Here is a 144,179-nt window from a genome sequence, read left to right on the forward strand (position 1 = left end):
TATGTTTGTGGGTTTTTAATGTATGAAACTAATATTGTACACCAGGGTTCCTCAAATCTTACCCTGGAGGTCCAATGCACTACAGAGTTTAGCTCCAACCCTGATTAAACCCACACAGCAAAATCCCCAGATCACCGAAGGAGAAAACCAAAAGTTTTAAGCAACCATTATAGTGGTCAGTGTTTGCATTAGTTGGGCTCTTGACCCTTAAAGTCCCCCTGAAATCAAAACTAAGGTGTTTTGGCTTTTAGTATGAACATATTAGCCTTAAGATTATCTATAAGCTAGTGTGCTTCAAAGCAATGAGAAAATTCGCTTTTACAAGAAATGTGCATTCAAAACTTACAGTCTTGTCACTTCCGCCAATATGAATCAAGGATTTTGATGATATCACCGCGCACTTCAGTATCTGATCAAACGTTCTGTCCAATCAAATGCGCTCAAGAGTCCGTAGTGTCCCGCCCCCTACAGAGACGCGGACTCGCGGAGGAGATCATATGCGCTCATATGCGCGGTCGGACTCGGCATGTATTAAACTACACAGCCTCAGCATGATTATGATCACTATTTCGTTTTAGCAAGAGTTTCATATTGAATCTGTCGGGTAATTTATTAGTCTGTGGCTGTCATAAGCTTACAAATGCGGCTTTACCGAGCTCAATGGCTCTGGCCCGAGCAGATATTAATAGAATGCAATTGGCTGTTCAAAATAAGTGGGCGGGGCTTAGCGATATGTTTTTGTTTCAGTTAAAAGAACGTCACCACATAGAAGAACGCTGCGTGTTTCAAGGCACTTCAGTGGACCTGTTTAATATTAGATTTTGTTTGGCTGCTGTATTTGAGTTAAAACAGCCAGACATAAGCTCATGTCATCAGGTGATGATTATGTTTTAACATGTTCATTGTTTGACGTGAATCACTTAATCACATGTCTAATTTCTTTGTTTGTTGTCTATTTTTTTTTGCTTATTGTAATAGCCTTGGCAATCCACAGAAGATCCAGTGCTTCTTATACATTTTTGGAAAGACTTTTTTTTACAACCTGTTACAAATAAATAAAAGTATTTCTTGTCGGCACACATTGACATCAAGAACCAGCCCATGAATCTCAACAATGGTGACAAACGGCATATTCAGAAAAACAGATCAACTCTGAACTCTCATCATTTATTCATGCCGCAATGCATGATGGGAGTCATGGATGAGTTCTGATTGGCTACAACACGCTTTTTGATGGTCACCGTTGTTGTGATTCTCACGCTGATTCTCATGTCTGTGTGTCTAAAATTATAATAAACTCTTTTTTTCATCATCTGTCTGATTATGCTAAAACTGATTGCTCTTTTGTTCACAGTTTCTTGTAGTCCGTAAGGAATTCTTATGTCAAAGTCACTATATGATGATCATGTCAAGCACAGTCAATGCCACCTGTTGACTTCTGCTCTTGGATTGTCTGGCTGTTATAACTCAGTAATTACAGCCTAACAAGTAGTGATGTCCGGTTCGCGAACGAATCGTTCTATTTAACCGGATCTTCTTAGTGAACCGGTTGAACCAGTTCACCAAATCGAACTGAATCGTTTGAAACGGTTCGCGTCTCTAGTAAGCACTAATCCACAAATTACTTAAAGGTTTTTACTTTTTAACGTGCCCGACACTCCCTCTGATTCAAAATAAATCAATTTCCCGAGTTATTCAGTTACTCAAACAGTGTTTGAACGGCTGTGAAAAGAGCTGATGATGCGCATGAGCAGAGCAGCTGCCAGAGCGGTTGTCGTTCTCGACTCAAGAAGCGGTTGCAGCGGTTGTCGGATCACCAGTACACTGAACGAGAACCGGTTTCTTTCGGATCACCAGTACACTGAACGAGAACCGGTTTCTTTCGGATCACCAGTACACTGAACGAGAACCGGTTTCTTTCGGACGCGTCCGATTTGAGAATCGATGAGCTGATACTGTGCGCATGCGTGTCATTTTTCAAGCGGATGAAATGAAGCACGTTAGTCAAGTTGGTCTATTTTGTTAAACGTTTTGTTAAAAGTTTACTTAAGGATTCTGTTAGGTTATTGGCTAAAAGGGTTATGATCTTGGTCAGGGAAGTGCCGTGGTACCATAATAAATGAGATATTTGATTAAAAGAAAACATGTGATTTATGAATTAGCTGCACTGTAATAAAAGATAATGATGACATGCAAAAATTGTGTTTGTATTAAATAAACAATGTTTTAATTAAACTATACACAACTATAATTTGAACCATGTTCAAACAAAAATTATTATAATTTTTTTTTATTATTTAACTTTTAAACGGTGGTATAATGATAAAAATGACGTAATCAAACTACTGCACAAGCAAACCAAGCGGCACGTTTCAGTCACTCTGTGTGAGTTCTCCAATCTCATTCTCGACTCAAGAAGCGGTTGCAGCGGTTGTCGGATCACCAGTACACTGAACGAGAACCGGTTTCTTTCGGATCACCAGTACACTGAACGAGAACCGGTTTCTTTCGGACGCGTCCGATTCGAGAATCGATGAGCTGATACTGTGCGCATGCGTGACTCGTGCAGCTGCCAAACAAACAAGCTCCAGCTATGACTGACTCCATCTAAACTGAACTAGTTCTTTTTTTTACCACTGTCTCTGTGCTAATGCTATGAGCAGTTAACTGAGGACTTGAATGAGGGGGTCTGGTGAAACATATGTTTATAACAAATAAGTCTTTATGGATTGTGCATGTTCAGTAAGCTGATCATGTTTCTGATTAGAATTAATTTATCTTATAATTCATTAAATCAAGACTTGTAAAACTTACTCATATGATCACTGCATGTAACTGTATATGGGTGCGGGACGATAGTAATTACGTTAATGACGTCATTACGTCATAGCGTAAAAGAACTGGTGAACCGGTTTTTTGAACCGGTTCTTTGAAACGAACTGTCCGAAAGAACCGGTTCGCGGAAAAGAACCGAACTTCCCATCACTACTAACAAGCCCTAATATTGAAGACTTAAGGGGTCAAGAGCCCAACTAATGCAAACATTGACCACTATAATGGTTGCTTAAAAATGTTGGTTTTCTCCTTTGGTGATTCTGCTTATTAACATCAGGTGTCTTCAATAATGATCAATAATCACTTCGTTAATCACCTAATTATCTCGTTAACTTCAACACGCTTCAGTGTCTATATGTGTCTATACTCAGAGTGTTAAATTAACACTGGGGATTTTGCTGTGTGGGTTTGATCAGGATTGGAGCTAAACTCTGTAGTGCATTGGACCTCCAGGGTAAGATTTGAGGAACCCTGGTGTACAATATTAGTTTCATACATTAAAAACCCACAAACATACCTTTTCTGTCATCGCTGAAGGACGGTTGTTCCTGAGGCGATTCCTGAGGTGATTCAAAATGGCCGCGAAGGTAGTGCTTGGCTCGTCGAGTAGGGGGAGTGGCTTACTCTCTTAACTGTCACTTGATTGGATAAAATCAGTAACCCAATGTTGGGTTACACAAAAACAACCTAGGTAAATAAAACAACCCAACATGTTGGGTCAAAGATTTAACCCAACAAGTTGGGTTAAAATAACCCAACGCTGGGTTTGTCCATATTTGACCCAGCGTTGGGTTACCAAAATAACCCAATTTGGGTTATTTTAACCCAGCGTTTTTTTTTTTGTTTGTTTGTTTTTTTTGAGTGTAGGGCTTGGCTCGTCGAGTAGGAGGAGTGGCTTACTCTCTTAACTGTCACTTGATTGGATAAAATCAGTAACCCAATGTTGGGTTACACAAAAACAACCCAACACTGAGCAAAACAACCCAACTAAATGACCCAACAGGCTTAATCCAGCAGTTGGGTAAAAAAACAACCCTTAAGTAATTCTCTTTGATTATTGTTTATTTTCTTTATTATTAAATATTTCAGGTTTGTTTTCAACCAGCAACGTAGTTTTTTTTTTTGTCAATAGTCTAGGTAAATAAAACAACCCAACGTGTTAACAAGTTGGGTTAAAATAACCCATCGCTGGGTTTGTCCATATTTGACCCAGCGTTGGGTTACCAAAATAACCCAATTTGGGTTATTTTAACCCAGCATTTTTTTTGATTGAGATGGTGGCAGTCTGCAAAGCTACATCTGATGACAATAAAATCTTTTTGTAGGGCCTATGTTGTCTCCTTTGTGTTAGTAAAAGGAGTGATATTACCATTAAAGGAGAGAATATAAATATAGCATTTCAAGAGTAGAACAGTCTTTTTATTAGGAAGGTTAAAAGGAATTATGTTATATCCAACATGTTATATTTACACCATTTCATCAAAGGGAGTTCGTCAAGTTCCATAACTTCAAAATGTATGACTCAGTGTGACTGGGCAATTCAACAGCTCTCAAATGAACTGAGTTACATCTAACAGCATAACAATACATAAATTACACAGTTCCATCAAATGGAGTTCAACTAATTTCATAACTTCAAAAGATGCTCAACTTATAACTTTTGTCACAAAAAAACCCACAAAAGCATATAAAACAAAAATGCACAAAACTCTGTCAGTACAACGTTAATTCATCAGATCCCAGATGAGCTGATATGAGGAAGCCTGCATGTTGTTACATCTCTGTCTACAAGCTAAATGCTCTGGGACCTTCTGCTAGCCACCCACTTCCGGACATATTTTGTGGGGTCCCAAGAGGTAAGAGGGGGTCCAACCATTTTAATGAACATTAGAGCAGAGACATTTTCAATTTTCAGTTTTGAACGTAATGGTGTGACAATTGAATTCATTTCTGAAAAACCTCTCTCACATTCTGCACTGCTTACAACAATTGTTTCGACTGCGTTTTTCAGATTCAGGAGGGGCTTGTGCACTGATGCACTGGCATTCTCCTTATAATCCCTGTAACCTTGCCTAACACCAGAGAATCCTATTTTCAAAAGATCACACCGTTCTCTCACTTCATTTTCCCCATACATTAAAGGTAGAGGGCTTGGCCATGTGTTTTTATCCAACACACTGATTTTATGAAAGAGGGATTCCTCTTCATTTGTGACCATCCTTGTTTGCATGCTTTGGCATAGTGCTTCATAGAACATTGTGGGATCTACTACTTTTTGCCTGCTGTCACTTTGTAGTGTTATGCCATTAAAAGCACCCTGCTGCACAGCAACACATGCAGTTTTGTAGAATGAACCATTGTCTGGGTTCCTGCTCATGGCATTAAAAACATCTACCTGCCTCTTGATCATATTCACTGATTCAGAGAGTGTAATGTCTCTGGCCTGCAGAGCCTCAGAGAGGTCTTTAAGCTCTTCAAGAGCATCCATCATTAGACCAAGGTTCTGCACAAAAGCAGTTGAACTCAACTTTGCTGCTAGCCCATCATACATGCACCTTTCACTTGAATTTCAACTCATATCTTTACTTGCAGCTGTGAGGTGATTGTATAGTGCAGCATACATTGTCCAGACAGCTTTTACTGTTCTGAAAGATGAGGCCACCCACCTTATCCCTAGAACTCTACCGATTCTTCTCAAGCATACACCTAATTCAGAGACTACAGCATCAAGCTCTCTTAAGTTTTTTGGTGACTGGTTATACAAACAGTATAACTTGTCAAGGAAAGCTGTGAAATGGTTGGCCTCTGTACATTGTTTTAGTGCATCTGATACAGACAACTCCAGTCTATGGTTTAGACAATGTCTAGACAAACATACTTTTCAGTTTTGAGTACACTCCATTTTTTTCCCTACCATTACAGCTGCTCCATCTGAGCAGAATCCCAGCAGGCATTCTTTAAGAAAAGCATCATCAAGACCATGTTTCTGCAGGCAGTTGATTAGCATACTACTGATTCCATCTGCAGTTGTACTCTCTAGCTCAATAAGATCTAAGAAGAAGGTCAGTGGTTCTGAGCTATTAACTGATGTTCTGAGGTACACAATTAAGCAAGACTTCTTGCTTACCGAAGTGCTTTCATCCACAATTACAGTCGAGTCGCTCTGATGCTTGCCAATAATGCTTGCTTCATCTCTTTGACTATAAAATGCACAAGGTCTGTAAATGTGACATTTGAGTGAAGAACCCGGCCAACATTGACACCATTTACTTTCTGAAGGTCTAGTAATCCTGGATAATCCGAGTAAGGCCGGTTATTTTTTGCAACATAATATGCTGTTCGAAATACATTGTAGGTTGAAGCTAAAATCTCACTTTGTGTTTTCAGAAAGCTTGATTCTAGAGCTTTCTCGCCTTGTTTTTTCCAAATGTCTTCTGTGTGACTGTGTGACAAACTGTGTCAATAATTTTTTTTTTTCACTTGTGTCACCATTTGGGCCTATCTTACAGTTTTGCCATTCAGTAGAAAATATGTACCTGTGTTTCCCAATTCTCATTGCCCCAAGTGACCCTGCTTCATAACATGTTTTACATCCCAGCTTTGTATTTTTCATTGTGAGAAATGGATATGTCTTGGTGAAGTACTCACATTGATTGGTGTTCCAGCAGTCTGGCAAGTCCTCCCTAACTCTTCCTACACTGCTCCCTTCTCCTGCTCCTCTCTCCTGTCCAATGTCTGGCGCTTCTTTTTCCTGTTCAACATTCTCTTCTCTCTCCTGTCCACTTTTCTCGTCTCCTCCGTCCTGTTCAAACTCCTCTGCTGCTGCTCCATCACCCTCATCACCTGCCCTGTTCTGCTGAACTCTGCATTACGATTAATTAAACAGGTTGAAAATGTGCTGAGGAACAACAAACCAGAATAAGTTTGTCTATTCAGTCTGGCATTTTATATTAAGAAATAAAATTACACCAAATATAAGAAAGGTTAGCATTTGACCTTCATAAAAAAAAGTTTAAATACATTCAATTCAAGTTTATTTGTATAGAGCTTTCACAATACTAAAAGCAGCTTTACAGAAAACTAAAGTTAAAGTCCTAAAACATGATTTTATTATGACAACTTTGATGAAAGCTTTCGATCCACTTCAAATGTTAACTAGTGTATATATAAATAATTTAAATTTTATAAATGTACGTGTATATACATATAAATACACGCAATACATGAACATATTTACACAGAAAAGTTTATGTTGGATGACATTCCTTGAGAGCAACTGACCTGACAGCATTCATTTCTTAATTCATGGTTTCATAACAACGCTGGGGCACATATTAGTCAACTAATGCTTTTCCATCTAACTGCTTGTACCCACGCCATGCAACGCCGTTTTGTTAACTCGGACACTTGGGATCCAAGGTGATTGTCCAAGCTGGAAAGCTGGAAAATCAAACATTTGACAGTCGGCGTACATGCTGGTAATCGGTGAGACTGTGGCAATTAACAACATAACAATAGTTCGCCAAAAATGATTATTTATGCAGAATAAAGTAGACTAAAACTTCACGATCACAATCAAACACAGTGTTCACCGCAGCTCCGTTACCTAAATTCCCAACATGCATTGTGTTGCTGACGTCACGTTCCCAAAAGGTTTTTCCAAGAAGTCGCTAGATTTGTCGCTAGGCGCTTTTTTGAAAAAAAAAAAAAGCCGCTAAGGGGGTCTGAAAAGTCGCTTAATATAGCGACTAAGTCGCCAAGTTGGCAACACTGGATTGAAAGATTCGATATTCGAGAACAGCGCCATCTGGTGTTTATTTAAAACATAGCAGAAGCTCTGTCAGATCCAAGTAGGGATAACTGCAGCCTGGAGCAACGGGCGTGCCGAAAGGTGAGGGTGTGCCTAAAGGTTTCTCATTGGTCTCGCCGAAAAATAGGGGCGTGCCAAAAGGTTTTGTGAAAAGTGCCTACATGGCGCGGGTTATTGACGTCATCACCACGGCAAGTTTAGGTTATAGTTTCGCTATTTTCCTTTCCTTTCTGCTAAATGACAGATTTACAGTTAACAATACCTACACAAGTAAAAAAAAAAAAAAAACTCTGAATTTATTATTTTTTGAATATTTTTTATCTATATAACCTTTAAAATAACAATTAGTAATATTTATAATAAGTAGAAAAATGACACATTCAGGCCAGCATATTTAGTTCATAAATGATCTCAAAATTCATCTTTGTGTACCCTTATTAGTAATAAGGCTATTAAACTAGCTTTTTTTTTTTTTTTACTGAGTTTAGTGAATTATAATATTTTAATAATAACCCCTTTGCAAAGTCATGTAAATGTGTTTTATTTATTATTTATTTATTTTTATTATTAATTTTTATTGTAGTATTCTTTTAATTTGAATTTGTAACTCAAATTTGGTTATATATATCTTGGAATTAATCTAGATTAATCTAGATTAAAATGGCTAATTTGAATTCTGATGAAGGCATTCAGAATATGTGAATAAAACTGAAAAATCTTTTTTTTAGTGTAGTAACATGCTAATCATCTATCTATCTTTAAGCTTTTAAAACTACTATAAAATTCAAACTATTTCAGACTGAAAACCGTCAAACTTAATTAAAACATTAAAACTTTAAAACTTTCTGGTCTGGCTTTCTCAAGCCTACTTAAAGTTGGTCTTGACAAACTTTTTTTTGTTATTTTTAGAATTTATTATATATATATATTTTTGCTTACTCGTTGTATACTTGCTCTTTTATTATTATTGTAAAGCCACTGTGATAAATGTGTAAATGGTTAGGAAACCTGCATTCCCTGTGTTGTGTGTGTTTAATAAACCGAGTAGTTTAGGGCCAATCCGAAACATACCACAGTTTGACAAATGACAGAGTTTTGTTTGTTGTGTTTGGACAAATGGTGCATAAATGTTTGTGATTTGGGTAAAACCAATAAAATTAGCTACAACTGCTTTATTCAGATATTTTAAAGTATTGGTTAGTTATATTAACTATTATGAAAACAGTTTTGTGCACTGTTTTGATGAAAATATGCTTTGTAATTTGTATTAAATGAATGAAAACAATCTGTTTAGGACAAATATAGTGTTCAGATCACTGTGTAAATTGTTTTGAGGACAGTGACCTGAGTTTGGAGAAATGTGTCAAATCGATTGAGAAAAACTAATAATGTAGTAGACATGGAAATCATGACATTACTTACTTTTTTATCTAAGTGGGTTTAACCTATTGTTTCTTTATACAGTACATTAGGCCTATAATTGAAGCCTGAAGATGATAGAAAAAAAGTATTAAATTTAATTCTAAAATGAGTAAATGAGGATGTGTTGTTATAGTTTAAGTCCTATTTCAGCCTCAAGAGGGCGCCATGAGATCAGGACACATTGAGACAAATATATCTTTACCCCCGAAAAAAGCACATTGTAGTTTTTTCTTTACATTGTAGTTAAAAGTGGAAAATCCAGGTTCTTGAGTGCAGGGTTCCTACACCTTTTCCAAAGTAAAATTCAAGCACTTTTCAAGCACTTTCAAAGTGCATTTTCAAGATTTTCCAGCACTGTGGTAAATTACATATTCACATACATGAGTTCTCCATTTCAAAACAGATGTTATTGTGCTATTAAAAAACCACTGTCTGAATTGCATATAACATTGCCTAATATAAATAGCCAACGTACAGTATACAAATGAAATAATTTAAAATATTTAATTAACATAATTTACAGAGTATCTACAGTATTTAAAAAATTAAGTTTAAAGGCTTTTTAAGATCTGAACAAATAAAAGTAATACTGTATGAGTGAAGAAGGGCAAATATGATACTAAACTAAAATTCCAAAGCTTGAAAACTTTCTAAAACTTGAAGGCTTTTCACAAATATATTTCACATTTCAGCCTAAAAGTACTAAAAGGTAGTCAAAAAGAAATATAATTCACATAGAATAACATATATAACATATAGAATAATAAAATTTAACTAGCCCAAATGAAAAAGACCATTTTTTAAACTAAATCAGATAGGAGCCTAAATGTCAATCAAAAATATTTTCAATTCACAAATATCAAGGCATTTTTTTCACTATTTACAGTGTATCTGCAGAATTTTTTAAATATCAATTTAAGGCAATTCATGACCCTTTTTAAAATCAGCACAAGTAAAATGAACACAGTATGAGTGGGTTGGATAATGTACAGTAACATATTAAGCCATTATAATTACATGATTTATAATTCTGATTTTGACAAAAACACTGTACAATGACATTTCAGCCTTTATATTTTTAAATATTGATAAATCAAGTATATAATTTATTATATTTATTGAAAACATAAATATTACTGTCCTAATTGTTTAGATTTTTAGAAAGCATATAAACTTCTTTCACATTTACAGCTCTTATGTGTCTGCTGCATAAAATATTTGTAATAATCTGACTATAAACCCCTGCGTGTGAACCATAGTCTGTATGAGCAGCAAGTGTGGATCACTGCAGACATCTACTGGACAATTCATCAAAATGTTTTTGCCCAGAATAAATTAATCATAAAATGTGTTCATGTAAACCCCAATAGAAATACATTAGTGTTAATTGCTTTATTTTAGTCATTTATTTATTTATTTATTTATTTATTTATTTGTATTAATAATAGCCTGCATAAGTGATTTATTTAAACAGCCCCCTTACAAATCAAAATGTAGGTTGAAACGTATTGCATCGCAGGACTTTTTGGTTTTTAACATTTCTGTTAAGTTAAACCATGGCTTGCAGGTAAAACTTTGAATGTTTGCTGCCATCTCCAGGACTGACACACATGCACAGATATTGCAGGCATTATTAACTATTAATTAGCATTAATTAGCATATATAATATTATATTTCATACAAATCTTACTGTTGAGAATTAACAGAGGTTTCGATGTTAAAGTTTTATGGAAAATTGTGATAATCGTTTGCTTTAGTTGGGCTTTTGACCCTTCACTTTTTAACACTATAGTTTTTTCTAAACTAAACGTTTCTAAAGCATGTTTGTTATTCTGGGCGCTGTTCAAATACAGGTATGTGCCAAAAAATTTGAATATCGAGGGAAACTAAGTTTCAAATAGTGAAACGTGTATGTTATATTAGTTCACTACACACAAAGTGATATATTTTAAGCCTTTGTTTCAATTTTGATGATTATGGATTAAAGACAAAAAAAAATCCAAATCCAGTATTTCACAAAATTAGAATATTTCAATGAGCAATTAAAAAAAGGATCTTAAACACATGTTGGCCTTCTGAAATGTGTTCATGTACTGTATTATGTCCTCAGTACTACTTCCAGCATCAAGGCGGCGTGGCATGGAGGCGATCAGCCTTTGACACAGTTGAGGAGTTATGGAGCCCAGGTTACTTTGATATTGGCCTTCAGCTCGTCTGCATTTCGCGGTCTCTGTTCCCTCATCTTCCTTTGACAATACCCCATAGATTTTCAATGGAGTTTAAGTCAGGGGAGTTTGCCGGCCAATCAAGTGCAGTTATTCCATGGCTATTAAACCAGCTACTGGTAGTTTGGGCTTTGTGGGCAGGTGCCAAATCCTCCTTGAAAATAAAATCATTATCTCCAAAAAGTTTGTTGGCAGCAGGAAGCATGAAGTGCTCTAAAATGTCCTCATAGACAGCTGTGTTGACTGTGGACTTGATAAAAGACAATGGACCCACAGCAGCAGATGATATGCTCCCAAACCATCACTGACTGTGGAAACTGCACACTGGACTTTAAGCAGCTTGACTTTTGTTCCTCTCCGGTCTTCCTCCAGACTCTTGCTTTCCTCTGAAAACAGGACTTGGGACCACTGGGCAACAGACCATGCAGTACTTTTTCTCCTTAGCCCAGCACAGATGTTGTTTTTGGTTCAGAAGTGTCTTGACGCATGAATGCTCCAGCTGTAGCTCATGTCATGCAGACGTCTGTATGGTGGTTCTTGATGCACTGACACCAGCCTCAGTCCAATCCTCATGAAGCGCCCCCAGATTTCTGAACCGCCCTTGCTTGACAATCCTCTCAAGGCTACGGTCATCCCTGTTACTTGTGCACCTTTTTCCCTTCCTCTTAACACTCTGTTAATATACTTCGATACTGCTTCTTTTGCATGCCTTTTGAGACTTTTCCTCCTGATGGAGGGTGTCAATGATGGTATTCTGCACAACCGTCAAGTCAGCCGTCTTCCCCATGACTCTGAAGCCTACTAAGCCAGACTGAGACAATTTAAAGGCTGAGGAAACCTTTGCAGGTGTTTTGCGTTAATTAGCTGACTAGATTGGGACACAGGGAGCCTACAATCTTGAACTTTGTCGTAATATTCAAATTTTATGAAATACAGTTTTTTTTTTAATCTTTAATCCATAATCATTAAAATTGAAACAAATAAAGGCTTGAATTATTTCACTTTGTGTATAGTGAACTAATATAACATACAAGTTTCACTTTTTAAAACAAATTATTGAAATAAATGGACTTTGCCTCGATATTCTTATTTATTTGGCACATACATTTGTCGTATCCTGTAGGGGGAGCAAGTGATACTCTTTGGTGATGAGGAAGAAAAAAATGATACATTAGGAGACTCAAACTCCTCCTTGTCAGGTGACACATGAAAGTGAAACTATTACAGCAGGATCTGTTTTGTCGTATGAGGAAGTAACTTACATTAAGAGAGAAAAACACGGTGAGTACCACAATTTCACAATCATCTTTGATAGACAAAATCAATCCTGACTGGTTTAAAGTGAAGTACAACAATAATCAGATATAGATGTTTTAGATATTTTGAAAGGTGTTGAACCGGGGTAAAGTTGGTTTTATATTCGCACATTCGGACTTCCGCCTTCAATAACTCTTTTAATCTGCAACAAAAAAGGCTAATTTCGGTCAAATATTATTACGGACCATTATGAGCACAAACGCATTTTTCTGTAGAACTTTTTTAAAACAGCGTTTTAAAGAAGCGGGTAAACACGCTTATCTCTATGGAGTGTCATGGCGTCATCGCTTATCTAAGGAACCTTATCTAAGGATGTTAATGTTTCTTTTTTTTGTTGTTTGGGAATTTTTTATTCATAAGCAAAAAAAATTCTAAATCGCTGCCTTCTTTTTCACATTTCTTAATTAAAATTGTTCTTAATTAAACTTCTTTTTTTTGTCTGCTATGACCTTTATGTATCTGTTTAATGTTTGCATAATAATAATAATAATAATAATTTATTATGACTGCTAATTATTCACTCTCCATGATACTAAAGTCATCAGAGAACGAGATATCATAGAGGAAGTTTATTTGGGCAAAAAGTTAAATTTTAAATAGTTGAAACAAATACTTTAAACGTATAAGCGATCATAAATGCAAATGTATTTTGTAAATTTCTAATTAGCATTTGTCAAGTATTAATTCTAACTGTAGTGGTGTGTCAGGACAGGAGTGTTTTATCATCTTGATCTTGTATGTTACAATGATATATTTATTGATATGCACAACAGTAAAAACACCAGTGGCAGGTGTTTTTTTTAGGCGATCTTCGATACTACCGCATTCATACAGCATTTTTTTACTGTAAAATGTTAATTAAAAGTACTTACATCAAATCTATAGAATTTATCTTAATTGTTTGTGAAACCTATTCAGCTGTAGATACACAAACACTAATAAAAATAAATGTATTGCAAAGTTCTTTAATAGAGGGTTTTGTTTTGCATCTAACAAAATGCAGTGTCTATTTAAGTGCAAGTCGATAGTCTTGTTGGCAGAGGTTATTATTTACACTGTAAAAAGTTTGCTGTAAATTTTACAGTAACTTACTGGCAGCTGGATGCCAGTAAGTTACTGTAAAAATGTTTACAGTATTAATACTGTAAGTGCATTTACAGTACTAAAAGGTCTTTACTGTAATTTCATTTACAGTATTTTTACTGTAATTTCATTTACAGTATTTTTACTGTAATTTCATTTACATTATTTTTACTGTAATTTAATTTACAGTGTTTTTACTGTATCTTCAATTACAGTATTTTTACTGTATTTTCAATTACAGTATCAGTACTATAGAGTTTATTTTCATTTATTTTAAACATTTTTTACCTGTAAAAACAATCCAATTAACCTACAGCACTGTAATTCAAGATTTTTACCACCCCAACCCCATAAAAATCACAATAACTCATAAGCATTAGTTCTGATAATATTCTTTTTAATTGTTGAACATTTTCTTTTTAAAAGTACAGAGACTTTGTATCATGGCAAACATACACATACTGAAAAGCAAAAATAAGTAAGTACACTACCAGTCATAAGTTTTTGAACACTAAGATTTTTTTAAAGAATTCTCTTCTGCTTACCAAGCCTGCATTAATTTGATCCAAATTTAATTTATTCCTTTGATCAAAGCTGAATTTTCAGCATCATTACTCGTCTTCAGTATCACATGATCCTTCAGAAATCATTCTAGTATGCTGATAAACATTTAATTTTTAGATTTTTCAGGATTCTTTGATGAATAGAAAGATATTATTTAGCAAGGATGATTTAAATTGATCAAAAGTGATAATAAAGACATTCATAATGTTACAAACTATTTCTGTTTCAGATAAATGCTGTTTATCTGAACTTTCTATTCAAAGAAACCTGAAAAAAAATGTATTTTAGCATTATAATAATTTCAGCAACATCATAATAATAGTTTTTGAGCAGAAAATCAAATTATTAGAATGATTTCTGAAGGATCATGTGACTGCAGTAATGATGCTAAAAATTAAGGTTTGATCACAGCAATAAATTACATTTTAAAATATATTCAAAAAGAAAACAGTTATTTTAAATAATAAAAATGGTTCAAAAGTGTACTGTGTTTGCTGTACTTTGGATCAAATGAATGCAGGCTTAGTGAGCAGAAGAGACCTTCTTTAAAAACATTTAAAATCTTACTGTTCAAAAGCTTTGTCTGGTAGTGTAAATAAAATAAAATCATACAGTAAAAATGTGTTTGTGTTGTGTTAAATTTTAGTAGTTTTGAGTCAAAGTTGACAAGCTCTCTGATGAGAAACAGCAGAATGGGATTCAGGCTGATGCTTGTTGTTTGCACCCTCTTTCCAGAAGTCCATCTGATCTGTGACTGTCAATGCATTTGCTGCCACAAAGGTTGACTGTCTGAACAAACCTGCAAGCACAAGAAAAACAGTGTTTAAAGAATTTGCCTCAACTGTCAAACTTGGTGCTGTATGCATTTAAAAAAAAAATGATATACTACATACGAACGCAGTAGTAAGAAAAAAAACTGAAGAAACTTTTTCTTGAAATTTTTTATAAAGAATTTTATGAATGGGTCAGTAAGTCACTGATTCTAGGTGTTTAAAAAAGGTAAATTCATTCAGTAATGAAACACTGCTGTGTGCAGAGATGCACAACATGGCTTTGTTAAGAACCGTTTTTACTAAATGGAGCAAAAAGACAATACTTTCTTCATGATTTAAATCACTTAATATTACATTCTTGTTTATTGAATTTTGTTGCCCTGACACTCAAAAGTCTGCCACAGACCATGCTAAATGCTAACCAATCTGTTCATATAAACATTCTAAACGTGTGTTTCCTAGAAAGTCTGTGCATATAATAAGCCTACTATGATTAAAAATCTCTAATTGTTGCTTTACAGTAACAATAATCTAAATTGACAGACGGTAAGATTGCTATTATGAATTTAAAGGTTACAGTAAGTTAAAGATACCTGAAGCAGCTGCATTTTGCTGTTTAAATGCTGGTTTAATAGAAATAATTTTAATGTGCATGCAAACTCAATCTTGATGTGACAAGACATGGTAATAAAAAACATTCCCCGGAAATAAATACCTTTCAAATGTGTACTTTAAATACAATATAACTTGCTTAGGATAAAAGCATCTGAAAAATGCATGAATGTAAATGCAATGTAAAACAAAAATGTTTTGGGTTACCTGATTCTGCATGTCTGTAAAATGGACAGCTGGCTGTATGATGATTCTGCCCTTGATGGTCAGCATCCAGTTAGTGCTTGGAGAAATCTCCTGTAACAGACAGTGTCACAACACCCTTTTAGTGTTACTATAGTTTATGATCAGAAAAGACAACTACTGTACAGTAATACAATTTACATTTTTAATAAAATAAACATTTATAATATTTATTAGCAAAACTTGTTATATTAATATATTGCTAGCCCGTTACTCTCTTTAAAAGGTTAACCTGTTCTGCAAGTCAGTGGAGAACAGCAGCCTGTGGCTAATTTAGTAACGTTAACATTAACTTAGTTAAATTGATGAAAGGGGAAGCTCACCTGTTGTTTGCACCGCGACGACGGCAATCACCAGAAAAGACTCTAATACACCTCCGATGCAGACGACATGACCACAAGACCACAAACTTGAAAATAAAACACAAAAGATGCAGTTAACCGCGGTGTTCAGTTTTACCTCAGTGTTTCATGTTAGCGCGCTGTTTATGTCACGTCTGTCACTGAAGGGACCGTCTATAAAGTTACATACGACATTCATACACACATTTCTTACTTAAACATCATTTGAAGAGAATTACCTTGCCAGCTATAAAGAGGCAGCGTTTAAAAGATATTATGCTGCTCTGTGACTAACGTTAAGTTTGTCAACTTCGGCTTACTGACATTATTAGCTTACCAGTTCATGTTATCGTCGATACTATGGCAGTCATTCACAGAAGAAGATCCAAAATACACCTCCGCGCTCCGACGTTACAGACGACATCCAGACCAGAAACTTGAAAATGACAAGCAAAAGAAGGGCTTGAAAATACAGTTTAAAATCTCCACAGAAACAGTGGTGTTGCTTAACGCACTTTACCTCAGTATTTCACCTCAGTTTGCTGTTAAGCTTGAGTAAGGGCTCGTCAGACGAACTAACTTGCATTAAAGGGCAGCCGAATATACAAACGTGTTTCTCAGTTTAAATAAAGTTTATTTCGACTAATATAGGTCACCTTAATTTACTCACCAGTCCATGTTTTCACCGTTATGGCGGCGCCCCGGCCGTCAGTCAGAAAAAAAAAGGCTACCGACATGAAAAACACGATGAATATTGTTAGTTTGCTGTTAACAAGTGAAAACAAATTAAAATTGTTCAGTTTTTCATAAAACAGAAATAATATACTAACCTTTTTGTCGAGTTATTGATGCAACATTTCTCTTTTGTCCTTTTTACCGCCACTTCCTCTCAACAGGAGAAAAAAAAATCTCCCTTGCCATTGGTCAATTTTTCGCGGGCAAGTTCACTACTGTAAACGGATTTACAGTAGTGGAGAATTACAGTAGTGATCATATATTTTCCCATAATCCTTTGCAGTTTACAGTAAAATACTGTATATACATTTTACAGTATTTTACTGTAGATATTACAGTAAAATACTGTTCAAATTACAAAAATCGGTTACAGTGTACACTAACTCTGCTCAATCAAGTCCCACATAAAGCATCAGTTCCAGTGGGGTAGATCAATAAGTCTGTACCTTTTGACACGAATAACCCAAGTTCACAGCTGCCTTTGCCAAACTTTTTTCTCAAACTGATCTACTACAGCTAAGTGGCAGATGTGGAAACATAGTATGATACTAAAGGATCTGAGGATCCTCAAATGCAAACTGTGCAGTAATTTATTAATTTATACATATAATCAATCATTAGTCATTATCCATTTAAATGTTTAATTATTTGATTATTTTTTATAATTTTAAGCATTTTAACTTTTATTAATTTACTTATTGTTCTTATGCTTCTATATTTTATATTTCTTCTTATTTCACTTGCTTAAGCATTTCCATTATTGATTAATGTCCAGTTTTTGTGGGGTAACAGGGAATGTTTATGGAAACTCAAGGTTGACAACAATGACAGCTGAGTAAAAACTAAAGATCTGTGTTGATTTAGCTTATTGTGAACTGGGGAAACAAGTAAAATCATTTTTTAAATGTGTTCTACTATATTTGTGCATTATGTGTCCTGCCTTCACAACCCCACAAAACACAAATACTTGTCAAAGAAAGTCTGTATATTTTGGAGAGTATAAATACAAGACCTAAGGGAACTGCCCAATTTAAAGACTGGGACAAGTGTATTTTTGTCTTGTTTCTGGTCAAAATATCTAAAAGTTCTTCAATTAAGATGCATTTTGCTAGATAGATTGCAAAATGACAAGATATTTAGTATTGTTTTAAGCAAAATGTTTCAACATCTGGAGTAAACAGTTAACACTATGAAGTATTTATCACACTTAAAACCGGAAAAACAGAAGTAAAACAGAGTGAATTAAACAAGAAGACATGGGCTGAAGTATGTTTTGTAGGGTCCAGACAAGATGTTCCAACTTGCTTTGGAGCAGTAAACCTGTGCTTTAAAAACCTATTGAAATAAATCATATGTCATTGTTAAAAACAACACCGTTCTTGTTCATTTGAAGGCAAATAATTGAATAAAAGCAGTTGTAAACTTAAGCAATTAACTATGTTCAGGAGATTACAAGAGATTTTTCCACTTGTACTAGATTATTAATTGTTAATAAAACGGCAAATATTTATTGTTGCTAAAGACAATCTATAGCATTAGAAGACATAATGTGAGTAATATTTGCTGGTACATCTGTAGTTTGCTAAAATGTAGTTGTCTGTTTGCACACAATGAAAAACAATTAGAACTTTTTTTAGATGGTCCCTATCTTGTTTACCACACTACATTCGACATTCAGTGGACAATCGCAAGTAAATATGGCATTAAAACAACACTTATCCCTTTTGATCGATTGTAAAAACAAATGAAATAGGTTGACTATCATGTTGCTGATCAGAATTTGCAAAAATTTACTTTATTGCACATATAATCAGAAAGTTATTGAACTCGGAAATGTGTGAAAAAGTCTGAATGTGCAAATATAAAACCAACTTTACCCCGGTGTTAAAATTAGAAGAGAAACACAGAGTCTGTAAATCATCAGATCAAACCTTTACTTTCATTTTAACACAGTGCTTGTCTTATTTTGTTGTGCTGTTTATGAATAAATTGGATTCTGTGTAAATAATGTCAGGAGGAAATAGTTTTTCATGAGTGCAGGTCATTACTGTGAACTGACTGTTGAGACAGAGCTGGATTTGAGGAAATTAATTGCTGAGATGATTCATAACTCACTCTGTGGATCAACATCTGGATCTGCTTTTAGATGAAACCATGGCCTCCAGAATTAATCTCTCTGATGAACATGAAAGAAAGAAAAAGACTGTCAAGAGGTGAGAAAATGTTTGAAATGTTTCGCATTTTTAATGCTTAGAAACAATAAATGTATACTACAACAGCATTTTCATGTTCAGTCAGATTCAGGAGGTGAGTCAGATTTACTTGAACACATCGATGTGTCTGTGAGGAAAAAACAACTGATGGATCTTTCAAACATTTCTATAATGCATGAATGAAAAAAGCACATGGGGCAGATTCATTTTATTTATATGAAAATAATACTTTAATCTTTTAACTCTCAAGTCACAACAGACTACTCAAGTGAAATATCAACATTAATGGGAGTTTGAAACAGTAAATGTTTCTGTCAGAGCAGTGTGAGATTTTCAGAAACAGTTTGTATTGCTGTTATATTTCAGTCTGTGGCAGAATCAATCTCCTGAACCCAGCTCTGTGTCCATGAAGAGTGACGCGTCAATGGATCATCCAATTGGATTCAGTTTGGGAGAATCATCTGCTGATCTGAGGTGTTGTTTAGTTTACAGTATAAGAAATATATGATATTCATTCATTTACTGATGTGCATTAAATACATTAGTATATTTACAAAAATGTTCAATATTTGTTTAACTACAGTCAAAAACATAAAGGACCAGAATCACAAACAGCAAAGAAGAACTTAGACTCCATTTTCAAGGTTGGTTTTGTGTGTGTCCATCCCAAAACAATAATCCTCTGGATAAAATTATTAAAAAATTATCTGTAAAATCGTCTCTGGAATAGTCACATTTATTCCCTACCCAAAAAAAGTATTAAGAAACTGAGAAATCTGTGAAATTTTCTCTTTAATAGTCATATTTACTTTCTAACATGTAAGATATTAGGTTACTAAAGTAGAGAAGATGAATCCATATGTAACCTGACTGCTGCACAAAGATGAACATCAATCTAGCAAACAGACAATCCAGTCAAACTCCCTCTTTTAACCTCAGTATCTGTAGACGCTGATGTTTGAGCATACAGTGGAAGTTATTAGCAGGTGTGAATAATTCAGTGATGTTTATAAGTATTCATGCTCTAACTCTTGTGTATTGATCCTTTGTTTTACCTTCTCTGAGACTGAATGGATGTTTATTGTTTGAATATTTACTATGATTTCAGGAGATTGAGCACAGAATCGTCTCTGAGTTAAAGAGTTTTAAGAGACTACTGAGTCCAGATTACCCAGAATGCTCTGAAAGAGACCATTCTGATGATGAGGGTCATAACAGAGTCAGAGAGGGGCTTCTGAAGATCACACTGCTCATCCTGAGGAAGATGAAGCAGACAGACCTCGCTAACACACTACAGACCAGTAAGAGCTCTGGATCAGCAGATTATAGCCTGTGTTTTTATGATCAACCTTCTGTCTTCAGTCGCTAATGTTCCTGAATGTCACGACACATCTAACATATCAAACCTAAAAATACATTTCTAAAACATTGCTCTGCCGATAACAACAGTTATTTCCTTTGCTCAGAACTGATGCCTGTGTATCAACAAAAACTCAAATCCAGACTCCAGGACAAATATCAGAGAATCAGTGAAGGAATGTCCAATCATGGAGACTCAACACGTCTGAATGAGATCTACACAGAGCTCTACATCACAGAGGGAGGCAGTGGAGAGGTCAATAATGAACATGAGGTGAGACAGATTGAGACAGTGTCCAGGAGACCAGAGACACAGGAAACACCAATCAACTGCAATGACATCTTTAAACCCTCACCTGGACAAGACAAACCCATCAGGACTGTGCTGACTAAAGGAGTCGCTGGAATTGGAAAAACAGTCTCTGTGCAGAAGTTCATTCTGGACTGGGCTGAAGGAAAAGCCAATCAGGATGTTCATTTCATATTTCCACTTCCTTTCAGGGAGCTGAATCTGATACAGAAAAATCTCAGTCTTGTGGATCTTCTAAACCACCTTCACACAGAAACCAAAGAATTTAAGTCGTCAGATTATGAAGACTACAAAGTCATGTTCATATTTGATGGTCTGGATGAGTGTCGACTACGTCTAGATTTCCAAAACAATCGGAGCTTGTCTGATGTAACAGAATCAGCCTCAGTGGATGTGCTGCTGACCAACCTCATCAAGGGGAATCTACTTCCTTCTGCTCTCCTCTGGATCACCTCTCGACCAGCAGCAGCCAATCAGATCCCTCCTGAGTGTGTCCACCAGGTCACAGAGGTACGAGGATTCAACGACCCTCAGAAGGAGGAATATTTCAGGAAGAGAATAAATGATCAGAGTCTGGCTGATAGAGTCGTCACACACATCCGATCATCAAGAAGTCTGTTCATCATGTGTCACATACCAGTCTTCTGCTGGATTTCAGCCGCTGTTCTAGAGAGGATGATGGGTAAAGCAGAGAGAGCAGAGATTCCCAAGACTCTCACACAAATGTTCACACACTTCCTGATCTTTCAGACCAAACTGAAGACACAGAAGTATGATGGGAAATATGAAATCAATCCTGATCAGGCTAGAAAGACTATTCTGTCTCTAGGAAAACTGGCTTTTGAACAGCTGGAAAAAGGGAACCTGATCTTCTATGAGGAGGACCTGAAAGAGAGCGGCATTGATGTCAGAGAAGTGTCAGTGTACTCAGGAGTTTGTACCCAGATCTTCAGAGAGGAGTTTGGACTGCAGCTGGGGAAGGTGTACAGCTTTGTTCATCTGAGTATTCAGGAGTTTCTTGCTGCTTTATTCAAGCTGCTGTCCTTTTCTGAACAAAACACAGGACTGAGGAATGAGTTCAGGTCACCAATGACCAGTTTACTGAAGAGAGAAGTGGACAAGGCCTTACAGAGTGAGATTGGACACTGGGACCTTTTCCTCCGGTTCCTTCTAGGTCTCTCACTAGAGTCTAATCAGACTCTCTTACAAGGCCTCCTGAGAAAGACAGTAAGCAGCTCTGATATCAATCAGGAAACAGCTGAATACATTAAACAGAAGATCAGAGAGAATCCCTCTCCAGAGAAATCCATCAATCTGTTCCACTGTCTGAATGAACTGAATGATCGCTCACTAGAGCAGGAAGTCCAGACATACCTGAGTGGAGAAAGATTATGTCGTCTCTCTGGAGTGTCTCTGTCTGCTGCTCAGTGGTCGGCTCTGGTGTTTGTGTTGTTGAACTCAGAAGAAGAGCTGGATGAGTTTATACTGAGTAAATATAGTCTATCAGAAGAATGTCTCCTGAGGCTGCTGCCAGTGATCAAAGCATCTAGAAAGGCTGAGTGAGTATTTTACAGTGTCTTTGTTTTATTGACATTGTTTTATACGGTATAGGTTTGTGTTTCTCTGGGTTACTGTATATTTTAAGGTCTTTCTTATTTGACACTCAGCTATCATCATAAAGCGCTCTACTAATGACCTGATGAGTTGAATCAAGTGTTTGATTAGAGAGATTTGTCTAATCTGTGCAAAAAAAAAGTCAAGAATAAATAAATATAAATAAATAAATAAATAATACATAAATAAAATAATATAATAAAGTCAATATGCCTTTAGGAACAGGGTTGTGACTCTCTGATATTATAAATATTGGAATTGGGATCATTACCAATCACTTAAAAGTTACATTCAGATTTCTTGAAAAAAAAAAAAATTATAAGCAGAGGTGGAAAGAGTAATAAAATATGCTACTCAAGTAAAAGTATTGTTACTTCAATGAAATTTTACTTAAGTACAAGTAAAAGTACTGGCCAAAAATTATTTTTATTATTTATTTATTTTTTGCTGGGTGGGGGATTCAAACAAAACAAAAAAACAAGGGGATATAATTCTCAACCTGGTTGTTTTTATTTGAGGAAACAACTTTACAAATTAAAGTGCAATAAAAACAAATTAATAAGATACAATAAAAAAATAACCATATAAAACATTTAGGGAAATTTTTTGGCAAATAATCCCATAAAACTTTAAACATCACAACCACTGAATGTTGCATAAACTGTGAATTCAGTAGAGCAGGGGCTCCCAACCTTTTTTTACTGCCTCCTTCTCCGTTTAATTTTGCAAGGCCCCCCTATGCCAGACATGTCCTCTTATTTATTATTGTCTTATTTATTTATTTATTTATTTACTTCCGCAGTAAAGAGAAAAGTATTTATTTTTAAGTCTTTTTTATTAACCAAAAAATTTGTTTTGCCTTACTATTCTTCTACTGCATGTTATATTAAAAAAAAAACTTAAAATTCAAACAAACTTTAAATTAAAACTTTAAATATACCTTATAACCTTTAAAGAAAACCTCTGCTAAATTCTAACTTTTTAAAATTATATATACAGATTTAAAGCACCTGAATTCCTTACTGAAGACAGTATTTACAACTTCAGAGTACTTTTTCTTAAATAAGTGAACCTGCCTTACCAAACAGGACAGGGAGATGCCAAAAGACCACTAAACCTATCCCTTTGAACTTGACTGACTGAATATCTACTGTTTCCATTAAAAAATTAACATACGAACTCAAACTACAGCAAATACATTATAAATCTGTTGAAACGCATCGATGTGAAGGTTCGACACAGACACAATCATTGAACTGTCAGTGCGCGCCTGATGCTCATAAACACACAGCCTCACTCCTCTTCTATGGGTGAGCATTCATTATAAAACACTCACAGGACAATAATTTGGACAACTAGGCAAAAGTTTTGAGGCAAAAATACGATAGGGATCAAAGCCCAGAGAACGCGCATAGTTTGTGAATCAATAGCGGACTTATGCGTGCAGAATGTACGACTCTGATATACACGAGTGTTATACATTAGGCACGCGCAAGTTTGTTATTACCTTGACATTAGCGCGACGGTTTACTTCATACATGCAGCCGAGAGATGTAACTCTGCAAAACTGGGGTCCGTTCTTCGTACCTCGCTTACTACATCCAGGATCAAATGACACTTCCAAGATCAAATCATCGCGCTAACTATGAGCTGGCTATTCCGGTTCTCCGAACGCACCTGTTGTTGATGATTAGTATAGCTGGATGAAGTTATTTGAGATCACTGGGTGGCTTAAAAGGGGCTACGTATCGATAGTAGAAACATTGATGGGCAACTCTGTGATTGGTCGGCGAACATGACGAAGGAGCGCGCTCAGTATTTTTCTGCAGCAGAGCAAGAACTCTTGATTGAGGGATTTCAGGAGTTTCAGAGTTTAATTAAAACGCAAGGGAAAACTGCAAAGGCTGGAAAAGCAAGGAGAGAGGGCTGGCAAAAAGTAGTGAACAAATTAAATACGTTAATGCTGCCCATGTTACATGTTTTTTCCTTGATATGTTATTTTATTGATTTTTTTATACACTACCGTTCAAAAATTTGGGGTCAGTAAGACTTGTAATAGTCTTTAAAGAAGTCTCTTATGCTCATCAAGACTGCATTTATTTAATTAAAAATACAGAAAAAACAGTAATATTGCAAATTGTTTTTACAAAATAAAATAATGTTTTTGTTTTTTTAATATATTTTAACATACTTTGAAATAGAATTTATTCCTGTGATGAAAAGCTGAATTTTTATCAGCTGTTACTCCAGTCTTAAGTGTCACACGATCCTTCAGGAATCATTCTAATATGCTGATTTATTATTAGAATGATCAATGTTGGATAATATCAACAGTTGTGCTGCCAAATATTTTTTGGAACCTGTCATATATATACACTTTCTTGCGAGATACTTTTCTTTTCCCACGTGAGTCAGTCCGCGTCAGTCGTGCTCTTTAACCAATCAGATGTGACCTCGCCATTTCAACCAATCATAACCCGCCAGGAGCGCAGCCTAAATCCTGTTTACATGAAATAAACCTGCTCCAGGGGAGGTTTAAGCTTGCAGAGCTGTTGCTATGACAGCAAGTCCAGGATGAGCTTCGAAGAACCAAACAATCCAAGATCATGCCAAATCGTCAACAATCAAATCCAGCTAACTTAGTTAGCGAGGTACGAAGAACGGACCCCTGTCCGTCTCCATCTTTCTTGAGTTAGCGCTGCGTTTGTTCTCCCGCTCACCAAGCAATCAGTAGTTTCCGGTGCGCGATCCCTTCCTTCCCTCCACACACATTTTTTTTAAATTAATTTTTTTTGTATTATTTTTTATTTATTTATTTTTATTTAGTAACGGATGATATTTAAAATGTAGTTAATAAGAATATTTAAATGAAAACGTACTTAAGTAAAAATTACAAAATTTTAAAGTTACTTTAAAAAGTAGAAGTACACAAAAAACCTACTCAATAACAGTAACGCGAGTAAATGTAATTCGTTACTTTCCACTTCTGGTTATTAGACAAAATGTTTTTTGGTGAAACTGGGGAAAAAGTGAAAGATTTTTAGTCAATGCCACTCAAGGGACAATAGATGCAAGCATGTAGTCATGTGACATTTTACTTTTTTTTTTTCTCCAGAAAAATATGGTTACTGTTTGGTATGCAGTTTGTTAATAAAGATAACGTCTATTTGAAAATGTGCTTTATCGTTTTCGGACGTGTGAGAGCCATATCGTCAGGGGGCGTTCTGCACTCATCAATCCGCTAGAGAGCGCTCTCACCATGGCCAGATTTTCTGGAATTTACCGATGTCTCTGTAGTGGTTACACATGACATGTAATTCATATTATGTCTATGGTTACACAGGGCTGCCACCTCTCTCGTATTCAGTGTGAGACTCACGCAATTGACACTTTTCACACGCTCTCACGCCACACATCCATTTTCTCACACAGTCAAAAGCACCCTCAGTTAAAACTGTAATAATAAGATATTGGCTAAACAGATTTGGCAAAAGCTCCAGTGCGTATTTGTGTTTGTGCTCTGGACATCGCCAAAAGACAACGTGTTTTCGTAGCGCTGAGCAATGTAGCCAATCACAGACATTTATGTTGATCTAGAACGCCTGTGATTGGCCATTGTGTTCTGAATTCGCTCACCTCTAAATGCCAGATTGCACTTGTGGACTCTCACTGTAAATAAGCGGTTCATTGATAATAAAAGGACTTTTGCGATTAACTGAAGCGACACGTTTTAGTGATTATCAATGAAGGGCTATTGAGCACTCCAAGGCTACGTTTAATCCGTTTAGTATTTGAATAAAAGTTATGTTTTTCGTTCTGCTAACAGCTGTATACCCGGTACAAGAAGCAGAATTTCAGGAGTGATAAATCCCTCATGAATGAAGGATTAATTTTCGAATATGAGAAAAATATAATTTCTCAGAACAGCAGACTACAGAAAAATTTTTGAATTTTCGTGTCAAAATATACATTTTTTTTAAATGCAGTTGCAATTATTTATAATGACTAAATCTAGGAATTCTTTTACTGCACATAACTTTTTACCACAACAAGAAAAGTAAATAGTTTTGCAGCACTGCAGCAGTTATTTTACGTTATTTTATGATAAAAACACAGTATGACATTTTTATAAATATATAAAAAAAATAACAAATAATTTCACAATGCTGAAGTCAGACTAAATTTTAATAAAAAAACTGCTCATGTGAACATGTGTGTAGCACCTTTTTTGTATCATGATTTAAAATGCCGTGTTTAGTTCTAATTTTCAATTTATTATTATTTTTTTAACTGCAAAAACAGTTTCATTGCCAGAAAAAAAAAATATTTATGGCTGGTAAATTCTCTCAAATCACCAAAAGATTTTGTTTGTATCATGAATAAAATGGCAGATATGGCAAAAAGTTTTAGGCCCTGCTTGTAAGTGTAGAAATTACAACAAAAGTATTGTAATTCCCCTACTGTAGAATAAGAGAAAATAACATACTAGTGAAATACTCATTTTTATTTACTTTACAGAATTGTTTTCATTGTTTCATTGTTTTCCAATATTACTGTCGTTGGAATAATACTATAAAATTATTATTATTATTATTATTATTATTATTATTATTCTTTTTTCAAATTATTTTTTATTCTAATTTAGACTGAGACACTATATCACAACTAATAAGAGGATTAAGTCCCCTTTAAACCTCAAGATCAAGTCAATTCACCAGCTTTTTTCTTTGTTTAGTTTTCACACTGAAACTGTATTGGAGCTCTGAATTGTGAACTCTCAAAGTGCACCAGATAGATGAATTTAACTGTAAAATGTACAACATTTTCTTACGGGGGAGCATGCTCCCGGACCCCCCTAAAGACACTGTGGGAATAATCACTCCAAGCTGAACTCAAAAGTTGGCAGCCCTGGGTTACACATGACATGTAATTCGTTGTGAGTAAATCTAAGGGGCAGTCTTTGGTCTCATTAATCTATTATTTGTTCCAGAGAAGAAGATAAGCTGAAAGCTGCCTTTACTCTTTTCTAGCAACTTTTTGATAGCTGTTTTTGTTGTTGTTGTTGTTGTTGTTTATTAAATATTATTACTCAATAAATAAAAAACTATATTTTAAATAATGTATTTAATGATAATTGTTTAGTATTAAGAAGCGTGCCTGTGTTCGTGATGGTGATTTTAGTTAACGTTACATTGTTCCGCCTTTAGATGGCGACAAGAGACTGTTTTATGAGTGAACAGTTAAAAGTGACTTTTGGACTTTTAAACTGAAAATTTAAGCGGAAGTTATGTTTAGCTTCAACAACAGTTTGCCACAGCGAATAAATGGACTGAGCAGCAAAATCACCTTTAACAGAAGAATGGATGTTAATATTTTCTTCAGTAAACTTTTAAACTAATGTCATATGATCGTGAATATGAATAATGAATCAGATGCAGGTCCGTTAATCACTTGCTCAGTCCATCTCTCTCTCTCATAATACTCAAACATGATACAGTGAGGTTTTAATACAGTAATCATAGGCTTTTAATGAAGCAACTCAACTTTCCTTCGTTACTAGTTCTAAACTGACGTTTTGGAATTAGTGAGATTTGTAATATTACTTGCATATCATTGCTCTTTTGTCGATTCTGATTGCTTTCATTTTCCTCATTTGTAAGTCGCTTTGGATGAAAACGTCTGCTAAATGACTAAATGTAAATGTACTGCTGCACAATAAACGGGCTGAATACAAATATTTATGGGAATATTTGGGTCCTATTTGTTGAGTCAAATCTGAATTAATTTAATTTTGAGTCTGAAGTCTATTAAAATGGGACTTGACTCTGAGTCTCTCTCAGTGCCTGGTTTAATAATTGATATCTATGATATGTATTACATCTGTGTTTATCAGCAATTACATTAGACACATGAGTCCAGCACTAATAACTCATCTTTAGTTGTTCTGTTTATTCTCTGCAGTCTTTCCGGCTGTCCTATTACACAGAAAGGTGCTGCTCTGATTTCTGCTCTACTGGAGGATCCACACTGTAAACTGGAGACACTACAGTGAGTCTCATCACATCTCAGTAACTATAAGGTTTGGAGTAAAAAGTAAAAACTCAGATGTGTTTTCTGTAGCAGTGGTTTTGTTTGCTGCCCTTTTCCCCTCAGTTCAAACCCTTTTTAAATAAATAAATAAATAAATAGTAAATAAAAATAATTCAATTGGCATCTTATTAATTGCAATATTTTGATGAAGCCTTTAGTGTTTGTCTTTAATATCACAGCTACAGTGACTGCTAGAATCTAGAAGTGCTTCTTTCATTACTGCACACCAGTATTAGAGTACAATCGGGCCAAAGACACGTGTCTCCTCAGAGTTATCAGACAAATGAATATTGAATGCAACTTCCAAAGGGAAAATATAGAAATATATGAGGTGGAAAGAACAGCTTTTTATGTCACACTCGAGGTAAAAGACTCACCAGTATGGGGCAATAGTTCTACAATATTGATATAAATATTTCAACTAAAGTAATATGTTTTACATTATATCTAAGTTAATTATTGTCTAAAACAACCCCTTCAGCAATGATTGTACCATATTCTGCTTTAAACAAACAATTCACTTTTATTAACTGAGTACACTGTAAAATGGATTTATTAACTCCTTCAGCTCTGCGGCATATTTTGTATTTTTTACTGTCCTAACTCTGGTCAAGATCGCGGTGACTTAAATCGAGATCGGATTGGTCTAGGAGTTTGATCTGTGTCTCTTTGGACAGATCTGATTGGGAGCTTTTCAGACATATGACACAATACGTGAAGACGTAATCACCAGTCAACATAAACGTGTTAAGGCAAGCTTCATTTGAAATATGACTCATCTATGTTTGGTCAGTTTGAGCGATATGAATATGAATATAAATATTACTTCATCATCTTCACGAAGGGGGCATTGTTTATGGGGCAAATTCAGACCTTTTATGTTATGTTATGTTATGTTATGTTATGTAAAATAAATGGGAAAGTGATGGGATGGACAAGAAAGTTTAGGCTATAAGCTTTCAAATGGCGTATATGTCTAGTTCACTTCACAATTTATTAATTCTGTTCAATAACTCTGATGAGGGGGATACAGAGCTGAAGAGGTTAAAAAACAAACAAACAAACAAACAAAAAAAAACTTTCATCTAAAGATTTTTTTCATCTAAAGAAAAATTAAAAGATTGAGATAGATTCTTACACTGCTTGAAGATCGCATAACTTAAAATGGCTTTATACTATCTTAATTAAAAGATTGTTTATATCTTGTCAGTGATATCATATTACTAAATATGATGTTGCATTAAAATATGGTGATTATTTATTTTTTTAACACCAAATACCATCTTTTTTAAATGCTCCAGTTAAAGCTGAAAACATAAACAAGACCTTTGTTTCAAAATATAAGCCTGTAATTTTAATGATTCTCATTTGCTACATAAGTCTGTAATAATTTTAAATGTGTCTGTGCATCTTTAGCCCCATTGTAAACTACCGAGTCCAAATATAATATGATATTACATAATCCAAAATAAAATATAGATAAATAATTACAAAAATACAAATTGACAAATATTTATCAATTTCATGAATAACAGATCTACAAATACTCAGTGGCACCAAGACTTGAATATTTTAATCTGTTTGAAGAGTACTTATTTAAGAGGAAACAGCATTCATAAATGCTACTTTAATAGAGTGATGTCTATTTTCCAAATTTCCCTGCCCTCTCAACCACCTCACAATCTCAAAAACACCAGAGTAATATGTTATACTATAATGTTACTATTCATATTTTAATATTATTGTCTATATAGTACTACACATGGTTTGATGAACGAAAATGATGAACTAGTTCAGTATCAGGAATCATGTGGGTAAAGTGGATTTCAATTAGTTTCTTAGCTTGTGCTTGTTCTGTCAAGTTGAAATCTCCATAGTGCCAATCCTGGTGTATAGAAAAAGTAGTGCTCATACAAACACACAAACAAACACACTCTCACCCTAAAGATTAAACACAATCTCAGAGATCATTCATGTTCTTCACTCTCTGCAGGCTGTATAACTGCAGTATTGGAGAGGAAGGTTGTGCTGCTCTGATTTCAGCTCTGAGATCAAACCCCTCACACCTGAGAGAACTGAGTCTGAGCGATAATAAACCAGGAGACTCAGGAGCGAAGCTGTTGTCTGCTCTACTGGAGGATCCACACTGTAAACTGGAGACACTATGGTGAGTGTTATTATATTATTGAACACAAAAACTGTGTGAAAATACAGCCAAAAAAAGAAAATTCTGTTGTCACTTTACTTATCTTTTAGTCATTTCAAAACAGTACGACTTTCTTCTGTGGAAAATAAAAATAGATATTTATTTTGAGACATGTTTACCAGAATAACAAATAATAGCCCGTACTGGGCAGAGCCTATAGACAGGGCTTACTTCTGTAGGCATAAATTCGACAACCTGCGTGAGAAATACAATTTATTATTTTCTTATGGCCTAAATATTAATTTATTCACTCACAGCTACCCCCATCTTTGGCACATTGCCTGTTTTATTGAGCTGACATATCAAAGTATGTGACCATGGAGAACTCTATAGATCATATATTTAAAACTTTTGTGAGTACATATTGTTGTTACAAAATGTAGTTACATATTTCTTGTTACATGTGTACTTCCAGAAGTGAAAAAAGTGTTGTTACCAATGTCCTGTTACACATTTGTACTTACAAATGCTATTCAGTGAGTTGTTACATGTGTGTAATTATACCAGTATTAGAGCTGTAGATACAATATACCAATGTGTACATACACTGTAGTTACATGCTACGTACACATCTAGTTACACATGTAAGTTCACAGGTATTAGGGACACTTAATATAAAATGGGACCAAATTAGTAACATTTAAAATAAAAAATTTAACTTTTTGATTTTAATTAATTAATTTACTCTATTACTCTTAATTTAGACAAATTATTTATTTAATCCACTTGAAATAATTAGTTAGTATTGCCATAACTTTAATAAGGAAAGAGAGGTATTCGTTTCCAACGTTTATTAACAGCTGCCATGTACATACAATTGGGTGCACCAAGTTTCTGTTAGCAATTTTAATGTTAATGTTGTAGACATTTTAAGATTAAAAATTACATAATCGTTACAAATGACGTAAACGGGAGGAAGGCTTTGGGCGCAGTGTGTCAAATCCCACAAAAAGTCTTTGGAAAACCTCAAATGTTTTGCAGAGTTGTGGTGGAAACTGCAGGTTCGGAGCAAATGTCATTCCCGGAAGCAGGCAACATGCCCTGGCCAAATTTCCAAGATCAGTAAGCACTGGGTTTCCCTCAATGATGATGCCCACTGGTTCACGACAGACATATATCTGCACATGTTCAAATCCTCATGGACGCTGCTCTCCGTTTGTCCCTGTATGAGAATAAACAGAACAATAAGTTGCAACAGAGAACAATCTTCAAAAGGTGTGGTTTAGTAAAAGTTCTGAAAATGCCACTCTTACAGTTTATCATCAGATGATTACGACTCCTGCATTAATGTAAAACAAGGATTTTACTTTTGTCAAACTGCAGTAAAAAAACTTTTTTTTTTAAATCAAGTCCACAAGCAACTGAAAGACAAAAAGGGGACCCTGGTTCCTACACATACATTTGGGTGTTTGTAGGTGTGTTTTTGAACTTTTGACAGAGCCAGACTAGCCATTGCCAACCAATTACAGTATTTGTCTAAGACAAGCTAACCAATCCCCAACTCCAGCGCCGTACTATAACTCAGACAGACATAAGATTGATATCTGAGGAATAAGTGCTTTTCCCAAAAGAGTCAAACTATGCTTTTTAAACATTACTTACATAGTAGTCAGAGATGATTCTTGCCCACTGTTTCCCATGTATTGAATGAGGCATCTCAGAGTCACGTGTCTCTTCTTCACGAGGTACTTGGATCCTATAGTTGGTAGTGAATAAAGGAAAACTGAATATTGCAGGCAATATAACTACAAACATACAATGTCATTATCAGTGTGGTTCTGTAATCTGTACTATACAGAACCACACTGTATTCTTTACTATACATCAGTGGTTCTCAATCCTGGTCCTGGGGGACCCCTGCTCTGCACATTATGCACGTCTCCCTTATTTAACACACCTGACTGAGATCATCACCTCGTCAGTTCAGTTCATGGGTCTCTCTCCTAATGAGCTGATGATCTCAATCAGGTTTGTTATATAAGAGAGACATGCAAAATATGCAGAGCAGGGGGCCCCCAGGACCAGGACTGAGAACCAGTGCTATACTATACTGTAGTATACTATACAATCTATATGAGTACAAGGCAAGGCATGGCTGTGTCCAAAGGTCCCATGATGCAGTCTATAATGTTTTAGATTATCATTCTTTCCTGGTACAACAGCGCTGTATAATTTACAAGGCCATCCCATCTGTCATTAAAAATAGAAAGGGATGCAATTTTTTTTTTTTCCCTTTTTTCCAACTCTCAATAACTGACTTTTGGGTACCTTAATTCCTCTAAATGGACAAACCTTTGAAACATTTACCTCAATTCCACCTTCTAAAGAGCTTACCTACTCCATGAACTGCTCCTTCCAGTAGATCTGATGGTCTCCTAAAAAAGCAACATAAATGAAAGAAGAGTTTAGGAAAATATAAGGATCAAGTTATTGCAATGCAAAATACATATTTAATCTTTTTAATTGAACAAATGGTTTAAGACAATGTAAAATATTTCAAACAAATATATAAAAAGATGAAGTTTAAGAATTTGTGTGATGCATTGCAGAAAGAGGTGCCAAAAAATGTCCCCATCTTTTTCAATCATGCAGGGAACAACTGTGACAACAAACCTAGCAGCTAACGTAACTTTTAACTGACACAACGAGGATGAGAGACCATGTTACTGTTTTGCTAGCTAATTCGGAAAGAGGCAGAACATTTAAGACAAATGATTTGAGACATAATACCGATGCTAACATTATTAGACTCCATAAATAAACAAAATGACGATGATTTTTTAAGTAACCAAACTAAGTAGAAACATAATTTGGCAATGCATCTCATATATACCTATACTACGTTAACGTTAGCAATAGTTGTTAAGATTAATGTTAATTTCAAGACCTTCGGTAAACCCGCATGGCGCCTGCAAAACTGACAAACTTACCGTTACTATCTGCAACCTGCCGACGCTTTTACATGTTAGTGCAATAAATGCATGCTCATTCGGCTAAAACCTAACTTTATGCAATGTAAATAGTTACTTACATGTGTTGCACGTTGTATAAAGCTCTCAAAAACTCCACAGAAATCCGAAACTGGTCCGGTTCAGGTGACAACGAGCAACGATGTTGGTGTTCTGCATGTGGGCCGGTCGTGACGTTATACTTTAGATAATAACACTTAAATAGAGTTTTGTAGAAGCATTTTATTGTGAAGGTCAGTAAAAAACTATTTTTTGATAGGGAATAAGTTACAAAAACAATCACACTTTTTACTTTTGTAAAACTTAAATGAATTCAAAAAGAAAAGGGAATCAATTTATTGGGAGAAATATACTTTTTAAAATAAATTCCTATGAACAACACCCTTGAATGTTTTTTACAGTCCTTTCCAAAAAATTAGCATATTGTGATAAAGTTCATTATTTTCTGTAATGTACTAATGAACATTACACTTTCATATATTTTAGATTCATTACACACATTTGAAAGTAGTTCAAGCCTTTTATTGTTTTAATATTGATGATTTTGGCATACAGCTCATGAAAACCCCAAATTCCTATCTCAAAAAATTAGCATATTTCATCCGACCAATAAAAGAAAATTTTATGTTTTATCAAGGGCAGGGTCAATGCAGCTAGCTATCAGGAGATTTTGGAGCACTTCATGCTTCCATCTGCTGAAAAGCTTTATGGAGATGAAGATTTCATTTTTCAGCTCGACCTGGCACCTGCTCACAGTGACAAAACCACTGGTAAATGGTTTACTGACCATGGTATTACTGTGCTCAACTCTCCTGACCTGAACCCCATGGAGAATCTGTGGGATATTGTGAAGAGAAAGTTGAGAGACGCAAGACCCAACACTCTGGATGAGCTTAAGGCCGCTATCGAAGCATCCTGGGCCTCCATAACACCTCAGCAGTGCCACAGGCTGATTGTATGCTAATTGAAATATGCTAATTTTTTTAGATTTGGGGTTTTCATGAGCTGTATGCCAAAATCATCAATATTAAAACAATAAAAGGTTAGAACTACTTCAGTTATGTTGTAATGAATCTAAAATATATGAAAGTCTAATGTTTATCAGTACATTACAGAAAAGAATGAACTTCATCACAATATGCTAATTTTTTGAAAAGGGCCTGTATTATATTAATATGCTCTTGTCTCAAATAATGCCTTTTACCTTTACTGTTTTGTCTGTTTTCCAAGTTGTTGTTATATAATCAACAAAGAAACAACATTTTACTTGTTTGTAATTTCAGACCGCTGACTCTGCAATATAATATGCGATTCAACAACATTAACAATCGCGAAAAAACTGATGTGAAGAGTCATAATGCACAGCCAGCACCAAATAGACAGAACGGCAAAACTCAAAACTGTACTGTATTATAAGTGTTATCATTCATAATTAAATAAACATAGTCTTTGTGATGACCAGAAGCTGACACAAAGTTTTTAAAAATGTTTGCTATTTTTAGAGTAAAACACCAGTATAAAGCATAGTATCATAGTATCTATTTTGTAAAACTTTTACCCTGCAAGTGCCAATCCGGAAGCCAGAAATACGGAAGTGTGAAAAAGGCTAATTACTTATGTTTAATGCTTATTGGCCTTCTTCTTCTTAAAGTTTATTTGGCGGTTTACAAATCAACTGATAAGTGTTTTACCGCCACCTGCTGGACTGGAGTGGGGAACAAAAGTTTACTCTGATTGGCCGATACAGTAAAACTCCTTTCACCAATCAGAAACCTTTCGGCTCCTATTGCTCCAGGCTGCAGTTACCCCTGTCTCATTTTCTTCTGCGCTGCTTACGCTGGATTAAAGCCACAGTGCATTGTTCTTGATCAGAATTGACCTGATTAACATGAAAAATAACAATTTCACCATAAAATTATTTAAGTAAGTTTCGTGTTTCACAATCACATGCTATAAGGCTAACCAGCATGGGGCAAATGCACATAAATACTTTAGCTAATGTTTTTTTATTATTATTATTATTATTATTTAATACTTTAATACTTGTTCAAAACTATCACTTTAGCTAAGTTATACTATTTTCTGCTTATTTTGTTAAATAAATATAGGCTACTGTCATTTAAATATGTTAAATAAAACATTTTAAAACAGAGACAAAATCTTTTTAAAAAGTGAAGATTCTGAAAGCATTGAAGTAGATCCCATAATAATTTAATCTGGATTTACAGTAGTAACAACAAATGATATGTTTTATATGTTTAATATGTTTTTAAATATGATTGTTTCATTATAAACATGGTGATGATCTCTAAGGTACACATCCAACATAATATATGATATTTACCATCTGAGTCATGTCAACAAATGGAAAAGTCAGTCATCTATTCATTATTTTGTAAATTATTGTGCCTTTAGCCCCAACAGCAGGGCGATTTTTACCCCAAATACCATACTTTTACATATTCTTTTTGTTATTGAAAAACTGTTGCTTTAATTATCTTAAACCAAAATGGAATCATTAAGACGACCTTTGTCTCAAAATATATTCAATAATTTTAGCGATTCTCATTTGCTTCTTAAATCTACAACATAAAAAAAAAAATCAAATATGAGTTTGCACAGAATCAACTACATGAAAACACATCACTGCAGGAAGTTATTGGCCAAACTTAAAATACCTGTTTAAATTATTAAAACTAGAGATATTTATTAACAAGATTATTTTTTTTTTTATCTTGTAAACTACCAATGTGCAGCATGTTATATTCACGTGTGGGGAACACATCCACATCACAGCACCTGAAATGGGTGACCGAGTGAATGATTCGTATTCGTATTCTACACAAGCCACGGTTCAGCTGCACGTGACTGACTGTTTTGAAACTTATATGGTAGTTACATAGCCCCTAGACCTCAGTTATCATGAAAAAAGCCAGGAAATTTCAGTTTTGACAATATGGGACCTTTAAGTGAACTTTTCAAAACCAAAAGAAAATGATAGTTTTGCTATAATGTCACTCTTGTTTTAACTTTTAAACATTTTCACCTAAATAAGTTGAACATCACAATCAGGAATCATGTGGGTAGAGTGCATTTAAATTGATGTTTTAGCTGCTGACAAGTCAAAATCTCTCTAGCGCTGATCCTGCTGTATAGAAAAAGTAGTGCTCATACAAACACACTCTCACTCTAAAGATTAAACACAATCTCAGAGATCATTCATGTTCTTCACTCTCTACAGGCTGAGGGACTGCAGTATTGGAGAGGAAGGCTGTGCTGCTCTGATTTCAGCTCTGAGATCAAACTCCTCACACCTGAGACAACTGGATCTGATCGGTAATAAACCAGGAGACTCAGGACTGAAGATGTCCACTGCTCTACTAAAGGACCCACACTGTAAACTGAAGAAACTATAGTAAGTTATTGAGTCAATTCTTTCATTAATTATCTTCTATTAAAGCAGATCTTAGTGTATTTAATCTTTCTCTTTATTGTACAGTATTTGACAGTGGAAACTCTACAAGCTCCGAACAAGTGAATCAAAACAACACGTCCTGAACAAGACTGTCACCTGGACAAATGCAGACACTGATCCAGCAGTTTCATATCTGAAGGAGTTTTGTTTTTAATTTTCATTCAGCTTAGATTTTTTTTTTCAGTCTCACATGAACATTTTTTTTTATAAATAAGTATATTGGACATACTACCTGTACCATAACATTTTTAGTGTGAAACTACAGTATATTTCAAGCTAATAATTGCATTACTTACACAGTGATTTCACAGTGGGACTTCTATTATATCTAACTGCACTCACAGAAATGTAGAGGATGTCTTGACTGTAAAGTGCACTCTGGTGCAAGATGATGTTTATTTACAGTGAGGTTCAGGTGATCCACAGGTGTGTAGTATTTACAAAGTGCAAAAAAAAAAAGACTGTACGAAAATAAACAAACAAAATATACAGTTATCCACAATAAACACGTTTGATAAAGGGTTTTGACTCGTTCATGGCACTACTGCTGCACGCTCACTTGTCTGGTCTACTGAGAGACAAACTTCACAATAAGAGTCGCCCACAGTAGCGCTCAACTTCACCTCCTCCTCTGACTCAACAATTACACAATTACACAAACAACAGAAAACAGGTCAGACATACAAATATATACATATAAGCAGTTCTCGGGTATGTATGTAGATGTAATATGCTTTATATGGATAGGGAAATGAAGCCTCATGAAGCACTGAGGTTTACTTCTGACTGTTTCAGGAAAAGATCAAGAGGTCCTGCAGACTGCAGCGCGATGACGAAGATGAATCAGGTCCAATACATACTGGACGTTTTTTTTTTGTTTGTTTGTTATTTTTTCCAAGGTACAAAGCACAAAAGTACAAAATTGTCAGCATTATACATGTATATAATACAATAATAAATAAATAAAATGAATACAAAACAATTTTGTTCGTTTCGCTCTCTGGGAATGTAAAGAAAAATACAGTTTTTACTTTGAATTAGTTTTTAACCCCTGGTTTTAAACTAGCATTTACATGAGATAATTTATATATTATTGCTTGAAAAATAGTGTTTAAAAATAGTGCTAGAATGTTTTTAATTAAGGAAATTAAACAGACCTAGGCATTTGAAAGAAATGTCTAATAATTCCAAAAAGAAAGAGAAGCATTGAACATAAAATATTCGAGACATTTATTAGGAAAACCATTTTCTTAACAATTAAGATGCTGCATGTGTTTATAATCAAAGTGTGCGTCTCTCCTCCGACTTTCCCAACAAAAATCCCTCCCCCTCTCAGAAAATACATAAAACTGAAATTACTGAGCTATATGCATTTAAAAGTAGCCTATTAAAATGGTACAGTGGCATTGCTCAGTTCAACGTGTTGGAAATCTGGCATTTTGTCCCGCTTCAGCAATTATTCAACAGTTAATAACGCTCAACATTCAAAAGGTAAATATTATTCAGCCAATAAAGTGTAGGTCTATGTATTTCATAGAAAATTGTGTATATCATATCATAGTTAACATTAGTTAATACACTAATTTAAACAAACAAAAACCTGTTGTAATATATTACCCTGAAAACAATGTTTTGCTCGATCCAGAAAACTAGTTAATAAAACACCACAGAATTAACACACACACAAAAAAAATTTGTTTTGTTTTAAATTCAAGTAAACAAAAACATTTATTCGTTTTGTAGCAGCAGTCCATTGAACAGAAGCCAGCATCTCTTTGTCTGAATAGAATGCTGTGAAGACCCCCTTCTTTCCATTGTCACTGTATCCAAAGGTGTTTTTGAAGATGTATCCACAGCAAGAGCACCTTGAGCTCAAACTCCACTCTGTATTCTTCCCTCACTTCTGGACTGACAGATTTACAGTTAACAAGACCTACACAAGTAAAAAAAAAAAAAAAAAAAAATAAATATATATATATATATATATATATATATATATATATATATATATATATATTTTTTTTTTTTTTTTTTTTTTTTTTTATCTATGTAATATTTAAAATAACAATTAGTAATATTTATAAGTAAAAAAAAATGACAAATTTAGGCCAGCATATTTAGATGTGCATTAACAGCCAAAATTTAAACAAAAATAAAATGTACACATATCGGCAATATTTCCATAATAAATAAATTTTACACCTGTGACATTTTAAGATGACTTTCAGAATAAAAATATATATGACCACATTTTTTTTTTACATTGTTTTATATTAAAGATTATGTTAACCTACTGTGCTTGTATAAGTTCTTTGGTTGTAGTCTTCAACCTTATAGAGCTTGGCAAACTACGTCACTGTGCATTGAATTATGGGTAGTCGCCGCCATGTTTTAGGTAACGTCGTCAGCCGTCAGTATTACAAGATAGTAATATTAAAAAGAAAAAACAATGCACCGATCCAAGGAAAAGCAAAATCTTCTATACCGACAAAAGCTTAATGAAGTGTCAAAGCTGAGGTATTAGGAAAACTAAAAATAATCAACGGCTCGATCCGTACAAGCATAAAGAGTGGTGGACGATCAAAATGAGATCCTGCACTTAACATTCCCAGATGGTGTTTTCCTTCCTTGTTTGTGGTGTTATTTGCCTTTTTACCTACTGCATTGTTACCTCTGTTCTTGATACTTGAAGTGTACAGCACTGTCACATCTTACACCAGTTGTGTTTGCACTATATAGTAGTGGAACTGAACTTTTACATTTTGTCGATTCTTATGTGACTGTGAACTGTACACATATACCTCAGTGTGTTATACACAAATAAAGGGATACAGAAATGTTCGTGTTTTTTCAGTTTATTGCTGCAACGTGGTATGCAATATGCAAAACAGATAATGCATGTTTAATGCTGCGTTCCAGGCAGATTTTAATGCCCGTAAACGGGCGCCGTTCGCAGTTTTGGGCCCTATGACAAAATATGAGGTTGGGCCCCCCCACCACACAAAAGCAGATCTCTGGGGGACCCTAAAAGGCGTGGGCCCTTAGAATTATCCTAACTTACCCCCCCCTTAGCGGCGCCCCTGCCCGTAAATCAGACATCAAACCAGGAGTCAGGCGTTCCAGGCAAGTCGTACCAAACTGTCTGAGCGCATTTATTATTATTATTATTATATTATTATTAATTTGAATGCAACGTTATATTGTCCTAAAGTCTATTTTTCCACCGTGTACAACTTGCATAAACACCGCACCGCATGTGATATCAGAGCTCGCAACTGGGAGTAACTTACATCGATCTAGAACAAGTTCACAGATGGGAAGTCACGGTTTGACTGTCGCTCAAGTGCACTTTCACGGGTAGAAGGTTGAAAAACACGAGTAACGGGTTGCCTGAAACACGGCATAACTGAAGGCTGTAAAGCATTGAGTATATGTGTATATACATGTGTATATTTTACACGCGTTATATCTATATCTACAGTGTATGTATATATTAGTAGTCAACATTTAAAGTGGATCAAAAAAGTAAAAGTTGTCCTAAGACATGATTTTATGTTTTACATTATGTTTACATACATAATATATACTTATAAATACACACAATACATGAACATATTTACACGGAAAAGTTTACGTTGGATGACATTCCTTGAGAGCAACTGATTTGACAGCATTAATTTCTTACTTTATGGTTTCATAACAACGCTGGGGCATATATTAATCTGCTACCCACACAGTGGCGGTTCTAGACAAATTTGACTAGGGGGGCCAAGAAGGGGCCAGTGTTTAACCAGAGGGGCACATTAAAAAATGACAACAAGTGATATTTAAAGATTATAAACTTTATTTTACTTTAAAATCATACAAACATTTTAGGGATGCTCATATTGACCGTTCACTGTTAACCGACAGTAAGTATTTTAACCGATTTTTACTATAAGTTAAACGGTTTAATTTTTTTTTACGTTTGCTGCATGGTGAAAGAAAAAAATAATGTTTACTCACGGGCGCGTGTCGACACGTGCAGTGCGGCTGTTTAGACATATTTTGATGAGTAAGCACCTGCTTTACCTTCTCTTAGTTTGTGTAACTGATGTAGTAGCCTATGTGCTGCACGATAGCAATGGCGATGTTGCGTTATCAGAGAGTGAATCCGTGAATAAATGAATTCAAATTCTGAATTAATTATAGTCTTAAAAGTGCGCGCTCCCCTTACAATCACTGGAAAGCTGTCACTCATACATTACTGTAGTTCATCGCAATCTCTCAAAGTTAATAAAAGGTAATAAAAACACATTTACACAGTACAATTTATCTCTTATATACATCATGTCTACACTTTCTTTGTTTTAATGAGAGAGTTCTCAGAGGTGTAGAATTTCAGCAGAACTGAACCGGCACTTTAAGTGGTGAGTGGATCGTAACATAGCTGCCTCTGATTGGCCACTGCGATAATGACATCAACAGAAATGTCTGTGATTGGCTATTGAACGCTGTGAGAACACGTTTATCCACATATGACCAGTGGATGAAAAGACCCCAACCGCAAATTGAAATGATTTTTGTGATGTGTTTTTGTCGCGGATCTAAGAGTTAACTGACAGCGTCCCAGTCTATCCGTACAGCATGTCGAAATAAGTAAAAACTAGGTACACTGAGGGATAGGCTGGCCTGCTATATATTTTTATGTCCAACGAGAAGAATAACAACGGTACCGTTCTTCGAAGTGCATAGAAAGATTCAGTGTGTTTTAGTTTTGTCATCTTAATTAGGTAGTTATTTAATTTATAAATATTTAGTGTAGGCCTGTTTAAATTATTCTTTTTTTTTTCATTCTGATTTTCTCTGTTCTCAGAAGCGCAGCTGATGCGTGATAATTTGAGTATATGAATGCAGTTTTTGTTGCTGCTCTGTATGCTGCTGTTTGCACGTTAAAATAAAACATTTGCTTGTATTTTTTATGTATCATCACAGATAATCGTGCATTCTATTTTTTATTTTAAACAAGTTTATTATTCTAATTGTATCAGTTAAGGTTAATGTTCGGATAATGAGCAGCAGTCGACGGTCAGGAAAATTAACTGAAATGAGCATCCCTAAAACATTAAATGATAAATACAGTACAGGATACAAATACAGTGTGTCAATTCAATGTGAACAAAACTCCAGGGTACAACAAAGGGTACAACATTCTTGTTTACTGGGACAAAAAAGGACGCTATGTCCCTTCCTCGTTTCATGATAACTATTAGAAGAAGAAGAATAAATTTAGGGGCATGCATTGCCTTTCGTTTTTTGCTTAGATATGATTTTCAGATTTTCTGTGAAGTTTTTGGTAACACTTTACAATAAGATTCGTTGGTCAACATTAGTTAACTACATTAGTTCACATGAACTAATAATGAACTGCACGTATACAGCATTTATTAATCTTTGTTAATGTTAATTTCAACATTTACTAATACTTTATTAAATTCTTGTTAACATTAGTTCATGCACTGTGAACTAACATGAACTAACAATGAACAGCTGTATATTTTTATTAACTAACGTTAACAAAGATTTTACAAAGCCATTTACAAACTTGATTTAATTATCAGTGTGAAAAACAAAAGTAACACGGTTATGTGCAAGAACAACAAGTCACTCACGAAATGAAATTGTTTTGCTTACCTTCGACTCTTGCAACAGGAGAAATAAATCGTAGCTCCTCTATCCAAGAGTAGTTCTAATTGTTGCTGCAGTGTTTGTGTGCGCCGCTCTAATTTACCCATGTAAGTAGAACGATTCGTCGCATTAGTTCCGCTTTTGGCGCTTGTGTGTAAAACCATAGTTAATTAATTTTTTTATTTGGTCAGCACGGGGGGGCCACAGGGGTGGCCAAGGACATGTCTACAGGGGCACGGGCCTCCCTTGGCCTCCGTGTAGAACCGCCACTGTACCCACACCATGCGACGCCGTTTTGTGGACACTTGGGATTCAAGTTGATTTGTCCAAGCTAGAAAGCTGAAAAATCGAACATTTGACAGTCGGCGTACATGCCGGTCGTGAGTGCGATTGTGGCAATTAACAAATAGTGGCTGCGTCCGAAATCGCCTACTCAATGAGTAGGTACTTAATTTCAATAAGTACTTACTTAACGAGCGCTAAAAGAGTACCTACTCAACAGCCAAATCTCGTTGAGTATGGATGCGTTCCGCCATGTTGACGTTATCATGTGACCTATGACATAAAAAGCGCAACATGAAATGATATGAGCGACGGATTTAATTCATCTATCTGTAAACATTTTGATGTTGATGAAATTTGCTTATTTTGGATTGATTGAAGTTTTTATATTTTTAACAATACTAAAATGACTAAAACCCCCAAATTTGTTGTCTTGAATATGTTAATGGGCAAAATTGTGCAAAACTAGCTTAGATCTGATTTGTTTTCCTTTTTCTTGCTGAATTTCTCTGTCCTTTCATCCCTGAAACTTAAAATAATAATAAATAAATAACAAAAACAAATGCAATTTTTAATTCATTGCGATTTTATGAATATTCAAATATATTTAATATTTTTTTCTGTATCAAATCTTGTACTATGTACGCAAACCTTTTATAGTTATGTTTTCTGTCATGATTGTTCTTTGTTAAAGATACTTAAGTCTTTCCCTGAGTTTGTATGGAATTATAAATTCTGCAGTAATAATAATACAAAAATTTGAGCGACAGCGACACCTCATGGCATCAGTAACACGACAACCCTACCTAGTACGCTCTCCTCCATGTTTACAACATCTGCACAAAGGAGACGTCGATCAGTTGCTCAAAGATCTTACCTTTGGAGAAGACTGTTGATTTTACACTCGAAAAATTTAAGTATTACTATTTAGAAATTAAAATAACTTTAGAATGCATTGCTAGCCCACTCCAACACGTACCAACAATAATGATAAATGCTGACTAATAATTAATGATATTTTTAGTTAAACAAGCATAATGTTGTTGTTTTTTTCAATGAAACAATGAATAAATGCATACGCTTATGAAAATGTTATATTTTATTTACTGACAAGGAAACATGAATAAATTAGTAAAATAATAAAAGTAACCATGAACATAAATAAATACACATGGAACAAAGCTTTATTAAACATATTGGTCTTCTAGTCTTTTTGATGAAGAGACCACAGCAACATCTGGTCCAGATGAGACAAAGGGCAGGTGGAGTGATGGAGCGTCTCATTTCCAGGATGCTGCTGTGGATTTCTCCTTTGTCACTGCACACACCAGTCTGCAGACATTTCAGATCATACAAAGATGCACAAATATAATACAAAAACTGTCATTTTAACAGCACAGAGTCATTAGATCTCTGTATTGGAAGTTACAAAATGATCAATCTTTATATTAAGTTTCAGATTTTACTTTTCCCCCAAAAATGCTGCAGTCACCTTTCCTTTCAGGTCCTGCTCCACCACAAAACATCTGCAACAAAGTCACATAAATCAAGAATCAGAAAAGTTCTCTTATAGCTCTGTTTGAAATGAGTTTGAAGTTCAGTTAGGCCTACTATATGTATGTGTTTATTTACATTACTTACATTAATGTAAAGCAGTGACAGTGAATTCTCACATAACGTCCATCACTCACTCAGATGTTTTGTGTTGTGTGTTGCTCTAGTCTAGAACATTTTCCTCTCATTTGTTAAATAGACATTTATTAAACGTCTTTAAAATGTATATGTTTTATGTAAATCCGCTTTTAAAGACGTGCGTGTGCTACCTGAAGCTTAATGTTCGCTACACGTCATAAAACATGTTTTAACAGCGAAATCACAAATATACTATAGCATACTGTATAACATCTTGGCACCTTATGCAAATCAACAGTTTACGATAAAGTAGCTCAACAAATATGATTTTTAAGACAGGGAGCGTGTTTTGGTTGTAATACTCACATTTGTAAACACCCTCGTCGTGGTTCTCAATCACGTTCGATGATGACGTTTTGGCCTCCTGTGGACTCCTGGGATTGAAAAGTATCCATCGATGAAGACTTCAGGATCTGGGCTGAAGCAGTAGGACATCCGGGGATTTCTCGCCTACTCTTTTGTGAATACTGAGGTTTCGGACGTACTTCTTTCTTCACGTACTCTTTTTTTCCTACTATATAGTAGTTAAGTAGGCATATTCGGACGCACTTTAAGTAGACGTACACCCGAATCTCGCGAGAATTAGTGCATTCGCCTACTAATTCTCGCCTACTCTTTTATAAATACTTAGGATTCGGACATACTTATTTGCTCGCCTACTGCTTTTCCCTACTAAATAGTAGAGAAGTAGGCGATTTCGGACGCAGCCAACGTCTACCGCAGCTCCGTTACCTAAATTCCCAACATGCATTGCGTTGCTGACGTCACGTTCCCAGACTCTATAATGATCAACAACAGTAACGTTGAGGGGGTTCAAGATGGCGCTCTTGCAACAAGTGAATGGGTGAGCTCCGCAAACTCGAATAGTTAAAAATAGCTTGTGTTGCTAACCCACTGAATTGATGGTCATGCTCATTGACTGATGTTTCCAAAAATGTTTAATCCGTTGACATTCAAGTAGACACCGTAAGAACTACAACACAAAACAAAAACAAACACTACATAACCCAAATATGAAACATTACATTGCAATTCGAATAATATAAAAATACAAAGTCATTTACCTTATAACCCTTTTTCAGTGAGGTGCAAAAGGTCCAATTGAGTGAGAAGAACGCCACAAGGCGCAAGCTGCGTCCTTCACAAAGCGCACACACCTGCCGACAGCGGAAATGGGATGCGCTTTATGCAATCACTGTTGCGCGTTAAGTTTGTACCAATATAAAAGTCCCTTCAAAGCTACTCCCTTCAAGAGGGTCAATACAATGCAGATTTCAAAACAGATTTTCAATTAGCAATCCTTTACAGCTTGTGGTGCATTTTGAAACCGGCTTTTTTACTTTGTTTAACCTAGAAGAGTATTTAGACAATAACTGCCCTTGAAGTGAACGTGACACAATGGGCAAATCCGAAAAAAGGAAGAACAGGAGTGCGTCTCAGGTGAAAGCTAATCCGGCTAGTGAAGCAAATACTGCAATGCCGCAAGTTTCTGAGTCTTCAAGTTCAGTGACCGAAAATTTACATGATTATGCCAAAATAGACATGGACTCTGACGAATTTATGTTATGTGAGGAGGAATTCCCTGCACGTCCCGACACTCCATGCAAGTCTCCTGCACCCAAACAGCGTAAAACGCAACATTCGGATGTTGCTGACATTCTCTCTCAAATCGGAGCTCTTTCGCAACTAATAAACACTCGGTCAGATTCTTTGGAAAATATGATCGGTGAAAATATAAGAGCGATTACTTCCATGAAGGAGATAATCACTGAAAATACCAGACAAATTACAAATGTGAAGGAAGCTGTCGGATTTATGAGTGCTGAAGTTACCAGTCTGAAGGCCAAGTACGGAGTGGTGGAATCTACGCTGGGCAAAATGGAGCAGAATACCATGGAGCAAGACAGAAGGCTGTCACAGCTGGAAAGTTACTCACGACGGTGGAATCTACGACTGTATGCTATTCCAGAAAGAGAAAGAGAGGATGTGCGTGGAAAGGTAATTGAGGTTTGTCAACATCTCTTACCAGAAGACAAGGACAAACTTTCCAATGCCATTGACACAGTACACCGGCTAGGTCGCAAACAGCCGAATAAGACCAGAGGAATTATTCTGCAGTTTGTTTCCCGTTTCTACCGGGATGCTGTGTGGCGTGCAGCAAAGGAGTCTACATTTCTGCTGGAAAATAACATGAAAATGTCAGAGGACTTGTCTCTTGTGGATAAAGAAAGAAGAAATAAACTATGGCCAGCAGTGGAAAAAGCAAGAAAAGACAACAAACGTGCCTACTTTATTGGAGGTAGGGCCTTTGTTGAAGGAATCGAAATATTCCCTCCAGCATGAAACATTATACTCCAGATAAGCAATTAGAGACTTTTTTGTACTGAGACAGGAGGTTAACAAGAGTCTGTTTAATTAAGAGGTCGGTGGCGTTTTGGGATATTGAAATTTGAATTAAATTATTTTTTGTAAGTTTCATTCTGTTTCTAAATTTAATCTTAAGGAATTTAACGGGTATTATGAGGTAAACTAAATACAAATGAATGCCACCATATTTTTATTTAGACCTTTTTTGACATTTTGATACTTGAAACATTTTATTTTTGTAATGCCTGTTGCTTTAAGGAAAAAAAAAAAGTTGTTTCTTTGGTAATATTGTTGCCTATGGAGGATTGAAGGTCAGTTGGATAATGCTATTACTTTGTTAATTGAACTTGCATTATAGAAAAGTTGATTGTGTTCTGAGGAATTGCTGTTCTGTAATGTAGAGATGTGCACTTTGATTTGCACTACTTCATTTTTGTTGGTTTAGAGTTTGCTGTTCTCATCATTCTGAGTATATTTTTGCTAAACCTATTGCAAATATCTGTTTTATCTGCCTTTATATTAGAGATTTCTCTTTCATGTCACTATCTTTAATTTCTTTTAATACAAGAGGGTTAAGAAACCTTACAAAAAGGGAAGCAATATTTTTATATCTTAAAACATTTAAAACTGACTTTTGTTTTTTGCAAGAATGTCATTCCACCAAAGAGGATTGTAATTTCTGGAGATCTCAATGGGGTTTAGATTTATGGATGGCTCATGGAACAAGTAATTCAGCTGGGGTTTGTATCCTTAAGAATCAGTTTAATGGAAAGATTATACATTCTAATTGTGACCCAAATGGCCGTTATACTTGCCTTGTAATAGAAACTTCAAATGTAATGTGTATTATTGTTCATATTTATGGGTTTAATCAACACAAAGACAACGAAAAACTTATTGATCAAGTGGAAGAACACGTTTTGAATTTACTAACCAAATACCCAAATTCATTTTTAATTTTTGGAGGCGACTTTAATGTTGCTTTGGATGGTATCTTAGACAGATGTCCTCCAAAAGCAGCAGATAATTCAAATCTTTATTTAAAGACGTTCATGGAACGATTTTCTTTAGTTGACAGTTGGAGAGAGACTCATCCTTCTCAAAAATGTTTTACATGGTGCAATAATTCTCTTTCAAAACAGTCTCGAATCGATTTGTGGCTTATCTCTAGAGATTTAAATAATACTAGATCTGACATTATTCCATCACCACTTTCTGATCACAAATGCATCTCTTTATTTATTCCCTTTTCAAATACTGCTAATTTGCAAAGAACTACTTCCTATTGGAAATTAAATGTTACATTGCTTAGTTATAAAGAAGTAAAGGAAAAAATCAATGTTATAATTTGCAGTTATTGGGAAAAAGCAAATAAAGAAAATAATTTTGGTAGTAATTGGGAGTTAGCAAAATATGAAATTGGTAAATTTTTACGAACATTTAGTAGTAAATTGGCGAAAAAGAAAAGAAATTATGAAAATTTTATAATTTATAAAGTTTCAGATCTTTTGTCTAAGTCTGTTTTATCTGATGCTGAAAAGGTTGAACTTACCCATTATCAAAATATGTTAGATGAGTATTATAAACAAAAAGCTGAGGGAGCTTTTGTTAGATCACGGAAAAAACGGTTGGAAGAAGGTGAACAAAATTCTTATTTTTTTAGATTGGAAAAGCAACAAATAAAAAAAAAAAAATTGATTGAAAAGCTTATAATTGATGAAACACTCTGTGAAGACCAGAAAGTTATCGCTAATTTTTGTGCCAAATTTTATAATGATTTGTATACATCTAATTTTCACAAACAACATGCTCTCGATTTTTTTGAATCTTTATCAGACATAAATAAATTGAGTAATGCGGATCAAGCCTTTTGTGAGGCTCCAATTACTTTAAAAGAAGTGGAGGAAGCAATTAAATCATTAAAATTAAACAAATCACCCGGCACAGATGGCCTCACATCAGAATTTTATCATATGTTTAATAAAAAAAATAGCTCCCTTCTTGTTAAATGTTTAAAAGGAAAGTGTAAATAAATCTTTTCTTCCACCCACTTTATGCCAAGGTTTGATTACTTTAATTCCCGAGCCAAATAAAAATCCAAATTTATTAGATAATTACCGTCCTATAACGTTGTTAAACAATGATTACAAAATAATTGCTATAGTATTAGCTCAAAGATTAAAAGGTATATTACATTCTGTCATTGATGAAACGCAATCGGGCTTTATGCAAAATAGACACATATCGAATAATATAAGATTAATATTAGACATTTTGGATTATTCTGACATAATTAATGAAGACAGTTTCATCTTTTTCTTGGATTATTATAAAGCCTTTGACACTTTAGAACATGTTTTTTTATTTCAGGCCCTTAAAGAAATTGGTTTTGGTGATATATTTTGTAATATGGTTAAAATGCCGTATAAAAATGCAAATAGCTCAATTAAATAAAGCTGTGGTACCTCTCCAAGGTTTTTTTTTTAAACTGTGGGGTTAGGCAGGGATGCCCTGTATCTCCTTATTTGTTTTTAATTGCAGTGCAATTTCTCAATTTGTTTATTAAAAAAAACAAAAAAAAGTCTTATTGAAAAAGTCTGTTATACTAAATCCATATAACAAAGGTGGCCTAAATTTTATAGATTTCAATTCTTTAAATTATGCTTTTAAAATAAATTGGCTAAATCAGTATTTGAAAAATCAAAATTCAGTTTGGTATATCTTTCCACAGCAAGCATTTTCCTTTGTTGGAGGTATTACATTTTTGTTGATGTGCAATTATAACATATCCAAAATTCCGGTTAAGCTTTCAAATTTCCATCAACAGGTACTTTTGGCCTGGGCTTTAATATATAAACACAATTTTACCCCCCATAGATTTTTTATTTGGAATAATCAAAATATTTTATATAAAAATAGATCTTTATTTCTTAGTCAGTGGTTTAATAATGGTTTGATTTTGGTGAGTCAGTTATTTAAAAACAGAGGTTTATTAATGACTTATAGAGAATTTATTTCAGAATATAAGATACCGGTTAGTCCAAAGGATTATGCCATTGTTATGGGAGCGATAACTTCAGGAATTATTATGATCTTCAAAAATAGCAATTTCTCCCCTATTAAAAATTCTTCTTTTTCTGACCCATTAGAGACAACTATAGGTAAAATATGTTTTTCTGTTAAAAAAGATAGAAATTACAAAATTAGGTCTCTTTTCATTGAAAAAGTTTCTTCTTTGTCGCCTGTCATTCCTTACTGGAATATTTATTTAGAAATTTGAATTGGAAAAAAATATGGTCTTTACAACAGAGGTTTTTTCTTACTAATAAAGTTAAAGAAGTATCTTTCAAACTAATCAACAAATTTTATTTTACCCTGTTAAACTTTATATGAAGAAGTATAAGGTTAATATTGATACAAAATGTTCATTTTGTCAATTTCATACTGAAACTGTTTTTCATTTATTTTGGACGTGTCAGTATACTGTGCAACTCTGGGAAAATATTGGTTTATTTATTAAGAATAATATCCAGCGAGATGTACCTATTTCTTTAAAAGAAATCATTTTAGGACATTATGACTCTGACTCAACTAAAAGGAATGCTTGTTTTGTTATAAACTTAATTTATTTTCTTTGTAAATTTTATATCCATAAATGTAAGTTTACTAAAAACAAACCACATTTTCTTGATTTTTTGAAAGAATTTAGAATTTATCTAAATACTATTTCGTTGTCACAGAATAAGAAAGCTAGAAGAACTATTTCATTTTGTAATGACTTTGATTTGTATAATGTAATTAACGTTTAGGTGTCTTACCCTCAAGTTTTTATATTTTTGTCCTTTTTTTTTTCTTCTTTTGGTTCTTCCATACTTTATCTTGTATTCTTAACACTGTCATTTCAGTTGACATAATGCATATATTTGTTTCTTTGTATATTATGTGCAAACGATCTGTCAACTCTTTCCTGTATTTTTTCCTGCATTAATAAAAACAAAACAAAAAAAAACAGTAACGTTAAACTAATTACTAAAAGCTTTGAGATATAACACAAAGTAATTCGCATTAGAACAAACTATCGTAATATACATAACTACGTTATATAAAGCATAGATAAACAAATGATGAATTACCACCGCAATCTTCTCTTGCCTAAAGGAAATTAATTGCTGATGAATTAGCATGTTAGATATGTGCCAGTATTTGTTTCATAAATGCAAATTACAAGCTGATTACATTTTTCTTATCAATAGGCTACTGAATGTTTGCCTTTTTTTTTTCTTCTACCTAAAATGGAAAAAAAAAATATTAATTGAAACATTTTAATGTAATGTGTTTCAGGTATGTTGCACAAAACAAGAGTGGTCAGATATTACAAAAATGGTTTTGTGTCATATCAGTGATTTGTTTATTTGTTGTGAAAAAAGTGTGGTGATTCAATAATGTTTGGCAGGCGTTGCATGAATTGTAAATATCTGCTTCTTAATAATAATAATAGTAAATGATGGAAATTATTTGAATTCATCTTGATTTTCTCTGCTTGTGAACCACTAGTCTGTATGAGCAGCATTTGTGGATTAATTCATGATTTATTTAATTATTTTTTACCCCAGAATAAAATAACAAAAGCATGTGTTAAATCACAATTGAAATGCATTAGTGGAGATTACTTTTATTTTGGTATTTTTTATTATTTTTATTATTATTATTATTATTATTATTATTATTTTTTTTTTTTTACATAGCCTACGATTGTGATTAGTTTGAACCTCGTAAATACTGAAGTAAGGTAGACCAGGGGCAATTGTAAAATATATATTATATTTTCCTTAATAACTCACAAACTACTTGAAATACACCAATCATCTTTTGACAAGAAAGAACTATATGACCACTAATTAATAATACAACTGATATATTTTCACTAATAAGGATAAGACTAATATTAAACTAAATGCAAGAAGTCAGAGTTTTGAGGGCAATTGTAACACTGAACAAATAAGTCATATTAACCCACTGTATCTCAAATAAAAGTCTACCTCAAAGTAATCAATTTCCTGCTGTAGTGTTTCATAATGTTACTTAAGACTTTGTTTCATATGGTTCAAGTTATTTTAGTTGTAAGACATTATATGCTTTCAAAGAGCAAGAGTCTATTTAAATTTTTGCAAAAGACTATAGGCAACTATTTTAGTGTTAAATAGATTTTAAATATTTAAAATGAACCAAAAATAGGCTGAAAATGATCTTGTTTGTTATTGTGGACACTGTTCAAATATTCCACTCATATCCTGTAGGAGGAGCAAGTGGTGAGGAAGTCGACAGAGAACCAGAAGTTTTATATGAGAGAGAACTGCCTTTATATATTCAGTTAAATAACACTCAGAGTACATCTGTGAGAGAAATACATTTAGGGGTTATAACTTTAAATAATAAAGAATAAAATTAAATATTAATATTCTCAAACTCCTCCTTGTCAGGTGACACATGAAAGTGAAACTCTTACAGCAGGATCTGTTTGGTGAATGAGGAAGTAAACTACGTTAAGAGAGAAAAACACAGTGAGTAACTCAATTTCACAATCATCTTGAATAGCTAAACTCAATCCTACAACAGTAAGCAGTATCAAATATTTAAAAAGTAGTTTGAATGACATTAGGAGAGAAAACAGAGTCTGTAAATCGTCAGATTGCACCTTTACTTTCATTTTAACACAGCGCACAATGCTCTGGATTTGTTTTGCAGTTTGTGGATAATTTGATTCTGTGTAAATAATGTCAGGGTATTAAATGAGTGCAGGGCTGGGTTCTCCGAAACCACCTTAACGCTACGTCGTTCTTAAGTTGTACCTTAAGAAGTACCTTATCGTTAATATGTGTTTTCCGAAACCTTCTTAGTTAAGTATACCTTCTGTAAGTCATACGTTCGTAAGGTTGGTCTGGAGCGCTCTTAGCTATACCTTACCGCTGCTGGCGGTTCATACCGCTAGTGGGCACCACGCAAAAAGCTTTTTTACATCGCAGTTTAATTACAAATAGAAAATTTTATATGAACATTTAATATAAAATCTGATTTAGTATTAAAATTGCATTTTTTACTTTAAAATTTTACACATAAAATACTTAAGTTGTTATAGCCTACACCCAGTGTCAAGTCAAGTCACCTTTATTTATATAGCGCTTTTAACAATACAGATTGTGTCAAAGCAACTGCACAGTATTTAAACAGCACAATAGTGTGTAAGTAACGCATTATTGTAAACAATCAATTTTCAGTAAAAGGCAGTTCATCAATGAATTCAGTGATATCATCATCCAGTTCAGTTCAAATAGTATACGGTATCGCTGGAAAGTGTCCCCAACTAAGCAAGCCAGAGGCGACAGCGGCAAGGAACCAAAACTCCACAGGTGACAGAAATGGAGAAAAAACCTTGGGAGAAACCAGGCTCAGTCCGGGGACCAGTTCTGGCCAGTGTATGGAAGTGTTTTCATCAATAAAGTTTTCATGGTTATTAGCTTTTTTTAATTACTATCTCGAGGCACATCAGCGGGCGAACCATTTGACAGAAAAGGCTATGAGTCTATATAAAGAAAGATGAGTTTACACAAACTTTATAGCTATGGCAGCGAGACCTTGAGTACTTGTTTTAAATCAAAGACGGCGCCGTGCGTGGAGAGTAATAGTGTGTAATGCATACGCCAAAGTCCAATTTTGCATGCATATGATACGCCAATCCTTCCCATTAACTTCAATGGAGAGAGGATGCATACAAATACCACGCATCATCTTTTATATCATCTATATAAAAGATGATGCGTGGTATTTATACGCATCCTCTCTCCATTGAAGTTAATTGGAAGGATTGGCGTATCATATGCACGCAAAATTGGACTTTGGCTTATGCATTACACGCTATTGCAAAGTCGTGTTATTCGTACGCAAAATGATGAGAATAAGTTGAAACACATACACATGTATTTCTGCATGTACATATTTCATTGAGCCCCGATAAATGCAGTTTGTACTATTTCTAAAACGCTTCTTTATTTAAAAAAAACATTGTTTTCTCAATACTTTACCTATACCGCTGTGAAAGAAAGAGCGCACAATCGATCACCGAGGCATCGATATCCACCTATTCAGCACCTCCACCATGGACAGCACCTGCTAAGGTCGCACTTAAGAAGGTTTACCTTAAGCAATATCCTAAGGTATAGTTTGGAGAACACACGTAGGAAAGGTATAGCTGTAGTTAAGGTGTACCTTTTGAGTCTTCGTAGCACGCTAAGAGACAACGTTATCGGAGAACGCAGCCCAGGTCATTACTGTGAACTGACTGATGAGACAGAGGTGAATTTGAGAAAGTTAATTTAAATATAATCTGTGGACCAACATCTGTATCTGCTTTTAGATGAAACCATGGCCTCCAGAATGAATCTCTCTAAAGAACATGACACACAGATAAAGACCGTCAAGAGGTGAGAAAACTTGACATTTCACATTTTAATGTTCAGTATAAATAATAAATACAATACTACATGAATGAAAAGGACACATTGCTTTTAAGGAAATATGTTAACCTTTTTACAATCAAGTCACAACAGACCCCTCAAATGAAAGATTAACTTTTGAGGAGGTTTTAGAAAATAAAGGTGTTTCTGTCAGAGCATGATGAGATTTTCAGAAACTTTGAGAAACAATTTTGTTTTGCTGTTATTTTAGTCTCTGTCAGAATGAATCTCCTGAACCCAGCTGTGTGTCCATGAAGAGTGACGTGTCAATGGGTCGTCCAATTAATTTCAGTTCGGGAGAATCATCTGCTGATCTCAGGTGTTGTTTAGTTTACAGTATAAAACACATATGAAATTAATTTATTTGCTGATTTGCATTAAATATAACACATATTTACAAAAATTATAAATATTTGTTTAACTACAGTCAAAAACCTGAAGGACCAGAATCACAAACAGCAAAGAAGAACTTAGACTCCATTTTCAAGGTTGGTTTTGTGTGTTTGTCCACCGAAACATAATAACCCTAAAATAAATCTGTAAAATTCTCTCTTCAATAGACACAATTACTTTTCTTCACATTTAAGATAATTTGTAAGGTAAGGTACTATAAAGCAGATCAATGACCACTAAAGTAGAGAAGATGAATCCATATGTAACCTGACTGCTGCACAAAGATGAACATCAATCTAGCAAACAGACAATCCAGTCAAACTCCCTCTTTTAACCTCAGTATCTGTAGACGCTGATGTTTGAGCATACAGTGGAAGTTATTATCAGGTGTGATATAATTCAGTGATGTTTATTAGTATTCATGCCTTTGACTAAACTACAAAAAAAAAAAAAAATCACTCTTGACTCTTGTGTATTGATTTTTTGATTCACATTCTCTGTGACTGAATGGAGGTTTATTGTTTGAATATTTACTATGATTTCAGGAGATTGAGCACAGAATCGTCTCTGAGTTAAAAAGCTTTAAGAGACTACTGAGTCCAGATTACCCAGAATGCTCTGAAAGAGACCATTATGATGATGAGGGTCATAACAGAGTCAGAGAGGGGCTTCTGAAGATCACACTGCTCATCCTGAGGAAGATGAACCAGACAGACCTCGCTAACACACTACAGACCAGTAAGAGCTCTGGATCAGCAGATTATAGTCTGTATTTTTATGATCAACCTTCTGTCTTCAGTCGCTAATGTTCCTGAATGTCACGACACATCTAACATATCAAACCTAAAAATACATTTCTAAAACATTGCTCTGCCGATAACAACAGTTATTTCCTTTGCTCAGAACTGATGCCTGTGTATCAACAAAAACTCAAATCCAGACTCCAGGACAAATATCAGAGAATCAGTGAAGGAATGTCCAATCATGGAGACTCAACACGTCTGAATGAGATCTACACAGAGCTCTACATCACAGAGGGAGGCAGTGGAGAGGTCAATAATGAACATGAGGTGAGACAGATTGAGACAGTGTCCAGGAGACCAGAGACACAGGAAACACCAATCAACTGCAATGACATCTTTAAACCCTCACCTGGACAAGACAAACCCATCAGGACTGTGCTGACTAAAGGAGTCGCTGGAATTGGAAAAACAGTCTCTGTGCAGAAGTTCATTCTGGACTGGGCTGAAGGAAAAACCAATCAGGATGTTCATTTCATATTTCCACTTCCTTTCAGGGAGCTGAATCTGATACAGAAAAATCTCAGTCTTGTGGATCTTCTAAACCACCTTCACACAGAAACCAAAGAATTTAAGTCATCAGATTATGAAGACTACAAAGTCATGTTCATATTTGATGGTCTGGATGAGTGTCGACTACGTCTAGATTTCCAAAACAATCGGAGCTTGTCTGATGTAACAGAATCAGCCTCAGTGGATGTGCTGCTGACCAACCTCATCAAGGGGAATCTACTTCCTTCTGCTCTCCTCTGGATCACCTCTCGACCAGCAGCAGCCAATCAGATCCCTCCTGAGTGTGTCCACCAGGTCACAGAGGTACGAGGATTCAACGACCCTCAGAAGGAGGAATATTTCAGGAAGAGAATAAATGATCAGAGTCTGGCTGATAGAGTCGTCACACACATCCGATCATCAAGAAGTCTGTTCATCATGTGTCACATACCAGTCTTCTGCTGGATTTCAGCCGCTGTTCTAGAGAGGATGATGGGTAAAGCAGAGAGAGCAGAGATTCCCAAGACTCTCACACAAATGTTCACACACTTCCTGATCTTTCAGACCAAACTGAAGACACAGAAGTATGATGGGAAATATGAAATCAATCCTGATCAGGCTAGAAAGACTATTCTGTCTCTAGGAAAACTGGCTTTTGAACAGCTGGAAAAAGGGAACCTGATCTTCTATGAAAAGGACCTGAAAGAGAGCGGCATTGATGTCAGAGAAGTGTCAGTGTACTCAGGAGTTTGCACCCAGATCTTCAGAGAGGAGTTTGGACTGCAGCTGGGGAAGGTGTACAGCTTTGTTCATCTGAGTATTCAGGAGTTTCTTGCTGCTTTATTCAAGCTGCTGTCCTTTTCTGAACAAAACACAGGACTGAGGAATGAGTTCAGGTCACCAATGACCAGTTTACTGAAGAGAGAAGTGGACAAGGCCTTACAGAGTGAGAACGGACACTGGGACCTTTTCCTCCGGTTCCTTCTAGGTCTCTCACTAGAGTCTAATCAGACTCTCTTACAAGGCCTCCTGAGAAAGACAGTAAGCAGCTCTGATATCAATCAGGAAACAGCTGAATACATTAAACAGAAGATCAGAGAGAATCCCTCTCCAGAGAAATCCATCAATCTGTTCCACTGTCTGAATGAACTGAATGATCGCTCACTAGAGCAGGAAGTCCAGACATACCTCAGCAGAAAAGATAGACAAGATGTCTATGGAGCCAATTGTCTCTCTGGAGTCTCTCTGTCTGCTGCTCAGTGGTCGGCTCTGGTGTTTGTGTTGTTGAACTCAGAAGAAGAGCTGGATGAGTTTAAACTGAGTAAATATGATCGATCAGAAGAATGTCTCCTGAGGCTGCTGCCAGTGATCAAAGCATCTAGAAAGGCTGAGTGAGTATTTTACATTGTCTTTGTTTTATTGACATTGTTTTATACGGTATAGGTTTGTGTTTCTCTGTGTTACTGTATATTTTAAGGTCTTTCTTATTTGACACTCAGCTATCATCATAAAGCGCTCTACTAATGACCTGATGAGTTGAATCAAGTGTTTGATTAGAGAGATTTGTCTAATCTGTGCAAAGTCAATATGCCTTTAGGAACAGGGTTGTGACTCTCTGATATTATAAATATTGGAATTGGGATCATTACCAATCACTTAAAAGTTACATTCAGATTTTCTGAAAAAAATTAATAAATAAATAAATTCAATCTAATAATTCATAAGTTATTAGCAGAGGTGGAAAGAGTAATAAAATATGCTACTCAAGTAAAAGTACTGTTACTTCAATGAAATTTTACTTAAGTACAAGTAAAAGTACTGGTCAAATAATCTACTCAAGTAAAAGTAAAAAGTAACTCATTTAAAACTTTACTCTAAGTAAAATTTAGTGAGTAATTTTTTTATTTATTTTTTTGAACAGCAGTGCTGGGTGGGGGATTCTAGTGTTATTCAAAAAAACAAACAAGGGGATATACTTGAGGAAACAACTTTACAAATTAAAGTGCAATAAAAACTAATAAATAAGATACAATAAAAAAATAACCATATAAAACATTTAGGCAAATAATCCCATAAAACTTTAAATATCACACTCTCTTCTATGGGTGAGCATTCATTATAAAACACTCACAGGACAATAATTTGGACAACTAGGCAAATGTTTTGACGCAAAAATACGATAGGGATCAGAGCCCAGAGAACGCGCATAGTTTGTGAATCAATAGCGGACTTATGCGTGCAGAATGTACGACTCTGATATACACGAGTGTTATACATTAGGCACGCGCAAGTTTGTTATTACCTTGACATTAGCGCGACGGTTTGCTTCATACATGCAGCCGAGAGATGTAACTCTGCAAATCTGTCCGTCTCCATCTTTCTTGAGTTAGCGCTGTGTTTGTTCTCCCGCTCACCAAGCAATCAGTAGTTTCCGGTGCGCGATCCCCTCCTTCCCTCCACGCACATTTTTTTTTTATTAATTTTTTTTAATTTTTTTTTATTTATTTATTTTTATTTAGTAACGGATGATATTTAAAATGTAGTTAATAAGAATATTTAAATGAAAACGTACTTAAGTAAAAGTAAAATTACAAAATTTAAAAGTTACTTTAAAAAGTAGAAGTACACAAAAAACCTGCTCAATTACAGTAACGCGAGTAAATGTAATTCGTTACTTTCCATCTCTGGTTATTAGACAAAATGTTTTTTGGTGAAACTGGGGAAAAAGTGAAAGATTTTTAGTCTCAAGGGACTCAAGGGACAATAGATGCAAGCATGTAGTCATGTGACCTTTTACTTTTTTTTTTCTCCAGAAAAATATGGTTACTGTTTGGTATGCAGTTCAGTTTTCATGTTTGAAAATGTGCTTTATCGTTTTCGGACGTGTGAGAGCCATATGGTCAGGGGGCGTTCTGCACTCATCAATCCGCTCGACAGCGCTCTCACCATGGCCAGATTTTCTGGAATTTACCGATGTCTCTGTAGTGGTTACACATGACATGTAATTCATATTATGTCTATGGTTACACAGGGCTGCCACCTCTCACGTATTCAGTGTGAGACTCATGCAATTGACACTTTTCACACGCTCTCACGCCACACATCCATTTTCTCACGCAGTCAAAAGCACCCTCAGTTAAAACTGTAATAATAAGATACTGGCTAAACAGATTTGGCAAAAGCTTCAGTGCGTATTTGTGTTTGTGCTCTGGAAATCGCCAAAAGACAACGTGTTTTCGTAGCGCTGAGCAATGTAGCCAATCACAGACATTTATATTGATCTAGAACCATAGATATATATATACGTAGATATCCCATTGGACCGCTCCAAGCACGTAGATGCGTCCGCCATTTTGTAACGGTCCACTTGACTTCATTCACCATACTGTAGGTTCGCAGACCAACGGCTGTGCAGGACTGTGGCATTTCGAATATTCACTGATTACTATGGTCAGTTACATAGACCTATGGGTGAATGACGTCAAGTAGACCGCAGTGAAATGGAGGACGGCTCACGTATGACGGTTACAGTCGCTAATGAGGCATCTACGTATATATATCTATGTCTAGAACGCCTGTGATTGACCATTGCGTTCTGAATTCACTCACCTCTAAACGGCAGATTGCACTTGTGGACTCTCACTGTAAATAAGCGGTTCATTGATAATAAAAGGACTTTTGCGATTAACTGCAGCGACACGTTTTAGTGATTATCAATGAAGGGCTATTGAGCACTCCAAGGCTACGTATAATCCGTTTAGAATTTGAATAAAAGTTATGTTTTTCGTTCTGCTAACAGCTGTATATCCGGTACAAGAAGCAGAATTTCGGGAGTGATAAATCCCTCATGAATGAAGGATTAATTTTCGAATATGAGAAAAATATAATTTCTCAGAACAGCAGACTACAGAAAAATATTTGAATTTTCGTGTCAAAATATAATTTTTTTAAAATGCAGTTGCAATTATTTATAATGACTAAATCTAGGAATTCTTTTACTTCACATAACTTTTTACCACAACAAGAAAAGTAAATAGTTTTGCAGCACTGCAGCAGTTATTTTACATCATTTTATGATAAAAACAAAGTATGACATTTTTATAAATATATAAAAAAAAAATAACAAATAATTTCACAATGCTGAAGTCAGATCAAATTTTTATTAAAAAAAAAACTGCTCATGTGAACGTGTGTAGCACCTTTTTTGTATCATGATTTAAAATGCAGTGTTTAGTTCTAATTTTCAATTTATTATTATTTTTTTAACTGCAAAAACGGTTTCATTGCCAGAAAAAAAAAATATTTATGGCTGGTAAATTCTCTCAAATCACCAAAAAATGTTGTTTGTATCATGAATAAAATGGCAGATATGCCAAAAAGTTTTAGGCCCTGCTTGTAAGTGTAGAAATTACAAGAAAAGTATTGTAATTCCCCTACTGTAGAATAAGAGAAAATAACATACTGGTGAAATACTCATTTTTATTTACTTTACAGAATTGTTTTCCAATATTACTGTCGATCAATGCTGTATATCAGAAAGCTGCCTTTTACTCTTTTCTAGCAACTTTTTGATAGCTGTTTTTGTTGTTGTTGTTTATTAAATATTAGTACTCAATAAATAAAAATGTAAACTATATTTTAAATGATGTATTTAATAATAATTGTTTAGTATTAAGAAGCGTGCCTGTGTTCGTGATGGTGATTTTAGTTAACGTTACATTGTTCCGCCTTTAGATGGCGACAAGAGACTGTTTTATGAGTGAACAGTTAAAAGTGACTTTGGGACTTTTAAACTGAAAATTTAAGCGGAAGTTATGTTTAGCTTCAACAACAGTTTGCCACAGCGAATAAATGGACTGAGCAGCAAAATCACCTTTAACAGAAGAATGGATGTTAATATTTTCTTCAGTAAACTTTTAAACTAATGTCATATGATCGTGAATATGAATAATGAATCAGATGCAGGTCCGTTAATCACTTGCTCAGTCCATCTCTCTCTCTCATAATACTCAGAGCCATATAAAAAGAGAGTTGCGACACGCTTTGATCTCGCCGCCGCACGGTCACGTGGTTCATGGAGCTCTCAATAGTTCCAAACAGCTCCGCGCTGTCAATGTGTTTCAATGGAGTTAAATAGGATAGACAGCAGTTTTACTATATTTGCAGCAATTTCGAGTAATTATTAACACATAATGTGCATTGATTGTGTATTGATAACTTCTCTGAATACGCTTTACAATCGCATTTTATTCTGGGGAGTGATAAAGAGACATAATATGTTCTCATACTCTTTGGCAGTCAAATGTGACCAAACACCTTAAGTGTAACTTTTATTCAATTAAATAACTGTAATATATATAGATAAGTTCTATTTAGTAAATATTTTGAGGAGGTTTTTTTGTACTTAATATGTGCAATAATGATCCTGACCATTTAAAAGATAACATTTTCTAATATAGTATTTAGATTACAGTTAGTGTAATATTTAAGGTTAAATACATCTGCATGTGTATTTGGACATGATCAAACACTCTTTTTTTATACAGTATGTTTCGATTTAACGATTTAATGTTAAATTAAAAAAAAGTAATTTACTCTTGTTTTATGATATTCAAATATACAACATAAGTGAATATCATAAAAGGCAAGCAAAAATGGCATTTAACATAATAGAAAAGATGAAAATAATGTTTAAAAAAACACAAGGCAACGAATTGCATTCAGCATACATTTTTATCGTGTTTCTTGAATGCAGTCTTTACTGAAACTCATTCAACCTCCTACAGGGAGAGAAAGATTGCAGAAAGACTAAAAACATAAAAATATGACAACTAGTATCTGGTTATGGTCGCTATTACGGTGTTTCTCACGTTATCCAGCTGCATTTACAGTTTAACTGTTTATTTTTTAACGATAAACATTAACTATAACACGCTTCATAAAACACCACTATTGGCCAGTTTTTCGAGAGGTCAACTGATGCGTTAAAATGTAAAGAAATGCAGTAATTTCTTCAATATACTTGCGACTGTGCTTGAGAAGCGCTGAAATGAATGGGCTTCAATGGAGGCGCTATTGGTTGTTTGGAACTATTGACCGCTCCATGACACGCTTTACTTCCGCATTCCTCAGTTCCTATGGAAGCCTATGGGAGTGTCGCAACTCTCTTTTTATATGGCTCTGATAATACTCAAACATGATACAGTGAGGTTTTAATACAGTAATCATAGGCTTTTAATGAAGCAACTCAACTTTCCTTCGTTACTAGTTCTAAACTGACGTTTTGGAATTAGTGAGATTTGTAATATTACTTGCATATCATTGCTCTTTTGTTGATTCTGATTGCTTTCATTTTCCTCATTTGTAAGTCGCTTTGGATGAAAACGTCTGCTAAATGACTAAATGTAAATGTACTGCTGCACAATAAACGGGCTGAATACAAATTAAAATATAGTTCAGGTTTAAGACTCAAGTCATTTTGGGGAATATTTATGGGAATATTTGGGTCCTATTTGTTGAGTCAAATGTGAATTTATTTAATTTTGAGTCTGAAGTCTATTAAAATGGGACTTGACTCTGAGTCTCTCTCAGTTCCTGGTTTAATAATTGATATCTATGATATGTATTACATCTGTGTTTATCAGCAATTACATTAGACACATGAGTCAAGCACTAATAACTCATCTTTAGTTTTTCTGTTTATTCTCTGCAGTCTTTCCAGCTGTCCTATTACACAGAAAGGTGTTGCTCTGATTTCTGCTCTACTGGAGGATCCACACTGTAAACTGGAGAAACTAGAGTGAGTCTCATCACATCTCAGTAACTATAAGGTTTGGAGTAAAAAGTAAAAACTCAGATGTGTTTTCTGTAGCAGTGGTTTTGTTGGCTTCCCTTTCACCCTCAGTTCAAACCCTTTTAAAATAAATGTATAAATAATTAATAAATAAAAATAATTAAATTGGCATCTTATTAATTGCAATATTTTGATGAAGCCTTTAGTGTTTGTCTTTAATATCACAGCTACAGTGACTGCTAGAATCTAGAAGTGCTTCTTTCATTACTGCACACCAGTATTAGAGTACAATCGGGCCAAAGACACGTGTCTCCTCAGAGTTATCAGACAAATGAATATTGAATGCAACTTCCAAAGGGAAAATATAGAAATATATGAGGTGGAAAGAACAGCTTTTTATGTCACACTCGAGGTAAAAGACTCACCAGTATGGGGCAATAGTTCTACAATATTGATATAAATATTTCAACTAAAGTAATATGTTTTACATTATATCTAAGTTAATTATTGTCTAAAACAACCCCTTCAGCAATGATTGTACCATATTCTGCTTTGATCAAATAATTCACTTTTATTAACTGAGTACACTGTAAAATGGATTTATTAACTCCTTCAGCTCTGCGGCATATTTTGTATTTTTTACTGATTTTGTCCTCCCTGAATTCAAAAGAGCACCGACTCACATACATTGGAGTAAATTGATAAAAATGGTCTCATTTCAAAGTAATTTTTTAACATATTCTTTAAACACATGGGTGCAATAATTACTATTTTTTGATTGCATTTTTTCATAATATTTTGATAAACACAAATAAAAGATCAAATTTTATTATTATTTAACTGAGATTAAATTATTATTATTATAATAATAATAATTATTATTATTATTTTTATTATTTTTATTTAACTGAGATTTAATTGAAGGGAGGCAGTTTGTCCTCTAGGGGTCTCCATTCTGCAAGATAAGGCATCCCTGAATTAAAAAGTGTCCTATTCCCACATACATTGGGCTAAATGGTTTAAAATGGTCTCATTTTACACAAAACACCTTAAATTTTAACACATGGGTGGAATAATTCATAGTTATTATTGTATTTGTTGATAAACCATAGTGTCCTAACTCTGGTCAAGATCGCGGTGAGCGCTAGGGGCCGGTGTCCAGTTCATGAGCAGTGTGTCCTCCTCCCTCGTGTTTGGAAAGACTTAAATCGAGATCGGATTGGTCTAGGAGTTTGATCTGTGTCTCTTTGGACAGATCTGATTGGGAGCTTTTCAGACATATGACACAATACGTGATGACGTAATCACCAGTCAACATAAACGTGTTAAGGCAAGCTTCATTTGATAAATGACTCATCTATGTTTGGTCAGTTTGAGCGATATGAATATGAATATAAATATTACTTCATCATCTTCACGAAGGGGGCATTGTTTATGGAGGTAAATTCAAACCTTTTATGTTATGTTATGTTATGTTATGTTATGTTATGTTATGTTATGTTATGTTATGTTATGTTATGTTATGTTATGTTATGTAAAATAAATGGAAAAGTGATGGGAAGGACAAGAAAGTTGAGTTTATAAGCTTTCAAATTGCATATATGTCTAGTTCACTTCTTCACAATTTATTAATTCTGTTCAATAACTCTGATGAGGGGGGATGCAGAGCTGAAGAGGTTAAAAAACAAACGAACAAACAAAAAAACAGGAATTATTTCATCTAAAGAAAAATAAAAAGATTGTGATAGATTCTTACACTGCTTGAAGATCCTATAACTTAAAATGGCTTTATATTATCTTAATTAAAAGATTGTTTATATCTTGTGAGTGATGATATATTACTAAATATGATGTTGCATTAAAATATGGTGATTATTTATTTTTTTAACACCAAATACCATCTTTTTTTAAATGCTCCAGTTAAAGCTGAAAACATAAACAAGACCTTTGTTTCAAAATATAAGCCTGTAATTTTAATGATTCTCATTTGCTACATAAGTCTGTAATAATTTTAAATGTGTCTGTGCATCTTTAGCCCCATTGTAAACTACCACACGAGTCCAAATATAATATGATATAACATAATCCAAAATAAAACATATAGATAAATAATTACAAAAATACAAATTGACAAATATTTATCAATTTCATGAATAACAGATCTACAAATACTCAGTGGCACCAAGACTTGAATATTTTAATCTGTTTGAAGAGTACTTATTTAAGAGGAAACAGCATTCATAAATGCTACTTTAATAGAGTGATGTCTATTTTCCAAATTTCCCTGCCCTCTCAACCACCTCACAATCTCAAAAACACCAGAGTAATATGTTATACTATAATGTTACTATTCATATTTTAATATTATTGTCTTTATAGTACTACACATGGTTTGATGAATGAAAATGATGAACTAGTTCAGTATCAGGAATCATGTGGTAAAGTGCATTTCAATTAGTTTCTTAGCTTGTGCTTGTTCTGTCAAGTTGAAATCTCCATAGTGCCAATCCTGGTGTTTAGAAAAAGTAGTGCTCATACAAACACACAAACAAACACACTCTCACCCTAAAGATTAAACACAATCTCAGAGATCATTCATGTTCTTCACTCTCTACAGGCTGAGTAACTGCAGTATTGGAGAGGAAGGCTGTGCTGCTCTGATTTCAGCTCTGAGATCAAACCCCTCACACCTGAGACAACTGGATCTGAACTATAATAAACCAGGAGACTCAGGAGTGAAGCTGTTGTCTGCTCTACTGGAGGATCCACACTGTAAACTGGAGACATTAAGGTGAGTCTCATCACATATCAGTAACTACAAGATTTGGAGTAAAAAGTAAAAGTAAAAAAATAACAGTTTTCTGTTGAAGTGGTTTTGTTCGCTGCCCTCTCACCCTCAGTTCAAACCATTTTAAAATACATGTAAAAATTAATAAATAATCATTTAATTGGCTTCTTATTAATTGCAATACTTTGCTGGAGCCCTTTTTCAACACCAGCACTTTAGTGTTTGTCTTTAATATCACAGCGACAGTTACCTCGTATTGTTACATAGACAAACTACATTTTGGGGGGTTGAATTCTTTCTTGAAAAACAATTTTTGAAAACCTATTTCTTAATAGTGAACGAATAAAACAGGAAAAACACAAAACTTGTAAATAAAATAAAAATGTTATATATATAATTGAATAACAATAGTCTACATATGAATGGGTGTTCATCAACTGATTGCATGTCGTCAGAGTTTACAGTGTTGACAGCTTCATAAAAAATAGTCTAATGGAAGCGCTGTAGTTTTGCTGTATATAGCTACTAAAAATATGAAAAGCACACAAATAACATTTTAATTTACTTGCATTTTTGACCAAAGATAGTAATTGATTTCATGAATACAGGAGCCTGATTTTTGTTTGAATTGTCAGAATCTATAGTACATAACAAATAAAATAATATGCAAACAAATCACAAACATTTGCAGTCAAGACAGTGAAAAAACAAGTGCTGAATGAAAAACAGATTTGTCCAGGTTCACATTTAATGGTTCACATCGATATTTTATAACTTGAGCCAAAGAAAAATAAATAACTTGCACTAAACAATATTTCTATGAAAACTATTTTATAAAATCTGGCACGAAAGTATATTTTTCTTGTTGAAGAAAGTCAATGAATTTAAATTCTAGATTTGATCTAAACAAAAAGATATAGATTTAATCAAAGCAAGAATTCCCATTTAAGAAATAATATTACAAATGAGTTATAATTACTACAACTGACTTCCAGTCACAGCCTCAGATGAAATCAACTGAAATAAAAGCAGAGGAGGATTAAACAGCTCCACACACAGCATTACCAGCTTCACACATTACTAACCAGGGCTGCGTTTCCCAAAACCAACTTTGGTCACAAGTTCAGTCGTTACCAACAGAGTTCAACAGAAGTTGTGACCATAGTTGGCTAATGATGCTTTTGGGAAACGCACCCCAGTTTGACTTTATTTGTCACACAGAAGTTCACACTGAGAATTAACAGAGGTTTATTTTCATAGTTTTAGTGAATTTCATTTGAAGGTTACCATTTTTTGAATAGTGTTTGCTTTAGTTGGTCACTAGGTCATTGTCTTTATAACATTGTTTTTTAAAGCACATTATCATAACAAAGAAAAATTCAGATATACAGATCTTTGAACATCACGAAACAAGCTACTAAAAAATCACAACACAAATTTGAATTTGAATTTATTTATTGAGGGAAAGCCCCTTGAGATGCTCCATCTCATTTTCGAGGGGGACCCTATAACGCATACATAGAACAATACGAAATACAACACAAGTAAAAAAAAAAAATAAATAAAAATAAAAAACATACAAAAAATTCACAGCTCACTTCCCTATTCACCCACCCATAATCTACAATTATGTCAAAAAAAAGCATGTACATAAAAAATAATATACATTTTAGTACAGTAATGAAAACCTAAATATAAATAAGTAGTTTATCAGAAATATTAATAAAAAACATTTTTGTAAAAAATAAAAATAAAATAAAATAAAATAAAAATAACATATACATAAATATATATATTGCCTATAGACAATTCTCACTCTAAAGTTAAAAACATAAACAGGTTGTTTTCAAGTGAGATATTAAATTAATCCTAAAAAGATGAAAAGATGTAATTGATTTAAGGGAAGAAGGAAGATTGTTCCAATCATATGGAGCTTTATATTGAAAAGACCTTCGACCAACTTCAGTAAGGATTCTGGGAATAAAAAAATGTGGATACTGCATATGACGAAGTGAATAAATAGATGTAGATGAAACTAAAAACTGTTTTAAATAAGAAGGAAAATTTAAATAAATACACTTGAAAAGAAACTGAAGCCAATGATATTGCCTTCGGGATTTAGGTTGAAGCCAACCAAGAGCTTCATACAACATACAATGATGAGTTCTATAAGGACATCTCAAAACAAACCTACATAAAGAATTATGAATAATGTTTAAAGGTTTTAAATTGGTATCAGAAGTATTTTGATAAATAATGTCTGCATAGTCAATAATAGGAAGAATTAATTGGGAGATTAATCTTTTCCTGACTTGAAATGAAAAGCAATTAATTGAGCGATAAAGAGAACCGAGACACCCATATGATTTTTTAGTAATATAGTCAATGTGATGCTTAAAAGACAATTCAGGATCGAGCCAAAGACCAAGATATTTGAATCGATCGACTTTACATAAGAGTGACCCATCTTTAAAAATAATATCTAAGTCAAAAGAGTGAGAACGATGACATCTTCTAGAAAACACCATACTACAGGACTTCTTTTTGTTAAGAATGAGTTTATTTTTATAAAACCAATTCTGTAATGAGTTAAAGTCTAACTGCAAAGAGGACTGAATATATGAAGTATCAGAATGAGAAAAATAAATAACGGTATCATCTGCATAAAGCTGAATAGACGAATGTAAGCAGATTTTGGGAAGGTCGTTAATAAATAAACAAAAAAGCAAAGGACCTAGGGTTGATCCTTGGGGAACACCCTTGTCAACAACCAAGTAATCCGAGTTTAAACCTTGGAATGAAACATATTGTCGTCTATTATGAAGATAAGAATTAAACCAAAGAAGAGAGTTTTGATCAAAACCTATAGAATGTAACTTATCAAGCAGAAGATAATGATCCACCATATCAAATGCTTTAGAAAGATCGATAAAGATAGCACCGGTAGTTTGACATTTATCAGAAGAAGTAAACAAATCACTGGTGAATTTCATTAGAGCTGTAGTGGTAGAGAAATTAGGTCTAAAACCTGACTGAAATGGGGACAAAATATTAAACTGATTAATATAATTAGATATTTGATTGAAAATTAATTTCTCTAAAACCTTTGCTACAGTACAAATAATAGAAATTGGACGGTAATTATTCAAATCAGATGGGTCACCACTTTTGAAAAGAGGAATAGTCTTAGCACATTTCCATATGGAAGTCATTGAACAAGAAGATAAAGATAGATTAAATAAATCAGTCAAAGGATACATTAAGATGTGAGAAGCTAGTTTAACAAATTTAGCTTCCAAACCATCTGGACCAGGCCAACTATATTCTTTTAACCCACGTATTGCTTTTAAAGTATCAGAGGGAGAAATTTTACTGAAAGAAATTAGCTGATTTAAACAGCCACTAGAAGAGAAGGTGTCAGAATATTTAATAGTAGAATGTGTACCTATGGAAGTAAAATAATTATTAAACGCATAAGATATCTGAATAGGATCAGAAATATGTTCATTATTGATCATTATCTCTTTTAAAGAGGTTTTGTTTCTCTTATTTAAAACGTTATTTAAATGGTTCCAGAAATGTCTGGGGTTACGAAAATCTTGAGAAAAACAATCATTATAGTAATTAGATTTTGCATTCCTTGTCTTGGTTTTACACATATTCCTAAGCTGTCTATAAGATTCCCAGTCCTCTGGCAATTTAGTTTTGCGATATATAGTCCAAGCCTTATCCCTTTGCTTGAAAAGATGAATCAAATCTGAGTTAATCCAAGGAAGATGCCTGCCTTTAACTCTTATTGTTTTCAAAGGAGCATGCTTATTGATTACATTGATGACTTCAGAATAAAAGAAGTTCCAGGCGTCATCAACTGAGGGAATTAATTCAAGCCTGTTCCAATTAATAGACACTAAATCATAAATAAAATAGTCATAATTAATATTCTTATATTGTCTAATTGTAATATATTTTGAAGAAAGGCGAGGCATTTTGATTTTCCAAACACAGAATATAGCAGAATGATCACTTAAACAATCTGACATTACACCTGATTTAATAATTCTTTCCGGATTAGTGACCAATATCCAGTCCAACAGAGATGATACATTTGGACTAACTCTGGTGGGCTCATCAATTAACTGAGTAAGATTGATGCTACTAAATAAATGTTTATCATTAGAGGAAGCACGATCCAACCAGTTACAATTAAAATCACCCAAGATAATGAGTTCAGTATGCCTTCCTGAAGAATTAATAACTGACAAAATACATTTTGTGGAATCAGCAGGAGCAGATGGAGGTCTATACAAGCAACCTATAGTTAGCTGTTTGTTATCATGAAAATTAATATTAACAAATAAACATTCAAAATTAACTGGTGATATTAACGGAGTTACACACACAGAATTTAACTGAGCAGCAACATATATAGCAACACCACCTCCTCTTGAAGGTCTATCAATTCTAAATAAAACAAACTTTTCAAGTTGTATATCCTCGTCGCTAATTCGATCATGTAACCAAGTTTCAGATAAAGTAACAATATGAGGTTTATAAAGAGAAACCCAGGCTCTTAAAAGATCAATTTTAGGGAGAAGACTTCTGATATTCAAATGTACAATTTTTAAACCTTTAGGTGAATCTATAGTTCAAAAAATAAATTAAATTAAATAAAGTCATAGAATTGGTTAGGGTAACATATGGGTAAGAGCCGCAAAACAACACAGTCATAAACACAAACAAAAAAACAAAATAGAAAACACAGAATGACCAAAGAAAAAGCTACTACAGGTTAAGTCTGATACAATAATAATATTAAACATAAAAAGGACCTTTTAACTCGATAATATAAACAAATAAGGTGATAAAAAAACTGATAAATTACTAGCAGCGGTTTTCAAAGCAAAGTATACTTAAAGTGCTACTCACAATCAAATCACAAAGGAAATTGATATTCACAGAATCAAAAAAACAACAACAAAAAAACAGCTGCAATTCAGAGACCTACTCACAATCCTCCACTCACGAAATAAAGAATAAATAGTCCGAAAAAAAAATAGTCACTTAAAAAAGAAAAAACGTACTTATAGTCCAACAATCACAGAGTAGAGGATAAGTAGTCATGGAAAAAAAGATCGGCATCCTCGGCTCAACGAAACAGTTTGGGCTTTCCATCCACCATAACTCTTAGAGTTGCAGGTAGGGATGCTCATTTCGGTTAGTTTTCCTGACCGACAACCGCTGCTCGTTATCCGATCATTAACCGTTAACTGATAAAATTTGAATAATGAATTCGTTTAAAATAAAAATAGAATGCACGAGTATCTATGAAGGCAAATCAATGCCATTAATAAACGAGCGCACCACTGATGCTGTCACATACACGAGAGGAAAACAGTTCTATATTTACAGTTTTTATATTTCTTAAATTAGAATTTTTGTTTTGATTAAATCTATATCTTCAGATCAAAACTAGAATTTAACTGACCAACAAGAAAAATATACTCTGTGCCAGGTTTATAGAACAGTTTTTATAGAAATATTGTTATTTTAAGTTTTTTATTTTAAATTTTTTAATTTTCCAAGATATAGATGTGAACCATTACCCTAAATTTTTTTAATTGGGTGAATGATTTTTTTTTTGTGTGTATTCCGTCATACATTAAAGGCATAATTCGATACGGCAAAGTCAAAAATATTAGAAAAGATTTTTAGAATTCATTTTGAAGAACACTTGCTAAGTTTCCATCAGGTTTTTGATGTTTTGTTATCGACAAAGAAAATATGCGTAAAAACAAAAAACATTATTTTTCTGATTAACTTTTATATATTTCTTATATATATTTTTCTATATAATTATTAAATTAACAAAATGAAATAAACTGTGCAACAAGTAGCAGCCTATATGCAGAATTTAGTTTCATTTTTGTGATGCGCTCACAGTGGCATCCTGTTTGTTTCCGTCATTTAAAAAAAGTGTTGTTTTTATTGTGAATATAGCCTACACAAATATAATAAATATTTAGAATAGTTTTGAAAAATGTCTTACTCTTAAAACACCACAGAAGGAGTAGCCTATTGCTGAGTAAAGTTGTTTCCACATTTATAAGGGAGGAATAAATCAAGTGATGGTGTCGGCGCCTCTGGCAGTTAAGCATTAGGCTACTAACTGGACAACGCAGTCTGTTCATTGACAATAAAATACAGCCAATACAGGTAAATAATTACTAAAATACAAATTGACAAATCTTTTTCCTGTTCATGAATAACAGATTTGCAAGTACTCAGTGGCACCAAGACTTGAATATTTTAATCAGTTTGAAGAGTATTTATATAAGAGAGAACATCATTCATAAATACTACTTTCTCTAATTCAGTGTGAGAAAAAAAATACAGTGATGTTCATTTTCTAAATTTCCCTGCCCTCTAAACCACTTCACAATCTTAAAAACAGCAGAGTAATATGTCAAATTAAATTGTTAAAAATGTAAGGGTCAAGAGATCAACTAATGCAAACATTGACCACTTTAAAGGTTGCTTACAAAATGTGATTTTCTCCTTTGGTGATTCTGCTTGTTAACATCAGGTGTCTTCAATAATGATCAATCATCACTTAATTAATCACTAATTATCTCATTAACTTTAATGTCATAAACTCTGCTTCAGTGTTAATTTACACTCTTGAGAGTAAACTCAAATAAACTCCCGGGAGAGATAAATTAACTCTGGCCTCAGTCGCACTTGAGTTGCATTTTTATAGTCTTCAGACTTGACTTGACGATTACTTTTGACCCGACTCCAGGAGAAGGACTTGTGAATATGTTAAAAGCAACTCGAGTCTTTTATCCTTAAATACTGATATTTACAGTAATATATTTATAATAGACACTTTATCTTTACGTGACATTTTAACTATAAAATCTTCAGTTCCAGTACAGGGTATATGTCAAACATTACATGACAAACCAGTTTTCATGACTGCTGCTTGTCAGAGAAAGTGTTAACAGCATTATAAAATAACACTGATATCTATTGATTTTATTTGGAGTTAAAAGCTAACTTAGAAAAGTGTTTTCAATATCATTTTTAATATCCGTGAGAATAAAAATAATGAACATTTATACAGTGGTGGCCAAAATGATTCGAACACTAGTATTTTCACCAGCTGAAATCTCACAGAAACCTCACTGGATTATTTCAATTAATGGCAAAATGAATGTTAGGAAATGTAAACTGATATTTCCTACTTACACACAGAGGTGGGTAGTAACGAATTACATTTACTCCGTTACATTTACTTGAGTAGATTTTTGGGGTAACTAGTACTTTTAGAGTATATGTAAAGATAGGTACTTTTACTCGTACTCAAGTACATTTATAGTGAAAAAACTTTACTTTTACTTCGCTACATTTGATGGCATTCCTCCGTTACTGTCCTCAGAAACGTGTCGTTGGAATTTTCATTTCATGTCTGATAAAACTGCGTTAATACTGCTGTGTATACAGCTGTTACTATGGAAACAGTTTGAAATTCAGGGTCTTCGCTTCATATCAATCAGATCAGAAGTAACTAGTAACTGGCTACTTGAGTACTTTTTCCATCGGATACTTTTTACTCTTACTCAAGTAACTATTAAGATTGTTACTTTTACTCATACTTGAGTAAATATTTCCATAAGTACTTGTACTTTTACTTGAGTACAGATTGTGGGTACTCTACCCACCTCTGCTTACACACTACAGCGAAAGATAGAAATAACTGACCTAAAACCATTTTAGCTGGTAAAAATACTAATGTTCAAGTAATTTTGGCCACCAATATATATATATATCAATCTTCATATATTACAAACATCAATTTAGCTTATCTTTTGGTGTCTTTTCTTCAAATAATTTTATGTAAAACAGCTCTATATGTAACGAGTGCATACAGAAGACCTAAACGGGATGCATTAATTCTGGTTTCTGCGTGTGACGTTCAGCATGAATCCTTTTTTTCTTTCCTGAGATGGACATGAGCTGGCATCATCTTGCTGGGCTGGAGTCTTCTTCTCTGCTGTAAATAAAAAAAATTGTTATTAATGTAAAAGTTAACAAGCAAAACTGACAGCTTGATGACAATATACAGTACAAGTTGGATTGGCCAGACTGTGTCAGATAAGACTTACATACAAAATGTGCAGAGCAGAGTATTTTTACAGCTAAGAGCAGTTTAGAAATAAATTAACACAAATAATAAAAGTACAAACATGCAATATGTGAGAAAATACAGCACATTCAACAAATTAAAAATAGGTCACAAAAAATTTAACAGACAAAACAAGGGACACCCTTATGATGCCACACCAAACATACAAGGACAGGCTATTCTGATAGCATTAGGGCCGATTACAAACGACTTTTTTTGGGAAGGGGGCGCCATTTGTAGGGACGTTCCAAATGAAAGTGAGCTTAATCTCTTCACGAAAGGCCCTTCCAGAAGTCTGTGGGCGAAGGGAACAGTTCATGGTCTCTTCACGGAAGTGATTTTGGTTAGTGATCATGTGATCTTCAGTTAGGAGCTTTTGCGATGCATTTTAAAGCAAAGTTGGGGTTGATTTCGACTTCACATACAAACATAAGGAGAATATGCTGATTAACTTTGTCTTTATTTTCATGTAATACAAAATAATTTCCATCAGTGATAGAAGTATTATTTAAGACGCAGTAATGTATAGCAGAAATGCACCACGTTTTAAAGTATATTTAAAAACTGTATTGTATTGTATTATAATAACCGAAAGACAATTGATGCATTGTGACAACGGATATGTTACTAACATGTAAGCATTAAATAACAAACATTAATCATTTGACTGACGGAGGCTTGCGAGATCTTATGTCTTTTGGTCGGACACAGTTTCTCCTTTAGCCTTGAGTGACGCAGTTTTGCTGAGAATTGATGGCGTTTAGTCTGTGGCGCGATGCTATTTTAACTGATATCCGACGACTGACGCTCAAGTACAAAACACATAGTCCTATGAAAAATGTTGTGCAGTTTTAAAGTCTTACCTGTTGCTGCATTTTCTTTTCGTTTTAAAGCAATATCCATCGCGCGGTATCTAGCAAGAGACAAACATACGTAGCTTCAAACGGCTAATCCACAAACACACACAGACGCAATTCCAGATTAAATTTGATACAGTCGTGTCAGTCCTTTACTGAAATAATGACGTTAGCAATAAAATGTTGCCATGTATCAAAATTTATAAAAATGTCATGCTCTTTTTGGAATAATACGCGAACACTTACCGGTTAATGTGGATGTCCGCCCGCTTCCACCTCTTCCTCTCACGCTCTCATGGTCGACTTTCTCTCTCACGCTCTCTGAAAGTTAAAGACGCATAACTTCACGAGTGAAAACTGTAAATATAACAATAATAACAAAAATGTTGAAATAATGAGTAACTTTACCTTTCTGAGGTTAAATTGCAAAAAAAAAATACGTCCATTACGTCGGTTAATACAGCTGAGAGAAAATGCAGCTCAAAACTATACTGTACTATGATTCACAGGAAAATACAATTTTACTGTAAAATTTCCCACTGTTGTAGTTTTACCCATGATGCTTTGCAGATTTACAGCAACATACTGTATACATAATCTACAGTATTGTTTTTCAACCTTTTTTGAGCCAAGGTACATTTTTAATTGAAGAAAAATCACAAGGCACACCAACAATCGAAACTGTAAAAAAATGTAATTCTGTAGCCTATATTAATAATATACAGCCATTCTTATCGAAGTGTCTTGAACAGGAATCAAATAAACACAAAGAAAAAAGTATTTTATGATCTTTCATAATCTACAGTATGGATTTGTTCATTTTACAGTAATAATGCTGTGAAAACTACAGAATTGTGTTACAGTGTACATGTCAAAATGTGTGGTTTCTTTTTTTTTTTTTTTTTTTGTCTCGACCTCTGCTTGAAAGAAAATATAGAGGCCTGTGTCAAATATTTCCTTATGTGTCATGATCGATAGGACTCTTATAGAATTTGATAACAGAAAAACTGTTTTGAACATAGTAATGGATTAAAACATAAGTAACAGGCTGGATGTACATTAACCTTACATCTTAACACCTCTTAAAAAAAGCAAGATCAAAATTAAAATAAGCAGATCCCAGATCATACATTTTGTCTATAAATTTTGTCTAACAGCTTCATAAATAGGAAGATTTCAATACATGAGGATTTTGAATGGATTTTTTTAGCAAGCCATTAAATGACTCGAGACTCGATTCTGACTCGTGACCAAAGACTTAAGATACGACTCGGACTTCAGGTTAAAGACTTGTGAATATCTCTGCTATAATGTTACTCTTAATATTTTAATATTATTGTCTACATAACACTACAAATGGTTTGAAGAACAAAAATGATGAACTAGTATCAGGAATCATGTGGTAAAGTGCATTTCAATTAGTTTCTTAGCTTGTGCTTGTTCTGGCAAGTTGAAATCTCCATAGTGCCAATCCTGGTGTATAGAAAAAGTAGTGCTCATACAAACACACAAACACAAACACTCTCACCCTAAAGATTAAACACAATCTCAGAGATCATTCATGTTCTTCACTCTCTGCAGGCTGTATGGCTGCAGTATTGGAGAGGAAGGCTGTGCTGCTCTGATTTCAGCTCTGAGATCAAACCCCTCACACCTGAGAGAACTGGATCTGAGCGATAATAAACCAGGAGACTCAGGAGCGAAGCTGTTGTCTGCTCTACTGGAGGATCCACACTGTAAACTGGAGACACTAAGGTGAGTGTTATTATATTATTGAACACAAAAACTGTGTGAAAATGCTGCCAAAAAATTCATGTTAAAGGGATAGATCACCCAAAAAAATGAAAATTCTGTTGTCACTTTACTTATCTTTTAGTCATTTCAAAACAGTACGACTTTCTTCTGTGGAAAATAAAAATAGATATTTATTTTGAGACATGTTTACCAGAATAACAAATAATAGCCCGTACTGGGCAGAGCCTATAGACAGGGCTTACTTCTGTAGGCATAAATTTGACAACCTGTGTGAGAAATACAATTAATTATTATCTTATAGCCTAAATATAAATTTATTCACTCACAGCTACCCCCATCTTTGGCACATTGCCTGTTTTATTGAGCTGACATATCAAAGTATGTGACCATGGAGAACTCTATAGATCAGTGCATGCGACACACTGGACACTGCATTTTGCAGACCACTATCCATTAGGTGTAAATAAGCAACAGTCATACCTTTTGTTTTAAACAATATGATGATTTTATTTCATTAATATTCAGTATTAACTGATGTCTCACAAAATGGTGTTTTATTTTTCTGCCAAATAAACATTTTAAGTAAAGACACAGAACCGCTTTGCAACTGACTCCAGCATAACGCACAGAATGGTGCTTCGTTCCTGAATGAATATGACTCTTTGAATGCATCTGTTGAGTGAGTGATTTATAATGACCCAATAGTAGAGAAAGACTTTTGATTCTTATTCCAGAATGTAGTGTTGTCACGATACTGGAATTTCTAACTTCGATACGATACCTTGAAAAATATCGATATTCGATACTATTTTCGATACCACAGAGAAAAAAAACTACCACAATATTGAGGATTTTTTTTTTATTTAAAAATAAATACAGTCTAGAACATGAAAATGAGGTATATGCATATGTACACTGCTACAGCTCTGTTCAGCTTCTTAACTTCATTTGTGTTTTAGCTTCATACTTTATTTGCTGTTTAAATACAACTGGTAGTGTAGGTCGTAATTTTTTTTTATTTTTTTTTAGACCACACTTTAAAAAAAACCTTAACTATCTAACTAATCTTAGAACTTAAGTTAATGGTAAAAGATATTTGTTAACATTAGTTAACATGAATAAACAATGAAAAATACTTCCAAAATATTTATTAATCTTAGTTAAAGTTAGTAGTTAAAGTTCATTTAAACTAGGGCTGCAACAACCAGTCGATAAAATCGATTATTATCGATAATGAAATCCGTCGACAACAATTCTCATTATGGATTAATGGGGTCCGCCCACAGTGCATTTACAGCTTCAAATTACAGCACTGAATGATTTATTTATGGACACAATGCATCTGAGAATAGTGAAGGAAACAGACTGAGATGCTGCAGGAGAGTTACTGATCCAAGCTGCCCAAAACATGAGGATTACTTATTTTTAACTATCTCTATTTTGAAGCTGATAGTGTAATGACTTGCCCTGTGAGGCGCTATCCTTATCTGTAAATGTCACAAATTCACACGAGCATTTCCATTTATGCCTAGAAGTCCATTCTGGCGGTCTGTGTTCAGTTAAAATCTTTACTGAATGAGCGTCAGACAAGAACACATACAGGTACACAATAAATACTCAGTCAGCGCAAAAACATTCATGTCAGTCTTTGATTGTTAAATTTAGATTTAAATACAACATGTATTGCACGTATTTATGAAGGGTAGGATCTGTATGGCTGTGACGGTGGCAGATTTTTACTACAGCGGTGGTGCGGTGTTTATATATTAAAAAAAATTAGGCTCAAACATTATTCACCAACGTGCGTGGTTAACAGTTCCGTTGGTGAACAAGCAGCCTACATAACGCTAAAATAAATCAACAAAATAATACATTTAAATAAGAAAGAAGCCTAAATAAGAGTTAAATGGGCTATTAAACAAACATTCGTTGCAAAAAACAACCTCAACAGCTGATCAGAATTACTGGCCCTTACTTCCCCATTGCACAGCTGCTGTTTTTAATAGCAAAGTAATTACATTTATTTTCATTTCTTTAGTTTATAAAGTTAATTTAGAAATATATTTGGAACACGTTTTATTTTTGAAATTCAAGTTTTTGTTTTTTTAAATAACGAAGAAGCGGCCAGCGGCAGACAGATCAATTTAGCCTTCTCAAATCATCACGATTTAAATTAAAATCCTTAGATATATATAAAAAAAAAAAACTGAAAGCATATCACAATATTAGTTTAATCGTTTAACTTAGATAAATGTGTACAAATAGGCGCATATCCAATCGTTTGTGCGGAGAGTCAAAGCTTTGCAGGACATGGAGGTGCAAGCGCTAGTGGTGCAACGGATCACAAAACTCACGGTTCGGAAGATATCACGGATTTGGAGTCACGGATCGGATAATTTTTCGGATCAGCAAAAACAAACAAAACAAAAAAAGTTCTTTTTTTATTATTATTACTAAATGCTAACTTTAAGTACTTCTAATCCACAGCAAAAACTACTAGCTGAACTAATAAAGTCAATTACTAAAATGACAAGTGTAGATGAATACAACATAAAGTTACTAATTAAATCAATAACACTAGTATTCAGGTGCAGAAATGTAATATTTAATGGTAAAATAACTAGTGCTTCTCACTGCAGGTATTTATAGGACGCTGTCTCTTTAAGGCCTAATGCAGGGCTGCTCAACCCTGCTCCTGGAGATCTACCTACCTGCAGACTTTTGTTCCAGCCCTGCTCCAACACAGCTGTCTGTAATTATCAAGTGCTACTTAAGAGGTTAATTAGCGGGTTCAGGTGTATTTGTTTAGGGTTGGAGCTGAACTCTGTAGGATAGTAGATCTCCAGGAACAGGGTTGAGCAGCCCTGGCCTAATGCATGTCTCTAATACTGGCACGCATCTTTCTCAGCTGTTTCGGTTCACTGAAGACATAACCCACTGTGTTTACCAGAATACCAAAAAGGGTATTAAACATAACTTTGTATGTATGCATGTTAAGATAAGTTTTAAAGAGGAATCAATCTGTGAATCACGCAGTCTGAACCGCGCGTCTCTCTCTGTCTCTCTCTGTCTCTCTCTGTCTCTCTCTGTCTCTCTCTGTCTCTCTCTCTCTGTGCGTGTGCTCGCTTCAGGTAGCCTATGAGCTGCAGCGGTAAAAAAAAAAAAAAAAAAGAAAGAGCGCGCGTGTTCTCTTTTGCTGCAGCAGTTTAACTAGTTTGAATGGGTAAATTGGCAAGACAAAACATGTGCAAATTATACACTTTTACTCTATGATGGTTAAATTTAACAGTTAATCCGCGAACCACATGCGTACCGAACCGTGGAGTGATCATCTGCGATCCGTTGCACCGCTAGCAAGCGCCATGTGAAACTTCATTTTTGCTCATAAATGTAAGAGTAATAAATTTACTTTAAATTATTACTTCACTACTGTAAAACGAAATAATTCAAATCTAAAACAAAACTCTTTTATTAGCTATAGGCCTAATCCATAAAGATACATTTAGGCTTTAAAAGCGCGTCCAGTGAGCAGATGGTGAGTTAGGATCGGCAACTTCATCTTTGCCACACTGACTCAGAAAATACTAGTTTATTAATAAATCATTTTAATATCTCCTTACTTTTTCCGTGCCACATTCATGGTAATTACTTTAGCTGTGGCTTTGCTCACCAGTTTAGCCTTTACTGCGTGCATCTGAACGTGGACATCTGCTGAAGAGACTTGCGCTCGCTGATGCTGCTGCTGCTGTTGGCGGGACACTAAACACCTCCACGGCAGAATAAATAGCAGAAACAGTGGATTTTATGCTTGTTAGTGTGTTTTTCTTCAGATATTTGTCTTTTCTCTTTATTACGAAAGGTGAATTGTTGTAAATTGTTAAGCACTGTGTTTTCATAGCATTCAGAATGTGGAATAGTGTGATTTAAAAAAATAAATACATTTTGCGAAATTATGGTGTTAGCGCCTTTTGATAGCACTGCTCTGTAACAACTCTTGCATATTGGCTTCGGCTTTCCATGTTCATTTGTTTCATGTCTGAAATATTTCCAGATAGCACTCCTGCTGTGTTCTTTATCAAACAAAGTCGGTCGCAGGGTGCCGCACTCGCCTTTCTGTTCGCTTCTCTTGAATGAGACGAGACAGATACTGCGGTCACGTGTGCTGTAGAAGTGAAAGTGACATCTCGGCTAGTATCGATACTTCGGGAAATTAGTATTGGTATCCTTCAGATATTTCAGTATCGATATTTATCGAAATATCGATATTTTTGACAACACTACCAGAATGAATCAGAGTTTTGAACGAATCTGTTGGATGTCTCCTTCATAAACTCAATGATTTACTGCCACCTTCTAGCGATAATCCTTTTATATTCCAAGAATCATTTCATTCTGTAATTCATTTAAAATTTCTTTATTCAAAATGTTATGTTTAAAACATTAATCACATTATGTTCTACAACTGTGGTGTGTAAACACATTTACTGCCTTCTGATCAACATTAACCCATAAATACACCTGTGCAAAGATGACTTTGGTTGATACTGATTTATTAACCGCCTATAGTGTCATATTTATCTAAAATAACTGAATTTTACATTACAATTGAACATTAAAGATGACATACATATTTAATAATTAAAAAAAAACATATAGGTCTAATAGTAAAAAATCGACAGTCTCTTATAGAAATACATACTACAACTACTATATATGTATATATATTTTTTCCTTTCTCTTTTTTTCTGTCTCTTATTACTATTATTTTGTTTCAACATTTTATTGTATATTCTCATTTTTACATATTGTAGTCTTTTACAATAATAAAAAAAGTTTACAAAACCTATAATATACAGTAAATATAGTAATCAAAAACAAACTACAACTATATTTAGGAAGCAAAAGCCTCTTAACACAGTCACTAGCTGTTCTTAGGTTAAAGTAAATTAAAAGTTGTATTTGTTAACATTAAAGCACTGTGAAGTGAACAAACAACGATGAACAGCTGTATTTTTATTAACTAATATTAACAAAGCTTTAAAAAATACTGTAACAAATGTATTGCTCATAGTTAATGTTAGTTCATACATTAATTTTAACAAACAAAACCGATTGTAGTATGTTACCCTGAAAACAATGTTTTGCTTGATAGAGAAAACTAGTTAATAAAACACCACAGAATTGAAAAATTAGACAAGTGTTTAGTAACTTTCTGCTAAATGACAAACAATTTAACAAACAGACACAGCTTTATTCACAAAAAAATGTGTTTTTGTAGATGTATCCACAGCAAGAGCACCTTGAGCTCAAACTCCTCTGTATTCTTTCCTCACTTCTGGACTGACAGATTTACAGTCAACGATACCTACACAAGTAAATAAATAAATAAATAAAAATTCTGAATTAATGCAATAAACTTTTTATTTATTTTTAAAAACCTTGTTTAGTTAATAAAATAGGTAAATATATACTGCCCAGCCAGTTTTTCTCACTGTAACATCATGGGCGACATTTGACTCTTGAGTCAGGGGGGGCAAGAAAAAAAATCAGATGTAAGCATTAAAACAGTGCCCTATGGTATTGCAGCACATCAAAGCAGTCAATTAAAGCGCTGCACTTCAGCCCGGGCCGATGGGCCCTGACTTTTTTTTACACCCCAGGGCTACGGCTTCGGGCCAATTTTCACGTCATAGTTCAGACCCAGACAACCATCAATTATGGTGAAGAAAAAAAATGCCGCGCTGGTGGAAACAACACGAAACTTCACTTTCGCTTTCACTTTTGAGACCGACTCAGACACCGTTTAGTGTGCTTTAGCGCAGCTGAATCCGCGTTCAAACGCACACAATAGGCTAAAACTCACCCCAAGCACCGGCAAAAATAAATAACAATGAATGTGTCGAGGAAAGAGTAAGGACATAAATGAATTATTTATTAATTAATTTGTGTATTCTGAGTCAGTGTCGCAATCTCCTTTTTGGACGCGCCTTCAGAGAGAAATTCATCTTTACGGATTACATGAAAGAGTTTGTGCTTTTGATTTGTTTTATTTCGTTAAGTAATAATTTAAAGCTTTCTATAAATGTATTTATTATGTCTGTGAGGCATGCATTTCGCTTCATTTTGTTAAGCACTCCTGTTCAAGAACCAGACGGCAGAAAGCACATAATTTTTGTTTTCTTTATTTTATAAAAATGCTGTAACGTTTTTTTCGATGTATTACTCGTACTTTGTGAGCAAAAATGACGGATAATTTTAAATTGCTTCCAATGAAAAAAATGCAAGTGATCGCGCTGGTGCCTCGATGTCCTGCAAGCTTTAGCTTCCACTTTCTGCACAAACTATGCGCATATAGCTCACATGTATCTGTAACGTTTAAACTACCATTGTTTTATACTTGAACTGTTTTATATCTATAGATTTCATTTTAGGCAAGTCGTGATTATTTGAGAAGGCAAACTGATCAAACAGACTATGATCAGTCTTCCGCTGGGCGCTGTTCAGTAAATATAGCCTATATATTTTTAACGAATAAAAAATGCTCCAAGCGTTTTTCTAAATTAGCTAAATAAAAAACGAAACTAAATATAAACATTTTACCATTATATACAAAACTGAACTATTTTATAGCTGAAACAGTAAGTTGTTTTGGGAGAAGGGGAAAATATATTTTTATCCCGTCTATTGCTTCACCGTTATTTCGAGAATAAACCCAGCGTAAATATGCAAATGTCACTCCCAAAACACATCAGCTTACATGTGCCGAAAAACAAAAGTTTCATACAAATTCTAAATGGATTATAGCCTGGAAAGTGCAAAGCACGCTCCCCTTATTATCACTAAAAATTCATAGAGATCTCACAAAATTCCGTTATAATTAATAAAGCTCTCTAAACTACACAATTAATATTTTATTTACATCGCGTCTACACTCATAAGATGATTCACGAGCGCACAAAACGGCACTTAATAAAAACCGATCAGGCGCTTTCAGCAGTGAGTGAATTCTGACAAGTGTTTCTAATTGTTCGGAAACAACAGATATGTCTGTGATTGGCTAAATTGCTCAACGCTGCAAAAACACGTTGGATAGTTTGCCAGATCTTCAATTGCTTTGCTTTCGTTTGAGGGTTATATAGCACCGTCTAGTTCCCAAGTACAACCGAGCCTAAGCTTGGCTAAAGCAGTTGCAGCGGGGCTGTCGAGGATTCCATGACTAACCACAGGGGGGGCAACTGCCCCCCCTTGCCCCCCCCTAATGTCGCCCATGTGTAACATGTGTCTGTCAACAACAGTAACGTTAAACTGATTACTAAATGCTGCAAGGTATAAAACAAAGTAATTTGCTTTAGAATAATCTATTGTAATATACATAATTATGTTATATAAATCATAGGTAAACATATATAAGTTACTCCATATCTTACCCAGTGTTGGGTGTAACGCGTTACTAAGTAAAAGTAGAGTAACTGATTACTGTTCATTTTAAGTATTTTAATTACAGTTACGTTTAATGTACTTGCGTTACACTGTAAAATAATTAAACTCGCTGAATATCATTATTTAATTTGATTAATTAATCTTCTAAATGTGAAAGTAAACTCTGCCGCTTTAGAATCGTTGAAGTGCAGGTGCACGTGATTTCGCGCAAGTTTGCTGCATACTCCTATGGTATTCTTAAAGGGGATGTTGGACTCGGCTGAAGCGAGTGGCTGTTTTGCGAAATGGAAATATGCCCATTACTTCAGTTTTCTGAAACAAGCAGACAAGAACATTACAGTAATATGTAAGCTATGTCCTGGGGAGAAAAAAACTATCGGCCGCTGCGCTGTCAATAGCACGAGTACTCAAGCACCTGACACGGCAGCATAGACGAACACTTCTGTGTGATCCTTCATATTCGACGGATAAAACTGCGGCAACTCCTGCTAAACAGGCAAAACTTGATTTTACTTCGGTAGCGCAGAAAAGTGTCTGAATGAGCAAGGTTACAGTTCACTTTGTGGAAACACATGACATGATTACAAAAATGGTCATTAAAATGTTTTAAATATTAAAATATTGGATAGTATTATAAAAGCTCCTTGAAATTCTAAATAACATTTTAGATTTGTTTAAATAAAGTAAAACATTTATTGAACTCATTGTTTTAAATTAAGTTTCACGTTTACAGGTTGATACATGTCATGTTTAACTTTTCTTAAGTTTCTTAAGAATAATATATATTTTTTGTTATTCTGGAATTGTGTTTCTTACCGAAAGAAGGTTACATTTCTTACAAAAAAGTTTATTATTATAGAATGTTTTCATAGAATGTAATATAGATTATTAAAAAAGCTAAAATGCTAAACTATTTAATGTTTGACTCATGTTTTATTTAATTTCTATTTTTTGTCCACTCAAGGTTTATAGGGATTTTAAGAAGTATTTAGTTAAATTACTTATTGAGTATTTAAGTTACTTTTTAGACACAGTAATTAGATAAGTATTTTAAATACAACATTGATGAAGTAATTAGTAATTAGTAATTAATTACTTTTTTAAAGTAACTTACCCAACACTGATCTTACCACCGCCATCTTCTCTTGCCTAAAAGGAAATTACTAATTATTATTAAATATGTTTAATGCTTATTCGCCTTACTCACCTGGTGGCCATTTTGAAACTCGAACGCCGTTGAGGGGTACACAAACCCGGAAGTTTGACTGACACATACAATCTTCAGAGATTCAGCTGCAATGGAAACTACAGTGTGGACCACCAATCTTTCCTGTCTGCCCGAATTAACAATACAAAATGTGGAGCAGTGGGCCAGTATTAATTAAGGGAAATAGTAACTGGATCGAAGGTTTTATCCACGACATTGAAGGTATGAATGGACGCTAAATTACCTCAGTTTCTACTGGCTTGTAACGACATGGAAAGTATGATTATTAGCAACCTTGGGTGTCATGAAAGGCACTTTAAAAATAAATTGTACTATTATTATTATTATTATAATAATCATATAACACTTGGGTGTGTGAAGATTTTAATATATTTAATAAGTGTTTTATCTCGTAAAGCACTTTGTTATCAGACAAAGAAGTGTCTGTCGATTAAATACATGTTAAGTGTTAAATAATGCTCCACATTTTGTATCGTTAATTCGGGCAGACAAAAAAGACACACAGTTTCTGAAGATTGTATGTGTCAGTCAAACTTCCGGGTTTGTGTTCCCCTCAGCGGTGTTCGAGTTTCAAAATGGCCACCAGGTGAATAAGGCGAATTGGCCTTCTTCTTCTTAAAGTTTGTTTGGTGGTTTGCAAATCAACTGATAAGTGTTTTACCGCCACCTGCTGGACTGGAGTGTGGAACAAAAGTTTACTCTGATTGGCCGATACAGTAAAACTCCTTTCACCAATCAGAAACCTTTCAGCTCCTATTGCTCCAGGCTGCAGTTACCCCTGTCTCATTTTCTTCTGCGCTGCTTACGCTGGATTAAAGCCACAGTGCATTGTTCTTGATCAGAATTGACCTGATTAGCATGAAAAATAACAATTTCACCATAAAATTATTTAAGTAAGTTTCGTGTTTCACAATCACATGCTATAAGGCTAACCAGCATGGGGCAAATGCACATAAATACTTTAGCTAATGTTTTTTTTATTATTATTATTTAATACTTTAATACTTGTTCAAAACTATCACTTTAGCTAAGTTATACTATTTTCTGCTTATTTTGTTAAATAAAATAACCAATGAATAAATATAGGCTACTGTCATTAAAATATGTTAAATAAAACATTTAAAACAGAGACAAAATCATTTTAAAAAGAGAAGATTCTGAAAGCATTGAAGTAGATCCCATAATAATTTAATATGGATTTACAGTAGTAACAACAAATGATATGTTTTATATGTTTAATATGTTTTAAATATGATTGTTTCATTATAAACATGGTGATGATCTCTAAGATACACATCCAACATAATATATGATATTTACCATCTGAGTCATGTCAACAAATGGAAAAGTCAGTCATCTATTCATTATTTTGTTAATTATTGTGCCTTTAGCCCCAACAGCAGGGCGATTTTTACCCCAAACACCATACTTTTACATATTCTTTCGTTATTGAAAAACTGTTGCTTTAATTATCTTAAACCAAAATGGGAATCATTAAGACGACCTTTGTCTCAAAATATATTCAATAATTTTAGTGATTCTCATTTGCTTCTTAAATCTACAACATAAAAAAAAAATCAAATATGAGTTTGCACAGAATCAACTACATGAAAACACATCACTGCGGGGAGTTTTTGGCCAAATTTAAAATGCCTGTTTAAATTATTAAAACTAGAGATATTTATTAACTAGATGATTTTTTTTTTTGTTGTAAACTACCAAAGTGCAGCATGTTATATTCATCACAAACACTGTGAAAGCAAGCTGCTCTAGTCCTAAATCAAAGCACATGACAGACAGTTGTTGGAGAACACCTATATTGTTTATACCTATATAGTATCAACAAGTTGAGCATCACAATCAGGAATCATGTGGGTAGAGTGCATTTAAATTGATGTTTTAGCTGATGGCAAGTCAAAATCTCTCTAGCACTGATCCTGCTGTACAGAAAAAGTAGTGCTCACACAAACACACTCTCACCCTAAAGATTAAACACAATCTCAGAGATCATTCATGTTCTTCACTCTCTGCAGGCTGAATAGCTGCAGTATTGGAGAGGAAGGCTGTGCTGCTCTGATTTCAGCTCTGAGATCAAACCCCTCACACCTGAGACTACTGGATCTGAACTATAATAAACCAGGAGACTCAGGAGTGAAGCTGTTGTCTGCTCTACTGGAGGATCCACACTGTAAACTGGAGACACTATGGTGAGTGTTATTATATTATTGAACACAAAAACTGTGTGAAAATACTGCCAAAAAAAGAAAATTCTGTTGTCACTTTACTTCTCTTTAAGTCATTTCAAAACAGTACGACTTTCTTCTGTGGAAAATAAAAATAGATATTTATTTTGAGACATGTTTACCAGAATAACAAATAATAGCCCGTACTGGGCAGAGCCTATAGACAGGGCTTACTTCTGTAGGCATAAATTCGACAACCTGCGTGAGAAATACAATTTATTATTTTCTTATGGCCTAAATATTAATTTATTCACTCACAGCTACCCCCATCTTTGGCACATTGCCTGTTTTATTGAGCTGACATATCAAAGTATGTGACCATGGAGAACTCTATAGATCATATATTTCAAACTTTTGTGAGTACATAATGTTGTTACAAAATGTAGTTACATATTTCTTGTTACATGTGTACTTCCAGAAGTGAAAAAAATGTTGTTACCAATGTCCTGTTACACATTTGTACTTACAAATGCTATTCAGTGAGTTGTTACATGTGTGTAATTATACCAGTATTAGAGCTGTAGATACAATATACCAATGTGTACATACACTGTAGTTACATGCTACGTACACATCTAGTTACACATGTAAGTTCACAGGTATTAGGGACACTTAATATAAAATGGGACCAAATTAGTAACATTTAAAATAAAAAATTTAACTTTTTGATTTTAAATAATTAATTTACTCTATTACTCTTAATTTAGACAAATTATTTATTTAATCCACTTGAAATAATTAGTTAGTATTGCCATAACTTTAATAAGGAAAGAGAGGTATTCGTTTCCAACGTTTATTAACAGCTGCCATGTACATACAATTGGGTGCACTAAGTTTCTGTTAGCAATTTTAATGTTAATGTTGTAGACAATTTAACATTACAAATGACGTAAACGGGAGGAAGGCTTTGGGCGCAGTGTGTCAAATCCCACAAAAAGTCTTTGGAAAACCTCAAATGTTTTGCAGAGTTGTGGTGGAAACTACAGGTTCGGAGCAAATGTCATTCCCGGAAGCAGGCAACATGCCCTGGCCAAATTTCCAAGATCAGTAAGCACTGGGTTTCCCTCAATGATGATGCCCACTGGTTCACGACAGACATATATCTGCACATGTTCAAATCCTCATGGACGCTGCTCTCCGTTTGTCCCTGTATGAGAATAAACAGAACAATAAGTTGCAACAGAGAACAATCTTCAAAAGGTGTGGTTTAGTAAAAGTTCTGAAAATGCCACTCTTACAGTTTATCATCAGATGATTACGACTCCTGCATTAATGTAAAACAAGGATTTTACTTTTGTGAAACTGCAGTAAAAAAAAAAAAAAATAAATTATTTTTTTATTTTTTTTAAATCAAGTCCACAAGCAACTGAAAGACAAAAAGGGGACCCTGGTTCCTACACATACATTTGGGTGTTTGTAGGTGTGTTTTTGAACTTTTGACAGAGCCAGACTAGCCATTGCCAACCAATTACAGTATTTGTCTAAGACAAGCTAACCAATCCCCAACTCCAGCGCCGTACTATAACTCAGACAGACATAAGATTGATATCTGAGGAATAAGTGCTTTTCCCAAAAGAGTCAAACTATGCTTTTTAAACAATACTTACATAGTAGTCAGAGATGATTCTTGCCCACTGTTTCCCATGTATTGAATGAGGCATCTCAGAGTCACGTGTCTCTTCTTCACGAGGTACTTGGATCCTATAGTTGGTAGTGAATAAAGGAAAACTGAATATTGCAGGCAATATAACTACAAACAGGGTTTCCGCGGGGTCTTAAAAAGTCTTAAAAAGTCTAACATTTAAAAATCAAAATTTTAGGCCTTAAAAAGTCTTAAATTCGATGTTCTAGGTCTTAAATAATTTTACACAGGTCTTATTTTTCCGATGTCCATGTAACGCTACCTCTAAAGCTCATTTAAATTCTCTTTTTGTTGTTTCCGTGGTGTTGTAGTTCTTTATTCCATGGAATGTCTGGATACTGGATTCTGATTGGCTGGCAGGTGTGCAGTAAAACCGTTTAATGCACAGGTAGTTCCAAGTCAGTTTAATCACCGTTCTATATTAATGCGCTGCTTTAATTGATGCACGCAAAAGCACAGAGAGAGAGAGAGAGAGAGAGAGAGAGAGAGAGAGAGAGAGACAGGTCGGAGATCGCATTGTGCTGCGCATATACATAAACTTCTTGTCAGCGTTTGCCTGCGATCCTTATTAAAATAGCATAGATACTAGATCGCTACATTATATGCATCAGCAACGGGGTGGTAAAGCTGCTGTTTTTGAATGAATTGTTGTTTGTAGAGAGAGACGCACAGCATGCAGGTACGCACGCACATTCACATACACACACACACGCAACTGTCATCTCTCTTGCCTTCACACTCTCTCTTGGTCGATCGATAATCTACTGAAACAAATGCTATATTTCATTCAAATAAATGTGATCTTACTGGACTATTTAATCTCTGTGTCTGATTTGAAGCGGCCAGAATGCTAGAGCTGCGTGTCATAACTGACGAAAATAACCGTCTTTTTTATCCATTCAGTCAAATTTTGCGCTGCAAATATCAATCCTAGTTTTAATTTGTCTATAACCATGGAATAAGCGGGATAATCAACGGCTTGCCGTGCGTTAAAGGATTTAAAATGCACTATTAGCCTCCACGTCGTGCATTTAAAATCCTTTAACGCACGGCAAACCGTTGATTATCCCTTACTTATTTCACAATTCCAAATATAATTTGCTGTATTTAAACTACAAATGAGACCAGCATGCAATAGCCAATCAGCTTTCTGTTATTGGCGCGAGTCTCTCTCGGATTGTACCGCAGAAGTAAAATGGATTTAACTTTTTAGCTATGGGGAAGTACAAGTTTAGCGATACTTAGCTTGAAAAAACTGAATATAGGGCTTGGCTAAGGCCAGTTGCTAACAACTAGATTTTTTTCTCCCTCTGTGGAAGTTACTGCGTCTTCAGAATCGCAGTAGCAGAAGAGTAGCAGAACACTTTTTCTGTATATAATGTTATCAATAATAATAAGAAGAAATATAGGTCGAGCTAGCTGACTGCCAGCCTTCGAAAGAAAGAAAGAAAGAAAGATTCATATTTCAATACATTCAACGTAAACAGAAATTGATAATGGATAGTGCATTTCTGGTCTATTTGTGACATACTTTAAAACAAATGAATGTAACAGCACTCTAAAGAAACACACTGAGGTAAACATTTAAAATGTATAGATTATTTATAACATGATATAGTTCAGTAATATACCAAGTGAGCTTTTTGCTGAAAATTCTCACAAATGTTACATTAATTTTAGCTCAATAAAAAAGTAGTTAGTCAAGTAGTTACTTACATATTAGACAATATGCAACATTAGCAGGAGCATTCTCCTAGCAATGTTTTGCTATACCGTAATTCAGCGTTTTGATCGAATCAGTTGAAATAACTCGCTCATGAAGTGACTTACCGCCACCTGCTGGTAGTTTAGTGTGTTTAAAAGTATGCCTCCACACCCAACATTTCTAATGTATATATTTATAAATCAATAAATGTATTTAAAACATTAATCTCACTTTTAATGCAGTGTAAATTATGTAATCTCACTGCTAACAGCCATTTAGAATTTATTGATAAATTCATAAAATAAATTTCAAAGGTAATGCATACATTTCAAAAGTAAAAAAAGTCCTTTATAAAGGTAAATCAAATATGCAGATTTAAGATGTAAAAGCTAATAGGGCACTGATGAAAATATTGCTTCAGAATTTTTTTTTTTTACATCAGATATTTCTAGTGGTACTTTTATGGGGATATTTTGTGTGGAATAGTATCTGCTGATATGAAAAGTTCACTGTGTATCGTAGTAATAAATTTAATTTATGACAGCCATGAAATTGTGTTTACTTTTTACATTAAACACATTAAATATTACATGTATGCATGTAATATAATATCTATTTCCATTACAGGTTCGGTCTTAAATTTCATATAAGGTGGTATTAAAAAGGTCTTAAAAAGTCTTAAATTTCACTTGTTCATATCTGCAGAAACCCTGTACAAACATACAATGTCATTATCAGTGTGGTTCTGTGATCTGTACTATACAGAACCACACTGTATTCTTTACTATACATCAGTGGTTCTCAATCCTGGTCCTGGGGGACCCCTGCTCTGCACATTATGCACGTCTCCCTTATTTAACACACCTGACTGAGATCATCACCTCGTCAGTTCAGTTCATGGATCTCTCTCCTAATGAGCTGATGATCTCAATCAGGTTTGTTATATAAGAGAGACATGTAAAATATGCAGAGCAGGGGGGCCCCCAGGACCAGGACTGAGAACCAGTGCTATACTATACTGTAGTATACTATACAATCTATATGAGTACAAGGCAAGGCATGGCTGTGTCCAAAGGTCCCATGATGCAGTCTATATGTTTTAGATTATCATTCTTTCCTGGTACAACAGCGCTGTATAATTTACAAGGCCATCCCATCTGTCATTAAAAATAGAAAGGGATGCAAATTTTGTTTTTTTTACCCTTTTTTCCAACTCTCAATAACTGACTTTTGGGTACCTTAATTCCTCTAAATGGACAAACCTTTGAAACATTTACCTCAATTCCACCTTCTAAAGAGCTTACCTGCTCCATGAACTGCTCCTTCCAGTAGATCTGATGGTCTCCTAAAAAAGCAACATAAATGAAAGAAGAGTTTAGGAAAATATAAGGATCAAGTTATTGCAATGCAAAATAAATATTTAATCTTTTTAATTGAACAAATGGTTTAAGACAATGTAAAATATTTCAAACAAATATATAAAAAGATGAAGTTTAAGAATTTGTGTGATGCATTGCAGAAAGAGGCGCCAAAAAATGTCCCCATCTTTTTCAATCATGCAGGGAACAACTGTGACAACAAACCTAGCAGCTAACGTAACTTTTAACTGACACAACGAGGATGAGAGACCATGTTACTGTTTTGCTAGCTAATTCGGAAAGAGGCAGAACATTTAAGACAAATGATTTGAGACATAATACCGATGCTAACATTATTAGACTCCATAAATAAACAAAATGACGATGATTTTTTAAGTAACCAAACTAAGTAGAAACATAATTTGGCAATGCATCTCATATATACCTATACTACGTTAACGTTAGCAATAGTTGTTAAGATTAATGTTAATTTCAAGACCTTCGGTAAGCCCGCATTGCAACTTTATGCAATGTAAATAGTTACTTACATGTGTTGATCGTTGTATAAAGCTCTCAAAAACTCCACAGAAATCCGAAACTGGTCCGGTTCAGGTGACAACGAGCAACGATGTTGGTGTTCTGCATGTGGGCCGGTCGTGACGTTATACTTTAGATAATAACACTTAAATAGAGTTTTGTAGAAGCATTTTGGTAACACTTTCTATGAAGCCCCTATTTATAACACATTATAAGGGCATTTCTAAGGCATTATAATAAATGCATAATGCATTATAAGAAACCTTATAATATGTTATACCATCTCATGAATAATCATAACAACAATTATAATACATTATAATACTTGAGTTTTTGAGGTTATAACTCTTAAGATTATGATCATTTATAACACACAATGAACGGCATATTAAATCTTCTTAATTTATAATGGACTATATCATATTACATTTATTTTTTACATTATATTACGTTTTATTTTGATGGTCCCCTAAGTCTATTGACTATAAGCTTAAACTTTCGAACTACATGCCAACTAACACTCCTTAGAGTATTAGTAGGCTTAGGTTATGGATGGGCTAGGTAGAATGTTCATGTACTTGCAAAATTACTTATAATATAACATAATAGTTTGTCTTTTGGGGAAACATCGAAATTTAGTGTTAGCATATATTCAGCATAATAATAATTACTGCTAGCTGACATGCAGTTGCAGAGTTACTTATCAAAATCTGTCTGAAGGGTACCATCAAAATCATCAAACTGTTCATATTACACATTTATCTAAACTGATACCTGATCTTAGGGTTCTTTGGGAAATATTATTATAATTACTTATAAGTGGTCTTTGTATGCTTTAAGTAAAGTGACATGAGAAACATGGCAAGATATGAGACTTATAATATGTTATAACTATGAGGAGGTAATCATTCTCTTAAAAGCTATAACCACAAAAAAGTAAAAATTATAATACATTAAAACTGTTCTTATGAATACTCATGAGATGATATAACATATTATAAGGTTTTTTATAATGCATTATGCATTCATTATAATGCCTTAAGAATACCCTTATAATGTATTATAAATACGGGCTTCATAGAAAGTGTTACCAGCATTTTATTGTGAAGGTCAGTAAAAAACAATTTTTTGATAGGGAATAAGTTACAAAAACAATCACACTTTTTACTTTTGCAAAACTTAAATGAATTCAAAAAGGGAATCAATTTATTGGGAGAAATAATTTTTTTTTTTTAATAAATTCCTATGAACAACACCCTTGAATGCTTTTTACAGTGCAGGTCCTTTCCAAAAAATTAGCATATTGTGATAAAGTTCATTATTTTCTGTAATGTACTGATAAACATTAGACTTTCATATATTTTAGATTCATTACACACATTTGAAAGTAGTTCAAGCGTTTTATTGTTTTAATATTGATGATTTTGGCATACAGCTCATGAAAACGTCTAGGTTACGAAGGTAACCCTCGTTCCCCGAAGGAGGGAACGGAGACGTTACATTGGGATCTCGCTTGAGAGACCGATCACCTCTGAGCTTTATTAAAAAGGCCAATTGAAAATTGGCGAGTGGACGTGCGCGCAGCCGTCTTATATACCCGTATGTACGGGGGCGTGGCCGGCGCGCACGTCCACTCGCCAATTTTCAATTGGCCTTTTTAATAAGGCTCAGAGGTGATCGGTCTCTCAAGCGACATCCCAATGTAACGTCGAAGTGATTCGACTGAAGGGGTAACCCCAAATTCCTATCTCAAAAAATTAGCATATTTCATCTGACCAATAAAATAAAATTTTATGTTTTATCAAGGGCAGGGTCAATGCAGCTAGCTATCAGGAGATTTTGGAGCATTTCATGCTTCCATCTGCTGAAAAGCTTTATGGAGATGAAGATTTCATTTTTCAGCTCGACCTGGCACCTGCTCACAGTGACAAAACCACTGGTAAATGGTTTACTGACCATGGTATTACTGTGCTCAACTCTCCTGACCTGAACCCCATGGAGAATCTGTGGGATATTGTGAAGAGAAAGTTGAGAGACGCAAGACCCAACACTCTGGATGAGCTTAAGGCCGCTATCGAAGCATCCTGGGCCTCCATAACACCTCAGCAGTGCCACAGGCTGATTGCCTCCATGCCACGCCGCATTGAAGCAGTCATTTCTGCAAAAGGATTCCCGACCAAGTATTGAGTGCTAAACTGAACATAATTATTTGAAGGTTGACTTTTTTGTATTAAAAACACTTTTCTTTTATTGGTCGGATGAAATATGCTAATTTTTTTTAGATTTTTGGAGGTTTTCATGAGCTGTATGCCAAAATCATCAATATTAAAACAGTAAAAGGTTAGAATTACTTCAGTTATGTTGTAATGAATCTAAAATATATGAAAGTCTAATGTTTATCAGTACATTACAGAAAAGAATGAACTTCATCACAATATGCTAATTTATTGAAAAGGACCTGCATTATATTAATATGCTCTTGTCTCAAATAATGCCTTTTACCTTTTCTGTTTTGTCTGTTTTCCAAGTTGTTGTTATATAATCAACAAAGAAACCACATTTTACTTGTTTGTAATTTCAGACCGCTGACTCTGCAATATAATATGCGCAACATAGCGCCAGCTAGAGTTTCTGTTCTCAATCTCTGGTATATTTCAGCTATTTTCTCAATTTACTCAGTCATTTCCCTCGAATCACTACATCATGGTAAATTATGACAGCATTTGACAGCATTTATATCCAAATGCACATTTTCCCAAGATTAAATTAAACGATTCTGTGTCCGGATGATGCATAAACTCAATACAACAAACATAATCCAGATCCAAAAGGAATAAAGCCATTAATCTGAGTATTGTCTTGTTTAGTATTATATTATTTTATTATGTATATCCCTGGGCACATTATGCAACGTACATTTACACCGTAAAATGAATAATGCACAGCAAGTAGAAAATACAATATTACTTTAATAATTATAACAACATTAACAATCGCGAAAAAAAACTGATGTTAAGAGTCATAATGCACAGCCAGCACCAAATAGACAGAACGGCAAAACTCAAAACTGTACTGTATTATAAGTGCTATCATTCATAATTAAATAAACATAGTCTTTGTGATGACCAGAAGCTGACACAAAGTTCTTGAAAAAATGTTTGCTATTTTTAGAGTAAAACACCAGTATAAAGCATAGTATCATAGTATCTATTTTGTAAAAATAGACTTAGATTCCCGAACTTACGCTGCTGTCAGCGGAAAAACTTTTACCCTGCAAGTGCCAATCCAGAAGCCAGAAACACGGAAGTCTGAAAAAGGCTAATTACTAATGTTTAATGCTGATTGGCCTTCTTCTTCTTAAAGTTTATTTGGCGGTTTACAATTCAACTGATAAGTGTTTTACCGCCACCTGCTGGACTGGAGTGTGGAACAAAAGTTTAACGCTGATTGGCCAATACAGTAAAACTCCTTTCACCAATCAGAAACCTTTCGGCTCCTATTGCTCCAGGCTGCAGTTACCCCTGTCTCATTTTCTTCTGCGCTGTTTACGCTGGATTAAAGCCACAGTGCATTGTTCTTGATCAGAATTGACCTGATTAACATGAAAAATAACAATTTCACCATAAAATTATTTAAGTAAGTTTCGTGTTTCACAATCACATGCTATAAGGCTAACCAGCATGGGGCAAATGCACATAAATACTTTAGCTAATGGTTTATTTTTTATTATTATTATTATTATTTTTTTATACTTTAATACTTGTTCAAAACTGTCACTTTAGCTAAGTTATACTATTTTCTGCTTATTTTGTTAATTAAATAATAAATATAGGCTACTGTCATTAAAATATGTTAAATAAAACATTTAAAACAGAGACAAAATCATTTTAAAAAGAGAAGATTCTGAAAGCATTGAAGAAGATCCCATAATAATTTAATATGGATTTACAGTAGTAACAACAAATGATATGTTTTATGTTTAATATGTTTTTAAATATGATTGTTTCATTATAAACATGGAGATGATCTCTAAGGTACACATCCAACATAATATATGATATTTACCATCTGAGTCATGTCAACAAATGAAAAAGTCAGTCATCTATTCATTATTTTGTAAATTATTGTGCCTTTAGCCCCAACAGCAGGGCGATTTTTACCACAAAATACCATACTTTTATATATTCTTTTCGTTATTGAAAAACTGTGGCTTTAATTGTCTTAAACCAAAATGGGAATCATTAAGACGACCTTTGTCTCAAAATATATTCAATAATTTTAGCGATTCTCATTTGCTTCTTAAATCTACAACATAAAAAAAAAAAATCAAATATGAGTTTGCACAGAATCAACTACATGAAAACACATCACTGCTGGGAGTTATTGGCCAAACTTAAAATACCTGTTTAAATTATTAAAACTTGAGATATTTATTAACTAGATGATTTTTTTTTTTTTATCTTGTAAACTACCAAAGTGCAGCATGTGTTATTCACGTGTGGGGAACACAGCCACATCACAGCATGCTGCTCATATCATAAATCAAAGCACATGACAGACAGTTGTCGGAGAACACCTGAAATGGGTGACCGAGTGAATGATTCGTATTCGTATTCTACGCAAGCCACGGTTCAGCTGCACGCGACAAACGCTGCCAGTGTGAAAGCACAATGAGCGCGTGCTGCTGCCGCTCTGCAGACACACATCTTCTGCGCTGCTTCTGCTCTGTGTGAAACCGGCATAACAGGGATCTTTACGGGTTGTGTGTAAAGCAGACACAGATTCTGGAAAATCACTGTGTGAATGAACCAAATCAAACAATTTCAGAACAAATCATGGGACACATTATCCGTGTATTTACATGAAATCTCTGTGTGAAACAGGCTAAAGTCTACAGACGTGCCACTGGTCTCTTATATTAATGTTGTTCAGAAGCCTGTGTAATGATGTAGTTTCCTGACATCCATCGACTGAACAGCGTTTTCAAGATTTGTTTCCTTGTTGTTGTTGCTCAGCAATGGCATGGACGCAATGTTGTCTGGGGGTTTTGTAAAAAGGAGGGTGGGACGATGGTTCGTGTTTGGGGTGGTGACTGAGTAGATCGGACGTCACATTTTTACGGAAGTCACAGTGGCTTGTGAAAAGGTACAGCTACTTTATGCAGGCTGTGTGCATTTTACTGTGGACTGACTGTTTTGAAACTTATATGGTAGTTACATAGCCCCTAGACCTCAGTTATCATGAAAAAAGCCAGGAAATTTCAGTTTTGACAATATGGGACCTTTAAGTGAACTTTTCAAAACCACAAGAAAATGATAGTTTTGCTATAATGTCACTCTTGTTTTAACTTTTTACATTTTACACTTTTAACATTTTCACCTAAACAAGTTGAGCATCACAATCAGGAATCATGTGGGTAGAGTGCATTTAAATTGATGTTTTAGCTGCTGACAAGTCAAAATCTCTCTAGCGCTGATCCTGCTGTATAGTAAAAGTAGTGCTCACACAAACACACTCTCACCCTAAAGATTAAACACAATCTCAGAGATCATTCATGTTCTTCACTCTCTACAGGCTGAGGGACTGCAGTATTGGAGAGGAAGGCTGTGCTGCTCTGATTTCAGCTCTGAGATCAAACTTCTCACACCTGAGACAACTGTATCTGAGAGGTAATAAACCAGGAGACTCAGGACTGAAGTTACGCACTGCTCTACAGAACGACCCACACTGTAAACTGAAGAAACTATAGTAAGTTATTGAGTCAATGCTTTCATTAATTATCTTCTATTAAAGCAGATCTTAGTGTATTTAATCTTTCTCTTTATTGTACAGTATTTGACAGTGGAAACTCTACAAGCTCCGAACAAGTGAATCAAAACAACACGTCCTGAACAAGACTGTCACCTGGACAAATGCAGACACTGATCCAGCAGTTTCAGATGTGAAGGATTTTTGTTTTTAATTTTCATTCAGCCTAGATTTTTTTTTTCCAGTCTCATGGGAACATTTTTTTTATATATATATAAATGAGTATATTGGACATACTAACTGTACCATAACATTTTTAGTGTGAAACTACAGTATATTTCAAGCTAATAATTGCATTACTTACACAGTGATTTCACAGTGGGACTTCTATTATATCTAACTGCACTCACAGAAATGTAGAGGATGTCTTGACTGTAAAGTGCACTCTGGTGCAAGATGATGTTTATTTACAGTGAGGTTCAGGTGATCCACAGGTGTGTAGTATTTACAAAGTGCAAAAAAAAAAAAGACTGTACGAAAATAAACAAACAAAATATACAGTTATCCACAATATAGACGTTTGATAAAGGGTTTTGACTCGTTCATGGCACTACTGCTGCACGCTCACTTGTCTGGTCTACTGAGAGACAAACTTCACAATAAGAGTCGCCCACAGTAGCGCTCAACTTCACCTCCTCCTCTGACTCAACAATTACACAATTACACAAACAACAGAAAACAGGTCAGACATACAAATATATACATATAAGCAGTTCTCGGGTATGTATGTAGATGTAATATGCTTTATATGGATAGGGAAATGAAGCCTCATGAAGCACTGAGGTTTACTTCTGACTGTTTCAGGAAAAGATCAAGAGGTCCTGCAGGCTGCAGCGCGATGACGAAGATGAATCAGGTCCAATACTGGAGGGTTTTTTTTGTACAAAGCACAAAAGTACAAAAATGTCAGCATTATAATACAATTAAAAATAATAAAATAAATAAAAAACAAAACCTTTAACAATATAAATTAAAAAGATGAAACAAATTGACAGTTTAAGATTTTTGGATAATGAAATAGTTTGGATATTGAACCTCTTTTAAAAAAATAATAATAAATAAAGGATTTTGTTGAGTGAATTTGCAGCGGTAAATATTACATTTTGCAAGTTGTAATAGTGGGATAATGATAAAAAATTCGTTAATTTGATCTTTTTTTGATACTGGACGTTGTTAGGCGTGTGCAAGGTGGTTTGTTTGGCCGATGTCATATAGACACATGCACAGTAGCGATCTCTGAATATAATACTTATGCGCTGGTTTAAAGGGACTATATTGCGTTGTGATAATATTCTAACCTGTGTATTAGTAGAGATGAATATTAATAAGTAATAATTGATAAATAATAATTTACACAAATTGTGATGTGATGCTCTCTACACACATGCAAAATATTACAATTTTAAAGTTTTAAATTGCATAACTTTAGAGCGTTTTAACAAATTTAATGGATTAAAAGCATAATATCTTTGTCAAGTATTATTTTCAGTGAGTGTATATACAACATATTTAAATGAAGCCATTTTATTCAGGTCATATTTATTGCTAAGTGGAAGCAAAAATGTCATTTTATTTGTCATTTTAAAAATATTTCTCTGTCATTTTAATCCTAAAGTTACAATACAATATGTAAAATACTTGAAATACCAGTACACATTCAAGGGAAAATGGAAAAATAATAACAGCACCAATTAAAAAAAAAAAAAAAAATCTTGTCAGATGTGAAAAAATAAATAATAAAAAAGAAATAAATGCATTTAATGATATTTTGAGGGGTAAGAGTTCCTTCTTTAATGACTATTAGTGATCCGCGGGTCAATGTTTAAACAACCCGAACCTGACCGACGTTTTCAACTAACCCGCCCGCAACTCGGACCGCAGAAAAAGAGAGAAGATATTGTACCCGACCCGCTTCCTGACCCGCATGTTTAATATTTGGACTGACATAGCCCCTATTAATTGCGCTTGGGCTCACCCTGAGGAACTGCAGCTACACAAACAGAAAACTGTGGAATGGAGGATTTTCAAAAGTCAAAATGTCTCGTTACGACACGGATGTTTAGCTACTCTGTTCGATTTGCAGGTTTTGGTTATTAGCCTGTTTTTTCCTTATTCTAAATGCTTAAAGTCTGTTATATGATTTGAATATGAATGTACTTCACCTGTGTTTTAACAATGTGGCCAGTGATGCGCGGGTCAATGCTAGCTGTATTTTTATTAACTAATACTAACAAAGCTTAAAAACTGTTTAATAAATGTATTGTTCACAGTTAATGTTAGTTAATACATTAATTTTAACAAACAAAACCTATTGTAATATATTACCCAGAAAACAATGTTTTGCTCGATCCAGAAAACTAGTTAATAAAACACCACCGAATTGAGAAATGAGTCGTGTTTAGTAAATCTCAAACATAGCACAAATTCAAGACGTTTTTAAAGCTTTTTTGTTTACAGAGGTAGATATTGTATTTAAATACAATTGCAGTTCTTGTTTAAAGATGTTAAAGTGGGGTTTACAATTAGTATATTTACATTTATGTATATAAAACTTTCCAATAAATAACAAGAGATTTATACAAAACTTGCATTAAGCAGATTCTTGTCTTTAACATAAAAAACAAAAAAAGTGTGTTTGAAACATAAAGAAAAGTCAAAAAAATATTTTGGACAATCAGGGCATTAACCGTATTCCAGAAAGACTGAACAAAAGGACATTCCCAAAGAAATGGGTCACAGTTTCAGAAGAAAAATGACAAAAAGAACAAGATGTGTCAATGTCACTCTTGAATTTTTGAAAAAAACTGCTTGACAGTTATTTCCTTAACTTTATTTGTTAAAAAAAAAAATCTGAGGGAGTGACCAAACATATGGCCACTTAATATCATCGAAAAGGTTATTCCAGTAAGAAATTGAAGAAGAATTTGAAATAACAAGTTCCAAATCTAATTTTGTGATTGGATTTTTTTTTTCACAGTGGATTCAGGATTGGGTGGACGTACAAAAATCAATGAATCACTGTTGTTATTTCCAAAAAGCATACAAATTTCCAAAGAAATGGCCTTCAAAACATTATTAAACTCTTTTCTAGATACAGGAAAGTGAAATCTTAAAATAAAATCAGAGTAGTTCAATAAATGACCATCATTGTAAAACAACTGGTTCACTAACAACAAACCATTATTAAACCCATTTTCCAGAAACAAAGATTTCTTCTTATGCAGAATATTACAATTACTCCAAATAAAGAAGTTGTGTGGAGAGAAATTATGCTTATAAATAAGTTTCCAAGCCAAAAGCATCTGCTGATGATATCTAGAAAGTTTAATAGGGAGTTTATTAACAGAATAATTACACATCAATAAAAAATTAATACCACCTAACTGTGAAAAGACATATCGAGGAATTACATTCCAAATAGAAGACTGATTGTGGAGAAAGCGTTTAAGCCTATTTATTTTTAAGGTGTTATTAGGAGAATTAAAGTCAATAAAATGTAATGCACCCTTATTATAAGAATTTAAAATGACAGATTTTCTAACATTATGAGTTTTATTTTTCCAAAGGAATTTAAATAGCATTACATCAATCAACTTGCTGGTTGGTCTATCTACAAATAAGGAATGAGCAGCATAAGAAAATCTAGAAATACCCTCCGCTTTAGTAAGCAAAGTCCTACCTTTCAATGACAGATCTCTCAATAACCAAACATTAAAAAAAATTTTTTGTTGTTGTTGTTTTCTCTATAATTGGCTTAAAACTTCTTGACATCTTAGTTTACTATCTTTCATTATCTTGATTCCTAAATATTTGACATTATCTTTGATGGGAATCAGCAACAGAGATACCCTTCACAGGGCTCTCTTTAATATGAAAACATCAAAATTGTGTAGCTAATAAAAAAAGATACGGGGAGATGGGGCAACCTTGCCTTACCCCACGTTTTAAAGAAAATCTAGGAGAAGTGCCATTAGTAAGCCGGATAGAACTATTCCCATTATGATAAAGCATCTTAATACTGCCAAAAAAACTACCAAAACCTAATCTGTGCATGGCCTGTAACATAAAATCATGTTCTAAACAATCAAAAGCTTTATAATAATCGAGAAAGAGAATGAAACTGTCAGTTGAGATCAATTCTGAGTAATCCAGCAAATCTAAGACCAGGCGAATATTATTAGAAATATGTCTTTGAGACATAAAACCGGATTGGCACTCATCAATTATATTATTAAGAGTAGATTTTAACCTCTTTGCCAAAACTAAGGCGATAATCTTATAATCAGTATTCAATAAAGAAATTGGACGCCAGTTTTCAATTAAAAGGGGATCTCTGTTGGGCTTGGATATTAACGTTATTAGACCCCGACATAAAGAGGGAGGAAGTGTTGTTTTTTCAATACTCTCTAAAAACATTTTATGTAAAAAAAGGAGCCAATTTTTGATTGAAGGCTTTATACATTTCTGCAGAAAGCCCATCGGTACCAGGAGATTTGTTATTTTTTAAATTATTTATAGAGACAACAATTTCTCATAGACTAATAGGAGCATCACATAAACTACAATCTCCAACACTTATTTTTTTTTATATCTGATAAAGAATCAAAAAAAGTTTTGGCCGATTCTTTACAAAACTTAGAGGAGTATAAGTCATTGTAAAAACTGGCACAAAAATCTGCAATTGCCTTTAAGTTATCAGTTACAATTCTGTTAATACACCGTTTCTGAATAGAAATTTTAATTGGCTGCCTTTCCAGCCTAAAGAAATATGCAGAATTCTGCTCACCTTCTCCAACCAATTCCGACGAGATCTAATGAATGCATCTTCAGCCTTCTGCTTATATATGTTCTCCAAGTTATGTTTCTGATCTATAAGCTCAATTCTCTCTGAGTCTGTAAGATATTCTATTTTTTTATGTGATAAAGTAGTAATTCTAGCCATAATTTGATCTTCATTCATTTATTTAGTTTTCGCTAACAAACTACAATATTTCCGACAATATTTCACATTTTAGAAGTTCCCAATTACTGCAAAACATATTTTCTTTATTAGCTTTATTCCAATAAAAGGAAATTAAGCTGTCAATTTTGGTTTGAACTTCATTATGATGAAGAATTGAAGTATTAAGCTTCCAATATGAGGATCTTTTAGATATGGAATCAGGGCCCGGTTTTTCAAAAGGATTAATCCGGATAAAATTGATCCGGATTTAGTAATCCTTTATTTTGCGATCCTTGATCACGTAATCCAGTTTACTTTTGAGCCAGTTTTTCAAAGCAACATCGGATTGGATCAATCTGATCCAGATAGGAACTTTTCAGGATCACCAAATCTGGATAACCAGTGCTCAAACAGGATAGGAAATCACAATGGAGAACTATAGATATGTAAAGAGCAACAAGTAGAATAGCCAGTGTGGGGTCAATATAAGTTTATTTTTATTTGAAATTAAAACACACACATTTAAAAAAAAAAAAAACACCCCATTCTCTTCCAGCAGTCCACTCATCTGAGACCTACAACACAAACCAACCTCCTGCAACAGTGATACTAATTAAAAGTCTTATGTGTTTATGTTTTGGGAATGTAACACTATTTCTTATCACGTTATCAGTATTATCACGGTATTGTTAGAATGTGCTGGAAATGTTGGAAAAGTACTGACACATAAATCACTTACATTTAAAATCAACAAACAGCAAGTAAAATGATTTTTTGTTTCCATAATCACTAAAACAATAACAGTACCAGTGAATTTTTAAATAACATCATTAACGACAACAGTTTATCTAATAGCATGTTCAAATATCTAATGCAAATGTTCAAATAACTAACTTATCTGAATTGTTTAAACGTCTAGAATCCACATAAGCTTGTTTTTCATCACTGGTCAAAATTTACAGCAGGCCATGAAAATTCGGTTTTTTGGCCTGACAAAATCTGCACACAAGCTGAATGTAAACATAAGTCTCTCTAAATCCACTCTATGTGCTGAATTAAAGCTGTTTCTGTCAAATTCCTGGGATCTTATTTTATTATCTGCTTGTAAGCTGCTGTCTGCTCGTTATTTTATGTTCTTTGATATCATTTCAATCAGCTGTATACAACCCTTTACTTAAAAAAATGGAATCACCACACTTTGAAGATGTTAACCCATTTTTTTTTCATCACAAATAAATCACATATATTTTTTTTGTTTAATGATTGAACACATAAAAGATTAACCATGTTGCAAATGCCCCTCGTTGCAACCGTCCCCACTCTCCCCTACATATTCCTGCAGAGTTTTGCTCCAACCTTGATCAAACTGTATCTGAAATCAACCCTATACCCTCATTCACTATTCCCTACATTAGGCCACTAATACAGTTCACTTGAAGGAGAGAATGAAAGCAAGTGAGTGAATTCAGACACTGAGTGCACCGAAAGGACTGGCGTTTTTGCAGAGTTTGTGCTGCTTGCTGTTTAATAATCATTTGAAAGTGGCAGCTGGCAGCTAAGATGAAAGAATTTCTCTTGAACTGGAACTTGTCATGAAAAATATGTACAAACCTTAATACATTTAATAATCAAATAAAATGTAACCCTATGTTGAATAAAATATGGACAAACCCCTGTGACTAGGTTTAATGTTCAACCCAACCTTTTTTATTTAACTCAGACATTGCTTAAAAATGACTATATTTCTTGTTTAAAATGAACCCCAAATAGGCTGAAAATGATCTACACCTCAGTATTGTGGTACATTATAAAACAGTATGCAATAATAATGTATTTTGTAATTTAATTCAAATTATTAAACGGATGCCACCTTATTGGGATAATAAATCTCTCCCTACACCTACCCCAACTCTAGCCAATATTTATTGTCAATTTTTCAATTATCTCTTAATTTTTATTGAAAATAAAGGCTTTTTTTTCTGATGTAATGGGATTTGAAAAGGGAGAAAAAATTGTTTGGAAAAAGTCAGATTCAAACTTGATCACGTCAAAAAGACCACGTCATGCTCTACGCCACTTGAGCTGTTGTTATTAATAAGTTCAATAAATTAACATTTATTCATAAGCTGAAAAAAATAATAATTAAATAATAAACATTTTTCTAAGTGCTTATGAATAAATGTTCATCTTTTGATTATTGCTAATGCCTCTAATAATTAAATTGTACTCAAAAGTCTGTAAAATGATTGGCATTAATGACAAATTGCAGTAATTCACATTTTTATACATAAAACCTACTGCATTTTTCTGTTTTACTAAAAGACACAAATGTATGTAAAATTACAAAAAAATATCTGTAATTTAATAAAAATGTCAGATGATAAAATGGTCAAATGACTGTCAACAATAGCTTCCAAAAAACATAAATTACGTAAACTCTCCTTATTATAACACTGTTATTTTACAAGTGTTCCTGAATTATTATGATCAAACACATTTACTGTATCAATAAATGAATAAAACATCAGCAACAGAACATTAAACACTAACAGATCTCTCTAGATCTCAGCATCTTCACTCATTACAAACCAGTCTGACTTTATTTCTTTAATACAAAACTTATTATTGAGAATTAACAGCGGTTTCAGTGATGCAGTTCAGTTTAACAACACCCAAAGTACAGCTGTGAGGAAAGTATATTCAGGTGTTTTAACTTGGAATAATAAGAATAAAGATTCAATATTAGGAGACTCAAACTCCTCCTTGTCAGGTGACACATGAAAGTGAAACTATTACAGCAGGATCTGTTTTGTCACATGAGGAAGTAAACTACGTTAAGAGAGAAAAACACAGTGAGTATCACAATTTCACAATCATCTTTGATATACAAAATCAATCCTGAGACTGGTTTAAAGTGAAACATTAACATAAAGTACAACATTAAGCAGTTTTAGATATTTTGAAAGTAGTTAAATAGCATTAGAAGAGAAAACTTCTGTAAATCGTCAGATTGCACCTTTACTTTCAGTTTAACACAGTGCTTGTCTGAATTTGTTGTGCTGTTTTTGAATAATTGTTTCTGTGTAAATAATGTCAGGAGGAAATTGTGTGCAGGTCATAACTGTAAACTGACTGTTGAGACAGAGCTGGATTTGAGGAAATTAATTGCTGAGATGATTCATAACTCACTCTGTGGATCAACATCTGGATCTGCTTTTAGATGAAACCATGGCCTCCAGAATGAATCTCTCTGATGAACATGAAAGAAAGAAAAAGACAGTCAAGAGGTGAGAGAACTTCAAATGTTTCGCATTTTTAATGCTCAGAAACAATAAATGTATACTACAACAGCATTTTCATGTTCAGTCAGATTCAGGAGGTGAGTCAGATTTACTTGAACACATCGATGTGTCTGTGAGGAAAAAACAACTGATGGATCTTTCAAACATTTCTATAATGCATGAATGAAAAAAGCACATGGGGCAGATTCATTTTATTTATATGAAAATAATACTTTAATCTTTTAACTCTCAAGTCACAACAGACTCAAGTGAAATATCAACATTAATGGGAGTTTGAAACAGTAAATGTGTTTCTGTCAGAGCAGTGTGAGATTTTCAGAAACAGTTTGTATTGCTGTTATATTTCAGTCTGTGGCAGAATCAATCTCCTGAACCCAGCTGTGTGTCCATGAAGAGTGACTGGTCAATGGGTCAACCAGCTGATTTCAGTTTGGGAGAATCATCTGCTGATCTGAGGTGTTGTTTAGTTTACAGTATAAGAAATATATGATATTCATTCATTTACTGATGTGCATTAAATACATTAGTATATTTACAAAAATGTTCAATATTTGTTTAACAACAGTCAAAAACATAAAGGACCAGAATCACAAACAGCAAAGAAGAACTTAGACTCCATTTTCAAGGTTGGTTTTGTGTGTGTCCATCCCAACACAATAATTCATGCTCTAAATCTTGTGTATTGATCCTTTGGTTCACCTTCTCTGTTACTGAATAGATGTTTATTGTTTCAATATTTATTATGATTTCAGGAGCTTGAGCACAGAATCGTCTCTGTGGTGAAGAGTGAGTTAAAAAGTTTCAAGAGACTACTGAGTCCAGATTACCCAGAATGCTCTGAAAGAGACCATTATGATGATGAGGGTCATAACAGAGTCAGAGAGGGGCTTCTGAAGATCACACTGCTCATCCTGAGGAAGATGAACCAGACAGACCTCGCTAACACACTACAGACCAGTAAGAGCTCTGGATCAGCAGATTATAGCCTGTGTTTTTATGATCAACCTTCTGTCTTCAGTCACTAAAGTTCCTGAATGTCACGACACATCTAACATATCAAACCGAAAAATACATTTCTAAAATATTGCTCTGCCGATAACAACAGTTATTTCCTTTGCTCAGAACTGATGCCTGTGTATCAACAAAAACTCAAATCCAGACTCCAGGACAAATATCAGAGAATCAGTGAAGGAATGTCCAATCATGGAGACTCAACACGTCTGAATGAGATCTACACAGAGCTCTACATCACAGAGGGAGGCAGTGGAGAGGTCAATAATGAACATGAGGTGAGACAGATTGAGACAGTGTCCAGGAGACCAGAGACACAGGAAACACCAATCAACTGCAATGACATCTTTAAACCCTCACCTGGACAAGACAAACCCATCAGGACTGTGCTGACTAAAGGAGTCGCTGGAATTGGAAAAACAGTCTCTGTGCAGAAGTTCATTCTGGACTGGGCTGAAGGAAAAACCAATCAGGATGTTCATTTCATATTTCCCCTTCCTTTCAGGGAGCTGAATTTGATACAGAAAAATCTCAGTCTTGTGGATCTTCTAAATCACCTTCACACAGAAACCAAAGAATTTAAGTCGTCAGATTATGAAGACTACAAAGTCATGTTCATATTTGATGGTCTGGATGAGTGTCGACTACGTCTAGATTTCCAAAACAATCGGAGCTTGTCTGATGTAACAGAATCAGCCTCAGTGGATGTGCTGCTGACCAACCTCATCAAGGGGAATCTACTTCCTTCTGCTCTCCTCTGGATCACCTCTCGACCAGCAGCAGCCAATCAGATCCCTCCTGAGTGTGTCCACCAGGTCACAGAGGTACGAGGATTCAACGACCCTCAGAAGGAGGAATATTTCAGGAAGAGAATAAATGATCAGAGTCTGGCTGATAGAGTCGTCACACACATCCGATCATCAAGAAGTCTGTTCATCATGTGTCACATACCAGTCTTCTGCTGGATTTCAGCCGCTGTTCTAGAGAGGATGATGGGTAAAGCAGAGAGAGCAGAGATTCCCAAGACTCTCACACAAATGTTCACACACTTCCTGATCTTTCAGACCAAACTGAAGACACAGAAGTATGATGGGAAATATGAAATCAATCCTGATCAGGCTAGAAAGACTATTCTGTCTCTAGGAAAACTGGCTTTTGAACAGCTGGAAAAAGGGAACCTGATCTTCTATGAGGAGGACCTGAAAGAGAGCGGCATTGATGTCAGAGAAGTGTCAGTGTACTCAGGAGTTTGTACCCAGATCTTCAGAGAGGAGTTTGGACTGCAGCTGGGGAAGGTGTACAGCTTTGTTCATCTGAGTATTCAGGAGTTTCTTGCTGCTTTATTCAAGCTGCTGTCCTTTTCTGAACAAAACACAGGACTGAGGAATGAGTTCAGGTCACCAATGACCAGTTTACTGAAGAGAGAAGTGGACAAGGCCTTACAGAGTGAGAACGGACACTGGGACCTTTTCCTCCGGTTCCTTCTAGGTCTCTCACTAGAGTCTAATCAGACTCTCTTACAAGGCCTCCTGAGAAAGACAGTAAGCAGCTCTGATATCAATCAGGAAACAGCTGAATACATTAAACAGAAGATCAGAGAGAATCCCTCTCCAGAGAAATCCATCAATCTGTTCCACTGTCTGAATGAACTGAATGATCGCTCACTAGAGCAGGAAGTCCAGACATACCTGAGCAGAAGAGGAAATAGATATGATTTCTTTGGAGCCAAATGTCTCTCTGGAGTGTCTCTGTCTGCTGCTCAGTGGTCGGCTCTGGTGTTTGTGTTGTTGAACTCAGAAGAAGAGCTGGATGAGTTTAAACTGAGTAAATATGATCGATCAGAAGAATGTCTCCTGAGGCTGCTGCCAGTGATCAAAGCATCTAGAAAGGCTGAGTGAGTATTTTACATTGTCTTTGTTTTATTGACATTGTTTTATACGGTATAGGTTTGTGTTTCTCTGTGTTACTGTATATTTTAAGGTCTTTCTTATCTGACACTCATCACTCAGCTATCATCATAAAGCGCTCTACTAATGACCTGATGAGTTGAATCAAGTGTTTGATTAGAGAGATTTGTCTAATCTGTGCAAAAAAAAAAAGTCAAGAATAAATAAATATAAATAAATAAATAATAAATAAATAAAATAATATAATATAATAAAGTCAATATGCCTTTAGGAACAGGGTTGTGACTCTCTGATATTATAAATATTGGAATTGGGATCATTACCAATCACTTAAAAGTTACATTCAGATTTCTTGAAAAAAAAAAAAACACTTAAATTCAATCTAATAATTCATAAGTTATTAGCAGAGGTGGAAAGAGTAATAAAATATGCTACTCAAGTAAAAGTATTGTTACTTCAATGAAATTTTACTTAAGTACAAGTAAAAGTACTGTCCAAAAATTATTTTTATTATTTATTTATTTTTTGCTGGGTGGGGGATTCAAACAAAACAAAAAAACAAGGGGATATTCTCAACCTGGTTGTTTTTATTTGAGGAAACAACTTTACAAATTAAAGTGCAATAAAAACAAATTAATAAGATACAATAAAAAAATAACCATATAAAACATTTAGGGAAATTTTTTGGCAAATAATCCCATAAAACTTTAAACATCACAACCACTGAATGTTGCATAAACTGTGAATTCAGTAGAGCAGGGGCTCCCAACCTTTTTTTACTGCGGGGCCCCCCTCCTTCTCCGTTCAATTTTGCAAGGCCCCCCTATGCCAGACATGTCCTCTTATTTATTATTGTCTTATTTATTTATTTATTTATTTACTTCCGCAGTAAAGAGAAAAGTGTTTATTTTTAAGTCTTTTTTATTAACCAAAAAATTTGTTTTGCCTTACTATTCTTCTACTGCATGTTATATTAAAAAAAAAACTTAAAATTCAAACAAACTTTAAATTAAAACTTTAAATATACCTTATAACCTTTAAAGAAAACCTCTGCTAAATTCTAACTTTTTAAAATTATATATACAGATTTAAAGCACCTGAATTCCTTACTGAAGACATTCTTTACAACTCCAGAGAACTTTTTCTTAAATAAGTGAACCTGCCTTACCAAACAGGACAGGGAGATGCCAAAAGACCACTAAACCTATCCCTTTGAACTTGACTGACTGAATATCTACTGTTTCCATTTAAAAATTAACATACGAACTCAAACTACAGCAAATACATTATAAATCTGTTGAAACGCATCGATGTGAAGGTTCGACACAGACACAATCATTGAACTGTCAGTGCGCGCCTGATGCTCATAAACACAGAGCCTCACTCCTCTTCTATGGGTGAGCATTCATTATAAAACACTCACAGGACAATAATTTGGACAACTAGGCAAAAGTTTTGAGGCAAAAATACGATAGGGATCAAAGCCCAGAGAACGCGCATAGTTTGTGAATCAATAGCGGACTTATGCGTGCAGAATGTACGACTCTGATATACACGAGTGTTATACATTAGGCACGCGCAAGTTTGTTATTACCTTGACATTAGCGCGACGGTTTGCTTCATACATGCAGCCGAGAGATGTAACTCTGCAAATCTGGGGTCCGTTCTTCGTACCTCGCTTACTACATCCAGGATCAAATGACACTTCCAAGATCAAATCATCGCGCTAACTATGAGCTGGCTATTCCGGTTCTCCGAACGCACCTGTTGTTGATGATTAGTATAGCTGGATGAAGTTATTTGAGATCACTGGGTGGCTTAAAAGGGGCTACGTATCGATAGTAGAAACATTGATGGGCAACTCTGTGATTGGTCGGCGAACATGACGAAGGAGCGCGCTCAGTATTTTTCTGCAGCAGAGCAAGAACTCTTGATTGAGGGATTTCAGGAGTTTCAGAGTTTAATTAAAACGCAAGGGAAAACTGCAAAGGCTGGAAAAGCAAGGAGAGAGGGCTGGCAAAAAGTAGTGAACAAATTAAATACGTTAATGCTGCCCATGTTACATGTTTTTTCCTTGATATGTTATTTTATTGATTTTTTTATACACTACCGTTCAAAAGTTTGGGGTCAGTAAGACTTGTAATAGTCTTTAAAGAAGTCTCTTATGCTCATCAAGACTGCATTTATTTAATTAAAAATACAGAAAAAACAGTAATATTGCAAATTGTTTTTACAAAATAAAATAATGTTTTTGTTTTTTTAATATATTTTAACATACTTTGAAATAGAATTTATTCCTGTGATGAAAAGCTGAATTTTTATCAGCTGTTACTCCAGTCTTAAGTGTCACACGATCCTTCAGGAATCATTCTAATATGCTGATTTATTATTAGAATGATCAATGTTGGATAATATCAACAGTTGTGCTGCCAAATATTTTTTGGAACCTGTCATATATATACACTTTCTTGCGAGATACTTTTCTTTTCCCACGTGAGTCAGTCCGCGTCAGTCGTGCTCTTTAACCAATCAGATGTGACCTCGCCATTTCAACCAATCATAACCCGCCAGGAGCGCAGCCTAAATCCTGTTTACATGAAATAAACCTGCTCCAGAGGAGGTTTAAGCTTGCAGAGCTGTTGCTATGACAGCAAGTCCAGGATGAGCTTCGAAGAACCAAACAATCCAAGATCATGCCAAATCGTCAACAATCAAATCCAGCTAACTTAGTTAGCGAGGTACGAAGAACGGACCCCTGTCCGTCTCCATCTTTCTTGAGTTAGCGCTGCGTTTGTTCTCCCGCTCACCAAGCAATCAGTAGTTTCCGGTGCGCGATCCCTTCCTTCCCTCCACACACATTTTTTTTAAATTAATTTTTTTTGTATTATTTTTTATTTATTTATTTTTATTTAGTAACGGATGATATTTAAAATGTAGTTAATAAGAATATTTAAATGAAAACGTACTTAAGTAAAAATTACAAAATTTTAAAGTTACTTTAAAAAGTAGAAGTACACAAAAAACCTACTCAATTACAGTAACGCGAGTAAATGTAATTCGTTACTTTCCACTTCTGGTTATTAGACAAAATGTTTTTTGGTGAAACTGGGGAAAAAGTGAAAGATTTTTAGTCAATGCCACTCAAGGGACAATAGATGCAAGCATGTAGTCATGTGACATTTTACTTTTTTTTTTTCTCCAGAAAAATATGGTTACTGTTTGGTATGCAGTTTGTTAATAAAGATAACGTCTATTTGAAAATGTGCTTTATCGTTTTCGGACGTGTGAGAGCCATATCGTCAGGGGGCGTTCTGCACTCATCAATCCCCTCGAGAGCGCTCTCACCATGGCCAGATTTTCTGGAATTGACCGATGTCTCTGTAGTGGTTACACATGACATGTAATTCATATTATGTCTATGGTTACACAGGGCTGCCACCTCTCACGTATTCAGTGTGAGACTCACGCAATTGACACTTTTCACACGCTCTCACGCCACACATCCATTTTCTCACGCAGTCAAAAGCACCCTCAGTTAAAACTGTAATAATAAGATATTGGCTAAACAGATTTGGCAAAAGCTCCAGTGCGTATTTGTGTTTGTGCTCTGGACATCGCCAAAAGACAACGTGTTTTCGTAGCGCTGAGCAATGTAGCCAATCACAGACATTTATATTGATCTAGAACGCCTGTGATTGGCCATTGTGTTCTGAATTCACTCACCTCTAAATGCCAGATTGCACTTGTGGACTCTCACTGTAAATAAGCAGTTCATTGATAATAAAAGGACTTTTGCGATTAACTGCAGCGACACGTTTTAGTGATTATCAATGAAGGGCTATTGAGCACTCCAAGGCTACGTTTAATCCGTTTAGTATTTGAATAAAAGTTTTGTTTTTCGTTCTGCTAACAGCTGTATATCCGGTACAAGAAGCAGAATTTCAGGAGTGATAAATCCCTCATGAATGAAGGATTAATTTTCGAATATGAGAAAAATATAATTCCTCAGAACAGCAGACTACAGAAAAATATTTGAATTTTCGTGTCAAAATATATATTGTTTTAAATGCAGTTGCAATTATTTATAAAGACTAAATCTAGGAATTCTTTTACTGCACATAACTTTTTACCACAACAAGAAAAGTAAATAGTTTTGCAGCACTGCAGCAGTTATTTTACGTTATTTTATGATAAAAACACAGTATGACATTTTTATAAATATATAAAAAAAAAAATAATAATTTCACAATGCTGAAGTCAGACCAAATTTTAATAAAAAAACTGCTCATGCGAACATGTGTGTAGCACCTTTTTTGTATCATGATTTAAAATGCAGTGTTTAGTTCTAATTTTCAATTTATTATAATTTGTTTAACTGCAAAAACAGTTTCATTGCCAGAAAAAAAAAAATATTTATGGCTGGTAAATTCTCTCAAATCACCAAAAGATTTTGTTTGTATCATGAATAAAATGGCAGATATGGCAAAAAGTTTTAGGCCCTGCTTGTAAGTGTAGAAATTACAACAAAAGTATTGTAATTCCCCTACTGTAGAATAAGAGAAAATAACATACTAGTGAAATACTCATTTTTATTTACTTTACAGAATTGTTTTCCAATATTACTGTCGTTGGAATAATACTATAAAATTATTATTATTATTATTATTATTATTATTATTATTATTATTATTATTATTCTTTTTTCAAATTATTTTTTATTCTAATTTAGACTGAGACACTATATCACAACTAATAAGAGGATTAAGTCCCCTTTAAACCTCAAGATCAAGTCAATTCACCAGCTTTTTTCTTTGTTTAGTTTTCACACTGAAACTGTATTGGAGCTCTGAATTGTGAACTCTCAAAGTGCACCAGATAGATGAATTTACCTGTAAAATGTACAAAATTTTCTTACGGGGGAGCATGCTCCCGGACCCCCCTAAAGACACTGTGGGAATACTCACTCCAAGCTGAACTCAAAAGTTGGCAGCCCTGGGTTACACATGACATGTAATTCGTTGTGAGTAAATCTAAGGGGCAGTCTTTGGTCTCATTAATCTATTATTTGTTCCAGAGAAGAAGATAGTTTATGTAGCATGTTTATGTCAATTCAATGCTGTATATCAGAAAGCTGCCTTTACTCTTTTCTAGCAACTTTTTGATAGCTGTTTTTGTTGTTGTTGTTGTTGTTGTTTATTAAATATTATTACTCAATAAATAAAAAACTATATTTTAAATAATGTATTTAATGATAATTGTTTAGTATTAAGAAGCGTGCCTGTGTTCGTGATGGTGATTTTAGTTAACATTACATTGTAAAACAGAGACTGTTTTATGAGTGAACAGTTAAAAGTGACTTTGGGACTTTTAAACTGAAAATTTAAGCGGAAGTTATGTTTAGCTTCAACAACAGTTTGCCACAGCGAATAAATGGACTGAGCAGCAAAATCACCTTTAACAGAAGAATGGATGTTAATATTTTCTTCAGTAAACTTTTAAACTAATGTCATATGATCGTGAATATGAATAATGAATCAGATGCAGGTCCGTTAATCACTTGCTCAGTCCATCTCTCTCTCTCATAATACTCAAACATGATACAGTGAGGTTTTAATACAGTAATCATAGGCTTTTAATGAAGCAACTCAACTTTCCTTCGTTACTAGTTCTAAACTGACGTTTTGGAATTAGTGAGATTTGTAATATTACTTGCATATCATTGCTCTTTTGTTGATTCTGATTGCTTTCATTTTCCTCATTTGTAAGTCGCTTTGGATGAAAACGTCTGCTAAATGACTAAATGTAAATGTACTGCTGCACAATAAACGGGCTGAATACAAATTAAAATATAGTTCAGGGTTAAGACTCAAGTAGTTTTTGGGAATATTTATGGGAATATTTGGGTCCTATTTGTTGAGTCAAATCTGAATTAATTTAATTTTGAGTCTGAAGTCTATTAAAATGGGACTTGACTCTGAGTCTCTCTCAGTGCCTGGTTTAATAATTGATATCTATGATATGTATTACATCTGTGTTTATCAGCAATTACATTAGACACATGAGTCCAGCACTAATAACTCATCTTTAGTTGTTCTGTTTATTCTCTGCAGTCTTTCCAGCTGTCCTATTACACAGAAAGGTGCTGCTCTGATTTCTGCTCTACTGGAGGATCCACACTGTAAACTGGAGAAACTACAGTGAGTCTCATCACATCTCAGTAACTATAAGGTTTGGAGTAAAAAGTAAAAACTCAGATGTGTTTTCTGAAGCAGTGGTTTTGTTTTCTGCCCTTTCACCCTCAGTTCAAACCCTTTTAAAATAAATGTATAAATAATTAATAAATAAAAATAATTCAATTGGCATCTTATTAATTGCAATATTTTGATGAAGCCTTTAGTGTTTGTCTTTAATATCACAGCTACAGTGACTGCTAGAATCTAGAAGTGCTTCTTTCATTACTGCACACCAGTATTAGAGTACAATCGGGCCAAAGACACGTGTCTCCTCAGAGTTATCAGACAAATGAATATTGAATGCAACTTCCAAAGGGAAAATATAGAAATATATGAGGTGGAAAGAACAGCTTTTTATGTCAGACTCGAGGTAAAAGACTTTTTGACAATACTGATACAAATACTTCAATTAAAGTAATGTTTTACACAGTGTTGGGGAGGTTACTTTGGAAATGTAATAGATTACAGATTACAAATTACCCTATTTAAAATGTAATAAGTAGTGTACCTTTTCAATTACTTTAGAAAAGTAAAGTAACTGATTACATCTGATTACTCTTTGATTACTTTTTTTTTTTTTGATTAAGTTTCTAATGGATATTTTCAACTAAATCATTTCAAGCATTTATATAAAGCAGGTGTGACCTTACAGTAGTTTACTGTTAGAATTTCAAAATCTTTCATCACTTGAATTAAGATTATATTAATTTATTTTATAAAACGGTTAGTTCCATTCCTCAATTCTGATTGGTCAGCAGCTGTGTCGTATTCATGATACAGCACTGCTATGACCGCTTCACTCAACGGTTTTGTGTATCATTGAACCCCCTTAGCAACCACCCTTAGCAACGTAAACACAGCTGCAGCAGTTAGGGACTACTTTTTACAGCGGAAGGCAGTTAATGATTTTACTTTATGAAAACGTACAACTTAATATATATAAATTAATATATATTTTTGATTTTAATATTTTTATTGTGTGGTAACCGTTTTATAAAAGCAATAAGGTACTTGAGGCCATGCTGTATCATGAATAAATCACGGCTGAAGGGGTTGCAGGCACTCCGCTTCGCGTCGTGCCTAACAATGCCCTTCAGCCGTGATTTATTCATGATACAGCACGGCCTCTCGTACCTTATTGCTTAATTAAAGAAGCCATCACAAAACCAGACCTTATAACAAAAAAATAGTTTACTGTTGTTACAAAATCAAAATTTTGCATAGCTATGACAGGACACACTGGAAAGTAACAATGCCTTAAAAAAGATTTCTTTAAATATATAAATTATCTATTTAAAATAATAGATAATTATTTTTAGTTATTTAAGAGAAAACACAATTCTAGATTATAATAATTTAGTAAAAACAAGTTTTTCTTCTTCTTCTTACTGATATAATAATAAAAAAAGTAACAATCTGCATACTATTTTTTTTTTACCACTATGTGTGAAGGGAAATCATTAAACCATACAGGGCTAATAATTATTTCTCACTAACAGAAGAAAGAATAGATTCTAGAATAAATACTGCCAAATCCTAACAGACTCCATTATTGTAGCTGTGTCATAAAATCCATGGTATTGTTTTTTATTGTTTTAAATACAGTTACATTTAATCTAAAACACTGCTTAGATTCAGTGACCAACTGGGGTGCTTCACTAGATGATAGCTCGATTTTGCAAGAAAGAATGGGACAAACTAATTGAGATATTTGTCCACTAGGTGGCACGTTAGGTCAACATCGATCTATTTTATGAAACCTGGCACGAAAGTATATTTTTCTTGTTGAAGAAAGTCAATGAATTTAAATTCTAGTTTTGATCTAAACAAAAAGATATAGATTTAATCAAAGCAAGAATTCCCATTTAAGAAATAATATTACAAATGATTTATAATTACTACAACTGACTTCCAGTCACAGCCTCAGATGAAATCAACTGAAATAAAAGCAGAGGAGGATTAAACAGCTCCACACACAGCATTACCAGCTTCACACATTACTAACCAGGGCTGCGTTTCCCAAAACCAACTTTGGTCACAAGTTCAGTCGTTACCAACAGAGTTCAACAGAAGTTGTGACCATAGTTGGCTAATGATGCTTTTGGGAAACGCACCCCAGTTTGACTTTATTTGTCACACAGAAGTTCACACTGAGAATTAACAGAGGTTTATTTTCATAGTTTTAGTGAATTTCATTTGAAGGTTACCATTTTTTGAATAGTGTTTGCTTTAGTTGGTCACTAGGTCATTGTCTTTATAACATTGTTTTTTAAAGCACATTATCATAACAAAGAAAAATTCAGATATACAGATCTTTGAACATCACGAAACAAGCTACTAAAAAATCACAACACAAATTTGAATTTATTTATTGAGGGAAAGCCCCTTGAGATGCTCCAATAAATAAAAAAAACATACAAAAAATTCACAGCTCACTTCCCTATTCACCCACCCATAATCTACAATTATGTCAAAAAATATAAATAAAGCATGCACATACAAAATAATATACATTTTAGTACAGTAATGAAAACCTAAATATAAATATGTAGTTTATCAGAAATATTAATAAAAAAACATTTTTGAAAAAAATAAAAAAATAAAAAAAATAAAATAAAAATAGAAATAACATATACATAAATATATATATTGCCTATAGACAATTCTCACTCTAAAGTTAAAAACATAAACAGGTTGTTTTCAAGTGAGATATTAAATTAATCCTAAAAAGATGAAAAGATGTAATTGATTTAAGGGAAGAAGGAAGATTGTTCCAATCATATGGAGCTTTATATTGAAAAGACCTTCGACCAACTTCAGTAAGGATTCTGGGAATAAAAAAATGTGGATACTGCATATGACGAAGTGAATAAATAGATGTAGATGAAACTAAAAACTGTTTTAAATAAGAAGGAAAATTTAAATAAATACACTTGAAAAGAAACTGAAGCCAATGATATTGCCTTCGGGATTTAGGTTGAAGCCAACCAAGAGCTTCATACAACATACAATGATGAGTTCTATAAGGACATCTCAAAACAAACCTACATAAAGAATTATGAATAATGTTTAAAGGTTTTAAATTGGTATCAGAAGTATTTTGATAAATAATGTCTGCATAGTCAATAATAGGAAGAATTAATTGGGAGATTAATCTTTTCCTGACTTGAAATGAAAAGCAATTAATTGAGCGATAAAGAGAACCGAGACACCCATATGATTTTTTAGTAATATAGTCAATGTGATGCTTAAAAGACAATTCAGGATCGAGCCAAAGACCAAGATATTTGAATCGATCGACTTTACATAAGAGTGACCCATCTTTAAAAATAATATCTAAGTCAAAAGAGTGAGAACGATGACATCTTCTAGAAAACACCGTACTACAGGACTTCTTTTTGTTAAGAATGAGTTTATTTTTATAAAACCAATTCTGTAATGAGTTAAAGTCTAACTGCAAAGAGGACTGAATATATGAAGTATCAGAATGAGAAAAATAAATAACGGTATCATCTGCATAAAGCTGAATAGACGAATGTAAGCAGATTTTGGGAAGGTCGTTAATAAATAAACAAAAAAGCAAAGGACCTAGGGTTGATCCTTGGGGAACACCCTTGTCAACAACCAAGTAATCCGAGTTTAAACCTTGGAATGAAACATATTGTCGTCTATTATGAAGATAAGAATTAAACCAAAGAAGAGAGTTTTGATCAAAACCTATAGAATGTAACTTATCAAGCAGAAGATAATGATCCACCATATCAAATGCTTTAGAAAGATCGATAAAGATAGCACCGGTAGTTTGACATTTATCAGAAGAAGTAAACAAATCACTGGTGAATTTCATTAGAGCTGTAGTGGTAGAGAAATTAGGTCTAAAACCTGACTGAAATGGGGACAAAATATTAAACTGATTAATATAATTAGATTAGATAATTAATTTCTCAAAAACCTTTGCTACAGTACAAATAATAGAAATTGGACGGTAATTATTCAAATCAGATGGGTCACCACTTTTGAAAAGAGGAATAGTCTTAGCACATTTCCATATGGAAGTCATTGAACAAGAAGATAAAGATAGATTAAATAAATCAGTCAAAGGATACATTAAGATGTGAGAAGCTAGTTTAACAAATTTAGCTTCCAAACCATCTGGACCAGGCCAACTATATTCTTTTAACCCACGTATTGCTTTTAAAGTATCAGAGGGAGAAATTTTACTGAAAGAAAATAGCTGATTTAAACAGCCACTAGAAGAGAAGGTATCAGAATATTTAATAGTAGAATGTGTACCTATGGAAGTAAAATAATTATTAAACGCATAAGATACCTGAATAGGATCAGAAATATGTTCATTATTGATCATTATCTCTTTTAAAGAGGTTTTGTTTCTCTTATTTAAAACGTTATTTAAATGGTTCCAGAAATGTCTGGAGTTACGAAAATCTTGAGAAAAACAATCATTATAGTAATTAGATTTTGCATTCCTTGTCTTGGTTTTACACATATTCCTAAGCTGTCTATAAGATTCCCAGTCCTCTGGCAATTTAGTTTTGCGATATATAGTCCAAGCCTGATCCCTTTGCTTGAAAAGATTAATCAAATCTGAGTTAATCCAAGGAATTAAATTAAATAAAGTCGTAGAATTGGTTAGGGTAACATATGGGTAAGAGCTGCAAAACAACACAGTCATAAACACAAACTAAAAAACAAAATAGAAAACACAGAATGACCAAAGAAAAAGCGACTACAGGTTAAGTCTGATACAATAATAATATTAAACATAAAAATGACCTTTTAACTCAATAATATAAACAAATAAGGTGATAAAAAACAGATAAATTACTAGCAGTGGTTACAGAGCAAAGTATACTTAAAGTGCTACTCACAATCAAATCACAAAGGAAATTGATATTCACAGAATCAAAAAACAACAACAAAAAAACAGCTGCAATTCAGAGACCTACTCACAATCCTCCACTCACGAAATAAAGAATAAATAGTCCGAAAAAAAATAGTCACTTAAAAAAGAGGATAAGTAGTCACGGAAAAAAAGATCGGCATCCTCGGCTCAACGAAACAGTTTGGGCTTTCCATCCACCATGACTCTTAGAGTTGCAGGAAACAGTAGAGAATCACGACACAAATAGCAAAAACTAAAGCAAATAGTTAGTATAAAAGAAAATACTAAGACAATTCATTTATTCATATTGCAGTGCATTTTGGGAGGCATGGATGACTTTTGATTGACATCTAAACCTCTGTTTTCAATAATAACTTTTTTGTTAGACATATGACAGAAATGAAGTCAAAGCGGTTAGTAATGCGTGAAGCTGGTGCTGCTGTTTGTGGAGTTGTTTAATCCTCCTCTGCTGAGATCTTCAGAGATTTAATGTTTTATTTCAGTTGATTTCATCTGAGGCTGTGACTGGAAGTCAGTTGTAGTAATTATAAATAATTGTTTATATTTCTTAAATGAGAATCCTTGTTTTGATTAAATCTACCCTACATTACCCTACATTTTTTTTAACTGAATAAATGATTTTTTTTTTTTTTTGTTGTGTATTCTGTCATACATTAAAGGCATAATTCGATACGGCAAAGTCAAAAATATTAGAAAAGATTTTTAGAATTCATTTTGAAGAACACTTGCTAAGTTTCCATCAGGTTTTTGATGTTTTGTTATCGACAAAGAAAATATGCGTAAAAACAAAAAACATTATTTTTCTGATTAACTTTTATATATTTCTTATATATATTTTTTTCTATATAATTATTAAATTAACAGAATGAAATAAACTGTGCAACAAGTAGCAGCCTATATGCAGAATTTAGTTTCATTTTTGTGATGCGCTCACAGTGGCATCCTGTTTGTTTCCGTCATTTAAAGAAAAGTGTTGTTTTTATTGTGAATATAGCCTACACAAATATAATAAATATTTAGAATAGTTTCGAAAAATGTCTTACTCTTAAAATACCACAGAAGGAGTAGCCTATTGTTGAGTAAAGTTGTTTCCACATTTATAAGGGAGGAATAAATCAAGTGATGGTGTCGGCGCCTCTGGCAGTTAAGCATTAGGCTACTAACTGGACAACGCAGTCTGTTCATTGACAATAAAATACAGCCAATACAGGTAAATAATTACTAAAATACAAATTGACAAATCTTTTTCCTGTTCATGAATAACAGATTTGCAAGTACTCAGTGGCACCAAGACTTGAATATTTTAATCAGTTTGAAGAGTATTTATATAAGAGAGAACATCATTCATAAATACTACTTTCTCTAATTCAGTGTGAGAAAAAAAATACAGTGATGTTCATTTTCTAAATTTCCCTGCCCTCTAAACCACTTCACAATCTTAAAAACAGCAGAGTAATATGTCAAATTAAATTGTTAAAAATGTAAGGGTCAAGAGATCAACTAATGCAAACATTGACCACTTTAAAGGTTGCTTACAAAATGTGATTTTCTCCTTTGGTGATTCTGCTTGTTAACATCAGGTGTCTTCAATAATGATCAATCATCACTTAATTAATCACTAATTATCTCATTAACTTTAATGTCATAAACTCTGCTTCAGTGTTAATTTACACTCTTGAGAGTAAACTCAAATAAACTCCCGGGAGAGATAAATTAACTCTGGCCTCAGTCGCACTTGAGTTGCATTTTTATAGTCTTCAGACTTGACTTGACGATTACTTTTGACCCGACTCCAGGAGAAGGACTTGTGAATATGTTAAAAGCAACTCGAGTCTTTTATCCTTAAATACTGATATTCACAGTAGGGTGTTCAATTGCGTTGAGGTACAATTCATATTTCTTTATTAAATAACAAAATAATTAGAAATCTTTCTGTGAGGAGTTATTTTACAAACAGCACGAGTGAATCTCCGCAAGCTCTCTGTCTTTAAATGACCACATCGCGTCTGCACTATAAGCGAGCTGCACACTGCACGGTTGAAACAGGAATTGACACAGTTTACATCATCACTAAAGTTTATAATTTGCATTTCTTTTCAAGTTTGGCCAGTATTTAAACCATTCAGCACTTCTGCGCTCTCCAGAGACGGTGTGCTCATGCTCACTCAATAATTGCCCTATTGTAAAAACTAAAGTACACAGCATGATCAAACATTTAATAACATTTTTTGGGGAAAAAAAGCTCCCCTCAATCGCTTAAAAAATAATAATAATAATAATAATAATCCTCCCTCCCACAAGAGTCACGTAAAAGGGAAATTCACCCCAATTTCAAAAAATGTGTGTAGTCTAAAATTAAGGCACTGTTTTTTTTTTTTCACAAAAAAAAAACATTTATTGACTTTAAAATGTAAAAATACATTTTAAAATATCATACATTTCAATTTTTTATTTTTCAGTCTGTAAACATGTTTTATTTTGAATAAACCTAAAAATGTATAGATTTTATGTCATGGCTCTGGGCTGCTGCCTTTCCCTTCGCCACACGATGTCGCTGTTTTCCCTTCCCTGCACTACACTTCTCTGATTGTTGCACCTGCCTTGATTGTCACCTGTCTTCCCCAGCTGATAACACTTATGATTTGTCTTTATAATCTCCACACTTCCACTACCCTGGTGAGTCTGCATTGTTTCCTGTAACCTGTCTTCTGTATGGTTTGTTTCCTGTCTCTGTTTTCAAGTTTTATGTGAATCCTGCTCCTGCCCAGATCCAGTCGTGTGTGCCGTGTTGGCCGTTTGTTTGTTTGTTTATCTGTTTATTGTCAATTAAATACACTCTCCTGCATTTGGACCCAGACACTTTATCTTTACGTGACATTTTAACTATAAAATCTTCAGTTCCAGTACAGGGTATATGTCAAACATTACATGACAAACCAGTTTTCATGACTGCTGCTTTGTCAGAGAAAGTGTTAACAGCATTATAAAATAACAGTGATATCTATTGATTTTATTTGGAGTTAAAAGCTAACTTAGAAAAGTGTTTTCAATATCATTTTTAATCTCAGTGAGAATAAAAATAATGAACATTTATACAGTGGTGGCCAAAATGATTCGAACACTAGTATTTTCACCAGCTGAAATCTCACAGAAACCTCACTGGATTATTTCAAATTATAATGCGGTATGACGGTATTTATCTACAGTATGTATTTGTTCATTTTACAGTAATAATGCTGTGAAAACTACAGAATTTTGTTACAGTGTACATGTAAAAATTTTTGTTTTTTTGTCTGGACCTCTGCTTGGAAGAAAATATAGAGGCCTGTGTCAAATATTTCCTTATGTGTCATGATCGATAGGACTCTTATAATAGAATTTGATTAAAGAAACTCACACTTGACTTCCGGTTATGGCGCGGTGCTGAGTGGACGCGAATCGGAGCTCCGCTACAAATACTGACTTAAATTGTATTTTATAACCCAATAAACGCTGACAAACCAATTCTATTTGAAAATCTGATACATCTTAACGTTTCAAGATGCCACCAAAACCAACTAAAACGACACAGAAACAAGTTAAATCGACCGTACCTGGAGAGGCCGAGGCAGATGCTAAATCCAATGAAGCTAATAGCGAGGAGGGAGCGTCAGGTGTTAGCCAAGAGTCTGCAATACTGGACGCTATCCACTCATTGAAATCGGACTTTGCTGTGCGATTTGATGGCTTGCTCCAGGCGATTAACGCAGTTCAGTGCGATCTTAAAGCTCTCACAACACGGGTAACGGAAGCCGAGGACCGAATAAGCAGTCAAGAAGATAATGTCACGGAGTTGCAAACGGAAAGCGCAAAATTGAAAACTGCCATAGAATCCCTCTCATCAAAAGTCGATGATCTGGAAAATCGCAGTCGTCGGTCCAATCTACGATTAGTGGGACTTCCAGAAAAAATTGAAGGAAAGGACATGTGCGTCTTTCTAGAGAAATTACTCCCTCAGATCCTCGGCCCGGAAAACTTTCCTGGCCCTCTTGTAATTGAGAGAGCTCACCGAATCGGCAGATTCTCCGAAGATCGTTCTGAGTCTGACTCTCCACCGAGAGCTGTGATAATGAAATTCCTAAACTACGCTGATAAAGTACGTACTCTGAAAGCAGCTCGAGCAGCAGGCACCGTGATGTTAGACAAAAGAAAGCTTATGTTCTTTTCTGACGTGTCAGCTGAACTGCACAAGAAACGGAAAAGATTTGACTCAGTGAAGAAGGATCTTCGCGATCTCAACTTCCCTGAATTGCGTTATGGCATCTTGCACCCGGCTACTCTGTGCGTGACATACAAAGGAAAGCGACACTTGTTCGACAATCCTTCAGATGCTCAGAGGTTTTTGCAAGATTTGAAAGACAATGTTTAGCAGGACTTAAAGGAAGACGTTTTTCTTCGTGGTCAGTTGCATTAACGTAAGCAAACTTCTGGTTTATCACTGATGCTAAAATAATATGTATATATGTGTATATATATATATATATATATATATATATATATGTATGTGTGTATATATGTATATATATATGTATATATATATATATATATATTTCGTGATGTTGGGTTGACATCTTTGACTGTTGCGGACGCGTCCGACCTTCAGACAAGCTGTTCCTCACCGTGAAAGGATCGCGGGTGGACCGGCGTAGTGCCATAATCAGGCTCTTTCGAGAAGACCTTGGGAAGTGTTTAATTAGGGAGGGGAGGGGGAGTGATGGTATTTCATTTGGGGAAATAGCTGTTCTGTCTGGCTGTATTTGGCCTTTACCAAGGTGTTTTTTTTTTTTTTATTATTATTTTTTTTTTTATTATCTCTCTCTTTTTCTTTCTTTATTTACAATAATAGTCTGTATACTTACTCTACTACTTTTTGCAAAAATGGGAATATGCTGTATATACAATAATGGCTCCCCTATTTGATATTCAATTTACATCCTGGAATGTAAGAGGCCTTAACAAAATTGTAAAGTTAAAACAAGTGATGAACAGAATTCGGCAAATGAAAGCTAAAATAGTGTTCCTCCAGGAAACCCATTTAGCTTCAGAGGATGTGAATATGGTGAGGAAGAGATGGCCAGGGCAAGTACTTTCTGCCTCATTTAGTTCACAATCTAGGGGGGTTATTTTACTTATACATAAATCCATTCCTTTACAAATAATTAACACTATCAAAGACAGGCTAGGGAGGTACATAATTATCCAAACCGAGATATTTTCTGTTAGATTGAATTTAGTAAATGTTTACGGACCCAATGTAGATAATCCTATTTTTTACAGAAATCTATTTTTACTATTGGCTGGACTGCCAGGATATTTTGTTATTGGAGGAGATTTCAATTGTGCTTTATATCCAGAATTAGATAGATCAACTAAATCAGACCTCTCTCATGTACAGACCAGAATAGAGTTAAAACAGTTTATGCAAGATTTCAATTTAATAGATATTTGGAGGAACAGACACCCGGATAGTTTGACTTATTCATGCTACTCTAGTACTTATAAAACATTTTCTCGTATCGATTACTTTCTTTTATCTACTGATTTAATTTCTAAAGTTAAGAACTGCTGGTATGATAGCATTTTAATCTCAGATCATGCGGCAGTTTCATTTACATTAAACTTTCCAAATTTTTTGTGCAGACCCCCAAGATGGCGACTACATATATCCTGGTTGAGAGATCCTGAATTTTTGGAATTCATTGATAAACAGATAGATTATTATTTTGAAATTAACACAAATCAAACATCTGCCTCAGTCCGGTGGGAAGCATTTAAAGCTTTTATAAGAGGTCGAATGATTAGTTACACAAATTATAAATATAAGCACTGTCGAATAGAAATGGCAGACCTTGAAAACAAAATAAAGAAAATTGAATCTGAAGTATACCAAAAAATTACACCTGATCTTCTTTTGGATCTGCACAAATTGAAAATGAAATATAACGAACTTTCACTAGAACGTGCAAAGAAAAGTTTGCTGAGACTTAAACAGACTTATTATGAAGCGGGAGAGAGAGCGGGTAAGTTACTAGCCTGGCGTATTAAACAGTTACAAACTGAAAGAGCCATAAATTCCATTAAGATAAAGGAGAGTGAGGTAACATTTGATCAAACTGAGATAAATGAGGTCTTTAGGAACTACTATCAGGCTCTTTACAGCTCTGAATATTCAGAATGTGCCACAGTGAGAGAAAAAGCTTTCCTGGATACTTTGGACTTTAAGTCCACAGATTTGGGTTTCATGGCATCTCTCGAAGATGACCTAAAATCTGAAGAGCTGTCTGAAGCCATTCGTAGTATGAAAGGAGGGAAGACCCCAGGGCCTGATGGCATACCGATAGAGTTATATAAAATTTTTCATCATAAATTAATTGGCCCCCTTTTGGACATGTACCAGGAATCCCTGAAAAATGGGGCTTTGCCTCCTTCTCTGAATACTGCGATAATAACTCTGCTGTTAAAACCTGGCAAGCCACCAACTGATTGTGGTTCATATAGACCAATTTCTCTCTTAAATAATGATTTAAAGATTCTTTGTAAGGTGCTAGCAAAAAGATTAGAAATTCATTTGCCTAAACTTGTTCATATGGATCAAAATGGTTTTGTTTGGGGGAGGCAAGGTTTGCATAATATCCGTAGAGTATTAAATATAATATATGAGAAATCTAATACTTGTGATAATGCACTTCTGTCATTAGACGCTGAAAAAGCGTTTGACAGGATTGAGTGGCAGTACCTGTTTAAAACTATGGAAAGAATGGGATTTGGGGATAAGTTTTTGAAATGGTTCCGGATCCTGTATGCTAACCCTTCAGCTGAGATACTAACGAATGGAATAATATCTGCCCCTTTCAGACTCTACAGGGGAACACGCCAGGGCTGCCCGCTGTCTCCCTTGCTATTCACCCTAGCGATTGAACCACTGGCTATGGCAATTCGTAAACATACACATATTTCAGGTATTACAATTGGCCCTTCCGAACACCGCATTTCATTATATGCAGATGATATAATTATATTCTTGTCCAATCTAAAACAATCTATCCCAGCATTGTTAAATTTGATTGAAACATTTGGAGAATTCTCAGGGTATAAAATTAATAATTCTAAATCTGTGTTGTTGTTCCTCCATAAAGCCGAAAGACTTCTCCCCCCAGTTCAAACACCCTTTAGAATCTCACAAGACGGTTTTATTTATCTTGGGATTAAAATTACGCCAACTGTTAATGAAATTATATCAGCTAATTATAATCCCATATCAGATTCTATAACTGGTCTGTTGAACAGGTGGACAAAACTCCCCATCTCTATGATTGGCCGTGTTAATATATTAAAAATGTCAATTTTGCCCAAATTGTTATATCTCTTCCAATCCATCCCACTTCCTCCACATTCTTCTTTTTTTGTCCTAATGAAAAAAACTTTTACAAACTTCATTTGGAACAACAAGCGCCCTCGCCTCAGACTTTCCTTGCTTTACTTGCCGTATGATAGAGGGGGGTTAAACCTACCCAACCTAAAATGGTACTACTGGGCGGCTCAAATTAGAGCAGCAATGTTTTACTTTGAGAAGGATTACCCTCCAACCTGGGTATCTATAGAGTCTTACGTGATTTCAATCCCTTTGAATTTATATTTATATTCAGCAGATGTTAAAAAGTTGATTAAGTGTACAAAAAATCCATATACCAGAAATACTATAATAGTTTGGTTTGAGGCTCTTACTTATTTAGGTGAATTACCACAACTTTCTTGCTTTTCACCAGTTTTTGGTAATGAAAATTTCCGTCCCGGTAGAGTCGATTCAGGTTTTAAAATTTGGTCAATTCAAGGTATTAGTAAGGTGTCTGATCTTTATAATGAAGGGAAATTCATGTCCTTTGAAGAAATTAGGACAAGGTTTGGAATTCCGCAAAAGCACTTTTTCAAATATTTGCAATTACGTAGCTTCATTCAATCAAGACAAGGCCATAGTCTGGTTAAGCCTCCTTTTTCTACTTTGGAAAATATTACACTTAAATATTTGAAAGGTAGAGGTCAAATATCTCTATTATATAAACAGTTTGTGGCCAAATCTAAAGAATCGTTTAATGACAGACTTCAAGCATGGCGATCTGACCTGCAGGTTGATATAACCGAGGAAGAGTGGCAAATAGTATGTTTAAAAGCCCAAACTCAGACAATGAGCACCCATATGAGACTGCTTCAGTATAAATGGCTGAGTAGACAATACATCACTCCAGTTAAGTTACATCACTTCAACCCGAATATTCCTGATGAATGCTACAAATGTAAACAAGAAAAGGGAACTTTATTCCATTGTATGTGGGAATGCACTAAAGTTAATTGTTTTTGGGTTAAAATATTGAACATTGTAAGTAAAATCATTGGCAAAGTAACTCCTCTTGATCCCAAGCTGTGTATATTACATATTTGTCCTCTGAATTTTAAAACTACTAAACATGAAAGAATGCTGCTAATTCTTTGTTTGTTGGAAGCCAAACGTGTAATTGCATGTTGTTGGAAAAAAGAAGAGTCCCCTAGCGTGTCTCAATGGATAAAGGGGATGACTTCATGCCTTGCTTTAGAAAAGATTACCTATTTTTTGAAAAACAAACTTCATGTTTTTTGGTCCATCTGGAAAGTGTTCCATGACTTCTTGCAGAGTCTAGATGGTGACTCTTTTGTAGAACTGATGGACATTGAGAGTATATAGACAAGTATCTTACTGTTGTACGGGAGTGTTTTTTTTATTTATTTATTTTATTTTATTTTTTTTTTTATATGTTGTATTTTTATATTTGTTTATTTTTATTTATTTTTTTTATTTTTTTTTTTTTTATTTTTTTTTTTTTATCCGGTTATAATGGAAAATAGAACTGTTGTATTAATCTGTATGACAATGTTTGAAAATAAAATTGTTGTTTAAAAAAAAAAAAAAAAGAAACTCACACTTACAACTCAACACCTCTTAAAAAAAGCAGATCACAGATCATACATTTTGTCTATAAATTTTTTCTAACAGCTTCATAAATAGGAAGATTTTAATATATGAGGATTTTGAATGGATTTTTTTTAGCAGGCCATTAAATGACTTGAGACTCGATTCTGACTCGTGACCAAAGACTTAAGATACGACTCAGACTTCAGGTTAAAGACTTGTGAACATCTCTGCTATAATGTTACTCTTAATATTTTTATATTATTGTCTATATAGTACTATATGGTTTGAAGAACAAAAATAATGAACTAGTGTCAGGAATCATGTGATAAAGTGCATTTCAATTAGTTTCTTAGCTTGTGCTTGTTCTGGCAAGTTGAAATCTCCATAGTGCCAATCCTGGTGTATAGGAAAAGTAGTGCTCATACAAACACACAAACAAACACACTCTCACCCTAAAGATTAAACACAATCTCAGAGATCATTCATGTTCTTCACTCTCTACAGGCTGAGGAACTGCAGTATTGGAGAGGAAGGCTGTGCTGCTCTGATTTCAGCTCTGAGATCAAACCCCTCACACCTGAGACAACTGGATCTGAGCCATAATAAACCAGGAGACTCAGGAGTGAAGCTGTTGTCTGCTCTACTGGAGGATCCACACTGTAAACTGGAGACACTATGGTGAGTGTTATTATATTATTGAACACAAAAACTGTGTGAAAATACTGCCAAAAAAAGAAAATTATGTTGTCACTTTACTTCTCTTTAAGTCATTTCAAAACAGTACGACTTTCTTCTGTGGAAAATAAAAATAGATATTTATTTTGAGACATGTTTACCAGAATAACAAATAATAGCCCGTACTGGGCAGAGCCTATAGACAGGGCTTACTTCTGTAGGCATAAATTCGACAACCTGCGTGAGAAATACAATTTATTATTTTCTTATGGCCTAAATATTAATTTATTCACTCACAGCTACCCCCATCTTTGGCACATTGCCTGTTTTATTGAGCTGACATATCAAAGTATGTGACCATGGAGAACTCTATAGATCATATATTTCAAACTTTTGTGAGTACATATTGTTGTTACAAAATGTAGTTACATATTTCTTGTTACATGTGTACTTCCAGAAGTGAAAAAATTGTTGTTACCAATGTCCTGTTACACATTTGTACTTACAAATGCTATTAGGTGAGTTGTTACATGTGTGTAATTATACCAGTATTAGAGCTACAGATACAATATACCAATGTGTACATACACTGTAGTTACATGCTACGTACACATCTAGTTACACATGTAAGTTCACAGGTATTAGGGACACTTAATATAAAATGGGACCAAATTAGTAACATTTAAAATAAAAAATTTAACTTTTTGATTTTAAATAATTAATTTACTCTATTACTCTTAATTTAGACAAATTATTTATTTAATCCACTTGAAATAATTAGTTAGTATTGCCATAACTTTAATAAGGAAAGAGAGGTATTCGTTTCCAACATTTATTAACAGCTGCCATGTACATACAATTGGGTGCACTAAGTTTCTGTTAGCAATTTTAATGTTAATGTTGTAGACATTTTAAGATTAAAAATTACATAATCGTTAAAAATGACATAAACGGGAGGAAGGCTTTGGGCGCAGTGTGTCAAATCCCACAAAAAGTCTTTGGAAAACCTCAAATGTTTTGCAGAGTTGTGGTGGAAACTGCAGGTTCGGAGCAAATGTCATTCCCGGAAGCAGGCAACATGCCCTGGCCAAATTTCCAAGATCAGTAAGCACTGGGTTTCCCTCAATGATGATGCCCACTGGTTCACGACAGACATATATCTGCACATGTTCAAATCCTCATGGACGCTGCTCTCCGTTTGTCCCTGTATGAGAATAAACAGAACAATAAGTTGCAACAGAGAACAATCTTCAAAAGGTGTGGTTTAGTAAAAGTTCTGAAAATGCCACTCTTACAGTTTATCATCAGATGATTACGACTCCTGCATTAATGTAAAACAAGGATTTTACTTTTGTGAAACTGCAGTAAAAAAAACGAAAAAAAAAAAAAAACGTATTTTTAAAATCAAGTCCACAAGCAACTGAAAGACAAAAAGGGGACCCTGGTTCCTACACATACATTTGGGTGTTTGTAGGTGTGTTTTTGAACTTTTGACAGAGCCAGACTAGCCATTGCCAACCAATTACAGTATTTGTCTAAGACAAGCTAACCAATCCCCAACTCCAGCGCCGTACTATAACTCAGACAGACATAAGATTGATATCTGAGGAATAAGTGCTTTTCCCAAAAGAGTCAAACTATGCTTTTTAAACAATACTTACATAGTAGTCAGAGATGATTCTTGCCCACTGTTTCCCATGTATTGAATGAGGCATCTCAGAGTCACGTCTCTTTTCTTCACGAGGTACTTGGATCCTGTAGTTGGTAGTGAATAAAGGAAAACTGAATATTGCAGGCAATATAACTACAAACAGGGTTTCCGCGGGGTCTTAAAAAGTCTTAAAAAGTCTAACATTTAAAAATCAAAATTTTAGGCCTTAAAAAGTCTTAAATTCGATGTTCTAGGTCTTAAATAATTTTACACAGGTCTTATTTTTCCGATGTCCATGTAACGCTACCTCTAAAGCTCATTTAAATTCTCTTTTTGTTGTTTCCGTGGTGTTGTAGTTCTTTATTCCATGGAATGTCTGGATACTGATTCTGATTGGCTGGCAGGTGTGCAGTAAAACCGTTTAATGCACAGGTAGTTCCAAGTCAGTTTAATCAAGAGAGAGAGAGAGAGAGAGAGAGAGAGAGAGAGAGAGAGAGAGAGAGAGAGAGAGAGGTCGGAGATCGCATTGTGCTGCGCATATACATAAACTTCTTGTCAGCGTTTGCCTGCGATCCTTATTAAAATAGCATAGATACTAGATCGCTACATTATATGCATCAGCAACGGGGTGGTAAAGCTGCTGTTTTTGAATGAATTGTTGTTTGTAGAGAGAGACGCACAGCATGCAGGTACGCACGCACATTCACATACACACACACACGCAACTGTCATCTCTCTTGCCTTCACACTCTCTCTTGGTCGATCGATAATCTACTGAAACAAATGCTATATTTCATTCAAATAAATGTGATCTTACCGGACTATTTAATCTCTGAGTCTGATTTGAAGCGGCCAGAATGCTAGAGCTGCGTGTCATAACTGACGAAAATAACCGTCTTTTTTATCCATTCAGTCAAATTTTGCGCTGCAAATATCAATCCTAGTTTTAATTTGTCTATAACCATGGAATAAGCGGGATAATCAACGGCTTGCCGTGCGTTAAAGGATTTAAAATGCACTATTAGCCTCCACGTCGTGCATTTAAAATCCTTTAACGCACGGCAAACCGTTGATTATCCCTTACTTATTTCACAATTCCAAATATAATTTGCTGTATTTAAACTACAAATGAGACCAGCATGCAATAGCCAATCAGCTTTCTGTTATTGGCGCGAGTCTCTCTCGGATTGTACCGCAGAAGTAAAATGGATTTAACTTTTTAGCTATGGGGAAGTACAAGTTTAGCGATACTTAGCTTGAAAAAACTGAATATAGGGCTTGGCTAAGGCCAGTTGCTAACAACTAGATTTTTTTCTCCCTCTGTGGAAGTTACTGCGTCTTCAGAATCGCAGTAGCAGAAGAGTAGCAGAACACTTTTTCTGTATATAATGTTATCAATAATAATAAGAAGAAATATAGGTCGAGCTAGCTGACTGCCAGCCTTCGAAAGAAAGAAAGAAAGAAAGATTCATATTTCAATACATTCAACGTAAACAGAAATTGATAATGGATAGTGTATTTCTGGTCTATTTGTGACATACTTTAAAACAAATGAATGTAACAGCACTCTAAAGAAACACACTGAGGTAAAAATTTAAAATGTATAGATTATTTATAACATGATATAGTTCAGTAATATACCAAGTGAGCTTTTTGCTGAAAATTCTCACAAATGTTACATTAATTTTAGCTCAATAAAAAAGTAGTTAGTCAAGTAGTTACTTACATATTAGACAATATGCAACATTAGCAGGAGCATTCTCCTAGCAATGTTTTGCTATACCGTAATTCAGCGTTTTGCTCGAATCAGTTGAAATAACTCGCTCATGAAGTGACTTACCGCCACCTGCTGGTAGTTTAGTGTGTTTAAAAGTATGCCTCCACACCCAACATTTCTAATGTATATATTTATAAATCAATACCTCCACACCCAACATTTCTAATGTATATATTTATAAATCAATAAATGTATTTAAAACATTAATCTCACTTTTAATGCAGTGTAAATTATGTAATCTCACTGCTAACAGCCATTTAGAATTTATTGATAAATTCATAAAATAAATTTCAAAGGTAATGCATACATTTCAAAAGTAAAAAAAGTCCTTTATAAAGGTAAATCAAATATGCAGATTTAAGATGTAAAAGCTAATAGAGCACTGATGAAAATATTGCTTCAGAATTTTTTTTTTTTACATCAGATATTTCTAGTTTTACTTTTATGGGGATATTTTGTGTGGAATAGTATCTGCTGATATGAAAAGTTCACTGTGTATTGTAGTAATAAATTTAATTTATGACAGCCATGAAATTGTGTTTACTTTTTACATTAAACACATTAAATATTACATGTATGCATGTAATATAATATCTATTTCCATTACAGGTTCGGTCTTAAATTTCATATAAGGTGGTATTAAAAAGGTCTTAAAAAGTCTTAAATTTCACTTGTTCATATCTGCAGAAACCCTGTACAAACATACAATGTCATTATCAGTGTGGTTCTGTGATCTGTACTATACAGAACCACACTGTATTCTTTACTATACATCAGTGGTTCTCAATCCTGGTCCTGGGGGACCCCTGCTCTGCACATTATGCACGTCTCCCTTATTTAACACACCTGACTGAGATCATCACCTCGTCAGTTCAGTTCATGGATCTCTCTCCTAATGAGCTGATGATCTCAATCAGGTTTGTTATATAAGAGAGACATGTAAAATATGCAGAGCAGGGGGCCCCCAGGACCAGGACTGAGAACCAGTGCTATACTATACTGTAGTATACTATACAATCTATATGAGTACAAGGCAAGGCATGGCTGTGTCCAAAGGTCCCATGATGCAGTCTATAATGTTTTAGATTATCATTCTTTCCTGGTACAACAGCGCTGTATAATTTACAAGGCCATCCCATCTGTCATTAAAAATAGAAAGGGATGCAAATTTTGTTTTTTTTCCCCTTTTTTCCAACTCTCAATAACTGACTTTTGGGTACCTTAATTCCTCTAAATGGACAAACCTTTGAAACATTTACCTCAATTCCACCTTCTAAAGAGCTTACCTACTCCATGAACTGCTCCTTCCAGTAGATCTGATGGTCTCCTAAAAAAGCAACTTAAATGAAAGAAGAGTTTAGGAAAATATAAGGATCAAGTTATTGCAATGCAAAATAAATATTTAATCTTTTTAATTGAACAAATGGTTTAAGACAATGTAAAATATTTCAAACAAATATATAAAAAGATGAAGTTTAAGAATTTGTGTGATGCATTGCAGAAAGAGGCGCCAAAAAATGCCCCCATCTTTTTCAATCATGCAGGGAACAACTGTGACAACAAACCTAGCAGCTAACGTAACTTTTAACTGACACAACGAGGATGAGAGACCATGTTACTGTTTTGCTAGCTAATTCGGAAAGAGGCAGAACATTTAAGACAAATGATTTGAGACATAATACCGATGCTAACATTATTAGACTCCATAAATAAACAAAATGACGATGCTTTTTTAAGTAACCAAACTAAGTAGAAACATAATTTGGCAATGCATCTCATATATACCTATACTACGTTAACGTTAGCAATAGTTGTTAAGATTAATGTTAATTTCAAGACCTTCGGTAAGCCCGCATTGCAACTTTATGCAATGTAAATAGTTACTTACATGTGTTGCACGTTGTATAAAGCTCTCAAAAACTCCACAGAAATCCGAAACTGGTCCGGTTCAGGTGACAACGAGCAACGATGTTGGTGTTCTGCATGTGGGCCGGTCGTGACGTTATACTTTAGATAATAACACTTAAATAGAGTTTTGTAGGGGGCAGCCGTGGCCTAATGGTTAGAGAGTCGGACTTGTAACCTAAAGGTTGCAGGTTCGAGTCTCAGGTCCGGCAGGGATTGTAGATGGTGGGAGTGAATGTACAGCACTCTCTCCACCCTCAATACCACGACTGAGGTGAGTCCCTTGAGCAAGGCACCGATCCCCCAACTGCTCCCCGGGCGCCGCAGCAATGGCTGCCCACTGCTCCGGGTGTGTGTTCACGGTGTGTGTGTGTTCACTACTGTGTGTGTGCACTTGGATGGGTTAAATGCAGAGCACAAATTCCTAGTATGGGTCACCATACTTGGCCTCACTTCACTTCCTTTCCTTTCCTTTCCTTTCCTTAGAAGCATTTTGGTAACACTTTCTATGAAGCCCCTATTTATAACACATTATAAGGGCATTTCTAAGGCATTATAATAAATGCATAATGCATTATAAGAAACCTTATAATATGTTATACCATCTCATGAATAATCATAACAACAATTATAATACATTATAATACTTGAGTTTTTGAGGTTATAACTCTTAAGATTATGATCATTTATAACACACAATGAACGGCATATTAAATCTTCTTAATTTATAATGGACTATATCATATTACATTTATTTTTTACATTATATTACGTTTTATTTTGATGGTCCCCTAAGTCTATTGACTATAAGCTTAAACTTTCGAACTACATGCCAACTAACACTCCTTAGAGTATTAGTAGGCTTAGGTTATGGATGGGCTAGGTAGAATGTTCATGTACTTGCAAAATTACTTATAATATAACATAATAGTTTGTCTTTTGGGGAAACATCGAAATTTAGTGTTAGCATATATTCAGCATAATAATAATTACTGCTAGCTGACATGCAGTTGCAGAGTTACTTATCAAAATCTGTCTGAAGGGTACCATCAAAATCATCAAACTGTTCATATTACACATTTATCTAAACTGATACCTGATCTTAGGGTTCTTTGGGAAATATTATTATAATTACTTATAAGTGGTCTTTGTATGCTTTAAGTAAAGTGACATGAGAAACATGGCAAGATATGAGACTTATAATATGTTATAACTATGGAGGAGGTAATCATACTCTTAAAAGCTATAACCACAAAAAAGTAAAAATTATAATACATTAAAACTGTTCTTATGAATACTCATGAGATGATATAACATATTATAAGGTTTTTTATAATGCATTATGCATTCATTATAATGCCTTAAGAATACCCTTATAATGTATTATAAATACGGGCTTCATAGAAAGTGTTACCAGCAGGGCTTAAAAACGAAAAAAAAATCCATTCGGTTCACTCCGAACAGAATCGATATTATAACGTTTCTGTTCTTGCGTTCCTCATTAAACAATACGTTCCGAGAACGGTTTTCTAGAAAAAATACCGGTTAATAACGTTATTTTATTACACGGCGCGATAGATAGATAGATAGATAGATAGATAGATAGATAGATAGATAGATAGATAGATAGATAGATAGTGTGTGCCTTTTAATAACATGTTTGGCATTATGTTTACAAATGATTCAACCAAATTCCGTGTTCGTGTCATCTGAACTTCTTGTCTTTAAAACCGAAAGTAAACGAGTTCACCTGAAGGCCGTAACTAGGGTTTGAAAATTAGTGAGGTCCGAAGTAAGGTTGAGAAACACCGCTTTAATTAATGTTTTTTTGATGACTTAACGTTGACTAAAGAGCATGAGACGTCTTCCTGCTGGCCAGTAACAGTAACGTTATTTGTCATAGTATTTCATTCTGTAACAAACAGATTTGTATTATGCTATTGTTTTTGATAGTGTTATACATTTCTTTCAGATATTAACGATGATCGCTGCGTTTGTCTTACCGATTGTGTTATCTTCCTGTCAGCAATTAAGTTACAGATTGTCTAAAAGATTTTTTTTATGAATGTACAATGTTGCCGGATATTGCTACGAAAAACAAGCAATTTCAAAAATAAAGAAAAAGATATCCGAAATAAGTTCAAAGCTTGTGTTTTGTAAATAAGATTAATATATCAGTAACACTAACGTTCAACTTTCCACTTTATAAACGTCCCAAAGTGTCACAATAAATTGGAAAAATGAGTCAAAATACACGTATAATAGGTGGATCTGGCAACAAACGGAGGCTGCACACGCGCTCTCACTCAACGCGCTCTCAAGCCTCGTTCACTGCGCTAGCTTCTCGCATCAACATGAATTGCAAACACTCATGTGATATGAGGTGGTTTAAACGGTTTAAAATAATCATTCAGAGAGCTTGGCATTTTATTTTTGAATATACAAAAATGACCGAGGTCCGGACCTCGGTGACCTCATAGCTGGCTACGGCATATTCCTTACCTAATATAGCCAATTATAGGCTATTTTCACTCAAACAAAACAGAACTCCAGATAGTTATGCTTTTACATTTAATGCATAAAAGCAAAAGAAAACGTAATGCATAATTTTAACTACAAGTTTTAATTAGGCTACAATAACTTAAACCTAAACATACCTTTGCACATGAAACAGCTAGGTGTAACCTTAAGCTCGTCGCATCAGAAAGGGCTCTGCTTATGTCTGCTTCGCGGGCATTTCACGGTGTATGCGTCACCGTCGCATTTGCGCACACAATTTGAATTCATGTTTTTGGTCTGCCAAATTGATATAATAAAGAGAACGATAAAAATACCGTTATTAACCGGTTAATTTGGAATTTCTGTTTCCGTTTCTGTTCAGAACGATTAAAATTGATTTTGTTTTCGTTTTTGTTTTTGTTCCTGTTCAATGTCATTTGTTTTCGTTTTTCGTTTTCGTTCCTTGAACCGGTTCAGAGCCCTGGTTACCAGCATTTTATTGTGAAGGTCAGTAAAAAACAATTTTTTGATAGGGAATAAGTTACAAAAACAATCACACTTTTTACTTTTGCAAAACTTAAATGAATTCAAAAAGAAAAGGGAATCAATTTATTGGGAGAAATAATTTTTTTTTTTTAATAAATTCCTATGAACAACACCCTTGAATGCTTTTTACAGTGCAGGTCCTTTCCAAAAAATTAGCATATTGTGATAAAGTTCATTATTTTCTGTAATGTACTAATGAACATTACACTTTCATATATTTTAGATTCATTACACACATTTGAAAGTAGTTCAAGCGTTTTATTGTTTTAATATTGATGATTTTGGCATACAGCTCATGAAAACGTCTAGGTTACGAAGGTAACCCTCGTTCCCCGAAGGAGGGAACGGAGACGTTACATTGGGATCTCGCTTGAGAGACCGATCACCTCTGAGCTTTATTAAAAAGGCCAATTGAAAATTGGCGAGTGGACGTGCGCGGCGGCCACGCCCCCGTACATACGGGTATATAAGACGGCTGCGCGCACGTCCACTCGCCAATTTTCAATTGGCCTTTTTAATAAGGCTCAGAGGTGATCGGTCTCTCAAGCGACATCCCAATGTAACGTCAAAGTGATTCGACTGAAGGGGTAACCCCAAATTCCTATCTCAAAAAATTAGCATATTTCATCTGACCAATAAAATAAAATTTTATGTTTTATCAAGGGCAGGGTCAATGCAGCTAGCTATCAGGAGATTTTGGAGCACTTCATGCTTCCATCTGCTGAAAAGCTTTATGGAGATGAAGATTTCATTTTTCAGCTCGACCTGGCACCTGCTCACAGTGACAAAACCACTGGTAAATGGTTTACTGACCATGGTATTACTGTGCTCAACTCTCCTGACCTGAACCCCATGGAGAATCTGTGGGATATTGTGAAGAGAAAGTTGAGAGACGCAAGACCCAACACTCTGGATGAGCTTAAGGCCGCTATCGAAGCATCCTGGGCCTCCATAACACCTCAGCAGTGCCACAGGATGATTGCCTCCATGCCACGCCGCATTGAAGCAGTCATTTCTGTAAAAGGATTCCCGACCAAGTATTGAGTGCGTAACTGAACATAATTATTTGAAGGTTGACTTTTTTTGTATTAAAAACACTGTTCTTTTATTGGTCGGATGAAATATGCTAATTTTTTTAGATTTTTGGGGGTTTTCATGAGCTGTATGCCAAAATCATCAATATTAAAACAGTAAAAGGTTAGAATTACTTCAGTTGTGTTGTAATGAATCTAAAATATATGAAAGTCTAATGTTTATCAGTACATTACAGAAAAGAATGAACTTCATCACAATATGCTAATTTATTGAAAAGGACCTGCATTATATTAATATGCTCTTGTCTCAAATAATGCCTTTTACCTTTTCTGTTTTGTCTGTTTTCCAAGTTGTTGTTATATAATCAACAAAGAAACAACATTTTACTTGTTTGTAATTTCCAAGCGTGCCGTAGGTGTCCTGAAAAGTGAAGCCAAAAGTTTTCGATCGCCCCCCGGTGGCTGGCTGCAGTATAGGTCATAAACCCCGCCCTCCCCATGTAATCTAATGGGACGTGAGCCAAACTAAATAATCGAATTACACTGCAAATAATTTTTTTCCAAAGGTGATTTCCATCGTGTGAGGTAGTTCTTATAATGCTGATTCATGCTCAGGTGTTCGTTTTTCTAATAAGTTTGCTTTTAAGTAGTGATTTGATGCTATAAAAACGGGGTGTGGTGTCATGATTGTGATCGTGCGATTGGGTCTGCGGGAGTTTGGGCGGGACTTTGACACCGCGGCTCCGCCTCACGACACTACTGCGCATGCTCTGGCTCCAAACGAACCTTTACTGCGCATGCTCTGGCTCCAAATGACGTAACTTCCCCCAAGATGGTAGCGGCCATATTGAGCTGTTTTGGCTTCACTTTTCTATAGTGGAAAGAAGCGGAAACGCGTTGTCCATCTTTTTTACAGTCTATGGTAATTTCAGACCGCTGACTCTGCAATATAATATGCGCAACATAGCGCCAGCTAGAGTTTCTGTTCTCAATCTCTGGTATATTTAAGCTATTTTCTCAATTTACTCAGTCATTTCCCTCGAATCACTACTTCATGGTAAATTATGACAGCATTTGACAGCATTTATATCCAAATGCACATTTTCCCAAGATTAAATTAAACGATTCTGTGTCCGGATGATGCATATGTATATCCCTGGGCACATTATGCAACGTACATTTACACTGTAAAATGAATAATGCACAGCAAGTAGAAAATACAATATTACTTTAATAATTATAACAACATTAACAATCGCGAAAAAAACTGATGTTAAGAGTCATAATGCACAGCCAGCACCAAATAGACAGAACGGCAAAACTTAAAACTGTACTGTATTATAAGTGCTATCATTCATAATTAAATAAACATAGTCTTTGTGATGACCAGAAGCTGACACAAAGTTTTTGAAAAAATGTTTGCTATTTTTAGAGTAAAACACCAGTATAAAGCATAGTATCATAGTATCTATTTTGTAAAAATAGACTTAGATTCCTGAATTTACGCTGCTGTCAGCCGAAAAACTTTTACCCTGCAAGTGCCAATCCGGAAGCCGGAAACACGGAAGTGTGAAAAAGGCTAATTACTTATGTTTAATGCTGATTTGCGGAGGTCCCAAGATGGCGGAGTGAGAGGTGGTTTTTCAGCAGGCTCTGAATTAAAACATTAAATTTAGCCAAGTTATTGATCCAGTTTGAATGTAATAGCCCTATTATATTTCCTAACAATGATGTCGGACATGATAGAAGAGATTGAAGTTGATCAGGTTAAATCCACTGAGGTTAAGGCCATGTCCAAAGAAGATAAGGTTAACTGGGACCACACACCGATTAAAAATAAAAATGCTAAAAGAAGCAAGGTACACGATGACCATGCCAAAAAAGACAAGGTACGAGACGACCATGCCAAAGAAGACACGGTGAACGCTGTACTCCAGGCGATACAGGAGCTAACCCAAAAAATGGATGACCAAACTCAGCGATTTATACGCTTCGAGAAGCAGATTAATGCCAATTCATCAGCCATCGACAAAAACAAAAAAGACATATCAGAGCTTCAATCTCAAGTAGTTCATCTTAAAAAAGAGAATGCAATTCTGAAAAGCGCGTGTGAAGAGCATGCTCGCTATAAGAGAAGGTGGAATCTGAGGTTGACCGGCTTGCCAGAAAAAGATGACGAAAATACCCGGGAGACGGTCATTGGTATTTTGACCCGGATTATCCCTGTGTCGGTGGAGAGGCTGCGCGACACAGTGGACACCGTGCACCGGCTTGGTAAGAGAGAGAGCGCCGCGACCTCAAACAACGTTCCCAGAGTTGTCATCATTCAGTTTGGAATGCGCACGATTCGGGATCTGGAAGTCTGGAAAAAATCTAAGGATGCTAGGGTCTGCAAAGATCTTCACATCAGCTTTAAGGAAGATTTTTCCAAGGAGGACAGACTCGCCTGTGCCAAACTGTGGCCGTTGGTCCAGGAGGCCCGAAAGAGGGGAAAGCGTGCGTACCTGAAGGAGGGCTATGCGCTGATTGACAACAAGAGAGTGGACCCAGATTGACTTTTCTTTTTGCACTATTGTTATTGTTCTTAAGGTATGGTATTACCTGCATTTTTACAGGGCTATTGCAATCCACCACGAAGTTTTGTGGCTAGTAAGGTTACTCATTCCTGCGCATCTTTTCTGTTAACTTTACTGTTATATCTTTGCATTTATAGTGTCTTTGTTTTATGTTATCTTTGTTATCGTTAAATGTGAGGGGACTTAAAAATAATGTCAAACGTAAGGCAACATTTCTCTATTGTAAGGAACAGAAAGTAAATTGTTGTTTTTTGCAAGAAACACATTCTGAAATTGAGGACACACGTTTTTGGAAACTTCAGTGGGGGGACTCTGCCTACTTCAGCCATGGGACATCTCATTCAGCTGGGGTTATGATTTTGTTTTACAGGTTTCAAGGCTCAATTGTTGACCATAAAAGTGATAAAAATGGTCATTGGTTAATGGTGACTGTGGAGATTGGCGGTGTTAAATTCATCTTGGTGTGTGTATACGGTTACAATAGTAAAGCCCTTAACAAACTATTTTATGATGACCTATGTGTTAAGATTAACCAATGGAAGGTGACATATTCAACGGATGAGGTTATCATAGGGGGGGATTTTAATTTGGTCCCAGACAACTCAGTTGACCGTCTTCCCTCTAGAGGGCACCATCACACCTTTGATGATATTTACAACAACCTGGTTTCAAATACAAATTTGATTGACTGCTGGAGGTTAAAAAATTCCGGTGTTAGACAATACACATGGTTCAATGCATCTAATAATGGACAATGCTCCAGGTTGGACTACTGGCTTATTCCTTTTAACTGGTTTAATAATATATCTAAATGTGAAATCTCTACAGCTCCCCTAACAGACCATTGCTCAGTGACTCTGATCCTTAACTTAAATAATAATAATAAGCGACCTCAAAACACAATTTGGAAATTCAATAGTAATCTTTTGCTTAACAAAGACTTTTGTGATGAAGTTAAAAATCTCATTGTTGATGTGACATCTTTGGATTCTTCACCATTAAATAAATGGGAGTGGTTTAAATTCAAAGTTAAAGAAACAGCTAGTAAAATGGGAAAATACTCTTCTAATAAAATGCGGGATAAACAAAAGGAAATTGTTACTAATATTAACATTCTATGCTCCAAAGCTGTGTTGTCTAGTGAGGAAAAAGCCCAATTAGAAAATCTCAAAAATCAACTAGATAATTTATTTTTAGACAAAGCTCGGGGTGCTTTTATTCGCTCAAGGGCTCGTTGGATCGAGGAGGGCGAGAAAAATTCTTCCTACTTTTTTAATCTTGAGAAACAAAGGCAAACGAAAAAGAAAATTTCTAAATTAAGTATTAATGGTGCTGTTACAGATGATTTAAATCTAATTAACAAGGCAATTAGAGACTTTTATAGTAACTTATATTGTTCAAGATACTCTGAGGCTAATTGTAAATCTTTTTTTCAATCCATTCAAGGGTGGGTTGAGGTAATTGAGGATGACTT

At 34.5% G+C, this 144,179-nt stretch overlaps 3 protein-coding genes across 3 annotated transcripts; all 3 read left to right on the forward strand.

Moving 5' to 3' along the window:
• The first annotated feature begins 20,300 nt into the window (after positions 1–20,300).
• On the forward strand, positions 20,301–30,718 carry LOC141338966 (NLR family CARD domain-containing protein 3-like). Its single transcript, XM_073844579.1, has 4 exons — positions 20,301–20,475; positions 20,641–22,402; positions 28,419–28,505; positions 30,541–30,718. Exons 1-4 carry the CDS (start codon positions 20,439–20,441, stop codon positions 30,716–30,718), a joined length of 2,064 nt encoding a protein of 687 aa, XP_073700680.1. The 5' UTR covers positions 20,301–20,438.
• A 23,904-nt stretch (positions 30,719–54,622) lies between these two features.
• On the forward strand, positions 54,623–99,255 carry LOC141338221 (NLR family CARD domain-containing protein 3-like). Its single transcript, XM_073843766.1, has 12 exons — positions 54,623–54,683; positions 54,928–55,035; positions 55,144–55,204; positions 55,655–55,847; positions 56,013–57,792; positions 63,114–63,200; positions 65,230–65,236; positions 65,819–65,985; positions 76,606–76,779; positions 87,481–87,654; positions 98,507–98,680; positions 98,765–99,255. The coding sequence occupies exons 1-12, from the start codon at positions 54,625–54,627 to the stop codon at positions 98,769–98,771; spliced, it is 2,991 nt and encodes a 996-aa protein (XP_073699867.1). The 5' UTR covers positions 54,623–54,624; the 3' UTR covers positions 98,772–99,255.
• Positions 99,256–106,910: 7,655 nt separating this feature from the next.
• Positions 106,911–116,103, forward strand: LOC141338222 (NLR family CARD domain-containing protein 3-like). Its single transcript, XM_073843767.1, has 6 exons — positions 106,911–106,969; positions 107,333–107,440; positions 107,550–107,610; positions 107,737–107,941; positions 108,107–109,889; positions 116,013–116,103. Exons 1-6 carry the CDS (start codon positions 106,911–106,913, stop codon positions 116,101–116,103), a joined length of 2,307 nt encoding a protein of 768 aa, XP_073699868.1.
• The last annotated feature ends 28,076 nt before the right edge of the window (positions 116,104–144,179 follow it).

This window comes from Garra rufa, chromosome 7 (genome assembly GCF_049309525.1).
Source record: "Garra rufa chromosome 7, GarRuf1.0, whole genome shotgun sequence".
Classification (NCBI taxonomy): Eukaryota; Metazoa; Chordata; class Actinopteri; order Cypriniformes; family Cyprinidae; genus Garra; species Garra rufa.

Excerpts from the sequence above, each read along its gene's own strand:
- LOC141338966 (XM_073844579.1), top strand. The coding sequence starts at position 20,439 with ATGAAGCAGACAGACCTCGCTAACACACTACAGACCA. Across the intron at positions 20,476-20,640 it reads CGCTAACACACTACAGACCA|AACTGATGCCTGTGTATCAA; the intron begins GTAAGAGCTCTG and ends TCCTTTGCTCAG. Across the intron at positions 28,506-30,540 it reads TGTAAACTGGAGACACTACA|GCTGTATAACTGCAGTATTG; the intron begins GTGAGTCTCATC and ends CACTCTCTGCAG.
- LOC141338222 (XM_073843767.1), top strand. The coding sequence starts at position 106,911 with ATGGCCTCCAGAATGAATCTCTCTGATGAACATGAAAGAAAGAAAAAG. Across the intron at positions 106,970-107,332 it reads AAGAAAAAGACAGTCAAGAG|TCTGTGGCAGAATCAATCTC; the intron begins GTGAGAGAACTT and ends GTTATATTTCAG. Across the intron at positions 107,441-107,549 it reads GAATCATCTGCTGATCTGAG|TCAAAAACATAAAGGACCAG; the intron begins GTGTTGTTTAGT and ends GTTTAACAACAG.
- LOC141338221 (XM_073843766.1), top strand. The coding sequence starts at position 54,625 with ATGGCCTCCAGAATGAATCTCTCTAAAGAACATGACACACAGATAAAG. Across the intron at positions 54,684-54,927 it reads CAGATAAAGACCGTCAAGAG|TCTCTGTCAGAATGAATCTC; the intron begins GTGAGAAAACTT and ends CTGTTATTTTAG. Across the intron at positions 55,036-55,143 it reads GAATCATCTGCTGATCTCAG|TCAAAAACCTGAAGGACCAG; the intron begins GTGTTGTTTAGT and ends GTTTAACTACAG.